The sequence below is a fragment of the Numenius arquata genome, chromosome 3, assembly GCF_964106895.1.
Source record: "Numenius arquata chromosome 3, bNumArq3.hap1.1, whole genome shotgun sequence".
NCBI lineage: Eukaryota > Metazoa > Chordata > Aves > Charadriiformes > Scolopacidae > Numenius > Numenius arquata.
The window spans coordinates 43,551,988-43,690,343 of NC_133578.1; the positions used below are offsets into that span (position 1 = coordinate 43,551,988).

The window sequence follows — 138,356 nt, forward strand, 5'->3', positions numbered from 1 at the left end:
TCAGACAAGGTGGTGCTTTTTGCAGTGATGCTTGGGCCATGCAACTTGTTGCTAAACAGTGCTAAACATTTACAGGGATTCAAGGGGAGCCTGGAAGAGCATTACTAAATAGGAACCATGTCTGGCTGAGGAAACCTCCTGGGCTGAAAGTAGCTGGAGGCCAGGAAAGTCCTCAGGTGAAGTATTAAATTTGATTGCCCCATCCTTAGTCTTCCTGGGGCTCTCGCCTACCACCGTACCGCCACTCTGTGCTGCGTCACATAGCTGCCTACACCACCAATGCTGTTATGAAAACACATGGTTTAACATGGTTTTGTCCCACTGGGTTATAAACAGGCTTGGTTTTTAAGACAAAGAATTTATGGTAAAAAACAAACCATGGTTAGATGTGATGTCTCTCTGCCTGTTTTAACAGTCTGTCTTTTGTGCTCATAGTTGCCTGCTTCTGCCACCTCTGTTTTCACCAAAGCAGCTGCAGGTAGCTCTTGGGTGGAAGAGCAAAAGCTTTGGGCACCATTAGCACAAGGAAATGCAAAGTGAGAGGCAACAGGCTGGCTGTTCCTGGATGGGGACCGGCAGAGACATCAGCCTCTGGAAGGTAGGGAAGCTTATCTTGCAAAGGCTTGGAGTCACAGCATACAGGGGTACCTGCAAGGTTAGGAAGAAAGGGAGGTTTATTCCATGGAGCGGGACTCCCCGGGCATGGTGACCCTCTGGCCATGGTGGCCTAGGGACACAGTAGCTCCCTGGCCCATGAGCAGTGTTTCCCAGGATTTGGTGACCCCTTGGGGACGGTGGCCCGTGGGCACAATGTTCCCCAGGATTTGGTGGCTCCCTGGGGACAGTGACCCTCCGGACACGGTGGCCCCGGCCCATGGTGGCAGCTGTCCCCTGCGCATAGCGACTCCCGGACGCGGTGACCCTGGGACCGGGTGCTTCGGCTCCACCATTGCGCGGCCGCTGCTCCGGCGGGGGCCGATCCGAGGTCCCCGGCGGGGCGGTGCGGAGCCCGGGGCGGTGCGGGGCCCGGGGCGGTGCGGGGCCCGGGGCCGCCTCGAACCCCGCCTCTGAGCGCCCCTGCACGCCGTCGGCTCTCTGCCCGCCCGGTGCTCGGCGCTGCCGGCGGGATGTACGCCGGAAGGAAGAGGAAGAAGCCGGTGCCGAAGAGGTGGGTGCGGCGGGGGGTGTCGGGTGTCCTTCGGGAAGGGTGTTTCCTCCGGTAGCAGCAGCCCCGCAGCCGGTGGGAAGGTGGAGAAAGCCGGGGCAGGTGTGTGGGATGGGGAGGGTGACAGAAAGCCCGTCTGCTAGAGCCAAACTGGTTATGGGACGCTGTATTAAGATGCTCTGATGAGGGCGTTGAAGAAGCAGAAGAGCTGGGGAGACACCATATACTTGGGCTACTCTGTTTTAATTAGGGTTAATTGGAGTTAATGCTTTGTAGGCTCTGGCATGCTGGATGAAAAATAAAAATCCCAATTATGATTGTCCTGCATTCCTGCTGTTCCTGTGAGGAAGCTTGTTGGGGAGTTTGAGATGCTCGGCTGTCCTCTTGTTTGAGTTGTGGGCTCACTTATGTTTCAGTCCCTTCATAAATCAAATGTACAGCAATTGTTATTTACCAAAAGATCCCCTATTCCTCAATAATTAATTAGCATCATGCTCAGTAGTTGTTTCATAATGTTCTCCTGATGTGTCACTGGAGTTTCCTGACTTTGGGACCCCCATGCCTTCCCCCATACCTGTTCTGAAGTCACATCAACCTGTTGACCGGTGTGTGTTATCGGGTTACTGGGTGTGTAGGAAATAAAGGTATATATATTTCTGGGTGCCACTGGGGGGAGGCAGATGAGCTGGGCCCAAATCTGGGATGGAGGAGGGAACTTCAATGTTATAAATGTATGGTGAGATGTTAAGCTGAGCCCAAGCCTGGGCTGAAGGAGGGAGCAGCAGTGTTATAAATTTACAGTGAGAAGGTGAGCCTTTTAAATGCCTCTCTTGGGTGTTTATTAGGGAGTCTTAAGGAAGTGGTGGGGCTGCTGTGGCCAGACTGAGGATTTCAGCTGGATTCGTGTGGCTCCGGATGCGGGAGAAAGTGTTTCTTTGGAGCAGAGGAGACCTCGATCCCTGGTACTGCTGGGAATTGGAAGAGATTATTTTCTTCTGTGACTGAGCAGGTTTTGCAGCAGGGCCCTGCTGGGAGAGGCCAGGAGGAGCAGGGCTGGGAGCTGTGGGACGTGCAGCCAGCCAGGTGGGGAGGGAAGGATGGGGTAAGGGAGTTCTCTGCTCCCTCTGCAGTGCGCTCATGGATTTTTACTTATTTAAAAAAAAAAAAAAGTAATAAAAATTAGGAGACTATATCAGCCCAGGCAACCTCAACTGTTTTTAGTAGTTAATAACCCTTGGCACTTGCCAGCTTGCAAAAGTGGTAATCTTCCTGCTGGGATCCTTGTTCAAAGGGCAGCTGGGGAAAAACAACACTGCAGCAGTGGCACAGCCTTTGCCCTGCTCAGAGCAGAGCTTTCCCCGCGGCTCTGCTCTGTCCCCTCTACACGGGGGTCAACCAGCAGCTTTTCTCAGCAGCTTCTTTGTGAGCTTCGTGGCAGGGCTCCGCTGAGCTTCGCGCTGTATCTGTTTCTTAAGACTGCTACCTTAGTGCTCCTGCAAACAGAATGGGGCTCAGACCTCTTTAAAATGCCTTCTCCTTGCTTGCTGTCCAGGTGTTGAGCTGCTTTGTTGAACGCCAGGGTTTGGTGTGTTGTGCTCAGGTGGCAGCACTCCCTGGGACAGCCTCGCTTGGTGCCTGGGGCTGGCAGAGCCTGCCGGAGCTTTGTCCTGCAGTGTGGATGGAGACAGCGCTAGGGGCTGGGGGCTTAAACGGCATTTAAACATCTAGATCAAGCTTCACTGTTTCTGTGAGTGGGAGCAAATGTTGTTTCCTGCGGTCCTCACCTGTGCAGGTTCTCTGGTGGCTCTCTGGTTGTGCTCAAGCCAATGCCTTTCCCTTGGTAAGCGTGTGTGTGATGGGGGCTGGCAGTTTTCCTGGCCCTGCTTGCTCCCCTCATGGGAGCTTCGTAACTGCCTGCTAGAGAGTGAAGAGACGGGTCACCACTTGGAAGTCGTTTCCTTGTGGCATTCCTAAGGATGGAGAACTGCGGAGACTCTGGCCCCAGGAGTTCCTGGGCACAGAGTGCAGCATTTGCCCATGGAAGTGGGCTGCCAAAAGAGCTGCCTGGCATCACTAGAGCCATTTTACTTTTTGTCATCCCCCCTCTCAAGGGTGGCTGTGAAGCTGTGCAGCAGCTGTGTGGGAAGCTCTACAGAGCTCTGGGAAGCTCTACAGAGAGACCTAGATAGATCGGATCATTGGGCCAACATCAATGGTATGAGTTTCAACAAGGGCAAGTGCCAGGTTCTGCACTTGGGCCACAATAACCCCGAGCAGCGCTACAGGCTTGGGGAAGTGTGGCTGGAAAGCTGCCTGGAAGAAAGAGACCTGGGGGTTCTAATTGACAAGCGGCTGAACATGAGCCAGCAGTGTGCCCAAGTGGCCAAGAAAGCCAACGGCATCCTGGCTTGTGTTAGAAACAGCGTGACCAGCAGAAGTAGGGAGGTGATTGTGCCCCTGTACTCGGCACTGGTGAGGCCACACCTGGAGTATTGTGTCCAGTTTTGGGCACCTCAATCCAAGAGAGATATCGAGGTGCTGGAGCAGGTGCAGAGGAGGGCAACGAAGCTGGTGAAGGGCCTGGAAAACAAATCCTATGAAGAGCGATTGAAGGAGCTGGGACTGTTTAGTATGAGGAAGAGGAGGCTGAGGGGAGACCTCATCACTCTCTACAACTACTTGAAAGGACACTGTAGAGAGGTTGGTGCTGGTCTCTTCTCACAGGTAACTAATGACAGAACGAGAGGAATGGCTTCAAGCTCCAACAGGGTAGGTTTAGACTGAACATTAGGAAAGAATTTTTCACAGAAAGAGTGGTCAGACACTGGAACAGGGAGGTGGTTGAGTCACCATCCCTGGATGTGTTTAAGAGCCGTTTAGATGTGGTGTTGGGGGATATGGTGTAGGGGAGAACTTTGTAGAGTAGGGTAGATGGTTGGACTCGATGATCCCAAGGGTCTTTTCCAACCTAGACGATTCTATGATTCTATGACATGCAGGAACAGAGATCCTGGGGTGTCCTCCCTTAGCCTTCTGGCGCTTCCCTGCTGGCTGTGTCACAGCCAGAGTACTTCCAGGGCTTGGCCAGGCTATCCAAGAGACCTTTTTACACCTCTGCATTTTACCTACTCCTATCCAGAGCTCTTTGCTCGTCTCCATCTCATTTTCTCTTCTTTCTGGCTGTTTGGGGGCTACATTTGGATAGTGAGTGGGCAGAGGACTTTTCTTTAAAGAGTATCCAAGGAAACTCAGAATAATTTTCTTCACCTCTCTCTTTTTTTTTTTTTTTTTAATGAGGTAGTAATTTTTTCCTTCCTGATGAGTGACTGTGATTTCAAAAGTGTTTAAGCCACTGGCTAGTGGAGTGCATAAAAGCACCAGTGCTAGTGTGTCTTCCCCAGCTTGTATGGGTAAATTTGGTGATGAGTTGTACTCAACCTCTCTGAGAAGCAGGGTATGTCCCTCCTGGTGTTTATATTAAACAGCACGATTAAGCTTTTACAAAGAGATGCTACAATTTTTCTATCTGTGCTTAGAAGACCCCTTGGTAGCTCTCTGCAATGAAAATCCAACAGGTATCTCGCTGCATTTCATTTAATACTCATTTCCTCTCTTGTCACACATGTGAGCAGTCCTGCCAGATGAGATTGGAGAGTGGTGGTAGCAGGGAGAGCTTAAATTGCTGCTAAATACTGGCAGATCCTGTTCCCCAAATCTGCTTTAGAAAGCAAGGATGTCTGCAGAGTGGGAGTTTGTGGCCAAATTACATCAAAACAATATGGGGTTACATGTTAGGGGATGCCATCTAACCAAATAGAGAGTGGGGGTCTAAGGGGTGGTTATTTTCAAGCTAGAGAATTCAAATTGACATTAAAAACCAAAGCAGACAAGATGACATCCAAGACTTAAAGTCATTAACTAACCTCTTTCTGCTGTGGCTGTGACTTCAGTTGTAGCTTGTGTAATAACTGCAGCTAACGGGGGCAGGTCCCCATATGAGCTGAAGGCAGATAAGAGCTGCTCTTGAGGACCCTACTCTTTCTGCAGGCTGAGAATTGGTCTCGGAGCCTAAGTTTGGCATCAGATGTTGTTTTAGGTTGGAAATGCCTGTCTGAAAGGATCAGGAATCAGAAGATTGGAAGGAAACAAATTTTAAAAATCTACTGTTTTCTAAGTGCTGTTCCCTAAACCTCCCTATGTAGTATCTCTTTGTCCAAGTGCTGTCATTGGCTTTCATGTGTTTCTTTTTGCAATACTAGTAAGTAAAGCAATAGATTCAGGCTCTGAGCAGTCAGAGGAAACTTAGGAGAAGCTAACTGCAATAAATTCAAATAAAGAAATGTTTTTGGACTTTCCCACTTTCCACTCCTGCTATTTGTTAGCACGTTCATTGCCAAGGGCTATTTGATCCTGAGCAAGCAGACCAGCTGACTGAATCCTCTGAGCAGCTCAAGGTAGTGCTTGCTGTGGTGAGGACCTCATGTGAGTACATGGAGGATGGCCAGGGAGAGTCCTGCTGTATAGGAAGAGCATAGGATGAGGAAGAAGAGCAGAAAGGGCACACAGAGGAGAGTGTGGGTGGAAAAGACTAACCAGGCCTCCAAGAAATGCTCTGATGGCTTATAGGTCTCTGCCCTTGCTGTCCCTTTCCCTGCCAGTGTTCAGTGGTGGAAGCAAGGATGGGAGCAAGGCTGTAGTATCCAGCTGAGCTCTTTCAGCCAGGCTGCACGTTAAGGTTCCCCTCTGAGGATTGCCCCACGCTCTAGCTGGAGAGTATCATGTGTGGGGCTGCATGAGGTGACCAGCTGGGATGGCAATGTCTCTTCCAGCCATTGTCTTGTGGGCTTGCTGGAGCTTACTTTTGCTGCCGCATGGGTTTACCTTGGCCACCTGATGTTGTACTGTTGTTGTGGCTGCACTAAAGTCAACACTGGGTTTGGAAAGAGCCTGTTGGACAGGCCCAGTTTGATTAAACTCTCCTTTGCCTCTTCCAGCCCCAAACCACCACCCCCTGAGGGTGTGAAATCCAACGCCTCCAAGCGGCATAGAGACAGACTCAACCAGGAGCTGAACAAGCTGACTGGCTTGCTACCCTTTCCTGAAGATGTACGCATCAGGCTTGATAAACTCTCTGTTCTTCGACTGGCTGTTGGATACCTGAAGCTGAAGAGCTACTTGATGGGTGAGAGTCTGTGTTGGTGTTGTGAGGGGTGACAAAGCTCCTGGGGTCAATTCCCACTGCACAGCTCGCATCCCATCCTGAGACATGTGTGCCTTGGGATAGACAGTTGTGTCTCCTGAAGATAGGATGGTGATGAGTTGTGGTATGGGACCCTTGTTTGTTAATGCATCAGTGATGGGTACTGATACAGCTGAGGTACTGGCCTGAAGTTGCCCTGGAAAACTGAACAGGAAAGAGCCACATCTCCAGAAATGTGGAGGAATTAGCATCTCCCAGTAACCATTGCCATGTTCAAGGGACATAGAATCATAGAATGGTTAGAGTTGGAAGGGACCTTAAAGATCATCTAGTTCCAACCCCCTGCCATGGGCAGGGACACGTCCACTAGACCAGGTTGTTCAAAGCCCTGTCCAGCCTGGACTTAAACCTCTCCAGGGACGGGGCATCCACAACTTCTCTGGGAAACCTGTTCCAGTGTGTCACCACCCATCTACTCAGGCCTTTTGCTGCAATGACACAGATTTTTATCCATGTCCTCTCTGGAAGGGCAAGCTGCACACTCAAATCTAATACTCTTCAGTCAGTTATGGGTGGTTGGTGTCTTGGAAGAGCAACACCCTTGGGGAAGTGAGACCACTTATCTGGGTCTTGTAAACTGAGTCACAGAGGTGGGCAGGAGGCAAGCAAGTGATTCAGGAGAGGTTGTGGGAGTGTTGGGAGTAGAGGACCCTGGCCCCATTGCTTTTGGAGTGGGTCTCTGACAGAGAAATGGGTTGAGGGGGAGCAGCTTGGGTGCCCACCCAGCAGCTGAGGACTACCTGCAAAGTCTCTCCATCTACTTCTCATTAGCAACCATACTACTCCTCCTTTATGTCCAAAAACCCTCCTGTGTCCCGCTCCCACCAGCATGTGGTGAAAGGAGCAATAGATAAAACTGTCCTGCTGAACAGCAACATTTCCCTCATCTAACTGAACTGCAGTTTAAATTAAATTGAAAATCCCTGGGATCTGTGGGCTACTCTCTCAGCTGGGCAGGCGGAGTAGGAGATGTTGCACAGGGGGGCTCTGCTCGTTGAGGTTGGCAAGTTAAACAAGGCTGCTCCTGAGGCCCTTGTTCAGTTTGGCATCTTGTTAGCTCATTTTTCTCCCCTTTCTTGGGTGAGGGGGAGGAGGGGGGAAGGTGTCTCATACATTGGTGGTTTGCTGCACTTGCCACCCTGGCCCTGCTGGGCTCAGCTGTGGTGGGTCTATTATATTTCTCTAATGAGTGTTTCTATGAGAATGAGGTTGATGCCTCATATCCAGAGACCCCAGTTCATATTTGCCGGATGGAGGGTTGAGCTGATGTGCTTGGAAAGCCAATCTCCTTGTGTTTGCCTCTCTGCAGCCCTGCCGCTGTGGAGACCGTGGCACAGGGCAGCAGCTGTAGCGGGAGAGTGATTTTGGCCAGACACCACTGCTATTTTGCTTCTGTTCTTGGCAACAGGGACTTTCTTTTGTATTGTTCCCTGATGTGCATGCAGCTCCCTTTCCCCTGCTCGCAAGGTCACAGCAGCAATTGCCCTCTGGATTTTCAGCAGTCAATGTATCTGAGATAGTTACGGCTGGTGAAAATACTTGTGCTGAGGGCTCCAGGGTTTTTCGGCAGACCTTGACTTTGGGGAGTAGGGATACCTTGTACACACTACACATCATCTGATGTGATGCTGCCTTTATCAGCCAGAAAAATACTGCAAATAGGAGGCCAGCTGAGCTACACTGGGTGCACAGACCTGCCAGCTGCACCTGTGCCCCAGTCGTAGCCAACAGAAGTTTTGTCCTGATGTGCTCACACCATACCCTGCTGAGGAACCTCTCCCAGGCCCAGGAGTTGTGGATGGTTCAGCTCCTGCTCCTGAAGCTCACACATGGTGCTGCAATGGTGAGATCTCTCCCACAGAGCTGTTTTCTCAGGTGGGAATGAGAGCAGCTCCCTTGTGTTCCTCTGACTCTCATCCGTGGAGCAGTGTTGGAGCATCACAACAGTGTGTTGTCTCTGCAAAGGATTTGAGGGTGGCTGGAAGACCACCCAGTGTAGCTGCGAGTGTGATGGTCACTCGTACTTGCCCTGAAGATGCCAGCTGCTTGACCCCAGGCACTGGCCTGACCTCTCTTGTGGTGTTAGCTATTCCCTGAGCACCTCCAGCACAAAATCCTAAGCGCTGCTGGCTGCTGAAGGCTTTGCTGAGCTTGTGCTTGTACCGGCTGACTGTGGCTGGGTCAGAAAGGCTGTGAACCAGGAGGTCCTTCTTGGGAGCAGGACCCCAAAGGACATGATGGGGGTGCAAAGAGACACCTTGCTGTGGAGGGGAAATGTCTCGTGCTGGCTGCCTTTGTACAGTGGTGGTAATTGCTCCATTCACAGCATTGGATGAGCTTTGGATGCTGTTGGGCTCCTAAAGGCAAGGTTGGACTAAGAGCGAAGCTTGCTGAGTGCTTCTTCCTCCATTGTGTGCTTTTTGGGGGGCAAACCTGGGAAAAAGGATTCACTCCCTGCCTGTGAGATGCAGGGTGGGTAGCTGGGTAAGCAGCTTGCCATGATGGCAGGATGTGGAGATTTGAGGATGCAACAGGTTCTTCCATCCAAGGCAGTGCTAGCATAGCATTACCCTGCATTGCTTTCTCCACTGGCATTCAAAGAAAGGCAGTGATCAGCCCTCTGTACTGATAGGGCTGGAATCTGCAGCACCCAGCATGTGTCTGGGCTGATGCACCAGCTAAGAGGGAAAATAGGAGTACAGAGCCTGGGTGGGGGGTTAGTCACCATGCCTGTGAGTCACCATGTTCCCCTGCCCGCCAGCAGGACATGAACTGTGGGCTACAGTGTGAGTGATGCCTGAATGGCTGCCAAGGATTGCTTTCATAACCCACTTATAAAAGCAGTTGCTTGAATGCCACAGAACAGTGCTTGAGGGCTGGGGTGACTCCTGCAGCTGCAGGAGGCATGGACTGGTGTGTGCACCTGGCATGGAGCAGGGTCAGGACATACAGACAAGCATGCATTTCATGTCCAGTGCCTTGGGCTTGATGGAATGGGTGATGGACCGTGGGGAAGGCAGAGCACGTGGAGAGCAGGAAGCTGTAAGCATCTTTCTATACTTAAAGGCTCCTATCACATCTTCCCCCCTCCAGACGGAATAAACTTGGCTCCCTTAGCTTTTGCCCTATTCCAGATTTGTAACCTGTCCCTCAGGGGCTCTCCCAGGGCCCTCTCCAGCTGGGGATGCCAGTCTGCAGGAGGAGACCCCTGTGCCAAGCTCTCCAGCTGGCACCCCTGCCTCTGAGCAGGAGTGATTCCCACTGGATGTGCTCACCATGTGCTTCCCAGCGTGAGAGCTGCTTTGGAAAAGTAATCGTCATTGCATGGATTCACATTTGGTGGCAGCCTTGTCCCCTTCTTGGAGACCTGTTCTGCCAGGCCAATTACTCCCATTTGGCCACTGCACCTTTGATTTCCAGCCCCCGCCTCACTTTGCCTGTGTCTGCCCTGAAGTTCATCTTGTTTGACTTCAGATCATCCCACTGATTCATCAAGGTCAGACTCAGTTCAAGCCCTGCCTTATGAAGACCCGTGTCATCTGCAAGTCACAGCAGCTGTTTGTGGTGTATCACATCAGGCATTTCAGGGGGAGGTGGTGAAAGCCCTTGTGCTGTGTTTTCTGGTTCAGTTTTGCTGTTGCCTGCTCTCTGCTTCGTGCAGGCTCCTTTCCTGCAGCACAAGAGTGTGGTGCTGCCTAGCAAACATCCCTGTCCTCTGCTGCCTCAACCTCCCTCCATCAGCAGCCCCAAGCTTTGTCTTCACGTGGCTTTAATTGGTGCCATATTGCTAGGGTTCCTTTTTCAAGCATTTCCATTGAGTCTGGGCACTTACCCTTTCTCCCAGGCAAAGGGTTAATAGAGTCTATGTGGAGCCAAAGTACATGGTTATAACCAGTCCAGCAGGGAGGTGGATGCTGGTGGGTGACCCTGCGTGTATGCCTTCCAGGCCTGTGTCACAGGTTAAGAGTCAAAATCCCATGTACTGCTAGAGATGGTTCTTGCAAGAAAAGCAGCATGTGCCAAAAAGCCTATCCAAGGCTCTGCCTCCTCTTGGCTTTGTGTCTTTGGAGCAGATATTCAAGTCTCTGATCATTGTTAAAGGCAGAAGGAATTAACTGCTACCCACCATTTGGTGTCCCTCTGATAGCTCTCCCATACAGCCTGATGCCTGGTGGTGCTTCCGGGAGTACATCTCGGTATGTCTCTGGGATGCTCTGGCATCCCCAGAGACAAACCAAACTGGGTTTGGCTTCTTGTTGCTGGTGGTGAGTTTCTTGGCTTTTTTGTTTTGTTTTAATTTCAAATGACTGGAGAGAGACTGGTAAGAGATGAGATGGACAATCCTCTGGTCCTCCCTGACATGTCTGCATCAGCTGGTATTTCCTTCTGCTGCCCCTGATACAGCTTTTGCTGGTTTGGAAACTATCTCAGGGAGACCCTGTAGAAGTGACAGATCTTCAGCTGATTTCTTCTTGGGGGTTGTGGAAGAATCCACATACCTCCCTCTCCAGATAAGAGGACTTACGCTGTCCTGAAGAGCATGCAACACCTGCTTGAGTTATTGGGGAAACTTCACTGGCATTTGAGCTGGCCAGGCTTTGTGCTGCTGTCCAGAAGTTTGGTTTGGCCATACTAGGTTTGCAGGTAGGCTGAGCTTGTCCAACTGCAGCCCTCGTCAGAGCTGCCATTGTTATCCCATTTTGGTCTGCTGCCTGGCCACCTGAAGCAGGAAAACCAGCACATAGCCTTCCCTGAACAGCTTCAGAGACCTGCATAGGTCCAGCATGGAGGTTTTGCTGATAACATCCCAGGAATTTCAGATTTTCCTGGAGCCCTCCCCTCTGACACCATCAGACAGGGCTGCAGTAACCAGCAAGCTCATAAAAATGCATGCAGCACTCGGGACACTGTCCCAGGTCAATATAAATCATCTGCCGCACAGATGCCATGAAGAAGCAGCCACTGGTGGAGAAAGGATCTGGTTTAGAAATGTTTTATAAGACCTTTAAGCAGGACAGAAATGATACCAACTTCTGTGGATGGACTGAAAGCTCAGCAAGGATGGTCAGTGTTTTCTGACAAGCTCTACAGCTTTTCTGATTTTCTGATCATGTGCTATTTTGGGGGTTGACTACTCTTCATGGAAAAAATGACCAATTCCTGGTGTTTCCACCAGTTTGCATCTCAGACCAAGCATGGCTCTCACTTTGCAGGATATCCCTGCCTTCTTCCCCCATAATGCTGCTTTTTAGCTCACCATCAGCTTCCTTGGGGCATGAGGGAAGAGCTGGTTGGTGGGCACAGTGAGGGGAATGGCCAAAGTGAGGGGCAGCCATGAGAGCCATAGGTCAGTAGCAGATGCACAGGCGCTTCTGCATCCTTCCCTCTCCCACCTGGGAAAGATCACAGTTGTCATGATTTGTGCTTGGGGTCTGCAGTTGTGTAAGCAGGCAGCAGCGTTGCAGCTGGAAGCTCACAAGGATTTAATTTTTGAAAGTTGAAAGAATGTGCTTTTGGGTTTTGAACTTGGTTCAGGAGCACAGCCTGTTTGGAAACCAGGAGATGCTGTTGTGGGGTAGTGACTTACTGGATCATCTTTTAAATCTACTTTACCTTTGAATTTTCTCTCTTCTGTCCCTGCTTTAATGAGAAACCAGAAAAACTTGTAGTTTTCTGGAAATGACAACTTCGGGTATTGAGAGGAAAGTTCTCAAAGATTCATGCCTACATAGGCTTGTTTGGGGCATACACACATCTGCTGTAACTTGTCTGTCCCCTGGTGTGGGTGCTGCAGATGTTGCACAGCTCTTTTCTGCCTGGTATCACAGTATTCCCTGTGAAAATAAAAAAAAATATGGAAATTTGCATGCAAGTTTGGAGTTGGGTGATCAGGGAAATCATGTGGATTGGCTGTCCTTGTCAGCTCCTGAACCACTCCTTCCCCTGGGGTCAGGTGGGACTGGACTTCGAGATCAGTTGCTAAAATCTCAGCATATTTTAGCCAAGCTGTTTTACAGTACAAAAGCCAGCAGGATTTGTTGCTCCACTTTCCTAGGAATAGCATGGTGGTTGCACGAACTGCTGTTGGTGAAGCTGAAGGCAGCACTCTCAGGCTTGGCATATGGAAGATGTGCATCTCAAGTTATGGTGGCCCTCAGGTGATGCATGCAGTGTGCCAGCAGGATGGTGGTGGCTATGTCCCCTGGGTCTGACTCTTTCCTGTAGTCAGGAGGAGGAATAGACCCAGAAGTCCATATTTCCCTCTTCCTTTGCTTTGCAGCATGCACTTGTCACCAGCTTGTGGCTGATGCACACCTAGGGGAACAGCTTGCCCTGTGCAGTTGACCATACCTGCAGTAGCTGAGCTCTTGTGTTCGCTCTCCTGAACTAGGTGAAGCATCTCCATGTTCCCAGGGTCAGAGCTGGCTTAGAGCACCAGGAAAGTTTAAATCTTGCCCAAGGCTATATGGATAAAACATGGCAAGGTAGAGGTTCAGGGCTTGGTCTCTTCCAAGCTTTGCTCATTGGATCCAGCCCTTGAGTGCTGGTAGACAGCAATGACAACTCTGGTGCTATCAAAACCTGCTCTAAAGGCGCTTAAAGATTTTGTCACTTATATAAATAATGGCTGAACCTCAGTGGCAGACCAGCAATGAGTTTCAGTCTGCAAACCGATTTGCAGTGGTTGCTACTTGGACTTATGTCTGAGGGTCTCCCAGATAAATCTGGAGTGACTTTGCTGATCCCTGTCTCTTTGAGAGTGAGTGCCTAAGGAGAAAAGCTTGTCTCTCTTCACTGTGCTGCTGGCTGCTGTGATGCTCTGGGCCCTGTATGGTGTGACAACAGCTCCATTTGCTGCAAACAGTGAGATCTCCTGAAAGCTTGGATGGGTTCGCTCAGTGCTGAGTGGCTTGGGAAACCTCCAGCTAGCTGGAGATCTCTGCTGGGGTTTGTTTCCATAACAAAAGAAGCAGATGCTGGGGATTGCAGATGTGGCTCTGCCAAGGGTGAACGGAGCAAGAAAATGCTTTGCAAGTTGGAGAGGATGTGCTTAGGGTATGTGCTGCCATGCCCTCTTGCTAGATTAAGGTCACCCAGGTGGTGAGGTCTGCAATAGAGAGAACCAGGGCAAAACCCTCTCCTGGTATGAGACCATGCTCTGGAGGTTGGCAAGGCTTGAGCTGACTAACAGCTCATAACAAATGGCAAATAGTGGGGCACCTTCCTTTAACTCACTGGCCCACATCCAGCCTACTGTCAGCCTGGGGCACAAGATGCCATTTTCCATGGCTGACCCTATGTATGTTTTCTGAGAACGTGTCCACACGTGTGTCCTCGTTCTGTTTCATCTCCTGCCAAACCTCCACCTAACAGCCAGTCTGGGCTGCTGCCCAAGCATAAGGGAGGCAGGATAGTGTCCTGCAGGGGCTGTGGCCCAGCTGACACATGGCAAGCCTGTCTCCTTTGCAAGCTTCACTCTGCACATGGCGAGCACAGCTGGAGACCTAGAGGTAAGCCTACAAGATTATTGGGCATTTTGGCTTGGCGGAGAGAAGTGGTTAAGGCTGCAGGCAGGAGCTGCCTGGGTGGGACCAGCTTCAGGGTCTGTTCTTCATGCTGGTGCACCAGAGGTGGTAGGTCACAGGCTGTGAAGAGTAGTGTTGCAGCTGACATTTATATACGTGGATGTATTTTTATACTGTGCCCATGTCATGGTTGCAACATATTTAGGATGAACCTGGGGAAGGTCTTGTATGATGCAGCCTTTTGTCTGGGCACCTAGTGCTCTCCAGACAGCCATGATGGGATCGTCTGCTTGGACTGTGCTTAGCAAGAGCTCATCTGTGCCGGGTCCAAGTAGTCATGGTGGCCACCTTTAGCTCCACAGCAAGGCCTAGACCTGCTGTTTGCAGGCAAGTGTTTGAGCACCAGCAGGACCAGAGAGAGATGGATCCCACAATGATGTGCTCAGTGGCATGGTCCTGCCACCACAGGAACCAGAGTCCTGATGGGTCTGCATTCACTTGCATGTGGAGGAGTGCAGGATGAATCCTCTTAGGTCTGTGCTTCTCACCAGCAGTCTCAGACATTTGCTGTCCCCGCACTAGTGCGGTTAGGAAGGTTAGATCCAAGATCCCCATCTGCCATCTGTGCCAGGGACTGCTCATGGTCCTGGGAAGCCTCCTCTGGCTGACCCTGCTGAAGCAGAGGATCGGCTTAGGGGGTCTCACCACGTCCCTTCCCACCTCTGCTGCTGGGCAACTCTGCAGTACCCTGTTGTGGGGCAGCTGGCAGCAGGTTTCACTAGGTAATCTCACCGCAGTCAGCATTAAATTAGCTTTTTTTATTCATCTTCTTGTTATTTTCTGTTACTATGGGCCAGAGCTGCAGGGGTCTGGACCTGAAGTAACTGATGCAGTCAAAGGAGTCAAGCTTAAATCCCTCCTTGGGCAAGATACTGCAGGACTATGTGGGAGCGTTGGCAGCGGCAGCAGGTTGGAGAGGTCGGTGTGGGCTTTGGGGCTGCCAGCACTTCCCTGGGAATTTCTGTGCTCCTTGAAAAAATGCTGGGTGACTTTTTCTAATAGGTTTATAATCTGTGGTTTTGGCATTTGCCTGTTTTGCTTGGATGGTATGAGCCTGCTCTGCTTGGCATGATGCCTTTGTTAAACAGCTGAGGCAAAGGTTGGTGCTAACTTGATGGAGTTTGGGATTGGGTCCAAGAGGAAAACAATTGTGCATGGCTTGGTGTTGCTGCTGGAAGAGCTGGGAGCTCCTAGTTCCCTGATGCCAGGCATCTCTGAAGTCTATTCAAAGAGAAATGCTTGCCATGAGTGAAGTCTGTCACCTCCCACTGGTGTAACTCAGTCCATAAGAGAAAAACTGACTCCAGGATTTTTTACCAATAACCTTTTTTTTCAGTGACAAAACTATGCCAGAGGCAAGGGCCGTGTTAGCCCCCATGGCTGCGTTGCTGTGTTTTTCTTTGTGAATATGATGAGCAAAGAGTGAAGAGATTAGATTGTTTTGCTCCTTTTATTTTGTTTCTCATGCTTGAGGTCTTTCATCCACATTACAGGGCCTAGAAACCTCCTTGCAGAAGCAAGAAAGCCAACCCAAGGTAACTCTTGGAGATGTACAGGACGCATCCTAATTCATTAATGCTGAAAATATTACTGATCCTGGCTGACATCTGCCGTGGTTTCCTTTTGAATGAAAACCTTCCCGGTTTTGGGGATCACACCAGCAGCAGGAAGCCTCCTCCAGTGCTCTGGCTGGTGTAGGGGTTCAGGACAGAGCTGGATTACCATTCTGTCTTGGAGCCTATTGGTGTGTAATGTTTATTCCAGAGGTCTCCAGACCACCTAGACCACTGAGTAATGGCTACGGCTTCTGAGAGCAACCTCAGCCCTGCCTGCTGGATGCTTGCTCGCTCCAGCACTGGCCATCCCCAGCAGGGTGGCTGTCTCTTGAAGCAGAGAAGCCCTCTGCAAGAACAAGACTTGGCCACAGCTATTGAAGTGACGATGAAAGTAAAGGGAGCTCATGTCACACATCCCTGGATTATTTTGGTGAGAGAGCACCATGTTTTTTTGCCTCACACACTAACCTCAACATTTCCTTGGCCTCTGGCCATGGATGGTGAGCACTGGGCTGGATGTGAACACCAGCTGCTCTACACCATCAATACTTAGAAGCACCAGTTACAATCCATGCCCTGCAGTTAGGACCTTGCAAACCTAGTGCAGTGATGCTTGTTGGCAAAGCACCTTTTTGAGTTTCCTGCCCTCTCTCTGTGCTCCAGGCCTTCTCACCAAGCCAGGTCATCATAGTGTGTCCTATGGGAGATAGATTCTGCAGGATTTTCTAGCTCAGGTGTGCAGAAATGGGCGACTCTGGGAGTAGCATCTCTGATGAGAGATTAAAAGCCCCTTGCTAATATTGATGGGAGAGTTGGAAGAAATCATTTTTCTGGAAAGCACAAAATGAGCAAATAGGTTTTTCATGTTGGATTCTGTAAGCCCATAGCAGGTCTCACCATCTCTTGCAGTTCTCTGTGCAAATGCTGCTGGTGGACACTCGGAGAGAGCTGGAGACCATGTGCTCTTGGGTTGTGCATCCTCTCAAAATGCTCTCTGCCCTTTTCGAGCTTTGTTTTGGAAGTGGGTTTCTTTTTGAATGTCCCTACCAGCTTGTCTCATTTCAATGCTTTGGAGAGGAGTCAGCCCTTCAAAAGAATTCAAATTTAAAAAAAGAATCAAAATGTTTCATCTTGAAACTATTCTACTCCGTCATGTGCAAATTGAAGTCATGCCAGTGGTCCAGATGGGATTGGAATGTTTTTCCTTGAGGATCACTTGGCAATTGCGCAAGGAGGCTTTTTCCTTCGTGACTGCCTCAAACCTGCCTTTTGAAACTTCTGGGGACATTCATTTCCTTGACTGATGAGCAAACTGAGCACAGTGATGGCTTTTCTAGCATTAAACATCATCTTTTCCAGCCTTTCTCAGAGGCTTTGTGTCCCCTGGCTCAGCTGATCCACCTCTTGCTGATTTGGGAAGTATCTATGCAGAGGGTGGTCCCCTGCAGAAATGGGAATGTGGGCTTACGCAGGGGACAATGCAGATTTGTGACATGGGCTAAACTGACCCACAGCGGGGCTGTCAGGGAGGGGAAGGCATGTCCTGGGCGAGTTGCCCACAAGCTGGGCTTTCCTCTAGCGGGTGAGGGTGCAGGATGGAAAGGGCAGAAGATGCAATGGCTTCCTGAGCATCTCCAAGAAGCATTTTAAGGTTTGGGGGAGGCTGACGTAGCCCAGCTCTATCAACAATAGAGATTGAGGCTAATTTGGCTTAATAGGCTCAGGGCATCCTCTCTGCTTCTATTTAAACCTGTGTGACTGCTACAGTGTGGCTTCTCTGTACCACCTTACACAAGACTTTCAGCTCTTTGTCTTTAACCATGCACCTGGTTACTGAAAGCCTGCATGGGCAAGTGCCTGTTGTCACTCAGGCTTCACATTTAAGTGGAAGTGAGCAATATTTTGACCTCAGACTGGTTTTTAATACAAATGCGCAGATCTGTCGGTGAAAATGCTTTTGCATGTTGATGGTTTGATGAAAAGCAAAGTGTCTCGTATCAGCAGTTTCAGCTGAAACTTTTTTTAGGTTTGGAATTATTTTGGCTTTGAACTCAGTGCTACTGGTGGTGGGGGGGAACAAAACTCAGAAAGCCTTTAAAACCTTTCAATTGTGAGGTGAGAGCTTCTGCCATGGAGAAAATGAAATGTGTGGTCAGACTTGGGATGGTTTGGGGTTTTTCCTCATTTCCTATTGTTCCCTCAAATTAGGAAGACTTTTTCCCTTTGGATCCAGCCAAGATCCAACCGCACACTGTAGGAAAAGACCAGGTTCGAGACCATCTAAGGAACCTGGAGGTGCATAAGTCCATGGACCTGATGAAATCCATCTATGGGTTCTGAGGGAGCTAGCTGATGAAGTTGCTAAGCTGCTTTCCATTATATTTGAAAAGTCATGGCAGTCTGGTGAAGTTCCTGCTGCCTTGAAAAGGGGAAACATAACCCGCTTTTTCGAAAAGGGGGGAAAAAAAGGAAGACCCGGGGAACTACAGGCCAGTCAGTCTCCCCTCTGTGCCCAGCAAGATCATGGAGCAGATCCTCCTGGAATCTCTGCTAAGGCACATGGAAAATAAGGAGGTGGTTGGTGACAGCCAACATGGCTTCACCAAGGGCAAGTCATGCCTGATAAATTTGGTGGCCTTTTACGATATCGCCACAGCGTTGGTAGACAAGGGCAGAGCAACAGACATCATCTACCTGGACTTATGCAAAGTGTTTGACACTGTCCCGCATGACATCCTGGTCTCAAAATTGGAAAGGCGTGGGTTTGATGGATGGACCACTCGGTGGATCAGGAACTGGCTGGATGGCCACACATAAAGGGTTGTGGTCAACAGCTCAATGTCCAAGTGGCAGCCAGTGATGAGTGGTGGCAGTGGTGATGAGGGGTCGGTACTGGGACCAGTGCTGTTTAACATCTTTGTCGGAGACATGGACAATGGGATAGAGCGCACCCTCAGCAAGTTTGCTGATGACACCAAGCTGTGTGGTGCCGTCAACATGCTGGAGGGAAGGGATGCAATCCAGAGGGAAATTGACAGGCTTCAGAGGTGGGCCCAAGCAAATCTCATAAAGTTCAACAAGGCCAAGTGCAGGGTCTTGCACCTGGGACATGACAATCCCAGGCACAAATACAGGCTGGGTGGAGAATGGCTGGAGAGCAGCCCCGAGGAGAAGGACTTGAGAGTGCTCATGGATGAGAAGCTCAACATGAGCCAGCAATGCACACTGGCAGCCCAGAAAGCCAACCCCATCCTGGGCTGCATCAAGAGAAGTGTGACCAGCAGGTCAAGGGAGGTGATTCTACCCCTCTACTCTACTCTGGTGAGACCCCACCTGGAGTACTGCATCCAGTTCTGGGGTCCTCAGAAAGACACAGACCTGTTGGAGGGGGGTCCAGAGGAGGGCCACAAAAATGATCAGAGGGCTGGAGGAGCTCTCCTATGAGGACAGGCTGAGAGAGTTGGGGTTGTTCAGCCTGGAGAAGAGAAGGCTCTGGGGAGACCTTGCAGCAGCCCTCCAGTACCTGAAGGGGGCCTACAGGAGAGATGGGGAGGGACTTTAGCAGGCAGTAGAGTGATAGGATGAGGGCTAATGGTTTTAAATCGGAAGAGGGGAGATTTAGATTAGATATTAGGAAGAAATTCTTTCCTGTGAGGATGGTGAGGCACTGGAACAGGTTGCCCAGAGAAGCTGTGGCTGCCCCATCCCTCGAAGTGTTCAAGGCCAGACTGGATGGGGCTTTGAGCAACCTGGTCTAGTGGACGTGTCCCTGCCCATGGCAGGGGGGTTGGAACTCGTTGATCTTTAAGGTCTCTTGCAACCCAAACCATTCTGTGATTCTGTAAGATCATGCAGTGCCATCAGAAACCCAGGCTCAGACCAGGCAGGCAGAGATGCTATGCCAAGATGTGGCTGTGCACAGGGTGTGTGAGCCCTGCCCAACCTTGTGGTGCTGCAGAGCTTGTTACCGTGGCAGAGCTGAGGCACTTCCTACACAGGAACTGCTTCAAGGTTTTTCTGCAGATTTTTGGTCAAGTTGGCAGCTGCCTTGAAAGTTGCCCTTTTGTTGGAAGCTGAGTTTGGTCTGAGTTTCTCAAGGTTAATTCTCCAGCAGATGAAGTACTGCACCAGGGATGTTCCCAGGAGCTGCTGTCCTCATTCCTGTTCCTGATCAACTGGTTTTCTGTGTTCCATGATGCTCAAGATCCTGTGAGCAGGGCAGGAGGTTTCATTTCGGCTACGCTCACGGGTGTTTTCTTAAAGGCATCTAGTGAGGAAGCATGAGGCAGCATGTAAATCAGCCTGGGGAGGTCACTGCAGCAAGTGCTGAGAGCTGCTTACTGGAACTGCTATGGCCTCTGATCTGCTTACAAGCAGCCAAAGGCAGAAGGGAGAAAAAATATGGGTACTTTGATGGTTTCAGAAGGTTTCCCACTGTCTTTCATCAGCACTGAAGGACAGGAAAGCAGATATTGTGGCATTGGGGTGGTTTGAAGCCAACTCCAGCTCTACCAGGCCCACAGCAAGACTTCTTGCTTTGCTGGGTGGTGCAGAAACGATTACCTCCCCTCTATCCTTTGCGACTCTGGCTCAGACCTTGAGAGAAGGGAGGTTTCCCAGAAATGCTACCAAGCAAGGGCTACTATCTCTTGGAGGAAGCATTGGGAAGTTGGAGATGGGTCTTTAAAGGGCCTCTACTCCAGCTCCCACTAGTCGCATCTTCCTCTGAGATGGGTCCACATGCATTGGGTAGCATGGTGCAGCCATGCACAAGCAGCACTGGGGTGGGGAGGAGGAGGGAATGGCTCCTGGCTTGCCCCTTCCATGCTGATTTCTTGACCTCTCCCTCACAGCTGCAGCTACAGATGTTGGCGACTGCATGCTGGATCAGCCCAGAGCACTGGGAGGAAACGGACAGATGGACTTGCAGGTTGACAAGCTGTTTCCTGAAGGGGAACTGCTGCACCAGGTATTGTTCCACACCTCAATTGTTTGGGGTCTTACCTTGGCTCCCGCCATCCGCCAGGCATGCCAGCTGGTCCCTGTCTGCTGATCCATACAGTAGATACGGGGCATGTGGTCCCACCTGTGGAGCAAGAGGAGAACTGGTGACACTTCCTGGCTGGGATGGGTCCCTGTCCTCTCTGTTCCCTGCAGTTTACCCCCCCCTTTGGTTATGTCGCTGCAGCTCTGTAGGGGCTGTACCATAAACTGTATGTGAGAACAGAGCAGGGCTCAAGGTGGTGGGTTGAGTCCTTGCAAAGGTGTCGGGTGATGTCTGTGCCTGTAGCTTTCAGGTGTTGGCTGTCACTGAGCCCAAAGCTGGCATTTTTCCTTGGGACCCAGTGCGCACAAGCTCATGCGTCCTAACCAAGAGGTGCAGGGGTATAGTACAGCAGTGGTACAGATTGATCCCTGATTAGTCTCTGGGGTGGTGTGTACCTTGTGTTGTAGTAAATGCAAAGAGGAGAATGGCGATTGCTGCAGGATAAAACATCCGCCAGGAACTGCTTGCCCTATCTGGGGCATTTTGTGAGCTTGCTAGAACGATGCCTGGGATGGAAAAAATCCAGGTTCAGCTTGTAGGTTGTGGTGGGAAAAAGAAGGGAAGATGGGTCTTGGAAGACAGTGATGGAAAAAATCATTGGATGGTAGGAGCTTTGCGTTGTAGAAAGACCGGTGTGTGCTTAATGAAGTAGCTCTCAATGAACTTCAGAGAACAAGGAGCTGGTAACTCAGCTGACCAGAATGCTGTTTGTTTGGGCTGCAATTTATAAATGTAAGCTGGAAGGAAATGGGATAGAAAGGGTCCATGGAAGGGCTGGTTGCTGAATAAACAACTGGCCGTGTCAACTTAAAACATGCTGCTCCTTGGGGACACAGGGCAAATCTGTGCAAGACCTTTAATCTCTCCAGGGCTGTGTTCCTGATAATCGCATGTGTCTGTGCTTTCTGGGCCTTGAGTCCTCTTCTTCCTTCTTCCAGGTCTCCAAACACTAGCAGATGGATGCTTGTCTCTCCTTAAAGTCTGACCTGTGCCTTTAACCCTGCTCCTGCACAGCCTTACAGGAATGCCCACTGTTACGGACAGGGTGTGAGCAGAGACCTGGCAAGAGCCCCCACAGGGGATTTTGCTGAGGCTGTGACTCCTGGGAGCCCAGTGTGACTTCTGGCAACGAAGCTTGGACGACATGAAGTTTCCCACGTAGTCTTCGCTCCCAGGAGCAGGCTCAGCTGGCTGCAAGCATGATAGTCCCAGAGGAACAGCTGGAATAACGCGATAGCCAGAGGTTGCCCCAGTCCCATGATGGAGCTGCTCCCAAGTGCTCTCTGGGGGTTTGAGCTGGACCATATGATGGCAATTTGTTGAGCCACCAGAGCATTGGCAACCTGGGGTGATTGAAGGCACCTGGAGAGCTTATGAGGCGTTAATGTGACAAATTCCTCAGCTGAGCTGCCTGATGTTTTGGGGTTTTTTTCCCCTGTCAAAGAGCATTTTAATCAGATATTATAATTTGCAGCAAACTGACTCGGGGCCCCTTGGGGGGCTGCAACACACAAAGGAAAGGGACTACGCCTGCTGCAAGCTGGATCTGTGCAGTATCAGGCAACATGCTCAATCCAGAGGCCTCTCAAATAATCCAAGTTACTAAAAAAAGGCAGTTCCACATGAGCCTCAGAGTTGCTGTAAATTGGGAAATGCATGAGCTATGTCCGCAGACTGCTTCTGCCTCCTCCTTCCATGGGGGGAGAGGGTGAGTGGAGCCAAAGGAGCGGCATGGGCAGCCAGACCCTTCTCTCCAGCAAAGGACATGTCTCCATGTTTCTCCCCAGGTGCAGTTCAGCACGGCTGAGCTGGGCAGCGAGGGCAGAGTCCATATTTGTGACAGGTCCTGTCCTGGTGTTTATGAGACCTGCTGAGACTTCTGCCCACATCTTGATTAAGCTCAGACTACCAATTACAGTTTTCTTTTCCTGATTTCTCTTATTTTATTCACTAAGAAATTAAAACTATTACAGACGAACAGGGGGCAGGAATTACTATCTAGTACAGTACTTTCCTGGATCTTCATCTTGCCTCTTTTTCTGGGTATTCACTTGATGCGTGAGTTCTCCTCCCCCCACCCTAGCTATGATCTCCCATATTTTTTTAATAGTTTCTCTAATTTGGCATGGGTTTGGCCTTTCCAGGCAAGGAGCTACCAGTTAGGTATGGATTTAGCTGCAAACCATACGTATATAATTGCAGAGTGCAAGGCGAGAAGTGAAGTTGGCAGATACTATGAGCACAAAGATATTTCTTGTAGACATTTGGGGATTTTCTGTTTTAAGCCTTATCTTCTGTCATATAGAACATCAGCAAGAGGAGCGTAATTTTCCTGGTATGGTGTCTCATAGTGGCAGTTCAATGCCAGGATGTATTTGAGGGGCAATGGGGTTTGTTCCTGACAAACATCTCAAGAACAATGGGGCCTCTTGAAACATTTGTCAGGAGCAAGAACAAAATCAGATGAGAAGACGTTGTAGTCCTGTGTAATAGGAGACAGATGAGAACAGGATGCTCTCACCTCCTCGAAGATGTGTCAAACAGTCTGCATGCTTAAGAAGACCAGAAGATGTCATGTAAGGTGTCACAGATGTGATGTCAAGGCCTCCACAAATCTGGGGTGTGCGTTTCCAGATTTTTCCACCTCTTTTGCTTTCAAGGTGGGTCTTGGTGCATTCGCATCTTTAAATGATAGCAGTGGCTGAATTTGGTCTTATTTTGAGTACTTTGTGATGAGTTGTTCACACACCTGGGGAGCTGAGAGCAGGAGTCTGAGGGACAGCTGCGTCTATGTAGTCCTCAGGTGATAAGGACTAAAAGACAGGTTTTAGGGGGTGATTGGAGAAATTCTGGGGAGAAGACATGCGGAAATAAGCTTGTATAACCCAACTGTAGAACTCATGGTAAAGAGCATGGCCCAAAGTGTATTTGGTCATCCTTAAAATGAAATGGTGGATAAATATGTCAAGTCAGTGACTGACCGCAGTTTGGTTACCATCTCTGAAGGCTTCATTACGCTTGAACAGAAGCTATGCTCCTCCTGGAGTCACCAGGCTCAAGGCACTTCTTCCCTCTGCGCTGCTTGCTGCTGCTTGTTGTTGATGTTGTAGGCAAGTTTGTTAGAGGAAATCAGGTGTGCCCGCAGAAGAGCCCTAGAAGAGCAGAGCTATACTCAGCTGGTACAGCTGGAGAGGAGATAACGAACTCCAGTTGCTCCAGAAACTTCGCCTTTGTTGGTCCCTCCTGATGCAGGAGATGCCCTCTGGTGAGAGGGTTTCTACAGTGGGTCTAGAAAACATTGTTAGTCCACCTTTGATCATTGCTCATGCTAACAGCGAGGAACCCCTCCCCAACTAACCAGGGTTAAAAGCCTCATGTGGTCACAAGGTGCTTTCCTTTTTTGTGGATTCTTTGTGGACAAAGAAGGTCCCTTCCCATCCCTGAATGCTGAAGAAAGACCTGGAGAAGTTCATCTGGATTCAAGCTAGGCAGAGTAACTCTGGGTTCAACTTATGCTTTCAGGCACTCAATGGATTTATCATCATCGTGACTGGAGATGGCTGCATCTTCTACATCTCCCCCACTGTGCAGGACTACCTGGGCTTTCATCAGGTGGGTACCACTTTTTTCCTGGCTGTAAACAGGTGGGTGCAGTCCATGCCTGGGAAGGAGGTACTCATAGCCATACCAGGGCTTGCTTTTCTCCCTTCCCAGCTCCCTTGGATCACTTCTGCTGTACGTTTTCAAATGAGTCATGTGCTTTGGGGGCTGCAAAAGATGACAAGCGTGCTTGTGACTATAGTAAGAATGGGTGCAAGCTGAGCAATGGCAGGCTCTGTATCCTCTTGTCTTTGTGTGTAAGAAGGGTATGAGATTTTTCTTGTATAACGATGCTGGGCACATGGGCTCTCACTTGCAGAAGGCTGAGGGTATCTTGCTGATGACAAGTGTCAGTGCCCTAAAGTACCATGGGTTACATGGGATGCCAAGAAAAAGCAGACCTCTCCCCATATCCACCCTGTAGCCAGTTGGCCTGACATCCAGCTCCGTTGGCTGAAGGACTGAGTCAACAGGAGGGCTGTGAGGCTGCCAAACCCATTTTGTTGCATGGGTTCCTGGTGTGCCTGCAGAGACTGATGTGTTTTCTTTGTCCTCTCTTAGTACCCCTTCTTGGCTCACTGTAGAAGGATCCTCATGGGCTGATGCCCCAAGTCAAAACAGCTGTCAGAGGCAGGGAGTGGTCTTCTCAAAGTACCTGTACGTCTGGTTAAGCAGGAGGCTCTGCTCTGGCATGTTTCTGAGGGCAGGGACATGGCAGTTGGTGGCCTGAGCTGCCCATGGGCTTGGCAGGTTCATGCTGGCTACCACAGCTTGCAGGACCAGGATGGGAAGGGTTGGTCCAGGATGTGGCCGATGTGGCCCTAAAAGAAGGGGACTGTGTTGGGAGGCAGGTGGTGTGAGGACTTGATGTGTGTCATCAAGTGTGGCCAACCTTACAGCCCAGCATCAGCATGTCTGTTTTTCCTAGAGGCACTGGGATACAGATTCCCGTGGATTTGAGGTTAAAAAAACCCAAACCCAAACCTCTACAAAAACCTTTTTAAAGCAGCAAATCCCTCTACATAAGTCGGGGGGGGGGGGGGGGGGGAGAAATAGTTTGATTCAGTCAAAATGTTTTGATCAACCTGAAATTATTTTTTTACGTTGATCTTGTGGAAGAAACAAAACTGCTTATTTCCAGAGGGCTTGAGACGGCAGTGCAAGAGAGATCTTGTGTGCTGTTTCAGACCAGCGATCTGTACCCCAAAACAAATTCCTCTCTGACAACCCACAGCCTCTCTGGCGCTTTGTCTGAATTTGGTTCCAAGAAGATACTAGAAGTTAAGACATGACAGGCAAACACCACTGCTGCAGTCTTCACCCCACAAATAGGGAGCAAGCTTCCCAAAGAGCAGGGGCTCCCATGGCACCGGAGGGTGCTGGAATTTCAGCATTTCCCATGAATTTGCGGTTAAGGATCAGGAGCCAGAGCCAGTGTGAAACATCCTTGGAAGGGCCAGGTGGCACCAGGAGAACCTCAGCCTCACCACTCTGGGGAGTGGGGTGGAAATCTCTGCTTCTCTATCACCAGGCGACACTGGGGAAGTGGGTGGTGTTGACAGTCCTGAGCAGCCAGGGTTACTTGGACACTGCCGTTTCCGTTGCTTCCAGAAACCTCTGAGCTGCTCCCTAGACAGACCCTCTCTCTGCTCCCTTTCCCTCCTTACTGAGCCACCCTTCCTAAAAATAACCAGTTCCTGGTCCTCACTTGCCACGTGGCACACCAAACTGGTTGGTTTTTTCCTGTTATTTACACTCAATCGCTGCGCTTTTAGTACCCACAAAGGAAAGCCTCCTGCCATGTCTTCCTCCAGACACTTCTGCAGGCTGGGCAGGAGTTGATGCTCTTCTCCCCTTGTGTCATTCCAGTCGGATCTCATCTACCAGAGCGTGTATGAGCTGATTCACACAGATGACAGAGCTGCCTTCCGCTGCCAGCTGCATGGGGCCCCAGCATCTGGCAGCACCCAGCATGCTGCCAATGGTGAGTGCCAGGGTAGTCCCCAGCAGCAATACCTGGGGACCAGCAGCCACCTCTGCGTGGCCACGCAGTGCCGGACAGCCCTTGTGGTGGCATTTATAGGCACTGAGCACAGCCCTGCACGGAGGAGCATCCCATACTCCCCCCCAACCCTGGGACTCGCAACCATCCCAGGGGTTGGCATGGCCACCTGTCACCAAAAGCAGCCAACAGCAGTGACATGCTGTCTTTCTCTGTGCTGGAGGGATAGGGACACTTCCCCCAAACCATTTTGCTTTTCAGTGTTTGAAATCCTATTTATTTCAGCGGGGGAGGCTTGTTGTCTTGCTCCTGTCTGAGAGGCAAGGGGACCAGAAACTATCGTGAACTGGTAATTTCCCAACAGCAAGGTCTTACTCATCTTGTGAAGACCATGGGTTCACTTGAGCAGCAGAGTTTCCATCAGGAGCAGGTCTGCAAGGCCATGCGCTTGAGGTGCGCAGCTTGAAAAGCTTCATTTTTCCTTTGGTTTCCCAGCCCCTCCTGCTGACCAGTCAGTGCTGGCTGGATGCAGCATCGCATCCAGCCCACACCACCTGTGCCCGGAGAAGCCCTCCTTCATGGAGAGGAGCTTCACCTGCCGCTTCCGCTGCTTGCTGGATAACTCCTCAGGATTTCTGGTAACGCAGTCCTGCACAAGGACACCCCTCTTCTCCCGTTGTGTTCCCTAGGGGCTACTCGTGTCCCATAGGGGTGGGAGCACTGCTCATTCCTATCACTGTATTTGCTTCACACTCACCTTTTCTAATCCCCTCTAAGGCCTTGAATTTCCACGGGCGCTTGAAATTCCTTTTTGGGCAGCAGAAGAAGGCATTGGACGAGTCTCCACTGGCACTCTTTGCCATCGCAACACCTGTCCAGCCACTCTCCATTCTGGAGCTTCGGACCAAGATGCTGATCTTCCAGACAAAGCACAAGCTAGATTTCACTCCCATGGCCTGTGATTCCTGGTAGGGCATCTCCTGCTTTCGCTGGGGCAAAACCCATGGCTGAAGATGCTGGACAGAAAGCTAGAGCCCATGGGAGCGCTTCTGACCCAACTCCTGTGACAAGCTGTCTGATGCTTTTGTCCATCCTCTGTTGGGCATTTGTGCAGCCCCCCAGTAACACGGGGAGCACATTAACTGCGTGCCAGCCCTTGGCTCCCATGTTTTAGCCCAGAAAACCCTGCATGGGGTTTTGTGGAAGAGGGGATGCAGCTCAACCCACGACAGAGAGTTGCACCACCCAAAGTGGGACACTGGCTAACTGCCTGGGCACTGGGCAGGGGATCACGTCTGGCTGGTGGGATGTAACTGGGGTGTCTATCCTTGGTGTCAATGGGTTTCTGCACTGTTTCCAGGGGGAAGGTTGTCTTGGGGTACACAGAAACGGAGCTGTGCAGGCGGGGGTCCGGGTACCAGTTTGTGCACGCAGCTGACATGATGTACTGTGCGGAGAACCATGTGAAAAGTGAGTTCTAGGAGGGCTATTGGGGCAGGTATGTTCTTGTGGGCCCTTGCAGCTCTGGTCATGCCAGTACTGTTCCTCTTTGGTGAGCCAAACATTCAGGTCTGGAGTGGCTGTGATAAAGGCTCTCCCCTCCTGGGTCATACCTGCATGGGGGGCTGGCAGGGGGACAGCAGTGGCATGTGGCATTGTGTGCTGGCTGCGTTCTGCCTCTTCTGCCCCCACAGCATGAGCTCAAGGTGATGCTCAACATCATGGCATCTTGCCCATGCCGTTTGTCTGCCCCCACAGAGTGACCGTGTCGGTGCCATCTCTCTTCTCTCCCCGCTCCAGTGATGAAGACAGGAGAGAGCGGGCTAACGGTTTTCCGGCTGCTGACCAAGAAGGGCAGCTGGGTGTGGGTGCAGGCCAATGCCCGGCTGGTGTACAAAGCGGGGAAGCCTGACTGCATTATTGCCCGACAGCGAGCCCTGTCGTGAGTATCACTGGGTCTCTGCCTGCATTTGCCTGCTCTTGGTATGTGTTACCGTGGGGCTGCTTTGGGGTATGTGGAGGAAGGGGTGGTTGGGCTGCGTGGTTGGCACGTTGCAGCATGTGCCCTCCTGTAGCAGGGGGCCATGAGCAAAGCAGCTCTGAGAAGGTGGCTGCAAGACACACTTACTCCTGCCTGGGGTGAGCCCTGCACATGCAGCCCTTCCCCAAGCCATGCAGACCTCCCCACAGGCTCCCCAGAGCCCCAGTCCTCTGCCAGCAACACTGTAGACATCCCAATCCAGCACCCTTTTCCTCAGAAAAGCCAGCGCAGTGCTGTGAGCTCCTGTCTCACTGTTGGGCAGGTGGTTTTACCTGGCCCAGAGGAGGTGCTCATGCTGTTTCCATCTTTTTTTTTTCTTTTTTTTTTTTGCTCTGCTCTGAAGGAATGAAGAAGGGGAAGAACATCTGTGGAAGAGAAACCTGCAGCTGCCTTTTACTTTTGCCACGGGGGAAGCAGTCTTGTACGGGAATGACCTTCCTGAGTTCCTGGACTCCTTCCAGGCTATGGAGGAGTTGCAGACACAAGCAACCTCCCACTCAGAGCAGTGCTTGCTAGACCCCAGCTCTCTTCTTGGGGCCATGATGAAGCAGGATGCATCCACATATATCTCCCATGCTGATAACATGCCTCAGTTCTCCTTGCCAGATCTCATCACTGAACCTGATGGACCGAGCCATAATGAGGAAGCTGGTGATGGTAAGGAGGACAGCAACTCCCTCCTGGTTGTTATTGAAACCCTCTTTGAGGAGAGTGAGATGGATGGAAACATCTGCCAGAACCTCCAGAGCCTCAGCGGGAACAATGCAGAGCTGCAGCAGTGGGAGGAGGCTCTGCTCTGCTTGGGTGCAAAAGAGGAGCTGCCATCCCAGGAGGCTGGCGAGAGGCTAGGCACTGAGATGACCTCCTGTGTGGAGCAGATGCTCCTCAGGGAGGATGCTGGGAAGAGCATGGACTTCCCACGCTGCAGTGCATCACCCTGTAATGAGGAAAACAGTGTTGCAGCTCATTTCCAGCACTGCTGGGCAACTAATTCAGGGTTTCAAGCCCCACCACACCCCCAGGCACCTGGTGTACAAGGCCAAGATGCTGTGGTCTGTGTTACATCTGAGGTCAGCTCTGCTCAACCAGAACAGCAGGTCCCAGTTAACTCAGCTGGGCTGGTAGAGGGAACTGTACTGGATGTCCCAGGTTCAAGCAGCAAGCACGCTGTAGCACTTCAGATGTCAAACCTGGGACAAGTGCTTCAAACAGAAGTTACCTCCTCTGCTCCTGTAGATACCACTATTGCAGATGATCAGGGCCAGCCTGAGTGTGAGCTGGTGAGCTCAAGCTGCCCACCTCCGTTGCACTCAAACGCAGTAGTGACTCGGTGGCACAATGTCCCAGTCCGGGCAAACCCAGCACATCCTTTGGGTCAGAGTGCTTCTCCTGGAGGTTCCCCATCAGAGGCTTGTATGGCCACAGCTGCAAAACAGCTGGAAGCAACAGGAACACACCTGGAGTCACAAACTCTGCTGGCCGGCAGCCCTGAGAGTCCCCTGGGGCCTGGGCTATGGTTGCTGCCATCCCAACCTACCCCTTGCCCTGCATGGGGCTCACACGAGTCCTTATTCTCTGGGGCTGGGGACCTCCATGATGAGGACACTCTCCCTGCACGAGCATCAGCACCCTTAGGAGTCAGCCAGCTGCCAGGGGATGGTGACTGCCCCAAACAGCCCCTGATACTCCCCCTAGAGCCCAGCTTTTCTTGGGAAGGGGAGCAGGACAAGTGGTTCATGCAGAACCAGCCATGGCTCCTGCAGTCTGGGACAGCTCCTCAGAAATTTGGTGGGGCAGGTCTGGTGCAACACAGCAGCCTCATGTTGGGGGCCAGCACAGGTTCCAGCACCCATCAGATGGACCACGTGTTGCTGCCTGACTGCCAGTACAGAAATAACCTTTCTGGCCATGAGAGCGCTTTTCTTAGGGATGCCCCTAAAATATCCCTTCCCCAGCAGCTGGGTGCTTTACCTTGCCCCAGTCAGAGTCACCCTGAACCATCATGTTCCCCATAGGGCTCGGTTTTGAGGTGCTCATCAAACTCTCCCTGTGAAGGTGGTTGCAAGGAGTGCCCTCCTCCTCTGAGTGGGGCCCTGGCTTCCCATCAGCATCCTTTGTAGGCAGGCAGCTGCTCTGTGCCTGTGAGGTCCAGCTCAAGGTGAGGTGTGAGGGCTGCAGGACCTGCGGCATGTACCTGCTTGCACAGATAGAGTGAGGGGTGATGCCGGGGGGTGCCAGCACAGTATGGGTTGTGGGCAGCCTGTTTTGAAGCCTCACTGTGAACTAGTAGCCACATCTTGAAAAGCCACCAACAATTGCAAGCTCTTTTGGCAGTGTGCACCTGCAAGTGGTGCCCCGTGCTTCCACCTTGCTTGGGATTTTGCCTTACAGTGTCTGAAATGAGGTGCCCTAGCAGAGCTTTCGGGTGACCTAGGATGAAGTGGTTTGTATTTTCTCCGTGAGAAGTCTGACAAACCTCCCTGCTGGCAGGGCTGCATCTCCCTGAAAGACCCCCTGCTTGCCAGTCCATGCATTCCTGGTACCCTCTTGCAGACATACGTGCTTGGACTTACAGGCACCACACTAATGAATTGCAATTTCTTGGTGCTGCATGGTCTCCTTATCACCTGTGTGTGTGGACCACACTTGTCATGTTGCTGTTTGGTTCCCTGCATCATCTCAGCCTGCCTGAGCCCCTCTGCTCTGCTCCTTGCTCCCTCCCTCCTCTGCTCTCCATCCCCTTTCCTCCTCCCAAGCCCCTGGTGAGCCAGTTCCTTCAGAAAAGGGGATGTTACCAAGTGCTTTGAGGTGAGAGCTGAGGAAGCTTGGGATTTTGGGCTCCTCAGCAGCTTTCCTAGGGAGTTCGGGAGAAACGGGTACCAGGCTGTAACCTTCCCTTACAGCAGTGTGGGGAAGGTCCAACCAAGCTCCCCTTGGCTTTGTCACTGGCTTATCCTTGCCTTCCTCTTCTGAGCTCAGCAGTGCCATCAGGCAGAGGAACAATGGCATTTACTCCTGCAGTCGTTCAGGACAGTGTGGTTTTGCCCAAGCAGTGTCAAATAAAGGGAAGCGATGAAGGGGCCGCTGTCTGCCTTTGGATCAACTTTGTGCCCTTTAAACTCTTGGAGACCAGCAAAACCACTTTGTTGAGCTCACTTTCTTTTGTATTTTTTAACCTAAGGTGTGAATTTATTCTCCCATACCCATCAGGGAAAACTGATAGAAAAAGCAATGGAGGGGGAGAAGAGAGGGCTTAATTCAAGAGCAGATGTGGCAAGCCAGCTTGGTTAGAGGTGTCAGAGTGGTTGGGGACCTCCACGTCATCCCCCTTTGTGCCTGTCACCCTGAGCATCACGTCTGCCTCACACCAGTGTTAAGCATGTACTGTTTGCCAAGCAAGTAAAATTGGATAATTAGTGCAGGACTAGCCCAGCAGCAAGCCTGCACGTGTCCTGGTGTGAGGTGGCCCCATCTCCTTGGGTCTCTTACTTTGTGGCCTGCTTTGCCTTGCTGTGCTGGGGCTCTTGGGACTGCTCACAGGGCAAGATGGGGCTCAGGGAGGCTCGAGCTTCTGGCTGTAGTCTGGGAGCAGAGTAATGCTGGAAACAGGCTGGAGCCTTCTGAAGTGGTCTGGAGGAGCATCTGGGATGGGGCAAAGAGCTGACTAGCCACGATGCGGAGCCTTACAAATCCACAGACACAAAAAGCAGCAGGATGGATTCTGCTCATTAGCCTTTGTTGTCCTGATACCTGTAAGACAATGTGAAATGGTGCATGGCCCTAGCCAGGGGGTGCTGAGAGCTCTCGGTCCTACAAGAGATTCACCTTGGGGAAGGGGTACCCCACCAGGCTGTGCTAGTTGGGGCCGAGACAGACCCCTGGTGCTCAGTTACTTGTCTCTTATCTCTTTATACATTGTGTATGTGCATATAGCTTCTATTTTCTTGGTAGTATCTCATTTTATGCTTCGTGATTTCTTTGTATTGCTGTTGGCAGATGGATGATGCTGAGGAGAAAAAGATGTCCTGAAACTCACCCCCTACATTTGATTATGCATTAAAAGGCGATTTGCTTTGTATAGTGGTGATGGTTTGTTTTGACCTGAAATGGTGTCTCCGTTTCCCTCTTGACTGAGCAAGTATTTAAAAAAGCCTCTTTTCAGCTTAGCCCTAAGTCTGATTTCTCTGGGCTTCGGCTGAAGGAGGAGGACAATCCTGCTCCCTGCCTCCTTCTGCACCCAAGGAGGCACGGGGCTGGGACCGCAGATGCTGAAGGGCTGTGCTTTGCCTTTGGGGAGGAGTGCAGCCATGTGGACACCCTCCGATGTTACAGGCAACGAAAACACAGGTTACTGCCCTGCGTGTTTGTGCTCTGGCCTTGCTTGGTGCCTGGTCCTGTTGCTGTATGTGACTTGGTGGAGCATTTTGGAAGGACAGAGCTGGGGGGACCATGGCTGGCGCATTCACACACCCCCTGCCTCCAGGTGAGTGTGCAGCTGCGGGTGCTAACCCAGGGTGGGTGTGTGACACTTGTTCTCACTGTCTCCAGCCTCTATGGCATGCGATGCAGCAGAGGTGTGACAGTGTCCCCCTCGTTTCACCCCCTAACTGCCCTGTGCTGTGCTGGGGCTCGCAGGCACAGTTGCATTTGACACTGATGTGCACGCACAGCCTTTTGGGTGTCACTGCCATGCATGCTTGTGCACAGACTCACACTCAGGCACACGCACCCTCACAGTGGCACGCACACTGATATGCAGACAGTCACGCTGACAGTCATCCTGTCATACCAACACGACTGCAGTGACACAAGTGCTCATACCCACATCACCCATGCGGGTGCTGGGGCTCACTGCCCTATTTTTCTCCCCTCATCCCCCATCTGCCAGTCGTCACCCCCACATCCCTCCTCACCTCCCACTCCCCTACATCCCTGCTCACCGCACCCACCTGCCGTTACCCCCACAACCCCACCCTTCATTGTCCCCATAACCCCTCATTTTCCCTTCACTCCCAGCCAGCTGTCTTCGCCCCCACTTCCCCCCATCGCCTCCCAATCCCCCTTCAGCCCCCCACATCCCCACTCATCTCCATCCACCCATCACCCCCACATCTCACCCCTCACCCTCATTCTCCCATCAGTTCCCCCATCCACCAGTCATCACCCTCACCTCCCAATCCCCCGTCAGACCTCATATCCCCTTACGCCCCTCAGGCCCCACTCCCCCCAGCCCCTCCTCTCCCGGGGCGGAGGCTGAGGCGGGGCCCTTCCCGCTCCTTCTCCCTGCGGGTGGGTTGCGGGGAGGCGGCCCGCTCGGGGCTCTCCGGCGGCGGCTGCCGGGGGATGCGCGGAGCGCTGCCCCCCGCCCGGCCATGTACGCGGGTCGCAAGCGGAGGAAGCCGGCGCCCCGGGCGTGAGTGGAGGGCGAGGAGAAGCGTCCCGGGGCGGGGGGGGAGGGAAGGAGGGAGAGAGGGGGGACGGGACGGGACGGGACACGACCGGCGCCCGGTAACGCGGCTCTGCCCGGCAGGGTGCGGCCGGGGCCGGCCGAAGGCGGCACCTCCAACCCCTCCAAGCGGCACCGGGAGCGGCTGAACCGGGAGCTGGAGCGGCTGGCCGGGCTGCTGCCCTTCCCCGAGGAGGTGGTGGCCGGGCTGGACAAGCTGTCGGTCCTGCGCCTCAGCGCCGGCTACCTCCGCGCCAAGAGCTTCTTCAGTGGTAAGGGGCATCGCCGGCGGGAGCGTCCCTCCTTCCCCCTCCCCCTTAGAAGTGGGTTTCCCCTTTTTTTCTTGCTTTGCAATCTCAAACTGCAAGGCTTCAGGGCGAGTCGTGCCTGGGCAAAAGCGGAGCTCCGACCTTTTTTTTTTTTTTTTTTTTTTTTTTTTTTTTTTTTTTGAATTAGAGGGAACTGGACAGATGAAGTTGATTTTGTTTGTGGGTTCCACTGGAGTAGAAAATTGAGGTTTAGGTGGCAGGGTTTCTGCGTGATCCCGTGCTGAGGCTTTGGCAGGCGCAGCCGCAAGGGCAGCGGTGTATTGTGCAGCCCAGTTGGAAAGTTTCAGGATGCAAGTGACTTTTCTTCCCCTGTTATAATAGACTGGAGAAATACTCAGTGTGCTGACAACGAATAATAATTACCTGTGATGTGGTTACGATTTATTTGAGAGCCTTTTAAAACAGGCCATGTTAAAGGCATGTCTGCATTCCACTGGGCTATAATTGTTGTAATTAATAGGAGTCCACAGGAGGGTATTTAGGCAGCCCTGGATTTTCCTTCTGAAATACCAGTGACTTGAGTGCTGCATGTGACCTCAGAAACACCACAATCTCTCTTTTCAATTCCAAATCATTGAATATATTGAATGCCTTTCCCTTCCCTTTCCCCTTCCCTTTCCCCTTCCCTTTCCCCTTCCCTTTCCCCTTCCCTTTCCCCTTCCCTTTCCCCTTCCCTTTCCCCTTCCCTTTCCCCTTCCCTTTCCCCTTCCCTTTCCCCTTCCCTTTCCCCTTCCCTTTCCCCTTCCCTTTCCCCTTCCCTTTCCCCTTCCCTTTCCCCTTCCCTTTCCCCTTCCCTTTCCCCTTCCCTTTCCCCTTCCCTTTCCCCTTCCCTTTCCCCTTCCCTTTCCCCTTCCCTTTCCCCTTCCCTTTCCCCTTCCCTTTCCCCTTCCCTTTCCCCTTCCCTTTCCCCTTCCCTTTCCCCTTCCCTTTCCCCTTCCCTTTCCCCTTCCCTTTCCCCTTCCCTTTCCCCTTCCCTTTCCCCTTCCCTTTCCCCTTCCCTTTCCCCTTGTAGGATTGGCAAGCGGTGGAATGAGAAATTAATGGCCTTAGAGAGGAGTTACTTGCCTTGCAGCACCAGGTCAATTTTTTTTTGACTGTGCTGTTTGGGTTTTCCACGCTGGTTTTGCCCTGCTGAGGAGTTCTGCTGCATCAGCCTTTGCAACGCTGAACGTGTTGCCCGAAACGCGTCATCTGCGACGGTGCTCTGAAGCAGAGGAGGACCGGCACGGAGCTGATGGTTCTGAAGCACACTTGTTCTTCCGTGGGGTGGAAGTCTATGGCACAGTGCAGGCCTTGCTCTTCCCCTGAAACAGTAGTAATTTAACTTTAGCCACTTCCACTTTAAAGAACTTATAAAACAGAGGGGTGGCAGCAATTCCTTAAAAGGGTGGTTTTGAAATGGCTGGTCTTGTTCCAAAGTGTCACACCAGGAGTTGATTTTGGGCTTGTTGTCCTTTCCAGGGTGATTGTGCCAGGATGATGCACGAGCTTGGCTGGGGAACAGTGAGCACAGAATGAGTTGAGGGGACGGCTCCTCTGCCCTGCCGGTACTCTGCTAGGGCTGTGCCTCCTGGGGTTTGACATTCCTGCATCCCTGGCTCAGTGGGTTACTTTGGCTCTTCATTGTGAGAAACTAGGAAATCCCGTTCTGAGATTCTCTCTCATCGTTCTTTTTTTTTTTTTTCTGCCACTCCATCTGATTTGATTTCATGGGGCCAACTTCCCAACCAGTGAACACATCAGTGTGTCAGAACCTATGGGATGGTACCTGTCTCTGTCTGGTTTAAGGCAGGTCGCGGTAATTCAGGTGTGGGAGGGAAGGAGGAAAGCCTCAGCCGTTTAGATGCAAATAGTTATTGTAGACCTCATTGAGTCTCTTCTGCAGCTGTAAAAAAAAAAAAATAATCTTTACAAGGAGCTCTGGGCAAGCTTGTCTACAAAATCAAATTATTTTAAGTGGCTTTAGTCCCCTTCATGAAATGCCGAGGTGATGTTGCTGAGATAAAGTTCAACTTTGGAAGGCTGCTGTTCAAAATACTCTACTTATTCCTTCCTTGCATATTTTTTTTTTTTTTTGGTCATCTGCACATTTAGGGCTTTTTTTTTCCTTTGTTCTATCAGGGAACAGGGTTAAGAGGGGCAGCTGGGGTCTGCCTGCTGAGCTGTGTGAGCTTGTGTGCTCCGACCCCTGCTCAGCATCCTTGGATATGTGAGACGGGATCCCAAGGAGGCTGTTTTAGCTGCTGAATGCTGACAAGTCCTGTATGAGATTGGATCAAACGCAAATGGTTTGGGGTCGTCTTGTGTTTATTGAGAGCAGCCAGCCCATCCTGGATCTGTCAGAAGGCAGCTTGAAAACAGGCAGTGCAAACCCTCGTATTGACTGGGGAGGAAGTAGGAGCTGGCCTCTCCCTTGCTCAAGTGTGTCACTGCTTGGGCACTCCCCGAAAGAAGACCAAGGAAAAGCAGGGGCAGACACTAGAGTGTGCTGCCAGGCCTTATGAGGAGAAACATCTTCACAGCATGTCCTCCTGGAGCAGATCTCAGGTGGTGAGAATGATCACTGACATCAATTCACCCAGCAGGTTTATGCCAGCTGCTGTCTCTCCAGCCCCCTCTTAAATAATTCCTCATATGTCTCCTCCTGGCTATTTGAAATTAATTATTTTTTTATTTTGTTTCAGCATCTTGATTTATGTGTAGCTTGTGTATGGGGAAATTTGTACGGGCATAAGCGATTAAAACCCAGATAGGTTCTAGATCTTGGTCACTGGTAAAATCTTTGGGAGCTTCTTTCATTCTGTTTTGGGCTCCCAATCACCTTCTGGCCCCATAATAAATTCTTCAAAACACAGAGAAGGCTTCACAGCTCTTGTTAAACACATCCCTGTGTTTACATTGGAGTGGTCGATCTGCACAGGTCAGGGTGGATTGACTGAGCTGTGCGGTGGAAGCAAACCAGCTGTTCAGCTGTCAGAGCTGGGCGAGAGATCACAGGCAAGAAGCCTCTGTGTGTGCTTTTATCTGAACAGTGGAGTTTTGAACGTTGGTTTGGGGAGATATTGCCAGGAGGTCTTTGATTTTTTTAAAAAGAGATGTTTTTCCTTCATTCATGAGGGTTTTTGTATTTTATATGGCCTAAATTTAAACCCTCCCTGCTCCCTTTTTTGCTTGTTTGGTAGCATGATTTTAGGCCTGCATTTAGGTGATAGGAATCAGAGGATTTAAGGTCATTTAGTGTTTTGTTCTTTAATCTTTGGAGTGGTTTAGAGACCATCAAACGTTGTCTTTGTTAAGCAGGGTTATTAATCTAAACAAACATTTCCTTCACAGTACGTGCCAAGTACTGAGTTGGGTGTCTCTGCTGTGAAGCCCCTGATGCCAGATTGTCTTCTTCCAAAGGGCAAGAGCATCTGTGTGTCTGTTTGTCTGCTAATTCTCTTCTCTTTCTTGCAGCCTGGCAAATCTTTCCAGTTTAGCAGAACAGGAAGCAGTTCTGTTCCAGGAGTTTGCCATGTGTGTGCAGCATCTCTGGGGAAGGAGGGTTTGTGGCCATGATAGTTTTGACCATGGTCTCCTCCTGGAAGGAGGAGACACTGCTTTTTGTCTTGTACAGCAATAATGATATAACACTGTTTAGATGAGTGTTGGGCTGCAAGTTGGGTGGCCAGGTGTCCTGATGTCAGACAGAAGGTTCTCTCTGACTTTTACCATCTGAAGGACCATTTAACCCTCAGTTCATAAGGCATCGAAGTGCTTTGGGATTGCAGAGTGCCCACCCCAGGACAGCAGATTTTCCTGTGACACAGTGCAGGGCCGACAAGGATGGTGGGGAGCCAGCTATGCCACTGGCAAGCACCCCCCAGCATGACAGGTTTGATCTGTGGTGGGGTGGAAGAGGCTTCTCTTGTGATGGAGCAGCAGCGCTGTCCTCTGCAAGATGCCCAGGTGCCTTTCTTTTACCCTGTTGCCTGGCTTTGCAGCTCAAAGCGTATACAAACGTTTCCTGTCTGTGGGAATGCTGCTTACCATGACATGCTTACCATGGCTGAACAAAGAGATATGGTCACAACTTGGGGGAAAAAAGCAGAGTTTATGGCCTTTGGAAAAAGGGGCAGGCCACTCAGGGAGATTACAAAAGTGTTGTAAGGCTATGTAGGGAAAAGATTAGAAAGGCCAAAGCCCAGTTAGAACTTAACCTGGCCTTGGATGTTAAAAACAATAAAAAGAATCTCTATAAAAATATTAGTAACAAGAGGAGGACTCAGGAGAATCTCCATCCTCTATTGGATGTGGGAGTCCACATAGTGACAAAGGATGAGGAGGAGGCTGAGGTACCTAATGCCTTCTTTGCCTCAGTCTTTAGTAGTAGAGTTGGTTGTTCCCCAAGTACCCAGACCCCTGAGCTGGCAGATAGGGGCGGGGAGCAGAATGAAGCCCCCATAATCCAAAGGGAGGTGGTGAGGGACCTGCTCCAACTCCTGGATATAAACAAGTCTATGGGGCCGGATGGGATCCCCCCGAGGGCACTGAGGGAGCTGGCGGAGGTGCTCACTGAGCCACTTTCCATCATTTACCAGCAGTCCTGGCAAACTGGGGAGGTCCCAGCTGACTGGTGTCTAGCAAATGTGATGCCCATCCACAAGAAGGGTGGGAAGGATGATCCGGGGAACTCCAGGCCTGTCAGTGTGACCTCGGTGCCTGGGAAGGTCATGGACCAGACCATCCTGAGTGCCATTATGCGGCCCATGAAGGATGCCCAGGTGATCAGGCCCAGCCAGCACGGGTTCATGAGGGGCAGGTCCTGCTTGACAAACCTGATCTCCTTCTGTGACAAAGTGACCCGCTTGGTGGATGAGGGAAAGGCTGTGGATGTTGTTTACTTGGACTTTAGTAAGGCCTTTGATACAGTCTCCCACAGCATCCTCCTGGAGAAACTGGCTGCCCATGGCTTGGATGGGAGGATTCTCCACTGGGTTAAAAACTGGCTGGAGGCCGGGCCCAGAGGGTGGTGGTGAATGGAGTTAAATCCAGTTGGTGGTCGGTCACGAGCGGTGTCCCCCAGGGCTGTTTCGGAGGGCTATGGCGCAGCACAGGTTTTCCAGCTGTTCCTCAAACTAAAGCTGGGAGGAGGCAGCACATAGCGGCACACTACTGGGAATGCAGATGTTTGCTCACTCGGCTGAAATCAAAATGCTCTTGAGGTGGCTGTGATTGCTGTGGTACCAATGCCCAACAATTGACCTGCAGCCTTCATTTCACGTGAGGCTCTGAATCGAGTCTGAGGTTTATAAACCATAGGAAGAGGGGTAGGAAAAGCTTAGTCCATGGTGCCAAGAGGCGTGTGCTTGAACATCGCTGCTGAGCCTTGCTGTAAGCCAGTAATGTGCTAACTCCACTTCGAAATGGGGCTCCTTGGGGATGCAGATGCACCTCTGCCCGTGCGCAGCATCCTGTCCCTTGGAGAGCTTGGCTTGCCAGCTGCTGAGTTAGCTCAGGTGCATCGCTGGCTGGAAGGAGAGGAGGAAAATACCCTGGCATGTATTGTGACGTTAGAAAACTTTGGCTCAAGGTGGATTATCAGCTGCGCAGTCTGTCATCATGGATCAGAGGGTAGATGTAGCCTTCGTTTTAGGCTGTGCGTGGTTTTGAGCTGTGCACAGTGTGTTTTGTATGGAAGGTTAGTGTTGTTTATCGGAAACTCAAGCAGTTTGCCTCTCCGATGTGTTTTAAAAAGATAATACTCCTGCAGGTGTTGAGGGTTTGGGGGTTTTCCTGGAGTGCTCTTAAAATCTCAGGTGGCACCTGCAGGATCAATGTGCAGCCTCAGGGCTGAGCCTAACCCTCTCAACTATGGTATGAATGCAGTTATTGTGGAGTGGCCCAAAAAGTGCCTCAACTGCTCCCTGGCGGTCGGGTCGGACTGGAAAAGTGCTTTAAATTATAGAGTTATTTTAGACCATATAATTGTGGCCCTGAAACCTCTGTTTACGGGTGAAGGTGTGAGATGGGATGTGCATTTATTGATGTGTGGTTTTTTTGAGATGACTAACGTTGCTCATTTGTTCACTTCATCTACACCCCCACCTTATGAGCTGTTGAGCCACATACTGCAAATAGCTGTAGCAGCAAAGCCTAAGAGACGGTTTAAGAAAATAAAGCCTGGTCCTGTGATCACCCTGCTCTCTTTATTGCCTCGGTAATGAGCTGGCCTTGGAGGAGCAATTTAAGCTGGGAAAGTCTTGTGATTTCCCTTAGGTAGGCAATTTTCCTGTTGCATGCTTTCCTTGCAAAATGTTTCTCCCCAAGCCTCATGAGAGTAGCTCGTAGGAAACTGTTGGAGGTCTCTGTGGTTTACACTGGGCTCTTGGTGGCTCCCTGCTCTGCTGCCTACCAGCAGCCAGCGTCTCTCAAGGCTCCTTCAAACGTAGGCATGGGAGCAGAGCTGGGAAGAAACTCCAGGTTAAGGATTTGAGCTGGGATGACACACACCTAAAGCTCCTGAGAGACGAGTGGAGGAAGCGGGAGGGTTCAAACTGCTGCCAACGCTACAAGAAGAAGGGAAAGCCTGGCAGGTCTTTGTCCTTTTTGTACTTGTTCAAACCTCTGCACGTGCTTCCCCCTTTGAGACCTAAGTGCCTTTGGTGACGCAACAGAAAGCTGCCCGTAGTCAAAACCTCCTTGCTTTTAAAAGTGCAATTAGATCTTTTAACAGGACATCCATTATTCACTATGCGTGCTCAAAGAAGGTGGTGTATCCATAACATTCAGGCAAGGGATAAATAATTCATCTATTTAATGAAATTTCTGTCAACAGGGAGCTGCGGCAGGTACTGTGAAATGGTAAGTAAAACCGTAGCATCCATTATGAATAAGCAAAGGAAAACTCAAGAAGTATTTACCAGTTGCTAGAAAATGGGCTTTTTACAGCTCAGTAGTGAGAAACGAACTGACGGTTCAGCAAGTCAGGGAGGAGATGGCTCTGCTGCCTGGCTTTAGCAAATCTCTGCCTCCTTCTCTCCTGTTTCCATGATGCTCTTTCCTTCTAATGCATTTCAAATGCTCTGCATCTGAGGAGCTGCTGGCTACATTTGCTAAGTGTCGTATGCAGAAGTGGAATAATTTTGTATTGGCTGGGAAGAGCTCGGTTCATGCTGGACAATATGAAAAAAAGATATATCCCAGAATGGGATACACTTTAATAAGTGCATGTTCCTGTTCTTTGCTTCTCAAAATAGTTGGAGACGTGTAAGCTTGCTGTAAAACATGTGGATTAAACGACTGAGCAATGATCAGATTTGGCATGCTGACAACATAGGTGCCATCAGAGAAGCCAGAGGGGAGACTGCAGCACTCCTTTATTTATTTATTTTTAAAGGAAAATATCATTCTGACTGGGGGAAAACCACTTTTCTGCTAAAATGACTCTTCTAGATTGAAGGTTTAGATTAAAAATGAAATGACCTCAGCTTATTCAAAAGAAACTTGAAGAGGGTTTTTTCTAAGTTCCCAATATTTTTTTCTTCTTTGTAATAAAATGCAGGAGAACAATTTTGAGGGGTTACTTGATGTGAGGGTGTGTACACCAAGCAGCAGAGCTGCAGGTCCCTCTGTCCTTGAGTGTCTCAGAGCCGGAGAGGTGGGTGGAAAAGGAAGTTCTGGATATCTCTCACAGTAAGGTTTTTACTGCTGTGTGGGTGGGAGACCGGCTTTTTAAGGAATTGCCACAAATGACAGAAAGAGAGAGGTGGATAGAAGGCAATTTCATTAATAAGTAAATCAACCAATCTCTCCTTCCCCTGGAGACTGTCTGGTACTCACTGGGGCATTGAGCCCCATGGTGGAATGCTTGCAGGGAGTACCATTACTAAACCCCCTCTTCTCTCTCCCCCTGTAAGACCTGCTCAGACTAATAATTGCCACACAGATGTCCCTGCCATCACTTGCAGCTGGGTTCAGTGTTTTCTCACCTCTTTTAAATGCAGTGGTGGGGAGACATGACCCCTTGCTGCTCTTGAAGAGCCATGAAGTGGTTGGGTTTCCCTCTGCTGCTTCTCCTGCTTCAACAGCTGGAGTGGGTTTGGGACCAAGTCATCTCATTTTCCTTCTTTGCAGTCAGTAGCCGACGGAAAACCCTGTTCCCTCTTAGAGGTTTTTCTGTGTGGAGGGAAGGGGGCTGGGAGATATCCTCTCAAAAATGTTAATACCCGCTTGTTGGTGCATAGATTTCTCAGGTCTACAAAGCCCTGGCAGGTTCAGGAGTTCATTGGCAAACCTGGTAGTCGACAAGGTGTCCCTTCAGTGTCATGTGAAACAGCTTCCCAGGCTGGGTGCCGAGGGAAGTGCTGTCCTGGAGATGGAGGGACGAAACCCACCCTCCTTGGCCCCTCGGCCCTCCTGCTCCCTGGGGTTGACAGCAAAGGGCCAGGCAACAGCGATCTGGTGAGCAACATGGGCACCTATGTGTGAGGACCACCATGGTGCAGAAACCATCCTCCTCCTATGGGAAGGCAGATGTAAGCAGGGACCTCATTCCTTGGAGAGGGGCCAGGCAGGAACAGAGATTTTCCTCCCCTTCACTAAAAGGCTTTTTGTGGCAAAATAGACTGTGGGTCCTGGCAGAAGCTCTTTTTTTTTTTTTTTTTCTTTGGAGAAATAACAGGAAAAATGCAAGCCTTGCTGCTTTCAGGTGACTAGCTTCCCTCTCCTCACCTTCCTCCTTCCACAGCTGCCAGCAGCAAAGGTGATGCTGGTGACCAGAGTGAGGGAGCCCAGGAAAAGTCACTTCTCCATCTCTTTTTATTTTATTTTTTTTTTTGTCTTGTCTTCCCCCCCCTCCCTCCAAATGCCTGTCGCCAGTTACACTGTAAGAGTGAAGGCTGCACCTTGTCTCCCTGCCCAACGTGAAGGCAGGTGCTATGTTGAGCAGGACACCTCTTCTTTCCCCTAGTGCTGAGATTGCTCCATTCCTGCTTTGCCCTTCCCCGGGGTAGCCGGGCAGGAGGGGAGGATGCTGTGCAGCAGGGAGGATGCTGCAGCAGCTCTCTGGCTTATCTCCGCTCCATCGGGCTGATGCGCTGTGACAGTTCTGCTGAATTGCTGACCGAAGGGCTGCACAGGGCTATTTATGGAGAGACAAAGCTGGGGGACACCAGGCAGGAGGCCAGCCTGAGATGTCTGCAGCCAAGAGCAGGTCATCTTTGGGGTTCCTTGGGTGGCTTGGATGGAATATACACTGTTTGGTGAAGGTCACGGGGAAAACCCTCACGGGGATTCTGGCAGCCCCTCAGCCCTGATGGGTCGATCCTGTTTGCAGGAGCAGGCTGGGCTTGGTGGCAGGCATCTGCATGGGGGATACTGGGCTATTCTCTGATTTTAACTTGTGTTTCCTCTGGCCCCACAGCTTAAGAGCAGCCCAGACGCTGATAGCGAAGTCTATTTTTAGGCAGCAGTTGTGATCAATTTTTACTTTTGTGGAGGAATATCAAACCATTAAATCAGACCTCTGAGTAGAGGGCAGCACCCTTTAGCTGCTCTTCCATCGTGCAGATTTATTTTTATCTTGCACCTCCAGCGCAGCAGTCTGGGAGCTAGCAGAGGAGGACTGAAGACCTTTAATAATTCATAGCTCCTGCATTTTGCTCCCAGGGATCAGAAAAGTGAGTTGCTGGAAAAGCGCTGCCAGAAACCTCCTCCATCCACACCCCAGGACCTTGCCTGGACGATGTGGCCGCCACACTTGCACACTGCTCTGCCCAATGGCCTGCCTGTGCCTGGGACTTTGTGCAGGCTTGTCGGGCCCTGACCCAGGCAGGGGACCCCAGGCGGTCCCTGGGCAGCAGCACTGGCAGCAGGCTGGGGTTCAGGGTGGGCGAGCGGTTGGGACATGGCAGCATGTGCATGTCCACCCCAGCACACTCGAGACTGACCCACTGTTGTACAAACACGTGCTGTAAACTTAATCCCAGACTGTTGGCCCCTCAGTTTTCAAATAGCTCCTGAAATAATCTGTGCGGGCTGAGCCTGAGGAGAATTTCCCAGACCTCCCAGAAGCAGGGGTTTTGCTGGTGTACCGGGTTTTTTCTTTTCATTGAAAGCAATATTAGAACCAGGACAAGCTTTGCTTTTGTACGGAGCAGAACTGATCTTTGGAATGGTCCTGGGTCTGGTGGAAGTGTGTTTTGTCCCCAAAGCCTTGTGTATATTACCAGTAAGGCTCTGCAGACCACAGCATCCTTCCTTGCTCCCACCTGCCTGAGAGCCAGTGGTTGGCGAACGCCCATGGAGGATGCAGAGGACTTGGGGATGGAAGGTGAACCCTGGCTGTGGAAGAGAGCGGGTCTGCAGGGGACAGCATGCTTTTGCTGCATGCTTGCTTATCCCAGCAGAGAGAAGCTGACAGATGGGGGGGACTCTGCTTTGGAGACCAAACGAGCTCCTCTGCTGGTGCCTGCCTAGTGAACACAGGCACTGCTGGGTTCAGCTTCGGACCTTGTAGTCCTGGAAGGCTCAGAGATGCACCTGGAGCATCCACCTTTCACAGCGGCTGGGAAGCTGCTCACCCATGAGCTTCTGCACGCAGGTGCTGAGGTCATTCAGGATCTGCTCCACGTGGATGGAGGGAGCTGAGTTTCAGCAGCCGCTTTGGCAAAGCACAGGGCGAGCTGAGTGTTACAGAGCCTGGTTCTGTTTATGCTCTGGTGGCTGGTGCCTCGTGCCTTTGACTTGCTGCTCTGTCTCAACTCGTGGCTTTGCTCCCGCTGACAGCTATATGGGGTGTTAAATTGCTTCCAGGGTCCACTTGATGCTCCCGTCACATCTGAGCACGGCAGCTCTTTGGCTCCTGTAGCACAGGAGACGGGGAAAAGCAATTTCAAAAGAGCTTTTGCTCTCTCTGAGCAGGAACAAGGGCAGGCTGCAGTGGCAGCTGCTGCTGGTGCTGCACACCTTTCCTCACAAGTACTGGTGGGAGCAGCTGGTTTATTGGCAGCCAAATGCCACCTTCTGCCCTTGCGGTGCTTGCAAGAAGCTTCACAGCTTTGCTATATTCTCCCTTGCCTCCTGTTGCCATATTACTCTTTAAATTTCATCCACCCTAAAATATCACTGGGATTTGTGGTCTCGGGGAGCACAGTACAAAATTTATAGGCAAATCTTTTAGTTAAACTGAGTGACGGCTTTCCTCATCTATATTTACTGTGCACTGATTGCTATTAGGTTCCCTGTGGTCGTGGGTATCCACATCTGTATCTTTGTGTGTTTTTCCATGTTGTTTTTCTCGCACTGTGAGCTGTGGCTTGCCTTAATTTGATTGAATAAACACTTTATGTTGCTGAACTGTGATGAGACATCCTCGACTGAACTACCCAGGTTGTACCCTTCAGAATGGCACGTTCCTTCTCCTGGAGGAGAGTGGGGTTTGCTGTGATGCCTTTCACAAAGGGCAGGGTTTTGCTGCTGTTGGTCGGCTGTCCTTCTCGGAGTCAGAGCGTGCATGAGCTGATCTGTTCAGCATTGCAGAGAAATGCTGGGTGCAGTGACTCCCCCAGCAAGAAGAGAACTGCTGCCATGCCCCAAGAGCCTGGGGGGGTGTGCGTGATGTGGCACCGAGGGCTGTTTGCAGGGAGTAGTGTGAGGCATTGACCCTGTGTCCACATCGGGACTGGGGACCTGCATGGTTGCTGTTACTAAATGATAAGAGAGATTGCCAGCTGGTGAGCTCACTAAACGCATCCTTTTGTGCTACTGGTTGCAGCTACTTGGTGATAAATGCAGGACCTCGTAGTTATTCTCCTGATGCCTGTCTGATCCCTGGCTTTAATTGCTCTTTACTTGTAGGTTGTTAAAGGTTGGGGGGAGAAAGGAAGTTTAGGATATTAGTTGCTAAAGGTCTGGGAGGAAAAAAAAAAAAAAAAAAACGTAGTTGAGGGTATTGGGTGATTGTAATATGTCCTGTTAAAATCAATTCTTTTGAGGGGTGAAACAAAGGGTACGTCACAACTTCCCCTGGCAGCGCATTGTCCAGCTTTGCAGCCAGGTCCACATTTTGGATGTTTGTGGTGGTGTCTTGCCTGTGTTACTGCAGCACTGAAGTCCTTTCCCTTTGCTTCATGCAGTTGCTCTAAAGAATCATGGTGCCAAAGAGGCGGAGAGGGATGGAGACTGCAGCAATGGACCAGTTCCGGGCTCAGCAGCAGTACCAGAGGGCGAGTTGCTCCTACAGGTTAGTGCTCCTTGCTGGCCACCTCTCCCTGGCAGATGCCTTCAAGGGATTTTCCTCTTGTCCCTTTTCCAGCTCCTTTGAATTTTACCCAAAGAGCAGGCTGTCGTGTTATTGATTGCAGGCTGTTTTGGTGAAGCAGTGATTTCCTGTAGTGTAGCTCATAGTGCTTCTGACTGAGCAGAGGTTCAAGACCTCTTCGGGTCTCTGGGGGAGAAACTGTGTTGCTTCTCCTTTCTTTTTCTCATCCTTCCTGGAGAAAATTGCCACCTGTAAATTGTTAGGGTGTCAGAACCCCCTCCATCTCAGTGGAGGCAGTGCTAAACTTCTGACTTCGGAGATTCAGCTCTTCTGCTTCTCTGCCCTCATGTGTAAAGTGGGCTGTAGGTGTGACACAGAGCAAGACATTTTGAGTGTGGTGGGCACACTGGCCCCAACTCAGGGATGTTGTCCAAACACTGATGAAAACAGAGAAGAAAACGTCATGGAAGTCTTCCCTGGTTTCCAGGCAGTGATGTTTGACACTGAGTACATAGATAGGTGCTGATGGGCCGTATGCTCAGCCCGTATACCCCAGGTACCCTGGGCGCTCTGCCAGAGGCATATAGTTGGCTCCTTTGATGCTGGAGGCAACACTGTTGAGGCTGCAGCATGGCTGGACTGAGGCTGCTGCTTTCATGGTTTATTCAGAGATGCCGGGAGATGACCTGCTGTCTCTGAACCGTGCATGGTGAATAGGAAGAGGTCAGGCTCCGGCAGCATGCGGTCCTGCGAGGATACAGGTCTCTCCTTCCTTCTCCACCTGGCACCCAAGCATGGGCTGCAGCGCTGTCCCCTGCCTGGCTGTCGTTTGGAGTGGGGTGAGCGTGCTGGTCAGCCCCAGCTCTTTTCCAAAAGCTCGCTTAGCTCTTAGCAGTAAGTATAATTAGCGTGCTGCTTGAGAGCTGGTGAGCCAGGATCTCAGTGCCTAGTGAGAGAAATGCTAAAGCCAACGTGGTTAATAACCAGAAAACTGAGGGGTTTCTGCTGTGGATATAATAAAACCATGCTCAGCAGGGCTTGCTGAGGATTGATGTCCTGCTCATCAGTGTGGTGTTATCCTTGTAGAGGTACCAAGCTGTATGTTAAAAGATCTGGGGTTATGTTTGGCTCTTCCAGGGGCCTGTCAGTGTGATCCTGGACACAGGAGGGGCTCAGAACCTGCCTCTGTTCCACAAGGAAATGCTTCTACATGTTTAAAAAACTACTACCACCTGGTCTGCCACCTTCGACATCCAAAATTCTTTTGTCTTGTCTCTTGGTCTCCCCTTCCCTTCCCTTCCCTTCCCTTCCCTTCCCTTCCCTTCCCTTCCCTTCCCTTCCCTTCCCTTCCCTTCCCTTCCCTTCCCTTCCCTTCCCTTCCCTTCCCTTCCCTTCCCTTCCCTTCCCTTCCCTTCCCTTCCCTTCCCTTCCCTTCCCTTCCCTTCCCTTCCCTTCCCTTCCCTTCCCTTCCCTTCCCTTCCCTTCCCTTCCCTTCCCTTCCCTTCCCTTCCCTTCCCCTAATTTTCCCACTTTACTTTTTTAGCCTGTCTTTTTCCACCAAGACTCTCTCCAGGAGCAATCTCAGCAGAGGAAGGTATCTTAAACTGGGGTTAAGCATGAAAATCCCTCTGAAGGGTCCAAGCTTTAGGAAGGCTGAGAACTGGGTGGACCACCTAGGTGCACAGCAATGCAGGTACATATCAGTGGCTGCAGGGTATTAAATCAGCCTGCTGGTCGGTGCAGTTGGGGAAGGGCAGAGTGCCACAAGATGCTGCTTGCTGCTGCCATGGCAAAGTGATGCCTCTGAAGCTGCTCAAAGGGTTAAAGTGCATTTAGCAGCACTAATTAACCTCTGCTGCAGATTCCCACACACTGAGATCAACCCCAGTAAATAGAGAGCATTTGTGCCCAGAATAAAGGGAAGGAGAGGGGGGAGAAACACCGACCAGGACAATGAAACAGGAGTTGGCAGCAACAATAGCTGGACTTGGCTGAGACTACATGTGCTAGACCCTAATTAATCCTGATGTCTATACATAACGAAGTGGGAGAAGCAGGCCAGGGCCTGCTACTGTGGCTTCCCTGCCTGCAGCCAGGTTAGTGGTACAGGATGGTTTTGCCCTTGGATAGACAAAGGGCTTCTGGGGTCCATGCTGCAGGAGGACCCCCGCCTTCTAGAGGGCTCCTGCTTCAAGCTGGCAGGAGTGTCCCTGTAGGGACCTGTTGCCCTTAAGGGAGGGGTGGCCAAACGGTGCCGTTATGGCTCTGAAAGCTGATCAGCTTCTGGAGAGCTGAACTGGTTATTTTCTTGGGATTTCATGGCCTTTGCCACTGGGGTTTGCCCCCTGTGGTTGGCAAAGGCTGGTGCAGTGCCCGCGTGCCTGCAGCACTTAGGAGCGCTTTGGGGTGCTCCTCTGGATCCTGCCAGTGCCTGTATGAGCAATTCTTTCACACGCATCAGCTCCTGCCTGGTGCCAGAGAGCAGGGATGAAAAGCCAGGGCTCCTGGGACGGCAGCTGCCCTCACAAACTGGCAGGGAAGCTCCTCTGCATCTTCTGATCTTCATGGATCTCTAGGTGCTAAGGACACTGTCTGCTGGCACCCTGGTCCTTTCTCCCATGTCCTGTCCTGCCAGTCCTCCGGCTGCTGGCTCAGAGAAAACACCAACCACCTCCTAAATTTGTTAAGCTGGTAGAAATAAGCCCCTTTGAGAAAGATGGAGGCTCTGATCAAGTCAGCCCATTCCTGCCTGGCAAAACAATGCTCCTTTGGATGTTGACTTTGCAGTCCTGGAGCTTGAGGAGAGGATGGAAGGGCCAGTGAACTGTAAAAAATGTAAGTTGTGTAGCATTAAAAATACATTAGAAACTTCAGATTGATGGCTGCACTTTCTGTTTTCTGCAAGGAGGGCTTAGTACTTCGAGCTTGCATGGGCGAAGCAGCTTGAGTGTTTATCTTGTGAAAACAGAGCGTGGTGTTCAGCCTGTTTGGGTGGAAGGTGTGCAAAAACGAGCATGTGCTCCAGGATGGAGTGTTTGCATTGTGTAAATCCATACACCATGCAGAGAGAGAGCTCCAGAGGAGGAGAGTGGCCAGGAGTGTCTTGTGACTAGTGTGTGCATCCCAGTCATGGGTAGCTGCAGACACCCCTTTACCCCACAAACACTAATGCTTTGGAAGGATGGTGCTGTGCAGGTTGGATGAGTGTCTTGCAGCAGGTTGTCACTGTGAATGTGTTTGGGGTGAATCGTTTATTTGCCAAAAGAAGGTACTCTGAGGTCGATCAGTGATTCTGCGGTTTTCCACTGCACCAGGGACTAGACTCAGCCTGTCCTCCCTCCTGCTTTGGAAGAAAATGGCTTTTGAGAAATTAGACTTTTTCACTACAGTTTCAAAAAATGAACTCTTATGCTTTAGCTTTCGCCTTTTCCATTTTCATTGGTTAAGGCACTTCGCAGCATTGGGTTGGCCACCTCGGCCTCAAGGGAAGCGATGGTTGCACGACGGAGCAAGCAGTGGAGACAGCACCTCTAGGCTGGTCTCTTGTTCCTTGCCTGTGCACAGCCCTCACGGGCACACCACAGTCCTTCTCCAGGCCTCTCCTCTGGCACCTGCGGAGGACAGGTGGGACGTGAACGAGGCCAGGAGCTGGCTAGGTTTCTCCCAAACCTGCAGGACTATCCCCATGCACGTGGGCCCAGCAACAGCAGGGAATGCCCAGTCAACACTGGCAGCACGTGGTGATCTGCGGTGAATTTGCTCCCACTGAATGTCCCCCAGCTTTTCCAACCCCATGTTGTCCCAGGTCACAAACAGCTGCCAGGACCCTCCTGGGCTGCAGAGAGGATGGGAACTACACAAGTGGAGCCACCCAGATAGACGCAGGTCAACATATTAAATGCAGCCGACGTGAAATGCAGTTTTGATTCAATGTTGTCAGAAAGGCTTGTTTCCACCAGCATACAAGAAGGGGCCACCTCCTGATGGTGTCCGGTTTTGTTCCACAAGCTGTTCTGAGACTTTTATTTGCTCTTTGCATAGGATGAGTATAAATGTCCAACTCTGAGTCTGAGCAACTGCTTTTGGGCTGGAAGCAAATTTTTCCATCAGTTTGGATTAGGGTACGCTTGGGCAGCTGTAGGAAGAGTTAAGTTACCTCAGAGAAACCCGGCATAAAGTTTGTTTTCTTGGGGAGCACAGCTATGCCAGCATTGATTCCCATTTTTCTCCCTCCAGACTTCGCTTGCCCAAGAGAGGCAGAATGGGGGATAATCTGAGAATGAGCTGCAGACCTTGACCCCTGCTAGGTAGAGCAGACTCATGAGGTCTGTGAGAACCTGTGTTTCAGCTGCATGTGCTCTGACACTATGCGCTGTGTACGTGCATAGAGGCAATTGCCAGAATGGTGGTCTCTGGTGCTGTTCCCATCCTGAAGGAAGGGTATGAAACCAAGAAGTTTCTTGAGCAGTGCATCAGTGGATTTGGTGAGAACCAGGGCCATACTCAGTGTTGCAACAGAGAGACGCCACTGGGAAGAGCTTCCTTTCCTTCCAGGTTTCCCCATGCTTTGTCTCCTCTCCTACACCTTTCTCTTGGTGGGGCAGCGGCTCAGCTGCCTGCTAGCTGGGACCAGCCAGGACTCGGGTGACCAGTGTCTGAACACAATGAAACCCACTGTCCAGCTAGAAAAGTGTGATGTGAGTGTGGCATTTACCTGCCGATCTCCTCTCTCTCGCTAGGCGCTCAATGGCTTCGTCCTGGTGGTGACATCGGAAGGGCTGATATTTTACTCCTCACATACGATTCAGGACTATCTGGGATTTCATCAGGTTGGTGAGACAACTCTGAGTCGCTGTGGTGTGTTTGCAGAGTGGATTTTTCCTTGGTGGCGAATAGCCGCAAGCTCCCTGTGAGGAGGAAGGGATCACAGGGTATTTGGGGAATGTGTGGGGCTTTTTCATGGCCTTGTGAATTTGGACCCCATGTTGCCAGACATGGTCACGGGGAGATGTCAAAGCAACTTCGCTAGCCCACAGGTGCTTTGCATCGGCTATCTTGACAGGCTATCATGGCATCATGGCCCTGTTTTGTAATGCCGTGGTGAGATGTCTGTGGTTCTCTGCCCGGTGTGCCTTTGGGCACCCCCTCCTCCAGTCACCCCTGGCAAATCCCAAAAGGCTCCAATTTTTTGTGGTTATCTGAGCACCCAAATAACCTGGAAGGCACTAGGTCAGATTTACAGGGAAGTGGGACTTACCTACAGTCCTTTAGTTACTGTGGTTCGGTGTTGCTCCCACACGCAGCTGGCTTTCCGTAACATCCAGGGTGGATGAAGACCTCCCACTCAGGCGGAGGGAGCAAGTCCCAGAGCGTGTGCCGCGTTCTCTCAGTAACAGTGTAGGGCTGGAGTGGCTTTGCTGCTGTTTTGTTTCCAAAACCCATGTTTTCATCTCATCCTATAAGTCAGCACTAAGATTTTGAAGGACATCGTGTTATGGGGCTGAGCTGTAAGAGGGGAGTTGTATTGCTGACGTTAGTGGCTCTTTAGGATGGGGAGGGGGAGAGGTCTGGCCCAACATAGGCAAGGGGTCCTTAGAATCAGATGTGCTGTCCGTTCCCACCAGCTCTGATGGAAGGTGTCAAACCTCATTCAGTCAGGGACCTAGTTGAGCACCAGGGAAACTGGGCGAGATATGGCCAACTGGGGCTGTGACAGGCTGTTTCCAGGTGGGACATGAAAACTGGTGCCTCGGGGCAGGCCACAGAGCTCTGCATTGCTTTTTTCCTTTAGACAGATGTCATGCACCAGAGTGTCTTTGAGCTGATTCACACCGAGGACCAGCAGGAATTCAGGCGGAACCTCCACTGGGCCCTCAGCCCACCCCATGCTCCCGAGGGTGAGCCTTCTGTAGAAGGTAAACGCAGGCTGGAAGCCAAGCATCCTGGTAGGCACGAGATGTGTAGGTCCCCACATATAACAGGAAGCCCAGCTCCCTGTCATCGCTTGCATGAGGCTTGTGTCCTTGTGGCTCAAGCTATAGCCTCATCCAAACATTGTGGCTTTCCCTGAGTTTCCGTTGATGTGCTCCGCAAACTGATGCAGTCCCTAATCCTGGGGATCTCCAACCCTCGCTGGGCATTCTTGCTTGCTCCTTTCCCAGTCCCTCTCTCCCACAGGGGAGAAGAGTCTCGGCTCTTCTGCTGTCACCTACAAGCCAGATCAGCTGCCCCCAGAAAACTCCTCCTTTCTGGAAAGGAACTTCGTGTGCCGCTTTCGCTGCCTCCTGGATAATTCCTCTGGCTTCCTGGTGAGTACAGACCCAGGCTGCGACCTCCACAGCAGGAGGGATGCAGGCTCACCCCAAGGGGTCCATGCCGCTGCTGGAGCATATTAGTTGGTCTTGAAAGACCCAGCGCTCCTTTCTGCCATGTGCAGCACCTTCCTTTCTCAACAAGGAGATATTTCTGCTGTTGTTGTGGTTTAACCCCAGCTGGCAACAAGGACCATGCAGCTGCTTACTTCTCCCTCCCTGTCAGTGGGATGAGAAAAGAATTGGGGAAAATAAAGAAAACTCGTGGATTGAGATAAATAAGTAAAGCAAAAGCTGCACACGCAAGCAAAGGAAAACAAGAAATTAATTCCCTGCTTCCCAACAGCAGGCAGGTGTCAGCTATCTCTGGGAAAGCAGGGCTCCATTATGTGTGATGGTTACTTGGGAAGACAAACGCCATAACTCTGAATGTGCCCCCCTTTCCTTCTTCTTCCCCCAGCTTTATATCCTGAGCATGTCACATGCTATGGAATATCCCTTTGGGCCGTTGGGGTCAGCTGTCCTGGCTGTGTCACCTCCCAGCTTTTCATGCACTCCCAGCCTACTCACTGGCAGGGCGGTGTGAGGAGCAGAAGAGGCCTTGACTGCTCAGCAACAACCAAAACCATCAGTGCATTATCAGCATTATTCTCATCCTAAATCCGAAACTTAGCACTACACCAGCTGCTAGTAAGAAAGTTAACTCCATCCTAGCTGAAACCATGAAAGCTGATTTTCATAGGTTTGGTCTGTACCTACAACCTCTTCGTGTGGGTTTTTTTTCCTCTCTTGTCAGAGATGCTGAAACTTGAACAAAAGTGCTTTTGCCAAGTTTTTGTGTTAAAGGTATCTTCTAAGACCAAGTAGGTGGTGTTCATCCCTCCTCCTCTCTCCTGCAAGTTAATGGGGTTCTTGCCTTTATACTACAGGTGTAACAATGCTGTTTTATCTCTCTCTCATCCTGCTTCAGTTTGGAAACTCAATATGAAGAAAAAGTCCTTGTTGTCTGTTGTTTAGAAGCAACACTATCATCCTTAATGGGGCTGTGATATAGTTCAGTTAAAGTGCAAAACAGTCCGTGCTTTGTGTGATGCCCTGACGCAACTTCAGCATGTGCTCGGTTCTGCAGCTGCTGTATGCCCGAGCCCCAGGCTGGCAGTGAGTGACCGCAGGGGGAGGAGGCAGTGGGCTGTTGCTGCAGGGAGCTCAGCATCGCATTGCTTTGATCCTCCATCCTGTTTTAGTAGGTAGCACTGGAATCGCAAGGGACAGGTTGCAAGGGGTTATTTGCATCAACTCTGCAGCGAGATGGCTTGATTTCCACGCAGCTCCTTTCCCTCTCTTCTCTCTCCACCCAGTTCTCTGTGTGACACTGAGCTTTTTTTCTCTTCCCAGGCTTTAAACCTTCAAGGCAGGCTGAAATTTCTTCATGGGCAGAACAAAAGGTCTGAAGACGGGTCTGCACTGCCACCCCAGCTCGCTCTCTTTGCTATCTCCACTCCCTTGCAGCCCCCATCCATCCTGCAGATCCGAACCAAGAACATGATCTTCAGGACGAAGCATAAGCTGGACTTCACTCCCTTGGCGTGCGATGCCAAGTAAGCAGCAGAGCTGGTTTGAGGGGTGATGCTGCAGGCTTCCAGCATGCTGGTCCATACCCTGCCTGGGTGATGTCCCACCCTGGCTCTGCCTCTGAGCTGGGTGCATTCTCGGTCTCCTGTAGGGGGAAGATCGTTTTGGGCTACACCGAGGCGGAGCTACGGGTGTGCGGCACCGGCTACCAGTTCGTCCACGCTGCCGACATGCTGTACTGTGCAGAGAACCACATCAGGAGTAAGAGTCCCTTCCTTGGTCCCTCGTGCCCACCTCTGAGGCTGATGAGTGGGCTGGGCTATGGGCAGCTGTGTCAAGCCTGGCAGCTCCATTGGCTGCTGTGTCAAGCCTGGCAGCTCTTTCCCCATAGGATGCTTTGCTTTATGCCTTGCTGTGAAGCTCTTGTCCCTGCAGGGAGCTTGGGGTGGTGTGTAGTGAGGGGTATTTAGCCGGGATGGTGTCCCTTGCATGTGCCAGCCATGCTACTACTGTGATGCCACCTGCTTGTCCTAGCTGGAAACAGCAGCATGGCTGGAGGCGGCCCTGCCTCTGGTGACATGCTGACAGCTCTCGGCACGTGTGCTTCCTCCCGGCAGTGATGAAGACAGGTGAGAGCGGCCTGACGGTCTTCCGCCTGCTGACGAAGGAGAACCGCTGGAAGTGGGTGCAGGCCAACGCGCGGCTTGTCTACAAGAACGGCAAGCCTGAGTACATCATTGTCACACAGAGACCCCTTGTGTAAGTGCCATCTGTGTCAGCCCAGGCTGGGGTGCGGACAGACTGGCTTTTTGGCTTTTTCCATTGGTGTGGGCTCTGGGACACCCTGAGCAGGGCAGCACGTTCGATTCCTCATTGCTTCTTGTGCCTTTTAAAGGAGCAGCCACAGCATACTGTGCATTGATGCTGTTCAGCCACATTCCCCTCTGCAAGGCCACCCTACAAGTAAGGGAGAAGGCTGAGCAGTGCCCTGCACCTCAGCAGGGCAGGGATGTGTCCTGGGCACTGGTTCAGGCTTACCCTGGGGAGACCAGTGGCTGCTCTCTAGCAGCTGTAGGGACATGTGGGTGCAGGAACAACAAGGACCTCAAATGTGGCTGCCCTGTGGCAGCAGCCAGACAACCCCATCCTAAGGGGTGGCTGCAGCATAGATGAGCAGGACAAAGGTGTGTCTTCTACCTGGGAGAGCTCTATTACCCTTTGCATTTAAGTATCCTCTTGGTTATGCTACAGATGTGTGTATATTTTAGGTGTGTATGTAGAAAAACATGTAGAAATCACAATTGCAGAAATCACAATTATTTGCTGCAGAAGCATTTTGTGGGGTGTGTTTGTGCACATACAAGCCAGGGTCTCCTCTTCCTGCCCTGCAGAGATGAAGAAGGAGGAGAGCACCTTCGGAAACGGTCGATGCATCTTCCCTTTACTTTTGCTACAGGAGAGGCACTCTTATACAAAAGTGCTTACCCTCTCCCGGGCTTCCCTGACCCTTTCAAGAGTAAAGGGAAAGCCAGCAAGTCCAAGAAGAGCTTCCACAGCCACAGAGGGCATTCCCAGAAGGATGGAGTTGACCCTAGTTCTCTGCTGGGCGCTGTGATGCGACAGGACAAGGCAGTGTATGTCTCCCATCCAGATCCCACACCTAACTGCTCCTTTAGCAGCAGTTTTGTGGACCACCTCGAGGATGTGTCCTTGCTGGGTGCAGGAGGAGATGCCTGGAGTATGGGCACTGCTCCAGTTTCCTCAAATGGGGACAGCCTCAAAGAGGAGGTGGTGGATTTGCAGCAGGAGGACCCTCTCTTGGCCACCCTGGACTCGCTCTCAATTAAGAGTGACAAGAGCTATTCCAACAACGAGCTCTTTGGTGCGCTGGAGGGCCTGGGGCTGAACGCTGAAGACCTGGAGCTCCTGCTGCTGGATGAAAAAATGGTGATGGTCAATATGGGCCCTGACCGCACCCCGTCCCTGAACGACTGCTTCACCAGCAATGATATTCTCTCCTTCATCCATGCCACTCTGGTGAACAAGCATGACAGAGCACAACAGGTCTGTCTCCTGCCAGGCACATCCCTGAGCCCGTATGGAGGCACCGCTATGTACAAGGCCCATGAGGAGGATGAGGACTCACAGTACCTGCCCCAGCACGTGGTTCAGCCTGCCATTGCCCCAGGCCAGCCCCCTGCTCCGCTGTGGGAACAGCCCCTCCATGCTGCAGTGCAGCAGCTGCCCAAGCCAGCTGAGGAGGAAGAGCCGTCCGAAGGCTTGCAGTGGAAGCCAGACAGGGAGGAGGGTCTGCTCCGTTTCCTCCAGCCAGCATGGGGCACCCCGTGGGACAAAGTTCCCAGGTCATCCCCAGGAGCCCCCTGCCCACAGGAGCCACCCAGGGCTCAGCGGCTGGAGGGTAACTTGCTGGCAATGCATCCCATCCAAGAGGATGCTCACCAGTCCTTCTCCCTGCCCAGCCAGTGCCAGGGCTGCATGCGACCACCTAGCCAGCTGAAACACCATCACTTGCCGATGAACGGGTTGTGTGGCCACAGCCCTGACTCCACTCCACACCTCCTTCCTAGCAGCAGCCCCAGCCCATGGCAGGACTATGTTTCCCCACTCCTAGGGTCCCCAGCTCAGCCTGGTTTTTATGGCACCAGCCAAGACTTGATCTCCCAGGATGAGGGCTGCTTGGGTCCAGGGCACAGCACACCAACGGTACACTTTAATCTGAACAGATTATGCAGCACGGAAACTGCAGGCAGTGGGGGGTCCCAAGAAGAGATGGCTCCATACTCCAGTTTTTTCCCCCCTTCTTCATACCAGCTTAATCCTGAGAAGCAGCTGAGCCCTGTTCCCTCCGTGCCCCAGCACCCTTTCCCAAGCTCTGCTGCAGGGCGCTTTGGGAGCATTGGCAGTCCCTTGGAGACTCCTGTGAACTCCTATGGGACATACACCTACCCGCTGAGCCAGGAGAGCAGACACAGGGTAAGGGTCTTTCTCCACACTCATGCTTAGTATTTTCCATGTTGGTGTTTCCTGGGGGTCTCGGCACAAGGAGGCAAGCACTGTCAGGTCAATAGACAGGAATTGCCTTGCTCTAGCTGGTGCATGGCTAGAAAAAGACTTTAGGGGCTTTTCTTTGCACCAAGAGTTGAAGAGCAAAAGACCAGAGTGTGGATTCTTCCCTTCAGAATGTGGTACAAAGCACATGTGAGATTCAGATCTTCTGTATCATAAGGTCTTTCCTTTGTGGAAGCATTCCCTGGCCAATTTCTCTCCCTATTGAGAGCCCATCCAGCTGCTGCTAGTCATCCAGCATTGCAGGGCAGGGTCTCCAGCATTGGATCTGAGTGTCACGGTGGCCTTCAGGGCTCTCCTCACAAGTGACTCTCCTGGGACTGGGACCAACAGCCCAAGTGGGGGCTGCTTGGGGAGGGCATAGCAAGTGAGAGCTGCCTGGCCTTTTCCCCTCTCTGTGATGCAGATGCCATGCATGTCTGCAAGGGCCATGAGCTTTCTGGGCTAGGGCTGGTAACGTGGGGACCTGGTCCAGGTCCTGGAACAGCCAGTCTCTGCAGTGATGCTTCCCCAGCCTGTGGCACCACCAGGCAGGGTGGTGAGGCAGGGTGAGATGTCTAAGTGGTCTGTCCTGCCTCCCTGCTTACCCAGCTCTGCACTGGTGACTGCTGTCCCCTGGGTAGCCTTGCTGCTGGACATCTGCTACTGGAAGGCTGCTCTGCTGTCTCACAGGGGTCTGTGTTAACTTGTGTGGCCAACAGATGTTGTCAAAGCATCTTCTGCCGCTTCTTGGAGGCCAAATTGTGCACCTCAGATCCTTCCATTCTCCATCTCCTTCAACTCGATACACCAGGTACCTTCTAGCTCTGTTGAAGAGCTTGACTCTGGTCCTGCCTTCAGGTTTGAGGAACAGTGAAGAACAGCCCAGACACATCTCGAGAACTTGGTGGCCACTTCATGTGGCTGGCATTTTTTTGGCTTGCCAGGAGCAGTGCAGCAAGGGTGAAAAACCCAGGTGCTTGCTTCAGATAAGGTCCAGGTGCCCTACAGATAGATTTCATGAGCGAGCTGCAGGGCTGTGATATCTGGGTCAGGTTCTGCAAAGGTCAATTACCAGAACAGTAGGTGAAAATTAGTGCCAGCTGAGGAGGGTGGATGCACTTGCCCTTTCTGCACTTTCAGCCTCTTGTCAATGAAGTGACGTGTCAGCATTTGTGAGAGAGGATCTGGGGGAAGATGTGGGGGGGTGTATGGGGTCGCTGCTAAACCGCTGTACCATCGGCGGTGGTAGGATAGGGTGGTAGAGCTGCTCCTGCCAGCCTCCTCTGGGCACCAGCCCCACAGATACTAGTAAAACATTGCAAAATGCCTCAATGTTCTGTTCTCTCTCTCTTTTAGCCTGAAAGCAGCTGTGTTTTGCCCAGCACTCCCATGGGACTCCCCAGAGACCGCCCAGTGCTGGGGGGGAGCTCGACCCTCCCCTGCCAGCTGCACCCCCGGGCAGAAGCGCTGCCAGATTATCCTCATGCCTCCAGCGGCAACTTCTGTCTCTAGGAGCAAAAGACTGAACTGGACAAAGTAGAGCTATTCCCTGGGGAAGGAGCTGCCTTCAAGTTGCAGATAGCAGACCTTCCCCCTGCCACACGTATCCTGCCATTGCTCTTGATGTGTGTTGCTTTGGCTCAGATGGGGTTTTTTACTTTTTTAATCTTATATTTTTATGAACTTCCCCCCACCCTGCTCCTGTTGAGACTCCCTGTGCTGGTCCTGTGAAGGTGTCCCTAGCCCGGGGAGGGTGATGGCTCTCAGTGGGGCTGGAGGGCAGGTTCCCCTGGGGCACAGGCACGAGCCGAGCTGCAGTGCAGGTCAGCTGGCACATGCAGCCTTGTCTATATCTTGTGGTGTCCAAGAGTTGTGTGGGTCTTGGGTAGTTGGAGGATTTCAGACTTTGGAGTATGTTTGTCACTTGCCATCTCTCATCCCACCCCCTGACCTCCTTGCTCTCGTTTCCCTGGCAGGCTCTTGTTTCCCTGCCCATCCTGTCTGCATATCTTACTGAGTGCCAGCTTGTTTGGGCCTTTTATGGTTGCTGCTGCCTTTTAAATGGCATTCAGAGCCTAACTGTTGCTCTGGAAAGAAAAAATCGATTGCTCTCTATTGCCAGCCAGGCTGCCATGTTGAAGGTGTGACATTCATGTGGCAAATCCTGCACTTTGCCAAGAATACAGGGAGCGAGCTCTCCATCACACCACTCTTTGCAGTTCTGCCATTAACAAAGTGCATTTTTGGTTTTTTGGTGTGTTTTGCCAGGCTTTTGGGAACCCAGGCTGCTTCCGTGGCTGTCACTTGGCTGCCAGTGTCTGTGGAAGGCAGCCCTCGCCCCAAAGGACAGGCGGGTTTGTGATGACTAACATCCTCCAGCTTCACCAAAGCTTTGCAATTACATGCATGATCCTACACAGATGTGAAACAGGAAAGGTTTTCACCTCTGATGTTAAATTTCCTACCATCCCAGCCAGACACCTGTGGCTGTGGCCTGTTGTGTATTTATTGCCTTTTTATAAAGAAAGTGAACCCTGACTTGTGTTCTTGTGTTGCACTGGTCCTTCCCCAAGGCCAGCTTTCCCTGTGTCCCAAGTGTTCCCAGTTGTTAGGATCCAGATTAGACCTCCTGTAGCAAACACCCTGGGTTCTGCTGTATTGTATATGATGTGTCCGGGTTGACTAATAAGCAGTTTTTCTCCTGGTTGATAGGGTCTGAAGTACTGGAAGGGGCAGTGGGGATCAGTCTCAAACAGGAGGAGCAGGCTGGCATATAAGCCACACCTTGTATCTGTGCCTAAAAAGTTTGCGGATAAATAGTGTAGCTGCCTAACCTAAGGAGATGATTTCAGATTTACAGTACAAAAAAAAAATCAGTAACATAAAGAAAAGAATAAAAATTATACTTAAGTACTTAGAGTGATTTTTTTTTTTTCCCCCACAAAAAATAAATACAGCCCATTTGTATGCATATAATAAGTTGACAGACTTATTTTTATGCCATTCCATGGGAGGGAAAAAACCCCTACTTTCCCGAAGTAGCATCCTATGGGATGGGACAAAGAAGCTGTTCAAAAGATCAGAAATACAGCAACTTTTTAAGAAACCTGGCAAAGCATCATCCCTCCTCCTGCATGTCTAGCTTTGGTTTCATGTGAACTTCCTATTCTTTTCATTTCAATAAATGGTTTCGGACCTCAGCTCCAGCCATCTCGCTTGCTGGTTGCGTGTCTCTGTCTCAAGCATGTTGGGGTTTGGCCAGTTGCAGCGTTGGAGCCCAGGTCCTGCTGTTGGCAGCCCATGCTGGCCGGCAGGGCTCACCCTCATGTGACTGAGGTGGTTGCAAGCTGTCCAGTCAAGGTGGTTAAAAAACCTCCCTCTGTGTTCCCCCACTAGAGGAAGGCAGAGCCCCCTCAAAGGCTTCTACAAAGGAGCTTTCTCAGCTTGTACCTGCTTTTCCTTGTTCCTGGGAGTATGCCCAAGTCACGCGGTGGAGAGAGCCCAGCCTGAGGACCTTTATCCACTGTTTTCAGTGAAAAGCTGAGGTTTACAGGGCTGGAGAAGGGGTCCAGCTTCTGCGTGAGTTTGGGGTGTAGGCTGACTTGGGCACTAAGCTTTGGCTTCTGCTAGGCCTGCCTGTAAGAAGCCCTCTGCTTAGGGAGATCTGAGCTGCTGCTGAGTGATGTTCAGCCCCTGGAGAAAAAAAATTTCTTCTGTGTACAATTGCTCTTGGTTCAGTACTGTTGTCCCATCTGATGCTGGGGACTGCCACATGCAGGATGCATAACCTGGAAGAACCGAAGAGAGTATGGCCACCTCATCCCAGCTGCACTCGCAGCATTTGGAATGCCAAGAACACACCACCCAATTTCCAGCTCCTGCTGTGGATGTCTGCAGCCCCACAGGCACCTGGGGGGAACTTTTCCGAAGTCACTGACTGCCAATGGTCTGTTGAATCCCAGGCGCTGAGAACAAACCTAATCCCTAGCAAACTTTGTTCTTGAGCCAGGTCCTGGGTGTGTGGGCAATCATACCGTTGCCAAATACTCTCACTGGTTTCTCCTTTTCCTTGCCACTTATTTCCACAGCCCCAAGAGCTTCCCAGCAGCCAAATGACCTAGGGAGGACCGCAGCCCTCCTGCCTTTGGCAGCAGGGTGCTGTGGTTTACTCAGCCATGTGTCAATTTGTCCAGTGCTGTGTTTCTATGAGGTCTGTGGAGCAAAAGCCATCATCTCTGCACCAGGAAGTGCTCTGCAGCAAGTGCCCTCTGCTCTCCAAGGAGGCCAGCACATCCATAATTCATGCCCATCCTCACACCAGCTGCTGCTTGTTTTCCCCTGACCTTATTGCAGCACACCGGGGCAGTGCAAGGAACCTGGCTGGAGCAAAACCGCCCACGTGAGCTGCAGCAAAGGAGAAGCCACCATTCAGCATCCACAGCCTGCCCTGAGCCATGGTGGTAGAAAAGGGGGCTCAGGCAGATGGGTTGTTGAGCTCTTGTTTGCACTCCTGGGGTGAGTGCTGTCTCAAGGGATGAGTTCACCCCTGAAGAGCTGGACAAACCTGAGGAAGGGGTGAGAAAAGAAGACGCAGAGATTCGGGGATGCTTGTGCAGCTCTGGGCTTGGCTCTGTCCAAGGAAGGAGAGGAAGAGCTGTGGTGCTCCTGGTTCCAGTCTCCTCACAGCAGGGGAAGATGTGTTTGGGTGGCCTTATCCAGCTGTACTGAGGAGGTGAAACTCTTACACCTGGCACTCTGCTCTGCCTACACCCCTCCTAGTCCTACACCCTCCATGCACTCTGCTCTGCCTCCACACCCAGGGCCTGCCATTGACTCTGCTGTGTAGTTACAGGCAGCCAAAAATACATGACTTACATGTGGATCCAAAAGAACTTATAGTTAGTCAAGTTATGTTAGAACAGCACAACCAAAGACTTGAATAAGTCCAGTTACAATCCAGTTGGGTGCCTTACAAGCACTGATGAGTTGCAGCCTTCTTGCATGGGGAGATGGAGGTTGGCGGTGAGAAGGGGCTGGGCCTGGATGAGAGCCCCATGCCCTCTCAAGGAACAGCCCCTGGTGTCCCCTTACCCATAGCAGAGGATGCAGCTGACCTGGGAGCAATGGTGAGAGCATCATGGCTCTGTTCAAGCCTTGCTGGGGAGGGAGGAGATTTAGCGTTTTAAAGGCATGCATGCAGGGAAGGAGGAGAGCATAGGGTAATTATTTTTTTTCCCTCTGCATCTTTCTCCTGCCCTCACGCCCACTGTTTTCCCAAGCTGTAGCAAATCCCAGCCAGAGCAGTGTCCGCGAGTTGCAGCCTGCAGCAAAAGGAGGCTCCCAGGTCGATCCAGCTGGGAGAGGTAATATCTGATGTTGCCTGTATCCATGAGGCTGAAAGCACCAGTCCCCAGGTGGCATCGTGGAGGCCAGGAGCAGATGTCTCCCAGGGCACCAAGGCAGCAGAGAGCAAGGTAAATATTTCTATAAAAGCTCAGCCTGGTGTTTGCCCACACCACCTACGTGCACCATCCATTATACATGGGTGCTGGAGCTGCGGGCAGTAGAGCAGAACACTTTCTGATGGTTTGTGCATTAAATAGAGATGAAGGAGGACATGGGGGGGGTGGGGGAGTGTTCATTCACATCTGGCCCACGTCCTCTTCGCTGGCGGTGGCTCAGTGCCAAAGCTGTGCAGGGCAAGAGGAGAGCTGTGGACCAGTGCTGTATCCTGACTTGGGACACCTGGGACAGCGGGTGTAAAGTGAACTAGTGTGCTCCTGGGGAACAGCTGAGGTGCGTTTCACTTTGATTTAAATAATTAAAAAAACAACTTAGACAATACACAGGCACTTTACAACATCTGGAATTTGCAATGATTTGTACCCAATACCGAGTTGAGTGGCCAGCCATGTACACAACCTTCTGTGCCTTTCGTCTATGATGGACATAGATATCAGTCATCTGCCCAAAGAAATATATTTTTGTATCCTTTTGATAGGTCCAAAGGCATCCCAAGCCTGGCTGGTGATATGAAGAATGATGGAGCACATCAGCCATCATCCTGGAAGGAATGACCAGCTCATGAGTAGAAGGTACTTTTGAACAATGATACTGTTATTATTATGTTTATCATCATCATCATTATTATTATTTCCTGGACCTAGGAAAGTTGGATTTGGATGGGCTGAAACTTTTCATGTTGTTTGATAAATGTGTGTGTCACAAAAAATAATCTTGAAGCTGATGTGAAGTTTTTATATAGGAAATGTTTTCAGTTCCCTTGTTTAATTATTTAATACTGAAACTTAGAGGTTTTCTTGACAGGTTTTAGAAAGCTACAGTCAAAACCCAGCTTGCGTTTAACCTCCAGTGAAACTCTTTTCAACCCAGAGCATGTTAGCTTTCATTTTATGTCTCTTGGTTTCTGCAAAGTTTGAGGATACTAATTTTAGGTTGACAGGAGGAACACCTACATGGGAGTGATCTAGATCACCAGAGGTACCTGGGGACCAGCAACGGTGTGTCTGAGACAGGCAAGGACCTGAGCCGCTGACATATCTATAACCAAAGATGGCAAGAGGATGAAGTCAGCCTCTCCTACACCAGTCTTGCTGGACACCAGGACAGCACTAATAGACTGGGGAGGCAGAAGAGGGGTATCCATCCTTTGCTGGCATAGATTCACGAATGAATGCTGTCAATCAGTCTTGTTTGGCTGACGTGCCGCTGTGATGGAGTGGTTCCCCAGGAATGCAGGGCTTGGTTTCTGCAGAGCCAGCCCTTTTTCTTAGGAGGGCAAGGGGGGCTGCATTACTTTGCCAGTTTGTACCCTCACAGCATCATTGAGGTCGTATCTGTTGGATCCCTTCTCCTGAGAGTTTGCTGTATCAGGACAGAACAGAATTAACTTTATGCTAAACTAACTAGCATCTGCTGGTGTTGGAGTCACCTATGCCTGGTTACTTTAATGCTGTTTGTTGGCTATAACGATGTATTGCTGTCCTTGCCCTTTCTCCTGATGTGTGGGCAGCCTGTTGAGAAGCTCCTGCCTTTGCTAACAAATGTACTGTTGTTGTTATGTTGCTGATATGTCTCCCAGATGTCTTTCCACTGAGCAGAGGTGTTCTAGGGCTGTTCGGTGTCATGGTGTGTCGTGTCTGCTTTAAATTCTGCCCTCCCCTCCTCCAGCTTCCCCCTAAAATCATTAATTTCTCTCTTCCTGGCCAGCTGTTAGCAGTGGTTGCTAAACCCTCAAACACATCTGAGAGGATTTCCAAACTGAACAAGTGGACCAAGTGTCACATCTATCTTGCACAGTCCTCTGCATTGATGCTTGGCTCCAGCCCCTGCTGTTCTAGCCATCTCTACTGGTTTTGGCTCTCTGGAGGAGGAAATGGGTCTTGCAAGCTTGTCCAAGAACAATTTGCATCTCTGTGCTTACTGCCTTTTCACAGGATAGTTCATGCCAGAAAAATCCTTGAGTGTGAAATAACATTAGCGTTAAAAATCCCAGCCCAAGCTGACAGTGGCCTGGCCACACAAGGGAAAGGGAACTGCAGCTCTCAAGGGAGAAGAAAGTCCATTTGCACATTGCAAAACCAATAGCTGGAATTACTTTGCAGAAAGCAGAACCCAGCAGTCAAGAATCTAGCAAACAAGCAATGCAATGTCTGCACACAAAGTGGAGGAGCTCAGAAGTGGGCTGAGCCTATCAACCCTAGGGACAGAAGTGACACTGAACCTGTCATCCCTCACCTGCTGGTGAGGCTAGCACAGAGCAGAGTGTCTTTGGAAGGTCCTTGCTTTTTCTCAGACCCGGTTGCCTTCCTGTGGGGTCAGTGGGTAGAGTTATTTGAGCTAATTTGTGGAGCGTAACAAACATGTTGGGCTGGAGTCTTCTGAGGTACACTCCGAGTTGCAGTGATCCCATGTGGTTCCATTCATCCCCAAAGTGACATCAGCTGAGTTTTGGTAAAAGGTGAACTTTATCTCTGAATCAGGGCCTCTGCACAATCAGACTTCTCCTCTCCTGCCCCTGGAGAAGGACGGTTTGCGAGTTTGATGCTGGGGTTTACAGATTTGATCCTGCCCTTCGAGTATTTGCCAGCAGTAAATTTTGGAGTTGTTTTTCCAAGGTGTCCATATGCCTGCCAGCAGTTGACTTGAGGAACTTTTTCCCAGTGCAGGCAGGAAAGGAGTGCTCCCGGGTGTGTGGTGGGTTACAGATGGTGCAGAGGGACTGGGCAGCCTCTGGCAGCTGGGCATGGACAGGGGCTCGCAGGAGGCTTCTGCAAAGCACCCTCCATGGGGTATGGGACCTGAGGGAGAGCAGGAGGAGGGTGGCAGTGGTGAAGCTCAGCCCTCTCTTTCCCCTCAGCAGGAATAAATTTCCTGCAGTGAAGGAGGCTTTGAAGAAAGGTGGAAGGGACGCCAGGCAAGACTGTGGCAAGCTGGGAAAGGAACAGGCCAAGCATTATACGTGCTGGCTGCACCCCTGTGGAGGTAATCTCATAGTTATTTTAGACTCCAGCTGGGAAGCAGCTCCGATCCCAGCTTTTGCAATATCCTGCCAAGTCCGTGCTCCAAATCTTCTCTTGCTGGCTCTGAGTAAGACAGACCGCGTGGCGAGGGACTGCCAGCATCAATTGAGGTGAAAGACCTTCACACTGCTCCATGCTGCTGGGTGTGCATTTGTGCCTTGCTGCCCATCTCAGAGCTCCCGGGAAGAGGAAGTGGGACCTTGGGTTTGGTCTTTTTTTTTTTTTTTTTTTTCCCCTGATATGCAGATTCAAAGACAAATACGGAGCAGTTGGATCCATTCCAGCTGATACTGAGGAGTTCCTTGCTCCCCAAAACCATCCTGCGCAAACATGGGAGCTCCCTCTCCCATGGAAGATTACCAGGATTGACAGCAATAATAGAATGCATTTTAGGGCTTTCTTGTGCTAATAATACATGTGACAGAGCTGTCTCACTTCCTAAATCTGTGTGAACACAAGCAAAATCCAAAAGCCAGTGCCCTTGCCTCTGTGTGTTTCACTGAGTTTCTTCACACACAAGGTGTTCAGAGGTATCTAGCACCACTAAAGAAATGCAGACTGGGTGGCGTTTGGGCACCTCCTGCTTGCTTTTGGTCTGTGTCTTGGAAATACATGGGAAATGTGCAAAGAAGCTCAAATCTGAGCTCTTCTCCATTTATTAGCAGTGATGGCTGTTCCTTCAGCAGTGTTTCTGTACCATTGTTAGGTCTGGAGTAAAGTATAATCTCATGGTGGGACTTCAATGTTGTGGATCGTATCTCCTGGGCATGCTGGCTACTTGCTCAAAGCATGCTTTGGAGGATTCAACCTCACTGATGGCCTCAGCGATGCACCTCAAGCAGCAAGACTAGGAAGAATTAACTGCAACAGCTGCTAGCCCTCAGATCCCACAAAGACTTGTATCCCTACACCCCTTACCCAGTTGTGCTTGATTGTGCTTTGATTTGGTGGGTTCTCAGAGCTGGATCAAGAAGCAGGTTTTGGAGTTTGGTTTTCTTCTTTGTTTTCAGGATGAAAAAGCAAAACTCAGGTGGTTTTGGGGGGAAAGGGGAGGATGGAAAGAACTTGGTTTAAAGCAAACGTTGCCTTCCTAGCCAAGTTGTTTAAGCAAGGTAAGTCTCTACATCCATTGAAATACATTAAGTGTGGCTCTAGGGGCCATTGTGGAGACCCAGCACTGTAAAAACGCAGATTTCAGGGAAAGCCTTATGCACTGTGACAATTTAAAGTATGCCCGAAGGGCGTACGCTCAGGCAGAAGCACGCTTTATTTGAAGCATATTATGAATGAGACAGGAGAACAATTTGTTTGCTGGAAGATGGGCAGTGGATCAATAAAGCAGAGCAGAGGGCACAAAGCAAGCCAATTTGCAAAAGACCAAAACACAGACGAGGTGGGTACATTCTGTCTGCGTTCCAGGGTGTCCTTCTGCTCTCCACTGAGACAGTGTGGAGGAGCTGGGCTTCGGGATCCTGAGTGTCTGTGGCTTGTGGCATCCCTGGATGCATGTGGGGACTTGCCTGCCCTGAGCTAGGTGGTCATTGTGCAGTGCAGTGAGGCCACCAAGCAGCAGGTACCCTTCCAGGGGCATTGGGGCATCCCCTTGGCTCTGCTCTTCCTCCTGGTTATCCTGATCATTGGGGCCCGGGGGCATTTCTTAGTGTGTTTTGGTAGGTGCTGTGCTGTGAGTCAGCTGCTATGGTCCAGGACCTGGTCTCCAGGTGGCAGCAGCTCACTTAGGGCATACTGTTATCCGCATGTAAACACTGGGAAACCAAACCCTATTAATCTGTGGAGACAGAAAAAGGAATGATGCAAGCACATTTGTGGGGTTTGGGTTGGGGGGGGAGGCTGACTGCACACCGCCACAGGGATTTAAATTTATCTTCTTTTTGAGGGGAAGAGACTTCCCTTTGCTAAAGTAGAAGGCAAAGTGCTCAGAACTATGAAATCTTATTGGATGCCAAACCCAATATTTTTTTGAATAGGAAAAGGAAGTATCTGACATCTTCCATCTGAAAATTAAAGGACTTTTTTTTTTTTTTCCAGAGCCTATCTCAGAGTGGTTAGGAAAAAAAGCAAGATGATTGTCTTTCAGTCCAGCTGCTTAAAACTCATTGGGTGTGCATGTTTTTCTGCTGATTCTGGGTGGAAGAAATGAGATCTGCATGAGTTAACAACATCATGACCTCACGTATGGCCTCAAGGACAGACTGCATCTTTCTGAATTTCTAGAAACAATGAATTCATCCGAGTGCTCATAAGTTAATCAGAATATGAGAATAGATGGAAAACCAATTCCCTGTCCAGTGGATGGTGTGCAACCTAGAATGGCCTAGGAGCTCTTTGTGTATGGGCAACACAAACACCACAGCTCAGTTAGGGACAACTGACCTGTACTGACCAAAGGGATATTCCATACCATATGATGTTGTGTTTGGCAATAAAAGCTTAGTGAAAGCAGGAGGAAGGGAGGACGTTCAGGGTTATGGTGTTTGTCTTCCCACAACTGTTACGCTAAGGCCCTACTTCCGAAGCAGCGGCTGGGTATCTGCTTGATGGTGGGAAGTAGGGATTGAATCCCTCTTTTTGCTCTGCTTGCGCATCCAGCTTTTGTTTTCCCTGGGAAGCTCTCATTACCTCAATCCATGAGTCTTCTCACCTTCCTTCTATTTTCTCCCTATCCTACGACATAGAGGAGCAAACAAAAGGCTGGGCAGGTGTTTGGCTGCTGGCAGGGGTCAACTCACCACACCCAGGTTCTCCACTTGGTTTGGTGTCTTGGTGTTGCCTTCCATGGAGGGGAGTGTGTGACTTGGTACCCCTAGAAATGTAGTATCCACTGCTATGCATTTGTTATGCACAGATTAAATGCATGCTGGCTTGAGAGATACTTTGTGTGTGCTGAGGAAGTCATGTCATTAGGACCCATAGCATTACCAACTAGGAAAAGTGAGGGCTTTCAAACAGCCTACTCTGTTACTGGCTCTGTGAGCCAGAGAAGGTGCCTTAGCTCTTATGAGCCACTCACTTCAAGGATCTGCTTCCTGGGATTCGAGCTGACAATCTGCCTGAAGGATCCCAACCTACAACGGATCTGCCTAGGCAACACAGGGTTTGCTCTTCATTTCATCCAGATGTTATTCCCCGTCTCCTTAAGGGCAGGACTTGCTTTGGTGCTAAGGGTTCTTCTAGGACAGCCCAGAGCAATATGTATGGAATAGGCTGATGAAGATATCTTTCCCCATACTTAACAGTTACACCTGAGGTCTTCTGCTGCCAGGTTAAATGCAGCATGTTGCAAGGCCTGGTGCAGTTGCTTGCAGAGTGCCTTGTGCAGTTGTTAACACTGGCTCCCTGTTAGCTGCTGTGTCCTAGACTTTGTGTTTATTGCATTGATGCAAGATCAGCCCTCTGGTGAGCTCAGAGCTGGACAAATGCAGTGTACTGCCATTCCGTGTCGCTCAGTGCAGTTTCGGTAATAAGTACAGCCATTCTGCTGCATTTTACCTTTAAGGGCCAGTCCAGTGGGAACTGAGGGCTTCATTCAACACAAGAAGGGCCCTCAGTTTCTTCCTGTGGCACTGGTCTCTAGCATGAAACTGCTCACAATTTTGAGAAAGCCAGTGGGACTTTCTTAAAAGGCCAGCCATTCCCACTCCATGGCAGTGCAGGTCCCCTCGTGGATCCCTCCATCAGTGTGATAACATAGCTATCATATTATGCTTTAGTCTATATTTGGCTACGCTGAGATTTCAGTCCCTAAAACTCCTGCTGTCACCCCCAGTGGCTGAGCATCCCCAGCCCCCGTGACTGGCTGTAAGCTGGCAGCTGGAGGGGTTTTAACCCTTGGTCTCTTGATCCGTACCAGGACCTCTGTAGTCAGCACTTACACATTTTTCAACCATCTATTTAATATGTACCCTCAATACGGCTCTGCTGAGTGAGCCAAAATCTCCTTCAGAAGTAATAAGACAAAAGCCTGCTGATAACCTTCCAAGGTCCTTGGCTTTTCCCCACAAGCTTCCCCTCCATGCTGGTCCCTGCGTCGTTGAAAGCAGAAATCTATGAACTTCAGCTCAGTCCTGAAAAGCAAACAGCACAGCAGCTCTAGCAACAGCCTTTCCTCGGTGTACGTAAACTGGCTATCACTTAATAAGCCACAGCACTTAATGAACTGTGGGCAAGTCTCTTTGTCTATACTAAACCCTGGGCAAACAGCTGCCAGAGGCAATTACAGACACTGTTTTTTGTGAATAACCTTGTCAGCAGGCTGGTTGTTCTGCTTGTTTGGGTTTTGTTGCAGTCTGTCCTGACACACAGATTGATGGCGGCGATGCCAGACATTGTGCTCCGAGGTAGGGGAGATGGAAAGGGAGCTCTGCCTGCAGAGCAGGTGGGCCAGTGCTGGGTGCTTAGGGCCACTGCACTCCCCACCTGGCCAGGCAGCTGGGGACACCGTGGGGAGTCTCATCCCCACGTACTGCTCTGGCCTCGCACCTCTCTGTGTGGTGCCTCTGGCTGAGTTCTGCCCAAGCATCTGCCACAACCGGGCGGATGGGCTGTCCAACAGCCACGAACCACCTCTTTGCCAGTTCCTCTCTGGTCTGAGACCCTCCTAGGCAGCGTGGTGAGGTGGTGCTGCAGGACTAGCATGAGATTCGGCGTCTGCCCGCTGGTAGAGGAGCTATGCTCCAGCAGAGCATGGAGGTAAGGGAGAGAAAACCACACAGGTAGAAAAGGGAGAGGAGGCTGTGGCAGGAGGGAGCTGCGGCCCATCAGTAAAATGCATGCAGCAAATAGTCATCCTAATGAAATAAATTGTTTCATTCTTGTTTCCAGGGAAAATGCTGATGTTTTTGTCAAAATCAGCATTTAAAACATGTTTTGTTTTTCAAATGAAGCTGTTTTGGCTCTCTATCCAGAATTTGAAATATATTTATCATCTCTTCTAGATCCTATGTCCTACACGTTATACTTTTGCAAGTTACAGGTGAAGCTCTTTATGAGTTTTTATCCTTTGTTTCTGCAGGAGTGTTTCTCCCACCTCTAGGAAAGGTCCCAATGTTCTTTCTCTGTTTCCCTTGTACTGTTTCCTAGACTCCTTTTTTAATAGATGTGTTTGAAATCCCAAGTAATGCCTCTTTCTGCCTTAGTAGTTAGAACTGAATGCAAGTGACTTCAAGCAAAGATTGCCAGACCTCTTTGCCTTTCTCTGGAGCTGGGATGTCAAAGGGATCCGTCACTACAGGAAGGCTGTTTCCCCTGAGTTGTTCCTATCTTCCAGTGGAAGCACGAGGCATGGTGTGCCTGTGGTGTACCCATGCCCATGGGTTAATGAAATCTCTTATAGACTGTGAAATTTGGCAAGGGTCTAGGAGAGAGGCACAAGAGTCTGATACTGGTTGGTTGCTTTTTTTCCCATGAGCTTTTGCCCTGAGGCAAAGCTATTTCAGGCCTGAAACCCACCATCTCCCTGGGACCCCAGACATATGGCTTGACCTGAAAATCTCACCAAAAGCATCACCTTTACTGTGTGGGGTTGTTAATTGATTTGGTAGCACTGGGGCTCTGGGGCCATTTGTTTGGAAATAGCCACAATCTCCCTGATGTTGCTCTGGAAGAGCCTTGAATCTTTCAGCACTCATGAATAAAACACGGTGCTCCATGAAGCATAGGAGCTATTCTTCAAAGGCCTCATATGGGCAAATCAGATGCATATAGCTTTGCTGGATCTTTAAGTTCACAGACAGAAGGGGCACCTCTAAGCATTGCCAGTGTGAACACTGTAGCCCGGTGCTAGTTATGGGGACGCTGAATATGGGACTTGGGAGAAATAAAACTAAATGGATCAATGTGTGTTGGCCAGCATGTGGCATTACAGGTCGAACATAGCAATTATGAATTGCTCCCGTGCAATCCAGTGTAACAAGGGCTCCCCCATGCAGGCAGAGGCCATAGTCAAAATACAGGCAGAACTGAACTCCAGATCCAGTGGAGGAGAGAAACATTATGGAGAGGAAAAACAATGAGGGTGGGGAAAAGCCTGGATATCTAGATAACACACTCTAGCCATGTTCCTTTGGCTGAGCTGGCAATTGGCACTCCTACCACGTAGATCAGGCACTGAAGATACAGGGCTGAGCTTCAATAGCTGGGGCTGTGGGTGGACGCCCCAGCAGAGGGGCTGGTCAGGGCTATCAAGGCCTACTAGTGCCATCAGGACGCTGACAGTGATGATGAGAGACTCCCCACCTTGGGGAATCTTGGGGTTAGCTTCCCCCTGACTCTGGTAGCTTCAGGGGAGAAGGGAGGATTGTGAGCATGAGAGGAGATATGGACTGATCTCATTCGCAGGGAACAGGGAAGAGCCTGTGACTTTTAGACGTTCAACCCAAGGCACTTCACTGGAGAAGTTGTTTCTGCTTTTCCAAAACTGGTCTCTTTAAAAACTTTCCATGTTGGGTAGCTAAGATGAGCGCCGACCAGAACCATCAGTTGCTTTGGAAAGCTGGCACCATAGTGCCTTGGAAAATACCTGGCTGTGCACAGGTCATAGCAAGAACAGGGCTATGAGTCACACTGGGCAGTAAATGCAGTAAAATATGTTCCCTTGTACTCCTGTTAAAGCATGGCTCTCTATGCTCATGCTTGTTTCCTCAGTTATTCTTGTATTGCCCTTATTACTGTTGCTATTAATTGTTGGAAAAAGGAAGAGCCCGATAACATCAAGGCAAAGAGGTGGAGAGCTCCCTTCTACCTTCTGTTTAAGACTGACTTTTAAGAATAGGTGGCCTTTCTCCAGCTCCAGTGTCATCCTTACAGACAAGGCTAAGGAGCCTCTTAAGAAGTGAACATAAGAGAAGACGGCACGTCTCCCTCTTGGGAAGAGGGGAACGAGGTGAGCCATTCATGGCATCTTCCTCTGAATTGATGTGACAGCAGAGCACTCTAAACATTGTCTCAGGAAAACAAGTATAGGCAAAATGTCTGCTTCTGTCTCCCCTAACCCGTCTCCTCCAGCTACAGCTGAGATATGGCTGCAATTCACCAACTGCATTATGTCTGGGAGAAGGATCTGTTCTCAAAACTGCCTCAGACAGCTGGAAATGAACCCTAGTAACAGCTCAAAAAATAAGTAAACACTCACCTCGCTGATGGGCCCCTCTTCTGCCTGCTCATTTCAGTAGAAGGAGCACCCATAGCTGCCCAAGCAGACTCAGTGGGAAGGGCACAGGGACTTCCACAGAAGCTAAATTGGCCTCCTTGAAAGAAGTCACGGCTTCTGGTAATCACAAACACGTTGTTTGTAACACGGATAAGGAACATGTAGACAAGTGCCCAAATGGTCATCTGACACCTTTTGCCTTGGGTGTACTGAAATCAGTAGGTATGGTGGAGAATGTGTCCTCGCAGAAGGAGGCCTGCCATTCCACTGATTGTTAAGAACTGTGGTACCCATCTTCTGCCTCAAAGACCTGTGCCCCTAGGTGACTTCTCTGTAAGTAGGCAGCCAAAGTCAAAGTGCATTAATGTCTAAGCCTTTTTGGGTGGCTGTTTTGAGGAGGAACTGGAGGAACCAGTGGCAATAGTTGGTAACTGGTCAGAATAAAGAAGCTTTTGTTCCTTCCTAGAGTGATTTTTCATGGAAGTGATTACCTGCAGCACAAAAGTATCATGAGCTGCTGAGTTTCACAAGGCAATTAGACTTGTACTGATTTTCAAGTTTCCTTGTGTTCTTTTGGCTTTTTTCTTACATTGCGGAAAAAAAGAAGCCCAGTCTCTGGTGTTCAACACTCCACTTGCTGTGTATTCGGCTGCTGATAGCAGTTGATATCCAAACAAAACTAGATGCCTGCTGTGGAAGGAAATGTACAGCCATGAACAGGGAAGTTCCCTGGGAATAACAGGGAGACACAGGTGAATAACAAGGGAGACACTTACTTCGGGGGGTGCAGAGGATGGGGATAACTCTGGGATGAGAATCTAGTCTGTGTCTCTGATTATGACACCATGACCCTGAAGGAGAAGCAAAGAGAAGTGCTGGAAGTAGACATGTTCTGCCAGTTTCTGCTGCCAGATGGACAGAGGACAGACTTGTTCCCACGGGGTCCAGAAGACTTGATCCTGAAACAATGGATGGCCGTGCATTGACAGGGAACAGCCTCCAGCAAGACCAGAGTAGGATCCTCTAGTGGCAAGTCCGAGCTTGTGAACTGGAGCCATCTTTTCAGCAGATACCAAATTTGGCAAATGCACACACGCTTCTGATACTTGCTTGCTCATCAATGGTTTGTGACCTCATATCATGTTGCTGTCAGAGGCTTTGGCTATTAGAACACCCCAACATGACTTATCTTCTCAAGCAGAACAAAGAACTATGCTTACTTCCCTCCATCGCTGAATCTTGTCAACAAGTCCCTGCTTTTCTTCAGTGTCTGCTTCTCCTTCCTCTCCTAGTGCATACAAACCCCTACATTTTTTATGTGCCCTGTGGCTCTTGTGTGATGCCACAGACAATGTATATCATGGGTTTAGCACTGTTGCAGAGCTAACTTTCTTGTTTTCAGGAAAGGAAGTTGCATGTAGAACATCCCAGTTTCTGGGGAATGTTCCTAGTATGCAGTTACTCAGAAGTGAAAAGGGAGGCTCCTCTTCCCAACCATGTCCTATTCCCCTCTGGAGCTTGGGGAGAGAAGAAGGGTCCTGTGAGAATGGTCACCATCAGAAAATCCTAGAGAAAGCTACATGGGCTTGCAACCTACCAGCCTCAGTTATGAGCGAAAGTAAGCCAAGAGAGTTCCTCTGACAACAGCTCTGCTATGGTTTGTTCCTAATAAGTCTTGGATTTAGAGTTTAGAAGCTCATTCACATGTTTTTAAGGTGTTTGCATGAAGGAGAGGTACTGCAGATGCACCTCAAGGCTTGAGTCCTGTCACAGCTCCTAACGATGGCACAGATGCAGCTAGCTTAAGACACTTAACTGTGGAAGGTGAGTCTGGTCTCAAGCAGCGCAATTAAATGCAGCCAAGATGACAGGCTGCACCTGAAGCTGCTAAGCGTTGCTGTGAGGCTGAGGCTGGGGAGTCAATATAATGCCCTTATGGCCACTTTTCCCCAAGTCTTCTGCCAAAACATGTGCAACTGGGCCCAAAGTATCCCCACTTTTAATATCACCACCAGTGCTGATGCCTTGCTGAGGAGGTACAGGCCTGTGCATTTATTGTGCAAAAGAGGTGACTTTGATCTGCTCTACTTTGTCTTCTTGTCTCTTTGGGCTGTAGGATGAGAGGCCTGTGGGGAGATTGTAGTCTGACCCATTGGGGCAAAGGGGAGAACCCTGGAGGATGAAAAAATGGGGGGCTTGAGAAAGGATTGGACAGAGAATCCAAGTAAAGAACATGGCTGGAGCCATCCTCAAAGCAACGCATGCCGACAGTTCAGATAACTTTTGTATGAACATGATCTCTCCATTGATAAACGTATGCTCACGGCAACCTCCTCTCCAGGAACAGACCCGGGCTTTTAAGTCTTATTAAAATTAATAGAAACCTTTGCTAGCTGTCAGGTTCAATATTGAGTGAAGAAAAAAATATAAGATCCTGAATATTATTTTTTTCCCTCCTTTTAAAACGTGAAGATAAATGCCAGTCTTCCTGAGTCAGCTGAGCTGCAGAAAGTAAATACATGTGAAATTAAAGCCTCATCTGCTGGAAGGCTTGCATGCAGACTGGTGGCAGTGAGGCAGCAGTGGAAGCTCCCCAGCTATATTCACCAACTGGTTCTCATTATCTTTCTTTATATCTCTTCCGGTTTGGAGAATATCAACCAAGGAAGGAAGTGTCAACAAAGCACATGAATATTGGTCAGCTTAGCTGAGACCCTTCACCTTGTAAGCTGGAAACTGAGACAAAGAAGTGAAAGCTGCATGCAGTTTTGATTTTTGGAGGAAAAGCCTATGGAACTTGAGTGCTTTGATCCTCTCTTTCCTGAGGGGGGAAGACGCGAGAATCCCGGTTCCGGGGAGTTCTTACCAAAAATGAACTTGTGGGATCACTGACATTAAAAGCAAGCAAATCAACCTGCTTCCGCTGGCAGTGGAGGAATGAGCACTTCTTGGTTTGCTTCAGTGCTGGCCTCGGGTTATCACCAATGACACTGCAGGTGCAGCTTGTTAGTCCATGGGCAGCCTGCTATTAATTCAATCAAACAGTATATTATGCTGGGAACAACTCCAAAGAAAAACATCCATTTTACAGATTAGGTTTGCTTTGAAACAAGTTGGCCATCTTCTGTATCCTCTTCAGTACAGACTCCCATTTGTGCAAACCTGGCTGCCTGTGTGGGGATTCCTGAAAAGCTTGTCCTTGAAGATGTCCACAAATACTCTCCCAGCCATGAACCACCATTAGTTTCCTGCCAATATGTTGCTGGCTGAATTGTTGAGGGGTCCAAGGTACCTTTTTAGCTGGCACCTGTGGAGCTCCTTCAGTGCTGTGCTGCTGCAGGGCACCTTTTCCAGGCTGGAAGATGCCCAGGGCACAGGCATGTGGCAGTGTGTCCCATGGCCCTTTGTGAACCGCCATGATATAGGCGCTGGTGGTGATGCAGCCACCCTACAGTGCCCAGAGGACACGATGGGACAGGACAGGACAGAATGGGGCTGTGAGGAGACCCTGCACAGCCACCTTGTTCTGTACTGACCTGCGTCTGCAGTGCTTTGCTGAGGCATCTTCCATCCCTGTGACAGGAGCCATTGAGCCCAGGCCTTGACAGCTCAGTGGCAGAGAGACCCCCAGCATGCCGAAGCTGGACTGGCTCGAGGAGGAGGAGGAGAAAGGTGCTGGCGCTGCCCCGGCGTGGCAGCCTGATGACGTGGAAGAGGTCTGGCTGGGGCAGGTGGGTGGGTGGCTGAGCTGGGCCACAGGGCTAGTTGGCTGCAGCCAGCTTGGCCCCATCCCATTCCCTGTGGACATCCCCAGGGAAAGAGAGGACAGGGCTGTTCCCCACAGCCAGGTTCCGGCCATGGTCCATCCACTGAGCACCCCCAGCCCCAACCTGCAGCCAGGGAGACAGGGGTCAGTGTTCCCACCAGCCCCTGTCCTGGGGTGGCCCTGCCTGGAGAGTGTGGGACTCAGCTGTGTTCTCCAGCCTCTCCTACAGCCCCTCAGCCCTGCCTGCACTTGGTCTTTGCCAGATCCAGAACTGGGACCTGCCAGAAGAGCAGGAACACACCCATGCCCTCTTCCACAGCAGAGCACAGCTACCCGCAGCCGTCCCCGCCTGGGCTGGGCCTGCTCTCATTGCTCAGCTGAGCACTGCCGTCAGGGCACTCGGTGTGACATCCCTCTGTTCCCTGCCCTTACTTCTCCTGCAGATGTTTTGGGAATCCCTGAAGCCCACTGAGCATGAAGACACCACCATCATGGCCACTGAGGGCTTGGCAGACTCTGACTCCTGTAATGCGGAGGCTTTTTTTGCCATGTTGGATGTGCTTGTGGAAAGTGATGTCTCCAATTTGGAGTAGCCTGTGGCCAGGGCTTGAGCCCCTGGGGATCATGTGGCCCCTGAAGCCAGGTCCACTGGGCACCCAACAGCCTTTAAGGGCAACAAAGTGTGGCAAGAAGGGAAGCACTTCTCGAGGGATGATGGCTCACGCTGGCAGCACTCCAACTCTCAGCTGTGTCTCCTCCAGGTGCCCAGGATTGCAAGGTGCATCTACTGCTGGCTCACTTCCAACAGGGATGAGTCTGCCGCACACAGGCTGGACAACACCCTTCTGGAGCTGACCCACGCACGCCCCCATGATGTGGTGGTGGCCCTCCTACACTGTGCCCCATTGTGCGACAGGTATGGGGCGCACCTTCTTTGAGGACTCAGGGCTCACCAGCCTTTAGAGCCCATCAGCCTGGACAGCCCATCCCGTGTAGGCTGCCAGATGGATGGGAAATTTTCAGGATCCTCTGGCCCCTCTGTTTCCCAGCCCTGGCATGTCAGCCCTGGAGCCTGCTGCCTTGCTGCCTCCCCGCCCCTCAAGGCACCATTGCTTGGCCACCTGCCACCCGCAGGGGCAGTCCTGCTGGGTGCTGCCGGCAAGGGGCAGTGGGCAGAGGCAGGGCTGGTGGCCAGCTCAGGCTCCTGGGGTTGCCCAGACCGTGGTGCTGTGGCCGAGACCCCGCTGACAGAGAGCGCTGGGCCTGCAGAGCTGCTGTGACCATGTGGAAGGCAATGGTGTCCGCGAGCCTGACTGCAGAGAAGGTGCTGGCAAAGCTGCTCTGAGTGGTGGAGGACTGACCACTGCACAGAACGTCCACCTCCGATGGAGACAGGACAGAGGTCTTTGCCCTGGCTGTAAGTTTCTGGACCAGGCCTTTGCTTGCCTCCACGGTCGCCTCTCCAGGCGGCTTTCCATCCTCCCCCACCATTGCATCTCCCTGCAGTGGGCTGGAAACCTGGGTCAGGGGCAGGTTTAGGGGCAGCCAGGCCAGGTGCTCCCCCTGCATTCCCTGTGGCCCAGGGCAGTGCCTGAGCCTCACCCTCCCCTGCTCAGGCCCTGCCGTGGGGTTGTCTTGGCACTGGGCACTCTCGCTAGACATTTTATTTTCTGCAGGCAACTAGGGCACTGCGGGAGATCCTCCAGCTTCCCAGGCACCCACGGAGGTTGAAGGTCCATTTCCCCTGCGTCTTCCTGGCTCTGCTCTTCCTAGTTTTCTTCAGCACAGAGCAGATGCCAGAGGAGGTTGATACCTTCTGGAGGGGATGCCAGCAGGAAGGCTGCTTTCCCACCAACCCCAACAGGTGCTCCACTGCAGACCTCTCATCCCTCCCATGGCCATGGAGCTGGGGCCAGGGCTCCCAGTGTGACCTAGGCTTTGCACTGCACAAAGATTTGCAGCGCTGACTGTGAAAGCACTGCTCAGCTGTTTTGGGTTAAAGTGCATGGTATTTGAAGTTGATCATAAGCGTGGCTGGGACACGCTGCTCAATGCTGAGACCCACCACTGTGCAATGGGTCTGCTGGACAGGTGAGAGCACCCTTCTCCCCACTCACCCTCCCTGCAGATGGGGTGCCCCACACCCTTGGTCGTGAGTGAGAGGGACTGGTCACCAAGGAATGGCCCAGCAGACTGGAAAGTCTTGGGAGAGGTGGGTGCACAGGAGCAGTCACTGCCCAAAGAAGCAGCGTCCCCTCCTGTGGGGCCTAAGCTGAGCAGGGGTCTGTCTATTAGGCAGTCCCACCAAAGGCAGCCTGCCGGGACAGGTCGGGGTGCACTGAGGGCGAGAGGCAGAGCCTGGGGGACATGCTCCCTATGGGCAGGAAAGGGGTCTCCTCAGGGTTGTCCTCAGAATAGAAGGCTTCAAGGCAGGAAGGGTGTTCTTCCAGTCTCCTCCCAAAAGGAACCTGCTGGTGTTGGGCACTGCCTTTCTCCTGGCAAGGGGTGGCGGGGAAAGAGCAGGCCTGCGTGAGTCAGTCCCAAGAGAGGTTTGCCTGCCCTGCTCAGCGCCGACAGTGCCTTCTTCCCCCTGCCAGAGATGCACACTATTCCAAGGGGCTTGCATTACTGGTTTGCACAATTCCTTATCGAGCTGCTCAGGTGGAAGGAGCCACACTGGCAGATCCCTGCCATGGCGTTCCTTTTTGAGGTGAGCCTGATGGTGAGCGCTGCCTTGCTGAGCTGCCTCCCACCACTCTGCCCCCTTGTAGCCACAGCTGCTGGGGGAGCCCAGTCGGTGGAGCTGGGGTAGAGGGTGGGCTGCTGTGTGCCCTTAGCCCCTTGCTGCTGAGGTGACACTTGTCCCCACCTGTATTTCGTGTCCCTCCTTGTGCCAGCTCTCGGTCTTCCATCACGGTGCCTCAAAGGTCAAGGAATCAGAGGCTGCTGAGGACCGGGAGGCACAGTGGAGCGGGTGAGCAACCTGCACTGGGGCATAGGGCAAGGAGCCCAGGGGCTCTCCACAGCCGCTGCTACCTTTGGGCTCGGCTGCTTGGGGCAGTGCCTGCGCCCTGTGCTGCTGGCTGGACCCAGCCCTGTGCAGTGCTGGGGTCCTGCCGGCTGGGCACCCCTGTCACTGCTCTGTGTGTTTCAGCTCCTGCCCTGATCTGGCTGAGTGTGTGGGCTGACCGCATCCTGCAGCTCGCCCCAGGGTACCTGCGGGCAAGTGAGTGAGCGCGGCATGATGCTCAGAGGCCTCATCGTGCTCTGCAAGAGACCCAACATGGTGAGAAGTGGGCAGCCAGCTGAAGCCATGGTGGCAGCATGGGGCTGGATAAGGGGTGCTAGGTAACACAGTGACTTGGACTTGTCTGGGCTTTGGGAGCTGTGGCGGCTGCTCCCAGCTCTCCTGCCTCTGTGTTCACCTGCCAAGTCCTTCAGGGCAGGCTTTTGGCTTCCGGGCCTCGAGGCAGCAGCATGGGTTCAAATCACTGGAGCTGTTCTGGCAGTGCAGCCTTTTATGGCTTCACAACACAGCATCACGTTCCACGCAGCCCAAAAGAATATGGTGCCTGCTGCAAAAGCTTATAGAGCTACTGCAGGATGCAGATGGAGAGGTGGCTGGGATGACCCTCTCCGTGCTCAGCAAGTTACTCCTGGCCAAAGACATCCCAATTGCCAGCCCCATGGCTCTGCAGCTAGCTGAGATGTTCCATCCACTCTTTGACAAAGTAAGGCTTTGTGCAACCCACCACGGGCTCTGGGTGCTACCAGGAACCTTTGTGCCCTGTGGATTTTCAGGTGGGCCTGGAGCAGCTGGTGCTGAGGTCTTGCCCTCTTCCTTTCCACCAGGAGTCCAGCTCTGTGCAATCTCCATTTACATCTTCCGAGGTGTGGTGGAGTATGTAGTGGAAGTGGGGAAAAAGCTGCTGAAGACACATGTGCACCAGAGCCTGCTCCCACTGCTCTGCCACTTGCATGATGAGAACCAATGCATGGCAGAGGGGAGGATTTCTGACCTGCTGGGGTTCCATGGAAGGTGGCTCGGCTGCCTTCTGCCCTGGCACTTTGTGGATTGCAGTGCCCCAGCGTCCTTCTGGCCTTGGCTACAGAGCAGCAGCTCTGGGGGACCCCTGTCCTGCTGTCCCAGCAGCACCAGGTGCCCCAGATGAGGGTTGCCCCACTCCTCTGCCCAGGCACCGAACCAGCTGACGGACACATTCCCCAGCTGCTGCATCTTCCCACCAGGGGCCAGGAGAGGTCCTGAGCATTGCCCAGGTGCGGGGGATGCAGGTCCTAAACCCTGGGCAGCAGTGCCATCTCCCAGTCTCTGCTGCTTTGCACACCTCTTAGGACGCCCTGATTTAAGCTACCAAATTCCTGAAGAACAGGAAGCTCAGGCAGCTGCTGAAGAGGGAGCAGACATGGATGGTTGGTGAGTGCCTGGTAAGGAAGGCCCGAAAGACCCAGACCCAGGCTGGACAAGCCCCATGCCCCCAGTGCCCAGTGTGTGGGACTGGCAGCTGTGCTGCAGCCCATCTGCAGCCCATCTCTGCCAGCCTGCACCCCCCACACACTCCCTTCCCTCAGGCATGCAGCCCTAGAGGCTCTTCTCCCGGCTCCTCTCCCTCCCCAAGCCCCAACCCAGGTGGGCTTTGGCAGCAGGGTGGCACTGTAACTTCCTGGGGAGCACCCAACCCTCTGCTTCCTCCAAACCCCGGCACCAGCGGGCTGCTGGCTGGTGTCATGGGTGTCCTGGCAGTTGATGCCAGACCTGGATGCAGGGACCACCTGACCAAGGGGGAGAATCTGCACCAACCCTTCCCTCCATCCCCTTGCACTCTCTCCAGCTGGCAGGGAACAGCAGCAGAGCGGGAGAGTACCTGCACCAGTCCCTGCTGTACCTGCAGAGCCCACAGGAGTCCATGCGAGAGGCAACCATCAGGTTCCTTGGTGAGCCACAACTGCCTGGGGGTCCCTCCCTGCCCCACTGCAGCTTGGCCCCAGCCGCGGCTGCTGCACCAGCAGCAGGATTCGGCCCAGTGGATCCCCGACTACCCAGTGCCGGGGCCAGCGGGATTTGTGACGGGCTGGGTGTTCCTCGGGCTCGCTGGGTGGCACACGAGGGAACAGCAGGGGAAGCTCCAGGTGAGCTCCAGGAAGCTCCAGGAAGCTCCAAGCACTCTGAGGGCGAGTGAGGGCAGTGGGGTGTTAGTGGGGGCTGGCGGGGAGGAGGGAAGACCCTGGGCAGGGAGCTGCAATCCCTGCCCCAGCTGGGGAGGGCTCTGCTGCCTGCGTGGACGAGGGGCGGCGTGGGCAGAGCAGAAAGAGATTTCAGGGGCACGTGGGGTATTCGTGGCCAGCACCTCCCGGCTGAGCCTGTTGGCTCCTGCTCCCTCCTGGCCGTGGGAAGAGCTGGGTGGGGTGGCTTTGGCAGGAGGGGTTCCTGGGGTGCTCGCGGACGCAGGCTCTGACTTTGACTCAGTTCCTCTCTGTTCCAGCCCTTCAAGGCATGAGAAATTACATCAGCCTCTCCATCTCAAACCTGGCAGCTCGAACACTATTACTGCTAAGAGCTGAGAGAGGAATCCTTTCTCCAGGTTTGGTCTGCCAGTGCTGCAAGATGAGCTCTGCAGGGCATGGAGGAGGCAGCCTTGTCTCTGGGACAATGGCTGGCTGTGCTTCTGGAGCTCTGTGCAGAGCTGATTCCAGGAGTTCCACCGTGTGCTAGGGCCACCTGTGGGAAAGGCTGTGTGGCTCCTGGCCTCTCCCTGCCCATGGGACATCTCTTCTTTAAGAGTACTTTCTTTCATCCCAACATGGGAATATGAAATCCATGTTATTATACATATACACAGAGACCCAGGAGCATGAAAGGGAGAGGACAATTGACGCCTTTTGGACCTGTGTAACTTCATACTTTTTAAGGTGAACGGAACTTAATAGCCAACACTATATACAGATGCGGAGACAAACCTCTGGAGGAAAAAAAAAAAGGAAGGCAAGAGAAGGGAAAAAGAAACAAGGGAAGGGAGGAAAGGGAAAGGGAAAAGGAAAGGGCATAGTGTCCCCAGGGCATTGGGGAAAGGAGAAAAAGGATATTTGTGCTCTGCAACAGTTGCCCAGGCGTGCAGTGTGGTAGGAAAAGAGGCCAGCAGCCCCTTTCCCCTTTGGATCTTCTGCTGAAGCCTTTGTGCTTCCAGCAAAGCCCTTAGGCAGAGCCCAGAGCTGTGGGGCTCCCTGAAAAACTTGTCCTTGGAGATGTCCACAAATAATCTGCCAGCCATGAATCACCATTTGTTTCCTGCCTGTGTGTTGCTGGCTGGATTGTTGAGGGGTCCGAGGTGCCTTTTTAGTTGGCTTCTGTGGAGCTCCTTCAGTGCTGTGCCGCTGTGAGGCAGCTTTGCTGGGAGACCCTGAGGGGATGGGGCGGTGGGAGGCCATGAGGGGATGGGATGGTGAAGGACCCTGAGAGGCCAGGCTGGTGGGGCACCTTCAGGTCTGTCAGGGCAGCTGGAGGCCCTGAGGGGATGGGGTGGCTGGAGGCTGTGATGGAACAGGGTGGTGGGATGTCTTCAGGCGCATCAGGGCAGCAGAAGGCCCTGAGGGGAGAGAATGGTGGGAAGGCCCTGAAGTGATGGGGCAGCAGGAGGCCATGAGGGAAAGAGTTGGTAGGGAGGCCCTGAAGAGTTGGGCAGGAAGCCCTAAGAGGACAGGGTGGCAGGAGGTGCTGAGAAGTCCCCACACAGTCACCTCATTTTTTGCCACTCTGCTTCTGTGGTGCTTTCCTGAGGCGTCTCCCATGCCTGTGGCAGAAGCCCTTGAGGCCGGGCCTCAGCAGGATGGTGGGGATACCCTGCAACATGCCTAGGCTGACATGGCTGGGTGAGAAAAAGGAGAAGGGGGCCCCACAGGGGCACATCCACTGCATGCTGCCAGGGCTGGTGGCCAGCTGGGGCCCCCAGGTTTCCCAGCCCACAGCACTGTGGTCAAAACCCCACTGACACAGACCTTTTGGCCCTCAGAGCTTCAATGACCACATGGAGGGTGATGGTCTCTGGGCACGGGCCTGTGGAGAAGGTGCAGCCTTCTGCATGTCTTTCTTTTGTGGAAATAAAACAATGGAAAACCCAGGCCCTGAAGCAACCAGGACCCTCAGCAGAGGGTGACCATCCATGTCTGCTTTCCAGCAGCCATCAGCAGCACCAGACGTACCCACACCCCATGGCCTGGCCACAGACGCCAGCTGCTCCATCAGCCTGTGAGAACTAGAAGAAAGGAGAGGAAAACCTTTGCTTCCTGGGCACCCACTCTCCATTGCTCACGTCTAATGTGGCAAGGGGTGAATGGGGTATGCCCCGCAGTACCAGGCCATTTCTGTCCCCATGGCCTCTGGCACACAGGCACTGCAAGAGTCTTCTGACACAAGTGCTGAAGTGGATGAGGGCAGAACACAGCAAAAGGTCCTCCAGTGAGGTCAGTCCCCATTCTGAAGGTCCCATCACTTTTGACAACCCAAGAGGATCTTTCTCCATCTGTCCTAGGTCTCAACGCTGCAGAGGTGGCAGAATTTAGGAGAATGAACCTCAAGTCAGCTTCATTCTCCTTTGAGCACCCTCAGTGCAAGTCTTTTCCCACCTTGCAGGAGGGCAGCAGCTCTGGTCCCCACCATGGTAACATTTATCCCTGACCTCCCTACCTACATGTCCATGCTCCCTCCATGCTGCTTCATCACCACACCTGTCTGACCCCTGTGCATCTCTCCCAGTGCCCATGGGGCAGCTGCAGGGAGTCTTGTGCCAGCCCTTTGAGCCCAGCACCCTGCAGGATCAAAGCTCCTCTGACCTCCTCAGGTTATCACTTGCCCTGCCCATTCATGGCTGATGCACTTCTCATGAGACTGCTTTCCCCAAAGAAGGGACAGCACGTGCCTGGATGGCAAGCTGGGATAGTGAAGCATCCCCAGCAGCCGGGCTAGAGCAGGCGGTGCTGGAAGGGGAAGGTGATGCCGGGCAGGGGAGCACAGCTCTTTTTCCATCCTTCCTGGACCTCTGAGCCAGGGCTTATGGAGGAGCTCAGCCCTCATGAGGCAGGTGCCGTATCAGAGACGTTATGCACAGCCTTAGGCACTTACGTTTGCGTGGCAAAGTGGGGTGCACATCTCCACATTGGGATGTTGCCTCTCAGAATGCAGGTCTCCCAGCTGATCTCTCCTATCCTGGACAGCTGGCCTGAGTGACTCCCAAAGCACTGCAGGGCCCACAACCTCACTGCTCACCCACCAGGTAATTGCCCCGTGGAGGCATTTTGTCCCAGAAGGTCTTGAGAAAATGCCTTGCCATACTCAGAAGATGGCAGGACCTGGCCTTGCTGCCCTGCAGCCTGCATGGTGCTGCTGGCAGAGGTAACAGCTCCCATCCAGACCACCCCCAAAGCCTCCTGCACTTCCTGTGAGGCAAGGTGCGCCCCCAGCTACAACATTAGCAACCCATCTCATTGGTGTAGCAGGGTAAGCATCTCTATTGCTGCTCTGTTGCTGTTTGCTTCCCTGAGATCAAACCCATCTGATTTTCTAGCAAGGCAGCAAGCACCCAGGGAGAAGGGTTCCCTGGCTGCAGAGGTGTGCTTCTACCCTGTAGAGCACGTGCAAGCGAGCAGCTGAGAGTGCATCTTGCTTGCTTTTTTCCAGAATATTTACCCCCCCACCCCGCCCAGGCACCTGTAGAGGTTTTCACCCCTGCATCTATTGTACGGGAGCCCAGCTAGGCTGCTGGACTGTCCTTCAGCTCCTGGCTTGCTGCTGCAAAGATCAGCAGAGGGCAGAGCAATCACACCAAAGAGTGACCGAGGACAATTTGCGGAATCCAGGACATCCCACGGCAGCACCATAGATGGCAGTTGTCAAGGAAAAGAAGGCCAGGCTGCCCAGCCGACCTCCTTCCCGAGGAGGGTGCAGCCAGGTGGGCAGGGTCCCTGCCAGAAAACTGGCAAGGTGCCCGAGATCCTATACTCGGATTAAAACCTGCATCCTTTGTGGGACAGGCAACAAGCCCACCCTGGGTAAGAGGCAAGCAGCACAGCCCTGCCCTGCAGCTGGCCCGGATTGTGCAAAGGCTCCCCAGAGTGAGCGCAGGAGACCCAGTGTCTCCCATGCTCCAGACCTGACCCGACCTGCTTTGCAGGAGCTCACTCCCCACTGTGCTATGTGTGGGTCAGCAGCCACAGCAAGAGGATGGACCAGGGCTGAGGTGCAGACAGGAGTAACAGGTGGCTGGAGGCAACACCAGGAGCAAGGCCACAGTGTGGACCTGAGGGTTCCATCCAGGAGATGGGGCCGGACATGAAGACCAGCTACCTGCAACGTCTGTCCAAGGGCTACCCAGCAGAAAAGCTGAACACAATCTGTCTACCACACAGAAAACAACACCTGAGGTAAGCTACCCGTTACAGAGGTCCAAGGTCCACCTGGAGACAGAGGCATCAATAAACATACCCTCACAGAGCTCAGGCCAGGACTAGGTGCTCAGGGCTAAACTGAAGTGAGCACAGGGTCCATGGCTGGAGGATGTGTGGGTGGAGGTCCCAGCTGAGGCTGTTCAGGGTCATCAAGACCCATTAGAGCCCTCAGGGGCCCAACACTTAGAGCAACCCAAGCTTTGAGCACAAGGCATGGGTCACCCTGTGCCTTAAGGATTCAGCTCTGGTTGGGGCTGCTCCTCAAGATGGGGGTTGATTGGAGCTGTATGGTGACAGTGCCCATCGCTGTGTGTGGTTGTGGTCAACTACGGGTAACCTGTTTCCTTGCACCTCTCTTCCAAAAGTGGAGTTTTTTGGGGGTGATCTGCTGATTCAGGGAGGGAAGAAGAGCTGGGTACCATGTTTGTAGAGATGCTTCATTAGAGCTCAGAGTAGCTCCAACACTTGCTATCTTTGCTTCTGTGAAATCCTAGGTGCATCTGAGCCACCAAACTTTGTAACATTGTTGGGTCACCAAGGCTGGCTTGCTTATTTGCTCTCCTAGGTGCTTGGCTTTCAAGAGGCCCTGGCGCTCTCCTAGTGAATACACAGAGGCATCACATCTCCTGGAGATGCTTCTTCACCTTCCAACAAAAAAGCCAACTTTCCTACCTATGAAGTGTAGCCAGAGAAATGAAGTAGATGAGTGTCCAGCTGTGCCACTGGGATGATGTGCCAAAAAGCCAACTTCAGGAGCTGGGGGCTAGGCAGGGGGATGCTGCACCTTCCTAGGGGCCTTGGGGAGGCTGGCAGGGGAGTGGAAAGCAGAGAAGTCATGAACCCATAGCACAACACAGATAAGCAGCCTTCCTTCTGCAGCCAACAGCCACGCTCATAAATAGCAGGAAGTTTCAGATATCCGGATAAGCAATTTCAACTGCAGTTAGTTTTGCCAGATGCAAGGGGTGGTTTGGTATCCATGCCTGGAGGGTGTGCTTCTTCTCCAGCTTGCTAAGTGTGTCTATCCTCCGCCAGGCCAGGGCACTCACCATGCTTCGCAGGGCTCTGTGCCTTGCCAGCAAAAATTCTTCAGGACCCACTGAGAGGGAGCAGGTGGAGAGCATGCCAGTGGGGACACATCTGCAAGTGTCTCTGCATGCCAGGAGGGCTGGGAATAGGCTTTTATGGGAAAGCCTATTGTCTCGCCTGAGCACGTGAGCCCAACAGCTGGAGCTTTGAGAAGCGATTTGAGATTAAAAAAAAAAAAATCACAGGAGGCAACGATACCAGCAAGTGCCCAGTAAGTGCTGGGATCCCCCAGCCCCATGCAGCCTGCACATCAGGAGCCTCCTCTTGCCCGCTGCCCAGCAGTGCCAGGCACCTCTTGAGAGCTGAGAGGAGAGCTGCAAACCCACACTTGTGACTTCTAGCTGCTCCATTTGGGGAGAGCTGTGACACCTCAGGGTCTTTCTGGGAAAGACAGAGCAGGACCAGTCCTTTCCCTGGTGCAGTCAACCCAGGCATGGGAGGAGAGTGGAGACCCCCTTCTTCCTCAGCTCCAGCGGACACAAAGGCAGAAGTGGAAGTGCACAGCAAGCCTTCAGGGTCCAAGTTTGCACCTTGTTTCTCTGCTGGGGGCTGAGAGGGTGGGAATTTGGCAGCTTATCTTCTTTGGAAAAGGTCCAGCTGCCTTAGGAGAAATTCCTCGCATAGCTTTGCTGTGAAGAAAGTGCTGACCTGTTCCGGGGCATTTGCTAGAGCAAGTGAAGACGAGCCAAAGGCAGTTTGTAAGTGCTGGGAGAAAATGGCCCATTTTCTCATCACTGGGGTTAGAGAGCAGGTCAGGCTCTTTGAGGAAAGCGGTCCCTGGTGGTACTTTGTATGCCATAAGCAACTCCACCAGGATGCCCCGATGCTCACTGCCTTCACACACTGCCGGGGAGATGCTCTGACTACAGCAGAGAACCTGATGGTGCCATGCCATGTGGTAGGTGAGTATTGGAGGGTGAGCTGGCAGCTACATCAAGGCTGCTTGGCCAGACACTGGTGCCCAGGACCTGCCTGTGGTGCTCTCTGAAACCCTGCCAGTCCCAGGGGTGAGACACAGGAACCGTGCAGAGAGCTAGAGTCTCAGGGTGGGGATGAGACGATGGGTCAGAGAGGGGGCGTTTAGCTATGGTAGGACTTAGAGCACCTCTTGGGATGCTGGGGAAATGCAGAGGACAGAGATGCTGTTCCTTCATTGTAACAGAAGCAGGCTGCTGGCACTGATAACTGCAGTGCCAGAGAGTATTTAAACCAGAAGCAGGTGGCTGGGGGAGAGCACCTGGTCTGGCCTGATGAGACTAACGCGGGGAACGCAGTTCAGTACACTTCTGAAAATGCCAACAGGAAAATAAATGGCATGACTGCAGTAAATAAGGAAGGCAAATCAGATCCTCTGCAGTGCCAGGAGAACAGCCAGCACATCTGGGCAACAGAACAAGGGCAAACCTACAAGCACTCCCACACCAACACCAGATACCTAAAGCCAGACACTCAGGGATTTTAGGGGAGGCTGTAATAAGGAGACACTTCAACTATCCACTTGCAGACTGGATCGAAGTGTCAGGGGACAAGATGTAAGGATAAAACCTTTGAATGCGGTACATGCTGGCATCCCCTCAGAAGCAGTCTGAGAACAACCAGGAGAAGATGCTTTTGCTCTTGCACAGAACATGGGGCTTAACTTGGGAGGGTCTAGGTCAGCTGTGATACCACTTGGTTTTATTTTTATGGTAAGGAAGAGCAGGCTGAATGAATCCAGTGTATGGTTATTCAATTTCAAGACAATAGACCATTTAAAAATCAAGGAATGTGTCAAAAAAGAAAAAAACAGGCCAATCCCAAACCTCTCAATAGTGCGGTCCAGAAAGCCAGAAGACTCCGTGCTGCCTGGAGGCAGTAGAAAAACGCCTTATTAAGAGCCTCAGTAAAACATGGAGCAAAGAGCAAATAGGGCAATTCTGTAAAACACCTGCACAGCTGATGGGAAGGAAGAGGAGCACAGGAAAAAGGTTGACTCTGAAGACTGGAAGGTCTGCCAAAAGAACAGGAAAGATGAAAAAACGCACCAGGTTGGATGCAAATGGGGAAGCAAGAGGGCTAAGAGCAGGCTTGAGGACTGTCCTGCCAAATGTGCTCAAACTGGTGGTGAACAGCTCAGCAAATCTACTGCAGGGACCAGGAGGTAAGCAGGGTGCACAGGGATGCAATGGCCACAACAGACAGGTCTTTGCCCTGGGGGCATTTCCACCCCCACCCATCCCAGCTCATTTATTTTCCCAGACAGGGGGGAGGGGCTCATAAATTGGAATACAAATCCTGGTGGAGTTATCCTGGAGAGACAAGCTAAATGTCACTCAGTCCTGGACAGCACAGAGGTGGCCAGCTCCAGCTGGGCCAGAAAGGAATGGGGCACATTGACTGTCAGCAGGCACACGGTCAGGTCCTAGTGGTGCCCTCTGCAAGGTGGCTCGAGGATCCTCCTGCATGAGGATCCTCACAGGAGCAATCCTCCTTGGTGGCCAGACCCTCTCCCAGGCTGCTCAGTGCATTCTGGCACGGGGAACTAAAGCAGAACCTCAGGGCACCCAGCCATTTAGCAGCTTGGTGGGGCCCAGTCTCCTGCAGAGCCAGCCAGCCAGCACACAAGCTTCTCTGTGGGGGGCTGGGAATTTCCTCTTCTCAGAGAGGAAACAGCTCCTATTTTGAGTCTTGCTGGAGCAAAGAACTTTGATTTCTTTTTCTTTTTTTTTTTTTTTCTCCTTCCAGCTGAGTCAAAGTTGACCATTCCTCTCCGGGGGAGATGCTGAGTACAGTCTGGGAGAGAGGAGGTGACAACCTTAGGGCTGCTGGGAAGGAAGCGGCACTGCCACATGCCAGGACCTTCCATTTTTGAGGCCTTACCTCCACACAGAGGAAATACAGGCATGTTTCACCACCAACACAGCATCTCCAGGGCCCCGCTGGTCCCTCCTCCATATACCACCCTGCACTGTAACCTGTGTCCCCCTGCCAACATCCCATTCCCCATGACTGAGCCAGAGACAGCCATGGCTTACAGCCCATCATCATCGTGCCTGGCAAGCCGATGGTGATGCTCACAGGGCTCTCCCCCAAATGGCAGCCTGGGCTCAGCCCCATTACTGTGCCAGAGCTGGCTCTCTCCTGGAGACCTCATCTTGCCTGATGAGGTCCAGTTTCAAGGCTCTCCCTTGAGCAAGTACCTGTCTGTCAATACAGGAAGGAGGAAGAACATGCTCTTTTTTTCATGTTAGAAATAAACTGCTTTTCAAGGGGTCCCTCCAAAAGGGCTGGGAAAGGGAATTAGAAATCCGGATGAGTTTTCTTGTTTTGTGGCTGCTGGCCCCAGCTCACACCAAGCAGGGCAGGCGGACGCTGATTTGAACTGAACTGCACTTTCTGGGGGAAGACGTGGAGGATAGTGTGTGAGTAGAGCTTGCTGAAGCACAGTGCCCATGGGCAGGCCCTGCAAGGAGAGGGAGAGCCCAGGGAACCCAGCCCAGCCAGGAGTTGGAGGCTGCAGGTGGCCCCCACCAGCTGTAGGAGGGACATAGAGGGGCTGGATCTGGCAACCAGGGTGTCCCAGTGTGGGAGGACTCCTCCCCTGCATGAGCAATTCAGGCATCACAGCCCAGTGGAGTGTTTGAGGGAAGGCTTCGGGAGCTCTCCCAGCCTTGCTGGGCTTGGCAGAGCTGCAGTCAGACAAAGCGCCCAGTGAGCTCCAGCCGCGCAGAAGTGGCTTTGGGCAGGGTGCACAGTGGGAAGGGGCAGAGGGAGATCCAGTATCCTCCCCTGGGTGGGTGATGGGGACACAGGCTGGCACACATCTCTACAGGTAGTGAGAAGATGCTGCTGGGGAATGCCATAAGCCTGGCTACTCTGTGGGCTGGTGCCCTGGTAATCTCGTAGTGGTTTTTGTCATTGGATCAGGGATATTGGTAGGGACATGCCTGTCCAGGGTCTTTAGGACCTGTTCATTACTATAAACTTCTCCCTTTCTAGATGGTTCTATCCATCTTCCCATCCTACCCCGGCAGCAAGCAGTGTGGCTGGGGACAGAAACGCCTGCTGGGGTCTGCTCTCAGCCTCTCTCTGCTGAGCCTCAGAGAGTGCCCCCAAAGCCGGTGTTGCAGGCTGCAGTGAGTAACAGCTCCGAATCCACATCGCCCACCAGCTCTGCGAGTGTGTAGCCCTCCATTATCCCACCTTCCATCCCCTCCTCCCCTCCTAGAGCCCCCTAGACCAACCCCTGGGTGGTCTCAACCCCTCAGGCAGCTGCTCCATCCCCTCCATCGTTGCAGATACTCCTCACACCAGCTTACCAGCTCCCTCTGAAGCTATGGGTGACCAGACCTGCACCTTGTACCTGGGATGCGGATACACCAAGGTTTCACACAGCTCCAGAACTCTGCCCTTCTTATCTTCCACTGGCGGTGTACAAGCATGACTGTGCAGCGGGAAGGGAAGCAAGTGCCATTTCCCACAGCCAGCCAAGAGGCAGAGACCTAAGGGCGAGCCGCTGGGATGAGGCATGCAAGAAGCATCCGCCTTGTCCCCTTTCCCATGGAATGCTTCTCTTGGTCCTTCGTCTAATGTGTGCTGAAGTATTGATTTTCCCCTGGAGTGAATGAGTCACGGAGAAGCTGGGAGGGAGCAGAGGCTGCCAGGACACCCCAGGTGCCCGTGTCTGGTGGGAAGGCTGCACAGGAGGGAGCGAGCACTGCCCAGGGGTGCAGGCAGAGAGCAGGAAGGATGCACGTGGTTCAGAGGTCTGGGGCTGGCTCTCTCCCTGCCAACACTGCTCCCCAGCCCTGGCATGGGAAGGGGGATCCCTCTTCTGGCCCCCCTCCTCCTTACCCTGCATGGAGGTTACTGTGCGTAGCAGTGCTGTCTCTGCTGAATTAGTTGCTGTGTATCTGCTGACTCCAGAGCAAATACTCTTACTTGCCTTTCTTTCTCATGAGTCGCTTGCCTCTTTTATTGCCGATATCCAGCTTGGGAATGGGCCAGGCCATCTCCATCATATCGTGACTTTGCCAGATGAGAGCTCTCTACAGCATGTGGCCCGGGGAGAGAGGCAGCAGCTCCAGGATGTGGCCAGGGCTGGGGGCTCCTGCTCGCCCAGCCCTATGTGAAGGGCTCTGGTCTCTGGTGGAGGTGGGACTGTGCCACAGGATGTGGGGGACTGCAGACAGGAGTCTGTCCTGTCCCTGCTGAGGTTGGAGGTGATGGCGCGGTGGTCTCCTGTCCCCGGCTCACCTCCCTGCTGAGCTGCAGCAATCCACACTGTCCTGTCCTCCTCACATCTGCAGGAGGGGTGTGGGGGAGCTCCAGATCCTAGAGCATTTCTGCTGCTGGCTGGACCCCTGGCTGCCCCCATAACACCTCCTTCTGCCCTCTTCAGCCCCTCGCTAACACATTTGCCAGAGCTGGCTACTGGGGCCAGGCACAGGGCTGATATGATCCCAGCCTCCTGGCACCCCATCCTGGCTTAGCTCACCCCCTGCCTACACGGGTGGGAAACGTGCTCCCCACATGGCCCAGCTCTTGTGTCTGCCAGCTTTCCTTGTTGGGGGAATATCTGGATTTCCAATTATTCCTACTCCCTGCCTGTGTTCCTTGAGTCCTTCCCAAATGCCCACCTTCATGGCTGTGCGCGCTTCGCCTCTGGAAAGGAGGGATGCCTTTTGTAGACCAAGATGCTGTTGCATCATTCCTTACCAGACCCTTGCTGAAGGTGACAGCTGAAGGGAAGGCACGGTGCTGCCCTTTGCAGCAGACATCCCTCCTGGACCACCTCCTCCACCACTATCCTGGTGGGTCTAGGCCACCAGTGGACACAGGCTTCTGAGTCAGAGCGATGTATGTGGCAGAGAGATGCAAAGCTGGCTAGTGCCAGGGTTCCTGAGTGCTCACGCCCAGGGGCTGCAGCTGGGAGAAGGTGGCTTTAACACAGACAAATGGCACATCAAAATGGCAGGACTGGTGACAGCCACCATTTGGGGATTGGCGCAGATGGGACAGCCCTGCCTGTCGGTGGTTTTCTGCTCCCTCTCCTTGCTGCAGCCTTTGCTTTTCTGCACAGATGCTTGCCAAATATTGTCCTTTGCCTTCTTGTCCCTTATTGCCCCCTTGGCCCCAGTCCTATGGCTCCTGCTGCTCCCCAGCCTCCTCAATAAAACCCCCATGGAAAAGAACGGGGGTAGCAGGACTAAGCCCCCTTCCCGCATTCCAGCTGCAAGTCACAGGAGCATCTCAAGGCAACTGTACTCAAGCAACTGTTTTTCAGCAGTGGCGACAGTTCACGGTGTCTACTGCACCCCCACCGCTCCCATGGCACATAGGTCCTTGGGCCGCCTGGCAGCCTGGGGACACGCTGCCCTTCACAGCACATAGGCAGACGTCACCCGAAGCCACTTCGGGAGGGGGATGTGGATGCAGGCCATGAGTGCCAGCCCTGGAGCCACTGCCAGGGATGTGCCTGGGCCGCAAGGCCGGCATTTCCAACCCCTCCCCTCTGCCCAAAGGAGGGAAAAACAGGCCAGTCATCCCGCAGGGTTGCCAGGATGACATTTTTTTGGCCGCTATGCTGTCCCAGCCGCTGAGCTGGCAGGAGCTGTGTGCTGGGAACCGGGGCAGCCCCTCTGTCCCCATGGCATGGGGGGGCCACTCAGCAGCATGGGACAAGCAGCTGCAGGATGCAGCCAGTAGGGAGTGGGTGGGAGCCAGGCACAGGGGCAGAGGGACAGCAGAATCCTGGAGGAGCGGTGCAGAGATGAAAAACGCCAAAGCTTTGCTGAAGCTTGAAGCCTGCGGGGCAGGAGGGCTTTTTTGGCTGGGGTTTGGGAAGTCGCGGCTGCGAGCGGCTGAGCCACCATCAGAGCACCGCTGGTTTCCATTTGGTTGGCTTTCGAAAGAGCTGCCTCCCTGGCAGCATGTCCCCCCTCCGTGGCGGGCAGCGTCTGCTTGGGAAAAGATGAGCCTCATTGTCTGTCCTTCGTGGCTTTCAGACTTCAGCACAGTGGGAGGAAGTTTTATGATGGGAAACTGCCCTGGTGTCAGCCAGGCACTTAGCACGGGGGCCTGCTGGGGGGGAGACGGCCCTGCAGCAGCGGGGGGCAGCACTGGGCCAGAGACCTGCTGGCAGGCACAGGAAAGGCAGGAAGGTGGGCAAAAGGTGATGTGCTTGAACCTGCCCCATGTCCCTCCCTGGCAAACAAGCACAGCAGGAGCTGGGGGAGCATGGCCAGACCAGGCAGAGCCCAGAGGTGCAGAGAGGAGGAGGTCAGGGCTGTAAAGCAGCTCCACATTCACCTGCACCTCAGCGCTCACAGCACCCAGCAATAACATCTCTGCTCTCAGTGAAGCACCCGCTGTGTCACCGTGTGGGAAGGTCTGGGCAGGCGGTCAGCGTAGCCCCAACCAAGTTTTCACCTCCCGGCCCGTGTGGCACTGATCACAATAGCAAGGGCCAGCGCTAAAGCAATGTCTGGAGCAGCTGCCTAGAGCTGCCCATGGCCTCTCCCACCCTGTGGGAGCATTTACCTGCCTGCTCTCATCAAGCCCATTAAAAGTCGGCTTGCTTTGAAGATACCGCCACTATCAGGGAGGATCATTTTCTGTTTTCAAGGAGATTTTTCCAAGCACCATCCTTGCCCCAGGACTCTCCTCCCACTTGCTCCATGGTGTCCAGGCCCAGTGCCATCACGACTCCTCCTGCAGCCCATCCACCCCTCCGAAACCCCTGCACGAAATGGCAGCCCGGTGACTCAGGGCTGCCACGTGTTGCCTTTTGTGCGGCTCAGGTACTCTGGCAACACACATCAGTGTCTACCTGGAGGAAAGGAATCCAGCTGTGGGAGGAGAAAGGGGCGGTAAATCAGTCAGCATCCAGCTGGGAAAGCATAAATTTAACAGTCCTGGCCGCGTGAAATCATTGTGCACCCAAACAAAAGGCAGCTTTGGTGTCTATTCTTCTACCCCAGACTGGGGTTGTGCGGAGGGGCTGCCTGCCTTTGGCTCCTTGGTGCAAGGCGGCATTAATAGATTTATAGCTAAAAGGCGGATAGCAACAGCGTGCACCTCTGTGAGCATGGAGCTGAGCAGCTGGATGTCATGGTTTATTCTGCTAGATCCAAACCATGGCTTAGACTAAACACTGCCTCTGTCATCAGTGAATCACTTCTAGATCTCCTGGAAGTTTCCAGGGCTTGGAGTTCAGAAGCTTGCTGCCGCGGGCACTAAAATGCTGTGGAAGACAAAGCAAGGTGTGGCAGATTTTGTGGGGATTATCCTGCCCTCCACGGGGCTGGGGCTGGAGGAAGATGAAAGCTGGGGTAAGGGGGGGAGGGGGCTGGGAGTGGAGGGAGATGAAAGCTGGGGTAAGGGGAGGAGGTGAAAGCAGGCAGCACTGCTAGCTGCAAGGGAAAGGTGAGGTGAGGTGCAATGCCGCCTGGGGTCTGGCACTCCAGCTCCCTGGTACAGACTGTCCTGGGAGGGTGCCCTGGGTCCTCCAGGCCCTCCATCCCACCAGGCTGGGCCAGGTTCCTCACATGAACAGCCAGAGCAGCAACGGAGGCTCGTGGGGTTCCCAAGCCCCCCCCACATGCGGTCGGGTGGAGTGAGGGGCCGCTGGGGTAGGGAAGGGCCCAGGAGAAGAGGGCATGGGCTGCACAGATTGAAGCACCCTTCCTTGCTTGGTGCACCCGGGGCTTGTACAGGGGTGAGGAGAAGGAATGAACTCCGCTCGCTGATTCACTCCCTGCCTCAAGACCAGGCTTGGCCTGCAAGCTGAAACCCATGCTTTGGTGGAGCGGGCGATGCCAGGGCAGGTCCGGGCTGCCGGTGCCCTTTGGGGGTGAGGGTGGCTCCCCAGCGCCCCAGGGAGAGGACGCTTCTCGGAGAGAGGATGAGTCCTCAGGGAACCGCGCCGTGCTCTCCACACACCGGGGGCTGGCGCAGAGCCCGGCCGCCCCGGGTGGGTGTCCCCGACCCGCTCCCGGCTGCGGCACTCCGGCGCTGGTGCGAGCCCCGTGACCCGGGGCTGGGGGCGGGCTGAGCCGCGGCCCCGGCGCGCCCGCTCACCGCCGGCTCGGGGCGGGCCGCCCCTCCTCTCCCCTCCCCTCCTCTCCCCTCCTCTCCCCTCCCCTCCTCTCCCCTCCCCTCCTCTCCCCTCCTCTCCCCTCCTCTCCCCTCCTCTCCCCTCCTCTCCTCTCCCCTCCCCGCGGCCGCGCCGAGCCGAGCCGAGCCGAGCCGCGCCGCCGGCACCGAGCGGGCACCATGCGCCCAGGGTGAGCCACGGGGCCGGGAGGTTGCGGGCGCCAGGGCTGGGGCGCACCGGGACCTCGGAGTCGCTGGGGTCGGGGGGCACCGGTAGCGCGGGGACCCCGGAGCGGCCGGGGCTGGGGTGCACCCGGACCCCGCCGCCGCCGCCGAGGGTTGGGAGGCACCGGTACCGCGGGAGCAACGCAGCCGCCGGAGCTGGGAGGCAGCAGTATACTGGGGGGTGACCCCGGGAGCACCGATACCGTGGGAACACGGGAGCTAGCGGGTCTAGGGGGCACCGGTATGCCGTGGGAACCCCGGGGGCACCGGCACTGGTACCTCGGGGACCCCGGGGCCACTGGGGTTGGGGTTCACCAACCCGGTGCAACCGTGCCACTTAAGCTGGGGGGCACCGGTATGCCGTGGGGACCCCTGAGCTGCCGGGGCGGCCTGGGGCTGCGGGAGTGTAGGGCACTCCCGGCCGGGGGACATCCCGGAGCCGGCGGGAGAGTGGGTAACCTCTTGCTCTCTCCTCTTCCCGCAGGTGCCCCCCGCGGCGGCTGCTGCTCGGGCTCTTTGTCCTGCTGGTCCCCGCCGCTTCCCAGGAGCCGGGTAACATGCGTGGGATGCTAAGGAGGGGGGATGCTGCCGTGCCTGGGGTCCTGGACCCCCTTCCTGTCCTGAAGCCCCTGTCCCCTGGGATGCAATGTGAACGCAGCCCTGCTCCCCAGCAGGCATGGGGCTGTGTCTTCCCTCAGGCCAAATTCTGCACCCAGTCTGTGGTCCCCAAAGAAAAGGGTGATGCGAGGAGTTTCCCTCCACCCCTTCAATGGCTACGTCCCTCATGGCTGCTGAGGGTGGCGAGGTTGGGGTCCCATGGGCCCCATCTCATCACTAGGGCGCTGGGGAAGGGTGCTGGGGAAACACTGTGCCCGGCAAACCTTGAGAGCGATGCCTGGCTGCAGTCCACTTTACTGGGTGAGAGCGGTGTGTCTGGATCGCTCTGGTTGTGAGACAGATGGGATGGCCGTGCTCCATGTGTTAGTGGTTTCTGCCATGCCTGCAGAAGTTGTCCCCGTGACTGCACATCCTTGGCAGCTTTGTGAGCGGTAGGAAGCCTCAAGTGTGTGCCCCAAGGATGCAACACCTCCCACACCACTCACTGGCTTTCCCTTGCCTTCGGGGCTCTGCGGAACAACCCACTCATCTCACTCTCAAGCAGCTCATGCCCTGGGAGTGGGGAATTTGGTGCTGACACAGCTTTCCAACGCTTCTTTCCCCATGGGGCACGTGAGCCAGTTCTCCCACTGCCTGAGTGCACGAGCTGCCTGTTTTCCTGGTGAACTTTACCTTGCCACTAGGGAAGCTTCCTCCTGGCTGCCAGGCCAGTTGAAAGCCCTCCTCCCCTTGCAGCCGGTCTCTGGATGCGTGCCCAGCGTGCGGCGGCAGAGAGAGCTGTGGCTGACGCAGGGAGCCCCCAACCCTGCTTGTGGCCCAGGAACCCCATTTGCGAAAGCAGCTGAGCTGCAAGCGGTGATCAAAAACCAGGTGAGGATGACTTTTCTCTGGGGTGATGTTCTGGTTGTCTTCTGCATGAGCTGAGCGTTGTCAGCTGGCCAGCACGTTATAAGGTGTGGCTCATGCCCCTCTGCCATCGCAGACTGGGCGAGACACGTTGGTAAGTAGCTGCCCCATGTACAAGTGAGCTGGAAGTCGGACAGGCGCTGGGCTGTGAAATAGGTGGATTATTTACTGGAATAAGGCTTTGTGTCATCTAGGAACAGCTCGGGTTTGGCTGTGCGGAGGCTGGGTCAGGTCGTGAAGGGGAAGAGCAGCCTGGGCAGCAGGGCTGCCCAGCACTCCCAAGAGCGTGTCTGGGAACCCTTGGAGAAACTCTCAAAGCGCTCCAGGCTGGGTTTATGACGCCGCTTTCTGTGGCGTGGGTGCCTCCCCAGGGACCATGGGAACAAAGCTGCCCTTGGAGGTTTTCAGAGATGGGAACATCATTCCCATGTGAAATCCTGAATTGACTATTTAGGTCCCTGGAGACTGTCCAGCGCAGCCGAACAGAGCTGGAGGGCCAGGAGGTGGTTTAACACTGGTTACTCAGAGCTATTCGTGCCCTTCTCACCCCCTCTCCACTGGCATCTCAGCTCCCAGAATGGCATTGGGCACACAGGGCTGGCTGGAACCCGTTGCCGAGCTGAAGCTGCATCCTGAGCAGCAATACTAGGGATCCCCAAAGAGGTTTCACGGGGCACACAGAGGGGTTAAACGTTGGGGGAGCACCGCCACCGCTGGCAGGGAGGTGCCCGTTTCACCCAGCTGACTTGGCTGTCTCCCAAAGGCAGGCTGTGAATCGGGTTTTAAAAGAATTTGCAGGAGCATTGGTGGGGCTCTTTCTTTTTTTTTTTCCTTCCCTTGGTTCAACGTCCAAGGACTGCTGGGCCTGTTCTGCCAGCACTCTTTTGTGATGGCTCCTGGGGAATGTTTGCTCTGAAGGCTGTCCTGGCATGGAGATAACCTTTCTGTTTATCTGCCTGCCTTGCAAATTTGGGGCTTAGCTGACCAGAGCTAGTCTTACCTCTTATCCTCCCGATTTCTGGGATTCCTCAGCAAGGGCATGTAGCTGCACAGGGGATGAGGATGCTGCAGGAACCAGTCCTGAGACCATGGGGGAACTAGGGCACATGTAGGTATACGGGTGTCCCCCAAGCACAAGAGAGCAGCCCAGGCTGTGTTGGATGCTGGGGTCTCTCCATTCCCAGGAGGGGGGACAACCTTGGGACAGGTCACTGGAGATGGGGATCCCCACCATTAGGTGTTTACAAAGCTGGCCAGGATTGCCCCAATCTGGTGGTGGCCTAACTTCATTCATCTTCTCTCACGCTGAGTTTCTCTGCATCAATTTGGTTGTGGGATGGGCTGGTACATCAAGGTCTTGGCTGGTGGTGATGAGGAGGATGCAGGCAGCACCTGGGAAACTAAGCTGCCTCCTCCCGCTTTTAAATATGGCAGGTGGTGCTTGCTGCTGGTGTAGAGGCTCGTGCCTGGTTTTATTTCCATCTTCAATGTCTCGTTGGTCTCAGTGGTTGGGACTCCTTGCAAGCACATGCCTTCAAAGATGAAATGGGTGCTGTGCAAAGTGATTTACAGCCTGTGACATAACTGCTTTCGCATCGGTGCCTGGGGATCTTTGACAGGTGGATCAGAGCTTTTGCAAACATTACTTTAAGATTTTCTCCTAAAGACTAGGAGAAGGGCTGTGGGGAATTGGCCCTGGGATGGGCTGGAAAAACTGGAGAGGATGCTGTGCTCGGGAGGCTCTGTGAGCTGTTCATCTCCTTATCACCTGGCAGGACTTCTGTTTGCAAAACCTTATCTGGGCCACTGCTCTCTGCTGTAAGAACTGGTGGGGAGGCAGAGTTGCCGCAGGCTGCTGGGAGCTGGAAGGAGCCAAGCGTGTGGATATCTCCCTGCAGCACTGCTGGATACTCCCAGGGCTCCTGGTCCATCCTCTGGCAGATGGATCCCATCCCTCCTGCCCATCCCAAGGAGGAGGCAGCAGAGACGAAGTGGCCCTGCTCGGATGGCACTTTGGGGCTGGAAACTCAGTTTAAAAAGAGATTGAGTAGTGCTGCAGGGTGACTGCACTCCCAGGCAGGATTTTTCTTCACTTTCCTTGATGCAAGCAACCTTTTCAAGCCCCACTGCTAATTTTCTCAGTGGTTTCGCAGCTCTGTACCTTGATTCAGTCCATTCGCAGCATTCTTCACCCAGAGCTCCAACGTGATTTTGGGTTTCCGTGTGGGGAAAGGGAGCTCAGCCCAGGTATCTCCTGTCCCAAGGTAGCTGTGAGTGGCTCGGAGCTCCTCACTGGTGTGCATCTCCAGGAGGACAGAGAGCTGAGCTCATTTCCCTGTGACCCCTGGGAGATCCCTCATATACAGTACCAGGTCCCAGAGAACTGGGGTTTCTGCTCTGAACAGCAGCCTTTTTGTGACATTGCTGCTTGTTTGGCCTGCATCTGGAATAACCTCTTCTTACAGTGTTTATGTCAATACAATTTGGGTGCTATTAAATAGCAAACCTGAGCACGTAGAGAGGACAGAGGAACACATTTTGCAATCCTGTTTCAAGCATTATTGCGTGGCTTAAAAAAAAATCCCCAAGCAGATAACTGTGCTGCCAGGAAACAGTCTTTTCTCTAGTGGGGGGATATCGCTGCTTCTTTTTAAGGAGGCAGGAGTGTGTGGAGCAGGGAGCGAGCATGGCGGGTAAGGACTGATCTGAAGCTGCATCTTCCCATGAGTGCGGAGCCTGCAGAGGATGCTGAGGACCTGGGCGCATGGGTGACATGGCTGCCACTGTTTGCAAACCAGTCTCCTGGGCAGTCCGAGGGGTGTCTGTTGGAGCTGAGGTCTGCCCTCAGTCCTTCAGGATAGTGAGGGGGGCTGTTCTCACCCCAAGTTGTACCATGGGATGCCACTGTTTTGTCCTCCAGCACATCTTGGGCTTGTGGCAGTGGCTCTGGAAGGAAGCTCCTAGACACATGGGCCAACCTGTTCTTCTACGCAAGCCCAAGGCAAGTCACCCTTGTATGTCTGCAGTCTTACTAATTTACCCATTCTTGCTTTACCATAGAATAACAAAATGGTTTGGGTTGGAAGGGACCTTTGAAGATCACCTAGTTCAACCCCTCCCACCATGGGCAGGGACACTTCCTACTAAACCGTGTTGCTCAAAGCCCCGTCCAACCTGACCACGAACACTTCCAGAGATGGGGCATCCACAGCTTCTCTGGGCAACCTGTTCCAGTGTCTCACCACCCTTATAATAATAAAAAAAAAAAAAGTTCTTCCTCATGTCCAATTTAAACCTACCATCTTTGTTTAAAACCATCGCTCCATGTCCTGTCACTACAGGCCTTGCCAAAAACTCTCTCTCCTTCTTTCTAATAAGCTTGAAAGGCCACAATAAGGTCTCCCCAGAGCCTTCTCTTCTCCAGGCTGAACAGCCCCAGCTCTCAGCCTTTCTTCACAGGAGAGGTGCTCCAGCCCTTGGATCATTTCTGTGGCCCCACTTTGGACCCACTCCAACAGGTCCATGTTTTTCTTGTGCTGGGGAGTATGGAGCTGGAGACAGTGCTCCAGGTGGGGTCTCAGAAGGGTGGAATAGAAGGGTAGAATCCCCTCCCTTGACCTGCTGGCCACGCTTTCTATGTGTTTCTGCTCTGTTTTGTGGTCTTGATTTAGGTTACCGTTCCATGGACAGTCCACCTTCCTTCTGAGCAGTCCCTAGAGGATGAGGATCTGGGGTTCCCATTGCCCAGCCATGTGGGAAGCCCTGTGGTCCATGCTGGTGTACAATTCAACAGCGCATCCTTCCTGCACTGGAGTCCTCATGTTTCTCACCTGGGCTCCCTCCCACTGCCTGGGGGCTCACTGGTCTCCTGTGGCTGTGATAGACAGGCATCCACCATAACCAGCTCAGTAGAGCCCAAGCAACTCTCCAGTTCAGTAAGGTCCATGCAGAGCCCTGTTTAGCCAGGAGAGATGTACCAGGGAGGTGGGTTCAAGGAGAAGTACTTGCCCTGTTCCTGGAGAGCAGAGGGAGAAAATCCTTCATCCACAGGCAACCTTTCCATGTTTTTCTAGCTAATGCTTCCCTGCCTCAAGAGGTGCTCTGAGCTTGGGGCTGCTTTGCAGAGGGCGATAGCTCTGAGAGGATGCATGGAGAAAGGGAGCTGGAGGAGAAGGAGGAGGGTTGGAGCCATGTGAACTGCTCACGTAGGGCTGGCAGAGGCTGCTGCACAGCTTTGCTGACGAGGGCTTGCCTACACCTTGCTACTTCTGCTGTTGTCAGATGTGCGTGGTGCTGGCTTCTCTGACCTGCAGCAACTGTTAGGAATGATGGTCTAAACCCTGAAATAATAATCCCAGTGAGTGCACTGTGTCTCATCCAAACTCTGATAGTTTACCAAAAAAAGAATTAATTCTGGCATTTCAGTAGAGAGTTCAAAGTGCTGAAGGAGACATCTGGGATTAAGTATCGGATGTATATCAGCAGCCCAGAGGTATGGGATTAATAAAGCTTTTTAATGATCCTGGGGCGTATCTGATAACATTTGAGAAAGCGTTGGAGATGAGTCCTTTCCAAGAGCATCCTGTGCGTCTCTGGCTGTGCATGCAGCCTTGAGGCAGCATCTTCTATGACTAATAGGAGGACTAGCGCTGGCCTGCACCTCACTCCATCACTCCATCTTTTCTGTGCCATCTGTGGGGTGCTCTCACTGGCTCTCCTGTCCTCCAGCCACATTCCTCACCCCTTGGGTACCAATGTGTGTAGAGCAGTGGTGCTGCTGCCCCCTGGGAAGATGTGTTGTGTCTTGCTGAGAGCAGGGGCTCAGAGGAGACACTGATGAGTGGGAGGTGGTGGAGAAGAAACCTGCAACAGCGTTGGCTGGTACTAAATCACCTTGAATATCGGGGAGTGGGAGAAAGTCCCTGACTTTGTGGATGGAGGAAAATATGTAGTAGCAGCACATGTGTGGTTTTTGGCTTTTAATGTAGGATTTGATTAGCCTAGAGAGCTTTTTGCCAAAGATATAATTGAAGCAAGGAGCTGAACGGGATTAGAAAATGGTTTGGACATGTGTACAGCTAATGGAGGCTTCCGGCGTTGCCTTAATGTGGATTTGGAGCCACAGGGAGAAATGTGAGAGTGGAGACTGTGGGCTTGGGGAGACCTGCAGAGGGCTCAAGAGCAAAAATGGGTTATGTTAGGTGAGAGTGAGTGAAGAGCAGAGACAGAAGGATGCAGTGGGGAGGAACCAGCAAAAGCTGGGAAACTTGTGACTAATACACTCTGGGTGATCTTTGTCCAGATTTGGGTTTCATTGAATTTCACTGAATTTTTTTTAGAGTTGGAAGGGACCATATAGATCATCTAGTCCAACTCCCCTGCTGAAGCAGGATTGCCTAGAGAATGCTACTCAGGACTGCATCCAGGCGGGTCTTGAAAATCTCCAAAGAAGGGGACTCCACAACCTCCCTGGGCAGCCTGTTCCAGGGCTCTGTCACCCTCACCGTGAAGAAAATGCAGAGTTGCTCAGACACTTGTGAGGCTGTCTTCTGGGCTTGGAAAGCTTGGCTCCACTATTAACAAGTGGGAAGCCTTCATTAAAGAGAAAGCCATAGGGTGTTTTGTTGCAATGGTGCAGCCTGATGTCCCACATCCCTCCCAGTCACCAGCAGCAGGGCTGCCTGTGGGGTGAGTGGCAGCTCGGCAGCGCAGCCGATGGGTTGCCTCAGCAGCAGCACATTTGCCAGCTCTGCCTGTGTAATTACATGTCTTTCAGCGTATTCTCTGTTTCTCAGCTCAATTTCACTTCCCTGCTGGCATGGTGGGCCAAAAAAGCTCACAGAATCATAGAATCACAGAATGCTATGGGGTTGGAAGGGACCTCTGGAGATCATCTAGTCCAACCCCCTGCCAAAGCAGGTCCACCCAGAGCAGGTTGCACAGGAACGTGTCCAGGTGGGGTTTGAATGTCTCCAGAGAAGGAGACTCCACCACCTCCCTGGGCAGCCTCTTCCAGGGCTCTGCCACCCTCAAAGTGAAGAAATTCCTCCTCATGTTCAGGTGGAACTTCTTCTATTCAAGTTTGTGCCCGTTCCCTCTTGTCCTGTCCCTGGGCACCACTGAAAAAAGACTGGCCCCATCCTCCTGACACCCTCCCTTTAAATATTTATAAGCATTGATCAGATCCCCCCTCAGTCTTCTCTTCTCCAGACTAAAAGACCCAAGTCCCTCAGCCTCTCCTCATAAGAGAGATGCTTCAGGCCCCTCATCATCTTTGTAGCCCTCCGCTGTCCCCTCTCCAGCAGTTCCCTGTCCTTCTTGAACTGGGGAGCCCAGAACTGGACCCAGTGCTCCAGATGGGGCCTCACCAAGCTCAACGGCTTTGAGGCATGAGCGCAGTTAATAAACACTTTGGGGGTGAAGAGATGGTTCCTGCAAGCCAAAGGTGGGGTGACTAAGGCCTCCCAGCAAGATCTAGAGGAAGCAGGAACCTCCCAGGGCTGTGGGATGGGGCTGCTCTGGGGACAAGGCCCTGGAGACTTGCTGTGCTCCCTGCTCTGACCGACATGCTGTTTGGCAGGAGCGTCCCCGGCACTGGGGGCTTTCTCAGCGAGCAACATCTGGTCCGGAACATCCCGTGTCTGTTTGTTTTCAGTTGAAAAGGTTGCTTTTGTGGAATTTTTATTGCTATTTTTGGCATCGCCTCTCAACCCTTTTCTAAGATGGAAATTGGTCATTAGTGGATTTTATTGTATTTTTATTTGATTCCCAAGCTTGATCTGCTGGTTTCCTCCTCCTGGGGGACTGGAAGATCTGGCTGGTCTGCTGATCCTGTCCCCAGGTTGTGGGAGTCTGTTCAAACAGCCTGGGGTGGGAATAGCAGCCAGGGCACCTGGATTCTGCAAGCTTGCCAGCCCAGCATCACTGTGCCCATGCTCTTCCCACCATTGCTGCTAGCATAAATCTCCATCAGCCCGACAGCCCTTGAAGCTATCTCTGATTTTTTTTTTTAATTCATAAGTAAGCCGCCTGCCTCCCCTCCGGTAAACACTGTAGTCAAACAATTATTGTTTTTTCCACCCTCTTCGTTAGGCTGTAACTTGAGTTGGGGATTGTTGACTTTTGGATAAACGTCACCTTTTTGATAACCCCAGATAAGCTGGCGGTGCTTGCTGGCCGCGCGCATGCTGTGGATGGTGGCCTGGGTCCCATCCGCTTTCCTTCCAGCACGACGGTGTTACCAGCCAAGGCAGCACCACACTGGGGTGCATCTCTGGGGGAGGCAGGTCAAGGAGGTCCACGTTTGATGGGTGCTTGAGGCTTTGGCCATCACTCCTGCTGGTGGGTCCCAGGCTGCTGCTGCCGGATCAGGGGCTCTGTGTTTGTTCTGCTTTACAATAGGCTGTAATTTATTAAACGGGCGATGATGCGAAAACAACAAAAGCCAGGGGACTTCTGTGGTGTCAATGTGGCACCCGTACCTCTGGTGAGATGGAAGGTGCTGGGGTGTTCTGCTGTGCCTGCCAGCAGGTTCCCTAGGGAAGGCATGATGGGGATCCTTCTTCTAAGCACCTATGGTCCAGGCTGGAGGGGTGATGTATGCAAGTCAGCGTAGCAAGGAACGCACCAGTGTGTTAGGGTGAAGGTGAAACGATAACTTGTCTTGCTCTAAACCAGCTCCCCAGCATGAAAAGGCATCTTTTTGGCTCGGTCCTTCCCCTCTGGCCCTGAACTGCTCTCCAGAGGGGCCAGGACCCTCCTCTGGGGGAAACCTCGACATGGGGCTGGGTGTAGATGGAGGCCATCAGCCTCAGTGGTGAGCGCTCGCACAGCCAGCCTGGGGGGCATGGCAGCCACTCCTGAGGTTCCTCCCCAAACTCCAGCACAGGAGTGCTCTCTCCCCTCTCCCTCCTGGGGAGCTCCCCTAGGACACCCACCCGCTCTCAGCATCATCCCTGGGGATGGGTTATCTGTAGCTACTGTCCCTCCCACCCTTTGGGCAGGGGACTGTACTGCAGCAAGGGCACAGGCTAGCCCAGACCCAGGACCCACAAGTGACACAAAACCCCGAGACACCTTGTATTACCCTCTTGCCAATATCAGCATCTCCCCAGCTGGGTCCTGAAACAAGATAATGGCTAGTAAAGGCTACTCTTCCATGTGCCAGGACTGTAAGCCTTCAATCCAGCATTCATTAGCACAGGCTCATGGTTCATAACTGCTTGCCTCACAAGATGAATTTGTGCTCTGCTATCGAGTACTGGGTCGTTCGCCCTGGGGAGAGGAAAAGCGCTCTCAGGGCCAGGAGGCCCCGCGTTTTGTGAGATTACCACCCACTGTTTGTGAGATTAACACCCCCATGAGTGGGAATTCCCTCCCCAGTGCCCGGCAGGGAGTGTACGGCATGGCATTGCCCTCCTGGGAGATGCCAGCAGCATCTGGCGCAGGCGTGGACCCAGTTGCTCAGCTCCCCACAGCCTTACTGAAGGAGGTGAACCGATTCCAAGGGTGTCCTGCACATCTCTCCATATGCAGCCTGGAGGCAGCATCTTCTGTGATAGATAGGGGGGTGGTGCTGTGCTCTGCTTCACCACACAATCTGTTCTCTTCTGTCTGTGGGGTGCTCTCACCAGCTCTCCTGTCCTCCAGCCACACTCCCCATCCCCTGGGTACCAGCATGTCTGGGGCAGCGGTGCAGCTGCCCTCCGGGAAGATGTGCCTCATCTTGCTGAGCACCAGTGCTCAGAGGAGGCGCTGGTGGGTGGGAGGTGGTGTGGAAGAGATCTGCAACAATTTCAGCTGGTACTAAATCCCCTTGAATGCTGGGGAGTGGGAGAAAGTCCCAGCCCCTGGCATTGTGTGTGGAGGAAGGTGTGTAACACAGCATGTGCGTGGTTTTTGGCTTTTAATGTAGGACTTGATTAACCAGTTGTTATTTCTGCAGCTGCTTTGGGGATATCTGCACCTGAGGCTTGCTGTTAAGTCTCTGTGTGGGGACAAGCCTAGCGCTCCAGCTCCCAGGGGCATCCCTGGGGCGCGGGGAAGCCGGGGGCTGGCTCCTCAGGAGTGAGTGCCACAGCCCCATGGTGAGCCTGGAAAGTGATGGTCACAAGGCCACTCCTGGCAGAAGGGTGAGCTGTCCCTGTGTATCCCCATCCTGTGACCGTGCTCAGTGTGGCCTCTTGCCTGCCAAAGGCTCTGGAGGGCTGGAGGCCAGGCCAGGGATTTGGTCTCCAGATGGCTTTTTGCAGGGCTGACTTGCATTGAGCGATGCCCCTGGGGTAGGGGACAGTGGCACCATCAGGGCAGGCCACTCTCTGCTAGGTGGCCTATCCCAGATTTCCTTGGGGTGGGTAGCAAAAGGGAAAGGTGTGGGGTTTAGATTTTGGCATCGTGAAGAAAAAAAGCCTGGAGGGAGGTGTCCAACCTCTTCCCACCAGCTAACCAGGGCATCATCTGATAAAAACGTGGATTTTATTTAACAAGCCATTGCATCTTCTTGGTGGAGTGATGGAGACATTAGGCCATGAAGGTGGAGGATTTGGGGGAGTCACAGCATCCCCCCACTCTCTGTGGTACCCAGTGGGCTGTGATGGGCCCTCCGTCACGTTACGCAGCAAAGCAGGAGGTGGAAGAGGTTCAGCATGTGGCATACCCTGTGGCCACTCAACGGCTTGAGCAAGGATGCTGCTTGCCAAGGTCAGCGTTTGATCTTGTAGGGACTGCCCAGGGCTGGGCGGGAGATTATGGTAGCTGTGGTGTGGTCCGCTCCCAGCCATGACGTGGGAGGGCGGTGGTGTCTGCTGGGTCTGATCCAGCATTGGAGCTCAGGGGCAGAGACATCGCTCCCTGCTAGATTGCATCAACAGTGCCCAAGGAGACGGGTCTCCTCATGGCATCCTGCCAGGCTGGAGTTCTACCCTGGGTCCAGCTGACAAGGGCTGTTGCTAACATTGGTGGCTCCTTCCCCATCTTCTCCTCCTTGGGCTCAGTCGAAAAAGAGTTAATGAAACCATTTGTGAGGGGCCCCCAGAGGCAACTGCTGGAGGTAATAATCTTCTTTCGGCTCTTTTTTCTTTTCCCCTGCTAATTGCAGAGTTGACATTGTCCCCTCTCATGAAAGGCTCTTTTGTTGGCTGGGTTGCTGGGCAAAGCCCTGGCTTGGCAGCAGGTTACAAGACTCAGGTCTGTCTCCTGCACATCCCTCTCCGGGCGGCAGGTAATAAAATGGCTCTTTCAGTGACAAAAAAACCTCACCTCCTCCTTTTAGCTGACGGCTCCTGATTTTTCGGCCCTGATTTTTCGCCCTGGTTCCACCTCGCAAGCGGAGGGAAAGGTCAGCCAGTCTAGACGCTAATCCGTCAAGTGTTGTATTTCTTTGCCCGCGGGTGTCCTAGCAACAGCATTAATGCAGCGGTGTAAAGCGGACATTGGCTGGGTCCTGCTCCATCCTGGGCCAGTGGTCCGGATGCGTGCCGCTCCGCATGGCCAGGCAGGGGGAAGAGGTGGGCTGGGCTCCGGGGACAGTCCTGGCCCCGCTCCCTGCGCCTGTCTGCGGCTCTGCCGGCAACTCCAGGTGGTTAGCTTTGGTCCAGTGGCATGGAAATTTGGGGAATGGGTGATAAAACAAGCTCATGGATGTTTTGGTTAACCAGCATCCATCCAGGGATGGGTAGGTCATTGGTGAATCATCTCTGCCTCCCCTACTGACATCAAGCCTAATTTTGGGAGTGCCCTGTGGGGGATGCTCCGTGGCCAGGTACAGCCCACCTGATCACACCAGCTTTGCTACAACACCACCGGCACCTCGGGACAGCCTGTGTCACTGTAAACCCGACTCTCACGGTGGAAACGGGTCTCCCAGTACATCCCCAGTGCTCCAGCTGTGCGAACAGTCACTGTGCAGGGGTTGCTGTTAAGCTACTGGCATCTCTCTGGCCTCAGGGTGTTGCTGATGTGCTTTGGACTGATGAGCTGCAGTTGCGCAAATACCAGTAAAAAAACAGTTTGCTTGGGTAGGGAGTCAAAATGTTCCCCATTCCTTTTGTTTTGCTGTTTAATCTTTTTATTGCAATGTAGCTGTTCAGTGTCTTGATTACCCTGGTTTGCTTCCAAGTGTTGCTGGCGATGCTTCACCACTCGTGCCGGGGTTCGGGGGTGCAGCCAGTGCCAGCATTTGGCACCCGAACACCCAGTGGGTGGTAGCCCAGTGCGTACCGCAGAGTTTTAGTGGGTGCCGCCCGGCAAGAGCTGACAGTCAGAGGCCCCACACACTCACAGCACGGAGGCAGAGGGCAGCTGCCCGCTGATAACATTGTCCCATTTTAATCTTTTAAGCCCTTCCTCTGCTTTCCCAAGGGCCCCTTCTGGGCTTTCTCCTGCCCTCCCTTCCTTGCAGAGGGGCCGGTGAGCATTTCCCCTGCGAGCTGTGCCAGCCTTCATCCCTTCCTTGCTACATCCCCATCCTGTGGTGTTCCCATAGCCCTGAAAAGGTGGGTGCAAAGCAAACTCCTCCAAGCAAATGCAGTTTAAAGAGCAAAATCTGGGTTTAATCTTTGCCCTGCAGCCGTGTCGCTGCTCTGGCCAAGCAAGTAACAGAGAGGAGCTGTGGTTGGCTGGGTACCGGAGTTCCTCCAGTTTTCAGCATCCTTAAAAGCGGGGTGCCGGTGCAGTGGTGGGGGCTCATCCCTTGAGGGGCTGGAGCCTCGGTGCTCCAGCTGCTGGCTTTCCGCCCTGCAAGCAGCCACACGCTTTAATTAGGCGAGGGGCTGGCGGGGCTCCAGGGTTGGGAGAAGGGGGGTTCGTTCCCCGCAAAGCCCAGCCAGGCGCTGCAGGGACAGGCTTGAGCTTGCCTGGAGTCCTGTAGCATATCTCCTCCTGCCTACCTGGGTTTTTTTCCTGCAGCTGGGATGGGTTAAGTGGGGTTTTAGGAGTGATTTCTTTTCTCTTGAGTGCTTAAAACAACAAATAAAAACCAACAGGAGCGAAACAGGCCGGTGATGCTGCAAGGAAGGAAAGATGTTGCTCTGCTGATTTATGGGGCTTTTTTTATCTTTACAGGTCACTGATAGCATTTGTGGAATTGGCCTTGCTGCAGGAAAAACTAGTTTCCAGCTTTCCCATTACGAGGAAACTTCTGCGACCATGTAATTAAAATGCAGAAGAAAAAAACCAATAAATCCCAGAGCAGCTGGTTGTGGTGCTTTTAGCCAGGTCTCTTGGCGGCTGCATGTGTCCCCTGCCTTGCTCTGTCCTTGACTGTGCTGCCTGCAGCCAATGGCAGAAAAAATATGCATTTTTTCCCCCCTTTTCTGGTCTTTCTGGCTCATGCACCAGCCAGCACCAGCAGAAAAAAAAAAAAACAAACAAAAAAACCCAAATCTACATTTTGACCATAGGGGTGTTTTAATCCACCTTGAGGCAGTTTCCAGTATTTTTTATCGCCTTATCTGAGCTAGTGCCAGCACCAGGCTGAACTTCTAGTGGGCTGGGGAGATTGGGACCATGACTCCCCCATCCCATAAATGAGAAGTGATGGGTCCGACTCAGCCCCATCACAGTCCTTGCAGTGGGCAGCAGAGCAGCGATTGCCTGCAGGGGCTCATCCCAGGGATTCGTGGTCCTCAAGGATGCCAGAGCTTTTTAGAAGGGAAGGAAAACTGTGCCTTTATAGGATTTTTTTTCCTACTTTCTTCTTTGCTGCCAGGCTGAGAAAGGACACGCCACTTAGACTTGGATATTTGGGAGGTGAACATTTTTTCATCTCGGGTGATGGTGGGTACTATTTACTCAGGATGGGGGAAAAGGCTCCCTGCTTTTTGGGGCACCTTGAACCCCAAGCATGGTCATCTGGAGCAAAACATCCCAAATAGCTTTGTATTTTAGGGATGACTAAATGGAGGTCCCCATGTGGCTTGCCCTGCCTTTCCAGCCCGCCCCCCCTTTGAACCCTGTGGTATGTGAATTTTTGCTGGTGTCAGAGGGTCGGCAGCAGCAAAATCCCTCCCGGTTAAAGGGTGGGAATACCAGTGTGTGCAGCTTGGGATAATTACCAGTTGTCAGCAAAACAATAGTGGCATTGTAGGGCAGGAGCAAAGCGAAAGGGCCCCTGTCTTGAGCAGAGCTTAATGTTACTTTTCTATTTACGTTTCCATAGTCTTTGCTGAGAAATGGCCCTATTCTCTCTAATCCTCCTCTTCAGGCAGGCCTGTGGGTTTTTTTGTGTGGTTTGGGTTGGTTTGGTTTTTTTAACCCTTATCGTCCCAGAAAACAGCTTGCGGGGACCCATCTCTGTGGTGCTGTGCTGCCTGACTGTCCTTGGCCAGTGGTGGCATGCCCATGGGCTGGCCAGCTTCACTTTGGGATGCCGATGCTGGGGACAGTGCCCGTCTGTGGCATCATCCCTGTACTCAGTAAGGGGCAAACCTCCTTCTGAATCCCCACCTGCATGAGAGCTGGAACCCAATTTACACCCATCCTTGTTCTTGATATCTGTCATGTTATATATGGTCAACTCCAGTGGATTAAATATTTATTGACATCATATTTTGCCTTTAAAACCAAGTGATTTGTTGAAGAAGGGAATAATTGGTCCCCATCTCCTGTTTGTGCTGAGGACTAGTAGGTCTCTTGCCCAGTGGGTTGGTTTGTTGGTTGGAGAGAGATGTGTTTTCTGGCTTTTTCCAGGTCTTGGGTGATTTCCCCAGTGCTGAAGGAAGCTAAGGAAGCTTCTCTCCACTTGCTTGGAGCAGCAAAGCAGCCACCATCAACACTGACCTGTTTGACCTCTTTAATGTCCGACTCCAGGGGTGCTTGGACTTTCTCAAAGATCTACATTTTATGCTTAAATACTTTCCATGCCAGTGGAGACATAGACTGTCGTCCTGGTAGAGAGCGAGGGATTCAGCCTTGGCTGGCATCAACTTCTCATCACTCAACTTAATTTCATGGCCTTCAACTGATTTATTTTTTATTTAGCATTGGGATATGTGCAGCGAGGTAGGTTCAAGGACCAGACGACGCTTTCCCTGTTTAAGTGGCCCCTTATCTAGGCTGCTAACAAAGGCATTAAATAGCTTTGAGCCCAGCATCCACCCCCCAAAAAGGGTCTGCTGGGCATCTCACCCCCTTGTATCTCCCGACCTTGGGGGACTGAAAGCCGTGGTGAGGTCTGGCATGAAACACAGTGGCCAGCAGACAGCCTGGGATGGGGTGCAATGGGATGCAATGCCAAAGCAGGATGTCCAAGCTCGGCTGCCTGGGATAGAGGAAGCTTTGGAAGGAGCAGGAAATGATGCCAAAGTCAGCAGCACAGGCGGACTATTGTCTGAGGAGTGCAGAGAGGTGGAAGGATCATGGAGCGGGCATGGAGTCTTATTACAAGCACAGCGAGGGGCTTCTAGAGGCTCCAAGATAAACAAAGTGCCCTGCACTGCAGGGGAGCAGTGCTGACAAGATTGAGGCTGGTTGGATGAGCAGAAGATTGCAGCTGAAGTCTGAAAAAAAAAACAACCGTCCTGGATTCCTATTTTCCTTTCCATTCCCTAGCAAAATAGTGTTTCTCGCCACTTGGCCCGGCAGCAACCTGGTAAGCTTGGATTTTGTTTGCTGCGAGTCGGACTGAGGATGAGGTTAATGAACTGCTGTGTGGGTTTTGTGCTGCAAAGCTGCGGAGAGGCTCTGTAAAGCATCCACAAGCTGTGGCAGTTTCCTCTGGCAGCAGCAAGGACCAGCTAGCACCTGGCATCCCTGGCTTGCGGCGGATGCAGGATGATGCTGTACTGCGGGTTAGATGCTGTACCACTCTTTTGTTGCTTCAGGTACTACTTCGCTTGGCAGATCTTCTGTGTTTTGTATGGTGAATTTGGGTTTATTTTAGCTGGTATTTTCCCCTGTGTTCAAGTCCTGAAAAACAGCTCAGAGTGGGCATCTTCCAGCATTTGTTGTGCAGCCTTCAAAGCGCGTGCAGGGTTCTGGCAGTTCTCCTTGATATCAGCGCCTTAACATCCTGGCATGGTGCAGCACACAAGCATGGTCAAGGTGTGGGCATGTTGTCCCATGGGCCTTTTCTGAGTTCCTCTTGGTGCCCAGCCCTCTCCATGGCTGGAAATACACTCGTGAGAGTTGTGTCCTAACATTTCAGGCTTTGTTGGGTTCTCTGCTGTGTGATTTGAGCTCCGGGGAGGCATACCCGTCCTGGGTAGCTTGTCCTCTTCGCCACTTTGCTTTGTGAAAATAAGCAGGTTGCAACAGCATCAAGTCAGCTCATAAACCCTCCATCCCAGCCCTGATCTCCCTTCATCCCGTGGCACAGCATCTGTCCTGTGGCACAGCATCCATCTGTGAGCTGGGATGCTGGGTGTGTTGGTCTCCCTGTATTTCTAGGTATAAATTGGTGCCTGGGAATAGGGATGCGCTCCCCAGCCACGAACCTGCTCAGTCCCTCGCAGAGATGGGAACTGACTCCCCTCTCCGATAACCGGGATAGACCCCTGTGCCTTCCCAGGCGGTGGTTGCAGGCCCCTTGCCTGTGTGCTGGGGCAGGAATGCCAGGAATGTGATTGAAATTTGGGGCTTCCCAGGAGCGTGGCTCCCAGGCTGAGCTGGGACCTTGGGAGGGTGTGAGGAGCGGGGTGAGTCTTCCCCCTCCAAGGAGCAATTAGACTGCATGGTGATTTATTAATGGAGCGGAGGGTGGGTGAGGGGGTCGCATTCCTTCCCTTGCATCCCCTTGCATTATCTCCAGGCTGTCGGTTGGCCCAGAGGTATACGAGTGATGGGAAGCAGAGCTGGTGGCCCCTGTGGAGGCAGGGCAGGGGGAGATGGTGATGGGGCTAGAGGCTACAGGTCACCTTGCATTTTAAAGATCTCCTTGCGCTTTTAAAGACCTCCCTTGGGTTTGGCTGTGCCCAGAGGTTGATGGCCCCTCTCCACCATCCATCCTCTGCAGTGGCCAGGCCACCTCATGGGGTGGCCAAAGTCATCCCAGCCCCAATTCCCTGCCCTGGCTGCCAGATAAACCAGGTGCTGCCTTGCCCTCCTGTCCATCTGGATGGGAAAAAAGGGGACACCAGTATCTCCTGACTGTCCCTTCTCCAGCTTGAGGATCCTGTTATTTTCCAGAGGGTAATGAATTACTAGGGAAACTCAAGACGCCTTCGGTGAGACTGGCTCCTTGGCACATCGTTCCCTGGGGGCTCGATCCCCATGGGTATTTTTAGCCACACTTTGAAGAAAGGCTGTTTGCTTTGTGTTTTTCCCACCCTACCCACTGCTGTTGGCCACATAATTTCCCCTGAGGGATGACAAATTAAAAATACTCCTTAGATGAGTGGGATGGATGCCCCAGAGTAGCTGGTGCCTCCATCTCCACTCAGTTCAGGAGCAGGAGGAGGATGCAGGTAAGGGTGGGGGTCTGGGTACAGTCACCTTTCTTCCCCGGGGTTATTTGATAGCTCCCCAAGGCAGTCATGACATTTTCATGGTTTATCTTATCGAGGAATTTGCTGAGAGCATGTTTCGGACTCTCCATGAGTAAATGTTTAGGAACACTGTGGTCCCAGGGGCTCAGTGGTGTTGCAAAGCCAGAGGCGGGGGAGTGCTGGCCTGGAGGCAGGTCCTGGCAAACTGGCACCTGCATCACCAGTGTAGTGTTTGGGGCCGTGATGGGAGCCATCACTCATGCCAGCTCAGCCCCTGTGCATCCGCATTCCCAGCCCCTGTCTCCCTGGCTAGGTGCCCGTCTGGAGGCGGGGTCTCTCCTCCTGTCCCCAGGGCTGTCTCCGCATGGGATGTCAGTGGCTTGGGATGTGGCAATATCCTCGTGCGTGTGTCTCGATGAGGGCCTTTTAACTGTTGTTTGGGCTTTTAGATGAAGACTGGATTAAAATCCCAGACGTCGATAGGGTTTATAGATACCATCTGCCGCTGACAGTTGCTGAATTTTTGTGTTCAGTGCGTGAGCGCTCCCGCCTCCAGCATTTTGGCTGTGCCAGTGTCGAAGTTTCCTTTCCTCCCCAGACGTATCCATGGAAGGGCCAAGTGCTTGCTTTGCTGTGGTTTCGTGCCCTTTGTAGGTGGATGCTTTCTCAAGCACCTATGGCAATGTTGCCATCGCTGGTGGTAAGCTTTTGGCAAGATGCTGAAGTGCTGGTGGGCTCTGGAAAGGTTGTGGAGCTGCAGTGTGTTTGCATCCCGGGGCTGACCCCAGGCATCCTGCTGGTCCCAGGAGGCCATTTCATGGAGTACCCTGCAACACAATGCTGTGTGTGGATCAGCATGGCTGCTCCAAAAGGACCGGGGACATTTGTAGTGGTGGCCAAAAGCAAGAGGCGATTTGCAGCCATCCTGCCCGTGGGCTGTGGGAAGTTGGAGCTGGACTCAGCAAACAGAAAAAGGATGAAAATATCCCGGTAAAGGGCAAATTTGTTAATTAAACAAATTAAATTTGTTAATTTAACTACCAATTCCTAAGGGAGGGTCTTTGGGAGCTGTGCCTGTGGGGATGATGTGAGCTCTGTCCATCCCCGGCTCCAGGGCTGCGTGGCTGAGCGGAGTTGCCTTGGGGGGTGGCTCAGTCTCTTGGCAGCGAGATCCGATGTCGGCATTAAAGCCCTTTCTGCAGCTGTTCTTAATTTTTGGGGCTCAAGGCTTCTCACCTAGGATGTCTCGCACCCGGGGTTCCACGCTGGCTTGTGGAGACCTTCCCTCGAGATGTGAGCGGGGGGGGGAAGGAAGCCACAGGTGATGGGAGATAGCATCTCCCTGCCTGCACTCTGTCTGGCTGCATCCTGCACAAACCGCTGCCGGTCCCCGCCTGGGACCTTGGTGGCCTCTGACCTTGTGGTCGGGGAGACTGGGATAGGAGGGGTCCCTGGTGTAACCGGGGTGGGTTGTCATCCCTGATCGGGTGCAGCAAAATGTGTCTCCCGAGGATGCCTCCGCGCTCTGCTCAGCCTGAGGCTCCCTCTGCTGTCCGTCCGTCTGTCTGTCTCTGCCTGCTCGGCTCTTGCTGAGGGTCGAGCCTTGGACTGTGGAGGGTGAGGGGGTGTTGCTGAGCTTGGGTGAACCTGGCTTGGGCAGGTTCCCCGTCCACTCTCAAAATGCAGCAGGGACAGCAACCTCAGGTGAGAGCTCAGGACACAGGGATGGGCATGCGGACCAAGCTGCTGGTGGATTCATGGCCAGGTTTGCTCTCTCCAGCCACTGTCACGGGCTGCTCCCATGGCACCGGGACACGCATCGCCGAGTTGCTTGAAACCTGCTTGCTCAGCCCCACTTTGGCCCCTGAAGAATAACATTATTCTTTAACCACCTATGGGATGCTGCAGGTCTGAAACCTGGGTGACAGGCTTTGTTTTATCTTTTTTTTTTTTTTTTTCTTGTTGGCTTGGGGATTTTCCCCTCTCTTTTTTTCCCTCTCTTTTTTTCATCCCCTTCCCTCTCTTCTTTTTTCTCCTCTTTTCTCTTTTCCTCTCTCCCTTTCTTGCACTCTCTTCTCTCTCTTTCTTCCCACTTTCCTCCCACTTTCCCCTCTTCCCTCACTTCCCTTTCTCTCTTCCCTCTCACTTCCCTCTCTCTCTCTTCATTCTCTCCTCTCTCCCTTTCCTTTCCCTTTCCTTCCCTCTCTCTTCCCTCTCTTCCCTCTTCTCTCTTGTCCTTTCCTCTTTCCCTTTCTTGCATTCTCTCTCTTCTCTCTCTCTTTCTGTTATTTTTTCTCCCCTTCTCTTTTCCCTCCTCCCTTTTTCTTGTGGGACAAGACTAAGCTCACATTGAACAGGGTAGCCTTATCCCCCTTTTCCTGTGGGACCAGCAGGTGCTGGACAGCAGTGGGAAGACACAGCCAGCCTGTTCAGGAGGGAATTGGGACCAGATTGAAGGTGCAGTTTTGCTTTTAAAGAAGTGCAAAGTCATGATGAGCTTCCAGCAGCATTCCCTGGAGCATGCAAAGTGCTTTTTGGAGCCCTTAGCCTATGGGATGCTAAAACAAGGGCCTACCCCTGCTCTGCCAGCAAGCCAGCTGCCACGGCTTCTCTTTGGGGAAATACTTCTCTAAAATACTTCACCGTCTGGTACGTTCCCTGTCCTTGCCTTCCTTGCTGCTTGGTTGGTGGCAGTGCTGAGCACTCTGGGTTGGGATGCTCTAGTGCCACCTGTGCCATTGAGTCACCCTCCAAATGCTTGTTTTGGAAATGCTGGGTCCCTTATTTTGGGATGCCCCAGCCCTGGCTCCTTCCCCGGGAGCTGCTGGCATGGAGGCGTGCAGTGAAACAAAGATCATTGACTTAATGAGGGCTGGCGGCAGCGGCCCTGCATGTAGGGAGGTCCTGCGGGATTGCTGCTTTGCTCTGCTCTGCTATCATGAGCTGCCTAATCCCAGCAGAAGGGAGAAATGGGATTTTTTCTGGCTGGACATTGTGTCTGCACATGCCTGGGGCACCCTAGCACGGTGCCACTCCTGAAATCCTCCTGCCTGAGACAAGGAGGCTCATTGGGGCTCATGATGCTGCGCCCTGGCTCTGGGAGCTGCCTTGGGGATGCTGCGTGGCTCTGGGGGGCTTGGATCGTATCCCCGCTGCAGGCTGGCACCCACCCCACTTATCTCCCCCCCAATTCAGGGGAGAGGCCGTGGGAACACTGAGCTTTTCTGTCTGTCCTCCCCACCAGTGGGAGAGGAGCAGCAGTCACCGGCATTTCTGTTGGACACGCTGAGGACACAGGGAGAGCGGCCGGACACCGCACCCTTGCCCCAGGGGAGCAGAGGCAGGAGCAGTGGGGTTCCGTCCGAACACGCTGGGGTGGGTTGGCAGGCTGGCTCCTTTCGTCAGGTTGATGGGAGTACGTGAGCTTCTGGGGGGCTGTATGGAAAATCTGACATACGGACAAAAACATGTCCTGCGTTTGATTAGTCATGGGCTGTTCCGCAGCACGCACCCCTAACAGCATCAGTCGTGGAGCAAGCCTATTAGCAATAGCATCCTTGCCATGCCAGCTGCCATTTTAAGGGGAAAACTCACCCATTTCGCTTAAAAAGTTGCATGGGAAGCGTTGCGTAAAGTAAAATAGACATCAGAGCATTTGTTTCAGTGTTTTTCCTGAATGTTTTAAAACTGGAGCATTAGGAGAGTTGCATCCCTTCACACTCCGCGTTACAGGAACACATTACCACAGACTGCAGCTTTCCTGGCCATGTAGCACCCTGGCTAGGGGGAGCTGAAATTGGCATTTACCCATCAATGTCCCTTCTCGGGGACACTTTTTGAGCCACAAAGGTGACTTGCCCCATGTCATGGCAAGAGCAGTGTGGTGGTGTGGTCCACAGGTGTGCTGCATCCCAACAGGGCCTGGGGACTTGGTGGTTCCTATGGATGAGGGATTGTCGTCTCCAGAGTTGGACACCTTTGAGGTCCGGAAATGGGCCAGATAAGTGGATTTTGGGTGATGTTTTTAAGCTGGGGAGCAGAGTGACTGAATTTGTGGGACAAGAGAAAACACTGGTGCTGCCCAGGGGAGATTTTCATCCCAGGCTTCAGTAAAATGCAAGTACTTGGGGTACGATTGCTCAGACCTCCTGACTTCCAGATGCTGCTGGTGTGTGATGCTCGTGGCAGTGGTGGGAGGATCACGAACGCTCCCCTCACTGTCTTGCAACAGCACCTGGGGGGTCCTGGCCATGTAACCAAGCTGGGAAAGCTGCTCAAAAGCGCTTGACTTCTGGGACTTGTGTTTCCAACCAGTGGAAATCTTGGAAATGTTTTCTGGGATTTTTTTCCTTCCTCATTCAGTTTTACTCTGGGGTTATGTGATTCTGTTATAACCTTTTCTGAGATCTGTAGTGGAGGACACCTCTGTGTCCCACCAAACCTGGGCATCCGTGGGGATCGTATCATTCACAGCCCCCTCGTGTACGGCTCCCGATGCTGGCAGTTTAACCAGAGCCAAGGAGAGAGGATTTAGGATTTTCTGGGCAGTAAGGAGTTAAAAAGCTGGCAGCAGCAGCTAGAACAGGGTTTGTCAGAGGGCTGGCTCAGCTCCCAGAGGTTTTGGGGGGCTCAGATGGGTTCCCAGCAGGGCGGCAGGGTCCCCGGGGGGCCGTGCCAGGTGCAGGGAGGCTGGCGCTGGGGAGAGGAGGGTTTGGCAGGGCCGGCAGCACGGCCACTCCTCCCGCTCCCCGGCTGTTGAAGGGTCGTGCGCCGGAGCTGGGGAGGAGAGCCTGATGTGAGTGCTCCGGGAGCCTGGCCCCGGGCAAAACTCCTGCCTCTTTCCTTCTTTCCTTCCTCTGGCCTCTCTGTTTCACGGGGCTAGTTTTTCCTTCCCGATGGCCCCCGTTTCACTTCGTTTGGAGTTTCTGCTCCTCCTGGCTTGCTGCTTCTCCTCCTCCGAAATGCAGCTCCTGGACTGGATTTGGGGCAGCACGAAGACCATGGGAAGCCCAGCAGCATCGGGCGTGGGAACCACAGTGCTGGAGCCGCTCACCTCTGCGGCAGCTTCCACCCAAAGCACGTCCCCAGGGACATGGGGTGTCCAGGTGGTGGAGGATGTCACCACCCCACAGCGCCAGGAGCCGGATCCCAGCACAGCAGCACCTGCAGGCGAGGGGACCGTGGCCAAAACCAGCAAGCAGCGGGATGGGAATGCCACGGGGCTGGTGGAGAGCACAGCATGGCCAAGCATCGCTCCTCCCCGCAGTATGTCACCTGCCCCTGGCCAGGATGCGGCCAGCAGCTCCACCAAGGACCCGCAGTTCCTGGGGACAGGGACCACCAAGGACCTGCAACTCCTGGGGATGGGGGACACCGAGGATCTGCCGCTCCTGGGGACAGGGACCCCCGCAGCAATGAGGACACAGGAGTCCTTGCAGAGACCGGCAGGCCCTCGGCCAGGTAGTGCCCCTTTTCCTTTCTCACCAGGTGACAGGACCCATAAGCAGGCAGTGCCACCCCGGGACCCCACGGTGCCACCGCCCCAACACAGCCACGGAGCATCACCCGCCTCACCGAACCCACGGCACAGCACCGGCCGCTGGGGGCTGGGGCTGGCCGACAAGAATGGGAGCTGGAGCCCTCCTTTGCCCAACAGGAGAGCAGCTAACAGTGTGGATCCTCCTTTTGCCGATAACTCCGGTCCTCTTAAGTTTGATTTACTAACTGCTGCTACACGACTCTACAGTAGTAGTGGCACGGGGCTCGTATCCTTCTTACCCGGACTGATGCTGCCAGCCGGCCGGTGCCTGCCCGTCCCGACCCGCCTGTCCTTCTGCAGCGTGCTGGGCACCAAACATTTCAGGTTACCGAATTACCTCCGCCACGGCAGCGAGGCGGAAATTTGGGCAGCTTTGCATGAGTGGGAGGGGCTGCTTGAATCGCAGTGCCATCGCTACGTGGAGTGGTTTCTCTGCTTGCTCCTGCTCCCCGGGTGTAGTGCCTTGGTCCCTGTAACCCCCCCGCCGTGCCAGGGCTTCTGCGAGGCCGTCAGAGATCTGTGTTGGATGCACTTGGCCGGTGGGCACCTGCCTCTGCCTTGTGATGCTCTCCCTGAGGAGGACGAAGGGTATTCTTGTGTCTTTATTAATGCTTCTGCAGGTAATGTGGCTGGCTGAATGTCCCTGTGTTTCTGTGTGTCTCCCCTCCCCAAACTCCCCCAGGTTTTTAGGCACCAAGTGACACTTGTTGTCCCCATGAGGGGCTGCTTCCAAAATCGCTTTCCATCCAGCCTCAGCTTCTTCAAACAGGGACTACCAGCAGGCTTTGACTCTCTCTTCAAGGCTGAGCACCACCATCCCCTTCTCAGAACGTTCCACCCTCAGTGAAACACGGTGGCCAGGCCCCATCTGGAGCACTGGGTCCAGTTCTGGGCTCCCCGGTACAAGAAAGACAGGGAACTGCTGGAGAGGGTACAGCAGAGGGCTACAAAGATGATGAGGGGCCTGAAGCATCTCTCTTATGAGGAGAGGCTGAGGGACTTGGGTCTTTTTAGTCTGGAGAAGAGAAGACTAAGGGGGGATCTGATCAATGCCTATAAATACTTAAAGGGAGGGTGTCAAGAGGATGGGGCCAGTCTTTTTTCAGTGGTGCCCAGGGACAGGACAAGAGGAAATGGGCACAAACTTGAATAGAAGAAGTTCCACCTGAACATGAGGAGGAATTTCTTCACTTTGAGGGTGGCAGAGCCCTGGAAGAGGCTGCCCAGGGAGGTGGTGGAGTCTCCTTCTCTGGAGACATTCAGACCCCGCCTGGACCCGTTCCTATGCAACCTGCTCTGGGTGGACCTGCTTTGGCAGGGGGTTGGACTAGATGATCTCCAGAGGTCCCTTCCAACCCCATGTGATTCTGTGATTCTATGATTCTGTCCTGGTGGCCAGAACAAGAGATAGTTGCCGAGTGCATCGTGCTGGCATTCAGGGCCGGTTTGCAGGTGCTACAGTGCACAGGAAAGAGCTTTGGCGTGTCCATCCTGGGAGTGGGGCGCTTGCATAGCTGGCAGCTCCCCACGGGGACAGGAGAAGGACCAGGACCTCACAGCCACCCAACCACAGCAGCATCTGGGGCCATGGCAGTGAGGAAGCTTCAAGGTGACCCACAACCGTGCCTGCACGCTCCCCTCTCCCAGAGAGGCCCTTTGCCTTAGGGTTAATGATTTACCTAACAGCTAATGTTTGATTCCTCCCTGCTTGGCAGGTGGGAGAGGTTATGTCGCCTCTGGCTTCAGCATTGGTGACTGTGACCCTTCTGTATGTCAGCCTGATATGTGCCTCTTTGGCAGGGGGGATGAAAGGAAGAGAGCTGGGGGGGGCGGAATGGTGCTTGGAGAAATGCAGATGGGGGTGTAAGAGCAAGAACACAGTTTGGGATGAAAGCAGGAGTGGGTGCTTGTCGCTCCCCATGCCAAGCTCTCTGAATGAGGCTGTGTTCCCACACTGGCCCCCTGCGCCCTCGGGTGATGGCCTGGGGCTGCCAACCAGGAGCAGCAAGACGCTGGCTGCCGTCAGAGGGGTGATTCAGTGGGGGCGCCAGCAGACAAGGGTCACACACATGGTCCCCTCGGTGTCAAAGCAGCTCTGTTTGCCATTGGACCCCGGGGGGGTTCATAGGGGATCACAGGGATGCTCAGGGGGAGCTGCACGTTCCCAAAAGGGCAGTGTCGGGAAGGGGTGGGGGACATGGGGACTGTGGTGCACCCCATGGAGTGACTTGAGATGCTCCTGCGTGCTGGGATGGGATGCACGCGGCCATGCAGGCAGCCCCGGATCAGGCCAGCTAGGAAGGTCATTGCAGAGCGGGAAGGTGGCTTGGAGCCTTGGAGCATCTCTGGGGCCTTTCCAATGGCAACGGGAGCAAATGGCTGGGTCGCTGTGGCCAGAGGCATCCCCGCAGCCATCCTGTGCCAGCACACTCATCCCAAAACCACTGCAGCGCCGGCCATCCCTGGCTCTCCATTCTCCATAGTGGGTGCTGCCAGTTTGCCACAGGGAGGAGGGGGTGCGATATCTGGGTTCTGGGTGCCCTTTGGAAAAAGCAGGCATGGCCTGAAAGGTTTGGGGTTGGTAAGGGGCACTTGGCTTTTGCAGGGGAGCAGCCGTTTGTTACCCCTCCAGCTCCCCAGGCAGCCTCGCAGCCCTGGCCTCTGCGTGTTGCGTAGGGTAAAGATGTGTCTCCGTTTGCTTTGGGAAGCGCCAACATCCAGCTCCCACCCCGGGCCTGGGGGGCGAGTGGCATGTCTGGAGAGGAGGGAGGATCCCAGAGCTGGCTGAAACGCCAAGGAGAGTGGTTGAAAACTGCATTGCTAACAAAAGCCTCTTTCAGCCTGTCCCTCGTCATCCCGAGCCCCAGGGGCAGACAACGGCTTGTCTGGCTGCAGAAACTGCAGCACCAGCTCTTACACCCGTGCAGACCCCCAGGAGGAAGCTCTGGTTTCCTCTTCCCTTAAAGCTACTGTGAATTTGGCTTCCTCCAGTCCAAGATAAGCTCCACCCCTGCGTCCTGGTGTTCCTCGTTGGCTTGGCCACAGCTGGCTGCTCCAGGGTGGCTGGCGCGGCTGGGGATGGCTCAGCTGGGGATGGGACAGTGGAAGCAGGCTTGTGGGGTGCCTTGAGCATGGGGTGTCTCAAGGGTGGGTGCCAGGCTGGGACTCACTGCAGGTCCGGGGGAGCCCTGCGCACTCATTTGCCCCATCATGTTTGGTTTAGGGCTGTGCACATCTGGGCACAAAAGGATGCTGGTCTCAAAAGGATGCTGGGCTCCAGGATTCAGAGGTCCTCATGGCCAGCAAGGCAGAGGCTGAGTCCTTCCCCTCCGATTGGGCTGGGGATGCCCTATGGGGAAGCCCAGCCATGCTGCAGGGCAGATAAGGGGGCTAGGGCTGGTGCAGGACCGGGAGGGAGGTTTCCTCCCTCAGGTGTTCAGTTTTGGGGTGCCAAGCTTGTGAGGGACTGGGGGCTTGAGGGAGCAGGGTGGGCACAGAGTAATTTCAGAGCAGCAGGCTCAGGAGAGGATCAGTGGGTCTGGGGTCTGGCAGAGAGAAAACTCGCCCCCACCTTTAATCAGTGATACTTGTAACATCCCTGCTGCCTGGGTCCTGTTGTGGGGCTGGTGCTAGCATTGGAGTTCAGCAGTGGAGGGAGGCTGGAATGCACAGGCACCTCCAGACTTTGGAAGAGGCACCCAGGTTTTCATCTCCTCCCGTCATCCCAAGAGACGTGTTTTCTTTCCAGGCTGGGCAAGGCTGAGCTGATTTCTTTTTTTTTTTTTTTTTAAGAGCTCTGGAGGACAATGTCTTGCTCTAGAGCAGGGTGGAGGTTCCTGGCTGGTCCTCACCGGCTCAACAAACCTCTGATAACCCCCCATTGCTCACGTGGAACACCAGGGATGGAGTTTGGGACATGGAATTGCCTCAAATCCTGCTCCTGACTTGGAATGGGGCCGAAATTGGCACCAAGCATCCGTTCCTGGTGTGGAGGCCTCATCCATTTTGGAGCCGAGGTGATTGGGTTTCCACACTCCTGGAAAACATGGAGTTAAAAAGCACCCGGCATGCTCAATCCCATAGAGTTGGCGGCCGCCCGAGCAGTTGACATAGGAGGGGAGGAATCCAGCGCGCCCGGTGTGTGGGCGATGAGGATGTGCCGGCTGCCAAAACAACGGGAGGTGGCGTACAGAGGGCCGGCTCGCCCCAGCCAGATGTTCAGCTGCGTCGGGTAGGAGAGACTGTCCCGAGCAGAACTTCCCCAAACGCCTTGAGTAAAAGGAGTTGGGAAAGAAGGCGAGATCATCTGGGAAGCTGATGGGGCGTGCTGGCTCGAGCCCCATTCCCAGGGTGTTGCAAGAGAATGGCTCTGATTTATTCCCCGCTGGGGTGACCCCATTAGCTTGTCCCAGGATGAAACGGGGGATCATCATGACCCTGGAGCGGGTATGGATGCAAAACACTTCCTTGTGGCTCTGTGATTGTTCAGCATCCCTGTACTCCGGCAGCATCCCCTGCTGCCTGCACGGGCATGTTGCTGTCATGGGCAAGATCTCTTTGGTTTTATCCCATCTCAGGGATATCCTGGTCACAGTCAGAGGGCCAGCAACAGGGAATGGGTGGCATTTTTGGGAGCTGCATCCTAACTGTGCGGTGGGAGCAACTCAAGGAGCATTGCTGCCTTGGCCATCCTGCAGTCTGAAGGAAAATTCCAGGCCCAGGGGAGGGTGAGCAGAGTGAGCTGCTGAAAAGTGGTGTTTGGGGGAGGCATGGCCAGTGGTATCCCCCCAAGGCGTCTTGCTGAGGGTGACTATCCTCACCAGGCTGGTTGTGACCATCCCCTTTCCCTTCCTCTTGCAGAGAACCTGAGCACCGAGGTCAGCCTCTTAGAGCTGATTGGAGACCCCCCACCAGAGGAGATCCTCAAAATTTATGGCCCTGACAACAATCCTGGATACGTCTTCGGTCCCAATGCCAACACAGGCCAGGTGGCCCGGTACCACCTGCCAAGCCCTTTCTACCGGGACTTTTCCATCCTGTTCCACATCCAGCCCACCACACCCAGGGCCGGCGTGCTCTTTGCCATCACAGACTCCTCACAGAGCATCATCTATGTGGGCATCAAGCTCTCAGAGCTGCGGGCAGGCAAGCAGCAGATCATCTTCTACTACACAGAGCCGGGCTCACCAAGCTCATATGCAGCAGCCACCTTCACTGTGCCCACCTTGCTCAACCAGTGGACACGCTTCGCCATCAGCGTGGAGGAGGATGAAGTTGTTCTCTACCTGGACTGCGAGGAGCACGAACGGGTCCGCTTTGAGCGCTCCCCGGATGAGATGGAGCTGGAAGATGGCTCCGGGCTCTTTGTTGCTCAGGCTGGAGGGGCTGACCCAGATAAATATCAGGTAAGGGTCAACCCAAGGAGCACCTCCAGGAAATCTGGATGAGGCTGGAAGGACGTGACACCAGCCTGTGCCTGTTGAACCAACCTCTTTGCCCAGAAGACAAACCAATGGCCATGCTCTGTGTGTGTCCCTGGGGAAGGAGACACTTGAGGTGGGGGGAGAGGTGACTTGAGATGCCACCAACTTTATTGTCTTGGGTCTCACCAAAGCAAAGCCATCAAGGTGGGGTGGCAGGAGGCAATGGGGTTGTGCTACAGCAGCCACCGTTGCCCATACCTTTTCCAACAAATGCACGAAGTTCTCTTGCTAAAAACACCCAGCTCCTTTGGTGGAGGAGCTGTCTTGGCTGGTAAAATGTCTCTCTTAGCTGGAAAAAATGCTTGGGCTGAAGCATATCTTTGTTGGCTGACATTGGGTAGTATCTGCAGGAAGATTTTGGAGAGCAAGGAGAGAAGTTGATAGCTCAGCCCATGATTTGAACGTGACATGTTCTAGATAAGGTTTATGGAAAGTGTGCGGAAAATGCCCAGCTGACATGGAAATCCCCCACGGTGCTTGAGAAGAGGAAAGTTCAGGATTGCACTGCCAGGTTTTTTCCTGGGTTGAGCGTGGTTTGCCCAGCAACAGAGGCTCAGCCGAGTGGAGCAATGCTTTTTCTGGGGAGCTTTGCAAAGCACGTTTCTGAGCTTAAACATCATCTTGACTAATGAGCAGCCTCTACTGCAGTCCTAGTTAAATGGCTTCAGGCAGGAGAGCTCCCCCATGAAAAAGGGTTAATGTTTGATGGGCTAGAGACTGGTTTGCACTGGGATTTGGGTTGGTCCCTTGAGGTTTCATGAGCAACGTTTTGATCTTGAAGAGCAACTTTTTGCTTTTGAGCGTGCTCGGAGGGCCAGGTCATGGCCGTGGAGGAACTCTCCCCAACTGGAGAGGGTTTGGCACAATTTGGAAGGCAAAGCAACAGCCTGGAGTAGAGCGAAGCACTCCTGCTTTTCTAGCAGGTGATATTCCTGAGCTTGCCAAACACCCGCTCCTGCCGCCCGCCCCCGGTTTTCCCGCAGGGAATAGCTTGCCATCAGGGGATGGAGGCTGACTGCCTCAGCTGGCTGAGAGGGGGGCGCAGGCTTGGATGTTTCCTTGGCATCTGACTGCCTCGTGGTATTTCCATTGCTGACCAGCCCTGACTTGTGTTATCTGGAACTAATGGGGCATCATTAAAACGGAGCTGATTAAAACCTGGCCCTTGGTCAAGCTGCGAGATGAACTGCTCACAGGGAGCTGGAGGGGTCTCATCCAGGATCTGTGCTTCTTCCTGAGTTACTTTTGTGTCAATAGGATGAAACCTGGAGGGGCAAAGCCTGCAGGTAATGCAGAAGCCCCTGGGACAGCAGCTATCAAGGGGGTTACTGTAAATGGAGTCTTATCCAGGGTCTGGCAAGAGGATTTGATTGCAGCTGGATGCACGATAGGACCTTTGGTGCTGTTACCCCCTCTATTGGGGCAAACGGGCTGCAAAGGGCCCTTGTAGCCATCCTCATGAGGTTGCCTTGGTTCAGGGCTGGAGCCGAATTATTTCCGATGCCTCCAGCAAGCCCCAGGAGCAGGAAGGCCAGGCTGGAGTGTTTCATTTATTGAAGCTTGTGCTTGCTGCTGGTGCCCAGTGGGGAAGAGAGGGATGGGTTAGAGCTGGCTGTCACAAGGCCAAGCAGCTGGAGGAGGTCACAACCCACCTGGGGGCATTTGCTTGTGAGAGTGATTTATGTTTTTGAAATTATATATATAAAAATCTAATATATTTATAATATATTAATTTTTATATAGCTATATTACAATATATAAAATATATAATATATTATATTATATTTATAATATTATAATGTCATAGCCAGCCTGGCTGAACTGCAACTGCCCCTGATTCTTGTTTTCTTAAACCTATCGTGTTTCCTTAGTGCTGCTCTCTTTCCTGGACATGGTGTGCTGTGCTTTCAAGTGAGCCCAAATATTATTTTGGGTGTCTTGCCCAGAGAAGAGACACTGAGTGGGAAGTATCTGCCCTCTCCGAGTTTGCTTTCCAGCATGGTCCCCAGCACCTTCCTGCAGGGACCAGAGGGATGGGCAGCATCCCATCCTGGCAGCACCTCTGTGTGCAGTGCCAGCAGCGACCTGGGTAGGGGTCTGAGATGTGCCGGGTGACCCTGCTCGCCATGGGAGCCATACGGTTCAGGCTGGTACCCACACACCTCCCCAGTTGATACGGGGATGCTGCCAGCCCAGGCAGTGCAGGTAGCTGGGCTGTGGGGGTTTGTCTGAAGGCAGGATCCTTAGGAAGGAATTTTTGGCAGTTTCTTGTATAAGCAAGTGGTTTGGGTGTGCATAGTGCTTGCAAAACCCAAATAAATGGTAAGGAAGTGCGGATTATCCTAAGAAATACAAAATCTGGGCTGCAGTGGACTGGGACCTGCCAGTAGCCCTTGCTTGGAGCAGAGAAGCTGTCTGCAGCTGGGAAGCCCTCTGGAGAGGGGAAACAAGGAGCACAGCCAAAAAAGGTCCCTGTGAAAGCGTTGCTGTCTGTCTTTCTGGATCCTGGCCACTACCTCCACTCAGCCCACCTGGCACATGGCTTTTTTCCATGGCTTATCAAGCCATGCCGGTGGTGCTCGGCATTGGGACTCCAAGGTTGAAACTTCTCTGTGCCGAGTTATGGATAGATGCTCAGGTGGACAGCACTCTCTACATCAGGTGAAAGAGCCTGATGTACGTGGTGCACTTCAGGACATGGTGGCTGAGTGACATGGCAGGTCACATCATGCCGCAGGGTGGCTTGTGTCACATGTCTGTCCACGGCACGCGTCCATCTGTGCACCCATCCATCTGTAGCAGCCCTCTGTGTGGTTTCCTTCCAGGGGGTGATTGCCGATTTGAAGCTGCAAGGGGACCCACGGGCGGCCGAGCGCCAGTGTGAGGAAGAGGAGGATGACACCGAGGAGGTGAGCGCTGGCAGCCTGACTGGGGCAGGCTGGGGGGCTGCTGCCCTCTGCTCCTGGCTCATCCTTTGCCCCTTCTCCCTGGGCAAATGCAGGTCTCTGGCGATTTTGGCAGCGGGGCAGAAGGTGGACGCCAACCCTCAGGGAAGGACAGGGTGAGTTGGTGCCCCCAGGTGTTGCACTCAGTGGCAGGACTCCAAGATTTTAGGGATGAGGAGGTCTGGGTGCCCTCCATGGTTGAGGTCCTGGGATACCTGATGCGGTGCTGGCTCCTGCCCCTTTTGAGAGGGCACCGGGAGGTGAACGACACCGCAGTGTCCCCTTATTGTTGGCACAGGGTGTTCCGGGGCTGGTGGATGCTGTCCCTGTCACCTCTCCTCCTGTGGCAGCGGGTGGTGGGCTGAAGAGCAGTGGAGGCTCCCCACAGCAAGCTGAGAGGACCAGAGCAGAGAAGACACTGCAGGTCTCCACGGGAGGTAATGCCAGCAGCAGTATCCCCTTCCCTGCTGTGCTGACTGGCTCCGGGGCACCCCAATGGGGACATGGCAGAGTGGCCCTCCTCAAGCACGACCGGGTCGCTTTTCCCTTCCTGCAGGCACGGGCCCCAAAGGTGAAAAAGGGGAGAAGGGCGAGCGTGGCCTGAAAGGGGACTCAGGGACCGGCAGCATCGTGGGGATGGGCAGTGTCAAGGGTGAAAAGGTGGGTGAGAAAGGGGACTGAGGATGCCACTGATGTGTTCGCGTTTGACACCCGCTCCTCTTTGTTTCTGTCCTACAGGGGGAGAAAGGAGAACTGGGTGTTAAGGTGAGCAACAGTGGGAAAGTGGGGGCAAAGCCATGCCTGCGTGGGCTGCCACCACTGGGGATGTGCTACCCTTCCCCGTCTCCCTCCCCTCTCCAGGGCAGTGCCGGATTTGGCTACCCTGGCTCCAAGGGCCAGAAAGGAGAGCCAGGTAACCCTGGCCCACCCGGGACCCTCTCACGGCATTCTGACGGCTCGGTGGTGGAGCAGGTCACAGGTCCCCCAGGGCCACCAGGGAAGGATGGAGCCCCTGGCAGGGATGGCGAGCCCGTGAGTCCCACCCCTCGGGTGTCCCCTCTCTCCCCATCCCTGCCTGCTTTCCTGCCTGCCTGCACACTGACCTCTCCCCTCTCTGCCATCCCTAGGGTGATCCTGGCGAGGATGGCAAACCTGTAAGTGGTGGTGGTGGGGGGTGATAGGTGCTGGTCACCCCCTTGCCTCATCACCTGCTGACACCCCACCGTTCCCCTTTGCAGGGCGATATGGGGCCCCAGGGGTTCCCCGGGATGCCGGGGGAGCCTGGTCTGAAGGGGGAGAAGGTGAGTGCTGGTGTGAGTGTGGGGGGGATGGCACATGCTGCTGCCCCGCTTCCTCTCACCAGTGGCTGGGCTACACTTGCAAACCACACTCTCTCCTCTGTGCCAGGGTGACCCAGGCGTAGGGCCAAGGGGACCCCCTGGACCACCCGGTCCCCCGGGACCCCCAGGACCGTCATCCAAGCCTGACAAGCTGGTGGGTGCCCCTGGGATACAGGGATTTGAGTGAGGGGCATGGGGTCACAGAGGAGCGGGATGCTACTGCCAGCCCCCAGGCAGCATCCCCGCACCACCGGCATGCCAACCCTGGGCATAGGTTCCTTACATCACCCTTGCGCTTCTCCCCCAGACCTTCATCGACATGGAGGGCTCGGGCTTCGGCGGTGACCTGGAGAGCCTGCGGGTGAGTGTGGATCCCCACTGGTTGTCAGGAAGCAGAGAGGACATGGTCGGCTATTGTCCCTTCTTTTTCTTCTAGGGTCCACGAGGGCCACCTGGTCCCCCAGGGCCACCTGGTGTGCCCGGTTTGCCAGGTGAGCCGGGACGGTTTGGGATGAACCGCACAGACCTGCAGGGACTGCCAGGGCTGCCGGGCAGGGATGGGACCCCTGGGTCCTCAGGGCCAGTGGTAGGTGTATGGAGTGGCCAAGGGGACCCACCTTGGCCACCCCATGGTGTTGGGGCTGCAACTGCCCCCTGTGGTGGTGGGGGTCTCAGTGCCCACCAGCCACACAGGGTTTCCCCGTGCTGGAGTCAGCTCCTGGTCGTCTTGCAGGGTCCTCAGGGTCCTCCCGGAAGAGACGGATCACCTGGGCAGCCAGGGCCCAAAGGAGAGCAGGCGAGTGTCCCATGTACCCCAGAAGCATGTCACAGCTCCCCCACAGAGCAGCTGGCATCATTGGCACATCTCTGGGAGGTCTCAGCTCCCTCTGAGAAGCATCAACCTGTTCCTGGAGCAGGGCAGCTTTACACTCTCTTCTCCTTCCTCTTCTTCCCTAGGGTGATGTGGGTGACCTTGGCCTCCCTGGCGCACCAGGACCCAAGGTACTGTGCCCATGGCAGGTTTCTTGCAGGGGGGAGGAAGTCCCATTTGCAATGTAGCCTGGAGGCAGGGGTGCTCCATGGCAGGCCACCTCGCACCAGAGTGGGAAGGGAGGGATGCTGGTATTTGGGGTCCTGCTGGAGCAGAGCAGTGCTGCAGCTTGAGGGTGCATGGAGCCGCTGACCACCCCTGAGATGCTCGCCAGGCTCCTGCCACCCTCACTTGGCTTTGCTCCAGGTGCTGCTGTCTTGGGAAGCGGGCAGGAAAGATGAGCGGGGTGTTTTGAGGCACAGAAGAGGGGTTTCCTGGGGGTTTTGCGTGCCCACACCCCACTGGAAAACACCCCATTTTCTGCATATCACTCTCCCGCCAGCCTGCTTGAGCTTCTTTCTGCCCCGTATTCCCAAGCGTGGAAGTGAAGGTCTGCTGCAACATGCACCATTACTCTCCCCTTCCTCGGGGGCCACAATGCCCCTTGGTATGACCCATCCACCCCAGCCTGGGCTGGGGGCAAGACCCTCAAGAGTTAAAGTTTCTTAATGTTGCCAACCTCGAGAGGGCAGATGGGGTGACAGTGGCCATAAGGACTGATCCTGCCGCTCAGAGACCTTGCAAAGCACAAGGCTGCCTGTGAGCATCCCCGCTCTGCGCTGAGCGCTGCCGCCACATTGCAGCCAGCAAGGCATGCAAAAAACCTAATATCGCATTTATGGTTTTAGACGAGCCTCTGGTGGCCACCATGCACATTACATGGAGAGCTGGGCCACGCGAGGACATCTGGGACAAGGGATGCCGTAGCTGGGCGATGACCTGTCCCACAAAGCCCCTCTGCCCTGGAGACAGGACCATCCATGCCCTGTCCCAAGGGGTGGTTTGGGGATGCAGAAGGGCATGCACTGCCTCCCACTTGCAGACTCAAGGCAGGGACTGTTCCCACCTTGTCCCATCTGTCCCATTTTTTTTTCTGGAAACATTCCAGGTCAGGTTGGATGGGCTCTGAGCAACCTGATCTAGTTGAAGATGTCTCTGCTCGTTACAGGGGACAGGGGAGGTTGGACTAGATGACCTTTAAAGATTCTTTCCAACCCAAACTATTCTATGATTCTATGATTCTTGTTCCCTTTTCAGGGCAGCAAGGGAGAAACAGGACCAGCAGGAGCCCCAGGAGAAATGGGGTTAGCTGGCCTTCCTGGGCCCATTGGACCCCGAGGGCAGCCAGGGCCCCCTGGTCCCCCAGGACCACCGGGGCTGGGCTACGAGGCTGGATTTGTAAGTAATCACCCCTGCGATGGGGGAGTGGGATAAATTGGAGCGGGGGGCAGATGCAGCTCAGCCTCTTCTCTCCCTAGGGTGACATGGAGGGCTCAGGGCTTCCGTTTGCTGCCAGCTCCCCTGGACCACCTGGCCCCGAAGGACCACAGGTAGCTCCGCTCTTGCTCCTTCCCCTCCTCTCCATCCTGGGCTCCCCAGGGCATCCCCCATCATTGTGTCTCCTGCCATCACCCCTTGCTCATGGCCCCCGTCTTGTTGCTTGCAGGGGGTGCCTGGACTGCAGGGGATAAAGGTGAGGAGCCCTTCAAATGCCTTCCTTGCCCTTTACCAAAGCCAGCTGCAGGAGCTTGGCTCCTTGAAGGGTGCCCACAGGCTTCCCGTGGGGACGTTCCTGCTCTGACACTTCTTTCCTTGCAGGGGGAGGTTGGCAGCCCCGGGCAGCCTGGATTGCCAGGACCAAAGGTAAGAATGCTGAGAGGTTAGGTCAGGCTGTGTGTGAGCCTTTGGAGTTGATGGAATCCTGGGGAGGACTCCTGTGCTCCTCAACCTGGGGCTCTCGGGAGGATGCTCTGTGCTGCATCTTGCCCTTTCCCATACCTCATTGCAGGGAGATGCTGGTGTGCCTGGCATGGATGGCCGCCCTGGCCTGGAGGGCTTCCCCGGACCACAGGTAGGAGCATTAGCCCCTACTTTCCAGAAGCTCCTCCCTCGCTCCAGGCAGAGTACCCTTGCTCGCTGCAGGGCCACTTGCAGCAACCAAAATCCATCCCCAGCCACCAAAATCTGTCCCCAGCAGCCAAAATCCTCCCCCTCCACAGTGGCTTAGGCTGTTCCCCTGCTTTGGGACTGAGTTCACTGCATGCTAAGGGTGCCCACGCTGCTTGGGACCCCATCCTCATCAGCATGCCACTCTGCTTGCCATCACCCCCACCCAAAAGCATTGCACCCTCGCTCGCTGCCTGGACCCTGCAGGTGGGAGGGGTGTGGGGGGGCTCTGAAAGGTTTTGCTGAGCCGCAGGCAGGAGGGAGTCTCCGCTTGTGAACCAGGGTCCAGCCACACGTGCTGCCAAGCGGGAAGCTCACCCCTGTCTGCTCCTCCTTCCAGGGACCCAAAGGTGACAGAGGCAGTCCCGGTGAAAAGGTAGGTACCAGCAGGCTGGGAATGGGGACCAGCCAGCGGTGGCCCCGGGCGCTGATGGCTTTTATCTTCCAGGGTGAGCGAGGCCAAGATGGTGTGGGGCTGCCTGGCCCCCCTGGTCCACCTGGTCCCCCCGGACAGGACATCTCTGTCTCAAGTAAAGATGTAAGTGATGGCTCCTGGCTTCAATGCAGCTGAGGGGAGCTAAAATTGAGGAGGGAAGAGGTCTGCCCAGCATCCATCATGCAGGGCGATCAAGGGAGACCTCTCCGGGAACTCTGACCTCTTCAGAGCAAAGACCAGGGTGAAAACCCCATTTTGTCTCTTTTTCCAGAAGTCTTTGGTGGCTTTGCCTGGTCCAGAGGTAAGTACCCCGCTGCCACCCACACCCAACCCTCAGCAGTGCCGGGTGGGCACCTGGTTTCTTGGAAAGGAGGGGGTTGCTCTTACAAACATCTCTGCTTCTTCCCACAGGGCAGACAGGGTCGCGCCGGCTTCCCGGTGAGTCAGTGGCAGGGCTGGAGACTGCAGGGATGGCCCCCGTGAAGGCTCCGGGCATACTTTTGGGAAATCCCTGGTTGCCGGTCCTGCTGTCCTTTGCCACAGTGGTGCTAGGGTGGTGGTGATGGAAGGGCGTTTGGGGTCTGCCTTTGGTGGGTCGGGGCTGATGCAGGCTCTGTGCTCCTCCCTGCAGGGCCCAGTGGGACCGAAAGGAGATCAGGGGCCATCTGGTCCCCAGGGGTCCCCAGGGTTGAAGGTAACTGCTCAAGGCCACCTCTGCCCTGTGGGGTGGTCACACTCCTGGTCCCTCATCCTGCCGAGCCACCGGGTCCTGGTGGTGACACCACCCCCACCATGGGAGGGAGCCTGGTCCCTGCATCTCCTGTGCCTCCTCCTTTCTTGCAGGGTGAGAAGGGGGAGCCCGGGGTCATCATCAGCCCCGATGGGACAGTGGTCACTGCAAAGGTGAAAGGAGAAAAGGTGAGTGCACTGTGGGAACAGGGACATGTCCCCGTGTGATGGGTGTCAGATGGTCACGGTGGTGACACCATTTCTCTCTCTGCTGTTTGCAGGGGGAGCCAGGGCTGCAGGGACCAATGGGACCCTCGGTAAGTCACTATCACCATCCTCCTCATATCCCATGGGGAGGGACGGGGGTGCCCCTGCTGTGAGCACCCTCATCCTCATCTTCTCTCCCCTCCAGGGTCCCCAGGGACGAGCAGGGATGAAGGGAGAGATTGGCTTTCCAGGCAGACCCGTAAGACCTGCTCCCAGTTTGTTTGTCCCCTCAGCCATCGCCTCCTCCACTGCATCTCCCCACTCCATTTGCATGTCTTGCACTCACTGAATCCCCAAACCCTAGCGTGTCTCTGAAGGGCAGGGTGATGCTGGGGTGTTGAAGGCAATGCTGGGGTGTCGGAAGTGACCTGGGGCATCAGAGGTGACACCCCGGTCAACCTTGGGGTTGGCAGGGGGACAGGGACAAGGCTCATCTGCTGCTCATCCACAGGGACGTCCTGGCATGAATGGGCTGAAGGGTGAGAAGGGTGACCCCGCGGATGTCGGTAGCATGCTGGGCTTGCGGGTGAGCACTGCTGGCAACCCCCACGGGCTGCTGGCCCAGCAGAGTGGGGGACACACACCAGGTGTCTCCCTGGGGACATAAATCCCTTTGGGAAAGGCCACATGCCTCCCTCTCTCAGGGACTGGTTGCCCCTCTGGGGCAGGGCATGGCCCTGGTGTTGCCCCACAGGGACTGTCCACTTGCAGGACCCTGACACATCTTCTCTCCCCCTGCAGGGTCCCCCAGGACCCCCAGGGCCTCCAGGGCCCCCTGGGCCACCTGGCAGCATAGTCTACGACAGCAGCAATGTGAGTAACAACTTGGTCACTGTGACAGGGGTGCTGAGGGCTGGTGATCGGGCTCCCCAGTGCACCCTGCCTGGCTGGATGAGACAGAGAATGCTCCAGTGGCATCCTCACTAGGGCTGGCACGTGAGGCTGTCATCAGCATCACATTAAGAGGGGCATCCCCAAGGCTGCTGCTGTCTCTGCAACTGCTTCCTTTGCATCTTTGCAGGCCTTCAGTGACTCTGGACATCCCATGCTGCCAGCTTTCCCCGGTAAGGGGGTGTCCCTTTCCTAGCCCCCTGGGAATCCAAGGGACCCCCAGCAAGGTGGGGCAGGGGGGAGAGACCCCCTCTGTTAGAGCTGAGGCTGAGATGCTGCAGCACTGAGATGGCATCTTTCTGCTGCTCCCCACAGGTTTCCACCAGTTTCAAGGACAAAAGGGAGAGAAAGGTGATGCCGGAGCACCAGGACCCCCAGGTGAGTGACCAGTCCCCGCAGGCAGAGGCAGTCAGGGGATGGCTCATGCCCATCCTGGCTTTCCTCTCCCCTCCTCTCTCTCTCCACAGGCCACTTCCCCTACGACCCGAGTCACTTTGGTGCCAACCTGCAGGTAAGCCCTTTGCCCACTGGCTGCAGCTTGCAGGGCTGGCACCCGCCATGATTTGGTGTACCGGGTTGCCCCCTGGCTGCTCACCCTAAAACTGTGCCGTCCCGCAGGGTGACAAGGGGGAGCCAGGTCCCAAGGGTGAGAAGGGCGAGCCAGGCAGTACCCCACTCTATGGTCCCAGTGTCCCTGGGCTGCCAGGGCCTCCAGGGCCCCAGGGCTACCCTGGGCTGCCGGTGAGTACCCCACGGCACACGGGGTGAGGAGGACGTGGTGGGGGCAGCATCCCCAGGTGCTTTGCTCCAGGGATGCTCTCTCACACTGCCTAGGGTCCCAAGGGGGACAGTATCGTTGGGCCGCCAGGGCCTCCTGGACCTCAGGGCCCCCCTGGTATTGGGTATGAGGGGCGGCAAGGCCCCCCTGGCCCTCCCGGTCCCCCCGGTCAACCCTCCTTCCCAGGCCCCCACAGACAAGGTGAGTTCCTGTGCCCCCTGCATCCCTCCCTGCACCCCCCCGCATCCCTCTCTACACTCCCTGCATCCCTCCTGTGACCCGTGCTGCAAACCTCTCCATCTCACCCTTCTTCCTACCAGCTATCAGCATCCCTGGGCCCCCCGGACCACCAGGGCCCCCCGGACCACCAGGCACCAGCGGCATGTCCTTGGGGGTGAGTTGGGGCTCTGGAGGGGGTTGCCTGCGGGCTGGCCAGCTGAGCCCTGAGCCGCCTGCCGGGCTGTGCCCGCAGCTGCACGCCCTGCCGACCTACCAGGCAATGCTGAGTGCCGCCCACGAGCTGCCCGAGGGAGGCCTCATCTTTCTGACGGACCGGCAAGAGCTCTACGTCCGTCTGCGCGGGGGCTTCCGCCGGGTGCTGGTGAGTGGAGGGGGTGGAAGCAGAGGAGGTGCCCTGTCTTGGGTTGTACTGCTCGACACTGAGGGGGTGCAGGCAGCACCACACTGGGGTTTCAGTGGCATCCTTTGGAGATGCTCAGGCATCCCTCCCATCCTTGCACAAAGAAGAGGAGAGGGGGGGTGACTGGGATCTGATGTGCCATGTATTTGCAGCTGGAGGAGCACAACCTGATCCCCAGCTCGGCTCTGGTGAGTCCCCTGTCCCCCATTCCCATCTCCATCCATCCCTCCCTGTCTTCATCCATAGCTCCCCATCGCTATCCATCGCATCCCCATCCTGATCCCCATCCCCAACCTGCCCCATCCCTGCCCAGCGCAGCACCAACCCTCAACCTGTCTCTCCCTCCCTCCTTAGGACAATGAGGTGTATGACAAGCCCCCCAGAGTTCACTATGCTGGCCCTCAGCCCCCGCTCCAGCCCCGTGGACCCCTGCATCCCCTTCGCAACCACAGCCCACCACCCACCACCCGACCCTGGCACAGGGACGAGGTGGTGGCCAACCAGCACCGCCTGCCTGAGCAACCCCTGCTCCACCACCAGCATGAGCTCCTCAACAGCTACTACATCCACCGCCGCCCAGATCCAGCCCCCGTGGCTGCCCACGTGCACCAGGACTTCCAGCCTGCTGTGAGTGCCGTGTGCCAGCCAAGGGGACGTGATGATGGTGACCAAAGCCATGTACCTCAAGACCTGTTGTCACCTCTTGGCAGCTTCACCTGGTGGCCCTGAATGCCCCACTGAGTGGCAGCATGCGTGGCATCCGGGGTGCTGACTTCCAGTGCTTCCAGCAAGCCCGGCAGGTTGGGCTGGCTGGCACCTTCCGCGCCTTCCTCTCCTCCCGCCTGCAGGACCTCTACAGCATCGTGCGCAGGGCCGACCGCACCACCGTGCCTATTGTCAACCTCCGGGTATATACATACATGTTCCCTTCCCAACACCCTGCAAGCTCCAAGGGATGCAAAGCATTCCAAAGCTCCCATCCATCTGCACAGCAGTGACCGTGGAGCATCCCCTTCCTGGGGGCTGCCAGGGCTCAGAGCTCCTGTGATATTCTCGGGGTGCATGGAGGGCTGACACGCACACCCCTTTTTCCACCCCCGCACCAGGACGAAGTGCTCTTCAGTAACTGGGAAGCCCTTTTCACGGGCAATGAGGCCCCACTGCGAGCTGGCACCCGCATCCTCTCCTTCGATGGCCGGGATGTCCTGCAGGATGCAGGATGGTGAGTGTGGGATCGAGTGATGGGGAAAGAGGGGAGATGGGGGTCTGGATTGTGGTGGGGACAGTGGCAGCCCCCCACCTTTCTCCTTTCCAGGCCACAGAAGAGCATTTGGCACGGCTCAGATGCCAAGGGCCGGCGTTTGCCTGAGAGCTACTGTGAGACATGGCGGACGGAGGAGCATGCTGCCACCGGCCAAGCTTCCTCACTGGGCTCCGGCAAGCTGCTGGAGCAGGTGGCCAGCAGCTGCCAGCACACCTTCATTGTCCTCTGCATAGAGAACAGCTTCATGACTGCCGCCAAAAAGTGACACCTCCCCCTCATCCCCGGGTAGCCCATGCCTCCCTGGGGAGGGTCGGGCCAGCCTGCACCCCGGCGCCCCCATCGTCCTCAGCCCCTCCATCTCCTGCCCTTGCCCCACAGGATTTTCTCTTCCCATAGACCTGAAGCCAAAGAGTATCACCGTTGCCGCTGCCTTGGGTCAGCAGGGGCTCACGTCCCACCTGGGGCAGGGCAGCCGTGGGCTGCTGCCTTCCTCCTCCTCGTGCTCCACTTCTCTT

At 53.4% G+C, this 138,356-nt stretch overlaps 3 protein-coding genes across 3 annotated transcripts in view; all 3 read left to right on the forward strand.

Annotated features, from left to right (window-relative positions):
- Positions 1–1,127: 1,127 nt before the first annotated feature.
- On the forward strand, positions 1,128–30,310 carry LOC141463477 (aryl hydrocarbon receptor-like). Its single transcript, XM_074145905.1, has 11 exons — positions 1,128–1,168; positions 6,160–6,347; positions 20,421–20,536; positions 24,137–24,226; positions 26,084–26,161; positions 26,729–26,854; positions 26,994–27,184; positions 27,577–27,686; positions 28,017–28,158; positions 28,601–29,751; positions 30,273–30,310. The coding sequence occupies exons 1-11, from the start codon at positions 1,128–1,130 to the stop codon at positions 30,308–30,310; spliced, it is 2,271 nt and encodes a 756-aa protein (XP_074002006.1).
- Positions 30,311–33,629: 3,319 nt separating this feature from the next.
- On the forward strand, positions 33,630–60,088 carry LOC141463432 (aryl hydrocarbon receptor-like). Its single transcript, XM_074145812.1, has 11 exons — positions 33,630–33,670; positions 33,788–33,975; positions 46,149–46,255; positions 51,013–51,102; positions 52,065–52,188; positions 52,451–52,581; positions 53,980–54,182; positions 54,308–54,417; positions 54,774–54,915; positions 55,548–57,150; positions 58,582–60,088. Exons 1-11 carry the CDS (start codon positions 33,630–33,632, stop codon positions 58,735–58,737), a joined length of 2,895 nt encoding a protein of 964 aa, XP_074001913.1. The 3' UTR covers positions 58,738–60,088.
- A 59,281-nt stretch (positions 60,089–119,369) lies between these two features.
- Positions 119,370–138,356, forward strand: part of COL18A1 (collagen type XVIII alpha 1 chain) — a 19,674-nt gene continuing 687 nt past the window's right edge. Inside the window, exons 1-42 of the mRNA XM_074144701.1 lie at positions 119,370–120,651; positions 124,892–125,436; positions 128,340–128,423; positions 128,516–128,575; positions 128,758–128,896; positions 129,016–129,119; positions 129,198–129,224; positions 129,321–129,491; positions 129,587–129,613; positions 129,698–129,760; positions 129,867–129,953; positions 130,107–130,160; positions 130,236–130,382; positions 130,533–130,595; positions 130,757–130,801; positions 131,928–132,068; positions 132,149–132,220; positions 132,337–132,363; positions 132,489–132,533; positions 132,679–132,741; positions 133,177–133,212; positions 133,285–133,374; positions 133,544–133,573; positions 133,684–133,710; positions 133,904–133,966; positions 134,116–134,190; positions 134,283–134,318; positions 134,414–134,467; positions 134,720–134,794; positions 135,010–135,081; positions 135,290–135,332; positions 135,475–135,537; positions 135,627–135,670; positions 135,778–135,900; positions 135,994–136,138; positions 136,258–136,331; positions 136,410–136,538; positions 136,730–136,765; positions 136,932–137,204; positions 137,288–137,485; positions 137,684–137,799; positions 137,893–138,356. The exon at positions 137,893–138,356 is cut by the window's right edge and continues 687 nt beyond it. Of these exons, the coding sequence (XP_074000802.1) occupies positions 119,388–120,651; positions 124,892–125,436; positions 128,340–128,423; positions 128,516–128,575; positions 128,758–128,896; positions 129,016–129,119; positions 129,198–129,224; positions 129,321–129,491; positions 129,587–129,613; positions 129,698–129,760; positions 129,867–129,953; positions 130,107–130,160; positions 130,236–130,382; positions 130,533–130,595; positions 130,757–130,801; positions 131,928–132,068; positions 132,149–132,220; positions 132,337–132,363; positions 132,489–132,533; positions 132,679–132,741; positions 133,177–133,212; positions 133,285–133,374; positions 133,544–133,573; positions 133,684–133,710; positions 133,904–133,966; positions 134,116–134,190; positions 134,283–134,318; positions 134,414–134,467; positions 134,720–134,794; positions 135,010–135,081; positions 135,290–135,332; positions 135,475–135,537; positions 135,627–135,670; positions 135,778–135,900; positions 135,994–136,138; positions 136,258–136,331; positions 136,410–136,538; positions 136,730–136,765; positions 136,932–137,204; positions 137,288–137,485; positions 137,684–137,799; positions 137,893–138,106 (5,244 nt within the window). The 5' untranslated portion in view covers positions 119,370–119,387 and the 3' untranslated portion in view covers positions 138,107–138,356. The remainder of the gene's footprint in view (positions 120,652–124,891; positions 125,437–128,339; positions 128,424–128,515; positions 128,576–128,757; positions 128,897–129,015; positions 129,120–129,197; positions 129,225–129,320; positions 129,492–129,586; positions 129,614–129,697; positions 129,761–129,866; positions 129,954–130,106; positions 130,161–130,235; positions 130,383–130,532; positions 130,596–130,756; positions 130,802–131,927; positions 132,069–132,148; positions 132,221–132,336; positions 132,364–132,488; positions 132,534–132,678; positions 132,742–133,176; positions 133,213–133,284; positions 133,375–133,543; positions 133,574–133,683; positions 133,711–133,903; positions 133,967–134,115; positions 134,191–134,282; positions 134,319–134,413; positions 134,468–134,719; positions 134,795–135,009; positions 135,082–135,289; positions 135,333–135,474; positions 135,538–135,626; positions 135,671–135,777; positions 135,901–135,993; positions 136,139–136,257; positions 136,332–136,409; positions 136,539–136,729; positions 136,766–136,931; positions 137,205–137,287; positions 137,486–137,683; positions 137,800–137,892) is intronic.

Bases quoted from the DNA above. Each gene is read 5' to 3' on its own strand.
- LOC141463477 (XM_074145905.1), top strand. From the start codon at position 1,128: ATGTACGCCGGAAGGAAGAGGAAGAAGCCGGTGCCGAAGAG. The intron at 26,162-26,728 runs GCCCCAGCATCT...CCTGCTGACCAG, and splicing joins TCCGCTGCCAGCTGCATGGG to TCAGTGCTGGCTGGATGCAG. The intron at 28,159-28,600 runs GTGAGTATCACT...TCTGCTCTGAAG, and splicing joins GCCCGACAGCGAGCCCTGTC to GAATGAAGAAGGGGAAGAAC.
- LOC141463432 (XM_074145812.1), top strand. From the start codon at position 33,630: ATGTACGCGGGTCGCAAGCGGAGGAAGCCGGCGCCCCGGGC. The intron at 33,671-33,787 runs GTGAGTGGAGGG...TCTGCCCGGCAG, and splicing joins AGGAAGCCGGCGCCCCGGGC to GGTGCGGCCGGGGCCGGCCG. The intron at 52,582-53,979 runs GTGAGTACAGAC...TTCTCTTCCCAG, and splicing joins ATAATTCCTCTGGCTTCCTG to GCTTTAAACCTTCAAGGCAG.